The 144,179-nt window shown below is 42.3% G+C and overlaps 2 protein-coding genes across 7 annotated transcripts; one reads left to right on the top strand and one right to left on the bottom strand.

Annotated features, from left to right (window-relative positions):
- Positions 1-24,476: 24,476 nt before the first annotated feature.
- Positions 24,477-64,020, top strand: SACS (sacsin molecular chaperone). Of its 4 annotated transcripts, none has more exons than XM_081859969.1 (10): positions 24,477-24,592; positions 38,065-38,215; positions 39,512-39,599; positions 39,998-40,083; positions 41,163-41,274; positions 41,689-41,835; positions 42,225-43,707; positions 44,372-44,463; positions 45,513-45,539; positions 50,430-64,020. In XM_081859969.1, the coding sequence occupies exons 1-10, from the start codon at positions 24,555-24,557 to the stop codon at positions 62,006-62,008; spliced, it is 13,803 nt and encodes a 4,600-aa protein (XP_081716095.1). In that variant the 5' UTR covers positions 24,477-24,554; the 3' UTR covers positions 62,009-64,020. The 4 variants fall into 4 exon arrangements, with proteins under 4 accessions (XP_081716095.1, XP_081716096.1, XP_081716098.1 ...); XM_081859971.1 differs by lacking the exon at positions 24,477-24,592 and adding an exon at positions 35,988-36,483; XM_081859970.1 differs by lacking the exon at positions 45,513-45,539.
- A 1,442-nt stretch (positions 64,021-65,462) lies between these two features.
- Positions 65,463-93,050, bottom strand: SGCG (sarcoglycan gamma). Of its 3 annotated transcripts, XM_081860723.1 has the most exons (9): positions 92,814-93,050; positions 91,018-91,135; positions 76,612-76,806; positions 75,708-75,809; positions 74,682-74,769; positions 72,990-73,115; positions 71,363-71,447; positions 66,743-66,866; positions 65,463-65,902 (listed from the first exon to the last, which is right to left on the bottom strand). In XM_081860723.1, exons 3-9 carry the CDS (start codon positions 76,804-76,806, stop codon positions 65,723-65,725), a joined length of 900 nt encoding a protein of 299 aa, XP_081716849.1. In that variant the 5' UTR covers positions 91,018-91,135; positions 92,814-93,050; the 3' UTR covers positions 65,463-65,722. The 3 variants fall into 3 exon arrangements, with proteins under 3 accessions (XP_081716849.1, XP_081716847.1, XP_081716848.1); XM_081860721.1 differs by lacking the exons at positions 91,018-91,135; positions 92,814-93,050 and adding an exon at positions 84,680-84,823 and having other exon boundaries at positions 76,612-76,809; XM_081860722.1 differs by lacking the exons at positions 91,018-91,135; positions 92,814-93,050 and adding an exon at positions 84,680-84,815.
- Between the last annotated feature and the right edge of the window lie 51,129 nt (positions 93,051-144,179).

Below are 144,179 nucleotides of genomic sequence, written 5' to 3'. Positions count from 1 at the left end.
AAATACAGTAACTGTACTAGTAACAACTACCATTGCCCAGTATGACACAGCAGTTGCTCTGTACATGGCATTGTAAGGATTGTCTTGTTGAATCTGGCCAACCAAAGGTCCATTTAAGCTAGCACTCTGTTTCAAACAGGCCACAGAGCCCATTGCTCTTTGGAAACCTACAAGAAAGAGTCATCCTCAATAGGTTGCTCCTGGCATCTGGTAATTAAAGATGAGGCACCTCTGAATATTGTAATACCTAAGCGTTCAACAAGAATATAGGTAGGGGTGATCTGGAAAACATAATTATACTAGAACTTAAAGTCCCTCGCCAATCCCATTCCAGCTGAGTTTGTCTAGTTTCCTTCTTTCCCTGCTAGTCAGTCAGATGTCTCCTTTGTGATACATCTCCTTTCCTAGTTCTTACCAGCAAAACTGTCGGTGGATCTACACAAAGGAAAAAAATGCTATGAATAAGTCGGAAACTAGAAGAAAACCCTATGGAAAATCATGTATAAAATTTTTCTGCTCTCTGGCGCCATCTGGTGTTTCTTGTTTATAACACATTCAAATCACTGTTTTTCTACTAATGTAGCTGAGTCCATAGAGAGCTAATCTACATGGTATATTTGCCATTGGAATCATGGTGAGTCCAGGTGCACGTGCGCGCGCGCACACACACACACACACACACAGCCATCTTTTTCTTAAAACTTACCATGTGAGCTGGCCTTATCGCTTGCTGTGCTTTCCTGCCCATGATTCACATCACTGATCAGCAGTGTAAGCTGGGAAAAAGTGCTTGTGACGTATGAAGAGGGATCTAGTTCTGGGATTCCCAAACTATGAAATCACTAGTGGTCTGCAAACTTTATTCAGGTGGTCTGCATCATGTTCATATTAAATATTCATATTGATTTTTAAATGTATTTTCACTGCTTCCTTTATTTTTTATATTGTACTCCAGTTTGAATTCTATGGAATGCAAATTGTAATACAATGCAAGGAATTGCCTTTATTACAGTGCAAGAAATGCACTCACACAGGACTTAAGTTTTGATTCTTCGCGTCATTATTAATTTATTATTGTGGTTATTGAAACATATTTCTAAATTGTAGGTTATATGTGATTGCCTGTAATTTAAATCAACAGCTATTTCTAGATTCAGTAGCAAATTAATTTTAATCTTCTTTACACACCATAAAAGTGTTGCCATTTGCTCCCTCTTAGCAGCTCAGCCTTTTGTGCTTGCACTATTTTTATTACCAGTTTTAAAAATAATTGGTTTTTAATTATCATTTTTTAAAATTTCTCCATTCTGTGCTTTTATGAATATCAGATGGCTAATTTTACACAAAGGGTTTCCTGGGGATCAGTGTTACCCAAAAATATTATATTACAGTGGCCAAGCCTTCAAACACAGCCATGTGCTAGCATTCAAAGACATTTATAGCTGAAACAACAGATTGCGCTCTCCATTCTGAGCCATATGGTCTCCTCCTGAGTTCTGCCTTCCTGCTCAAAAACTAATAGTTCCATAGTGATGGCTACAAACCTGTAACTAACATGCTTTGTTTTGGTTTTGATTCTTGATCTTTTAAAGTATATTTCTTCCACTCCCTAATGCAGGATCTCTGCTGCTGACTCTGGATCACACAGGAATTTTTGGGGAGAGGTCTCCTATTGTTTATACCTTGCTGATCCAGTGAAGAAGGTAGTACTGCATTTGTTTGCATGGCTGGCAGGCACATTCACAGAGTACAGTATATAATTTATGCCATAATGAGAATCACATCTGTTGCTCCACCCACTTTTCTCTCTCGCCCCACCAACCACCGGCATGTGCCGCCTGAAGGATGCTCATGAGGGAATATGACCTTGAGCTGAAAGAAGTTCTGCATCTCTGATCTGTATTATTGTGATTACTATACTATTAATCTAACTCTGGCTTAAACTTACATGCCTTCTGATCCTTGAAATATATGTATGTCTGCTTCAGCATAGTACTTCAGTATTTTTCCTATTAGCTTTCAATTCTTAGCTGCCACCAGCCTTTGAGATGAAGATGCTTTTTTTTTTTTTTATGTGGCGAAATGTTTGACTATTCAACTACTCTGAGAATCCTAACTCTGTGAGGAGAATAGTGGTCTCCTAACAACTTTCAGCACCCTTAACAAACTTTATTTCCTGGGATTCTTTGGGGCAAGCTTTGGCTGTTTAAAATAATAATAATAAATATTTTTATTATTTATATCCCACCCATCTGGCTGGGTTGCCCCAGCCACTCCAACACAGCTTCCAACACAACAAAGCATCAAACATTAAAAACTTCCTGATGCAGGGAAGTGGTAGAATACTACTTTAAATAATGCTAAACTAGGGCGTAAGCCCTATTTGACACTATTGAACCTACTTCGGAGAAAAAATGCATAGATCCTCATCCAAAAAATGCTAAATTACAGCAAAAATAAAAGTCTTATCTTTTCCAGAAGATATTCATAGTTAGGGCCAAACAGATGAGCGTGCAACCCCAGAGTCGTCTGCGACTGGACCTAACGGTCAGGGGTACCTTTACCTTTACCTTTTTACACAAGGCGGTATACAAACTAAAAATACAATATTTCAGTAAAAACAATTACAAATGTCAAAAGCATTGGTTGCATAAAGTTACATGAAATTAACAGTCTAGGTTGGCCACCTGCTCTACTTTACAGAGGACATTCCTCTATTTGAAGGGTTGTCTGGTCCAAGTCTGGATTACAGTTCCTTTAAACATAAGAAGGAAGAAAAGGAAAGAACAACCATTAGCACCTGATAGTAGTGTAAGCAGGCACACAGGTCCCCTCGTCATAGTCTGGTCTTTCTATATAACTTTCAGTCGTGATTTCTGAATTTGTATCTACACATATGAAGATGGAGATTTTATGCAAATCTATACCCTCTTTTATCCTCTGTTTGGGCTACGTGTATGTTCTTTAATGTTGGCACTTATTTCTCTTCACCTCTCTCCCTTTATCATATTTGAATTGTTGCAAACATTGCACCTGGCTCAGAGGCATTTGGGGAGAAGCCAAAATGCTATCAAATGTATGACTTAACTTTTAAACATTGGCAGTCACTGCATAAAAATCTCACATGTTGATTTGCCTGTGATAACTCTGCAAGGCAGCTTCTGTGGACTTCTTTTTTTAAAAAGGGAAAAATTAGTACAGTTCCTGTTTGTTCCTGTGGGTTCAAATGACTTCGTTCAGTGAATGAAGATTAATAGCCATCATTACACAACTTAGCTTTTGACAGCAGAATATCTGCACACCAAAAGGCTGTTTCGTTTATCAGTTTTATGTAAATACTTGATTGTTTTCATCTAAGATACTAATGGTATTGTAAGGCTGTTTATTGGACTCCATCCCAGCAAACTCAGCTTAATTTTCTGCAATCCTACACAGACCTCTAGTGGACAAAAGCTAGGCAGCAACATTTGGAGATTTCGTTCTGACATCAGCTGTGTAGGGTTAGCACTGCAAGGACATTAGTAGAATTTGCAAGAGAAAAATAATGCTGTGAGTTGGTTTTCCCCCATTGTGTTGCAGATTTTGGAAAAAATACATTATTTTTGAGGAGTCAGGAGCTTTCCCTGCTAAAGACTGCAAAACATTTCCCCTTTCTTAAGTAGCTAGGCAGGAGAACTGAAGTAAATACAGTGGTGCCTCGCAAGACGAAAAGAATCCGTTCCGCGATTCTCTTTGTCTAGCGGTTTTTTCGTCTTGCGAAGCAAGCCCATCGACAGCTTAGCGGATTAGCGCTATTAGCGGTCTAGCGGCTTTTAGCGATCAGCTGTTAAGCGGCTTATCAGCGGAACAGCTGATAAGCGGCTTAGCGGCTTAGGAAAGGGGGGGGAGTGAAAAAAACCCGCGGGAACTTGCAAGATTTTTTCGTCTTGCGAAGCAACCCCATAGGGAAATTTGTTTAGCGAAGTGCCTCCAAAACGGAAAACCCTTTCGTCTAGCGGGTTTTCCGTCTTGCGAGGCGTTCGTCTTGCGGGGCACCACTGTACATAATTTCAATCTCTAAAATAACCATGAGTGCTTTTCTATAGTTGGGACAAAATCATGTATATATTTCAAATTATAGTTTTGCAGTTTAATACTGAGTGTGTGTTCACCACTGTTGCTATCATTCTTATCCTGTAACCTTATGGTCCCTGAGAGGGTAGTGCAGGGGCCACAGGAAACCCGAGATCTCCCTCCCTGAGAGTGAAGAGATAGGTCTAACCTCCAGAGGAAGATCTGCTTCCTCCCCACTGTCATGGAAACCTCTGCAGAAATCTGGGCATGCAGTGGTAGGGCAGAAATCTGGGCATGCAGTGGAGGAGAAAGGTCAGCTCAAGGCAATGGATTTAAAGAACCCATAGCCAAACATGGAAGGAATTTATGCCTGGAGTGAATTTCTGACCCATTCTTTCCAATGGGAGAGAAACTGCTAACTAAAAAAAAGCAGGGGGAGGGATATGAAAGGACTGAGCACCTCCTCACCCTTATTTTCACCCTGTTGACATAAGCCTAGTTGTGGTGATTCATCCACCTTTGGGTCTTTCTTCCTCCCATCTTTCTTTAGGATTGCAGTGTTAGTGTAGAATTCAGAGGTAGAATTCACAAGTTGATTGAGGGGACCCAACACAACTTCCTGACATTGTGAAGAGCCAGGGAGTGCTGCTGAATGCCTTCTGAACATTGGCTGGGGCCAGCCCCCTTAAAAAAAAAACAAAAAAAACAATTGGGGGGGCTCCTAAACTGCCTTGGCCCCTAGGATCTGGCACGTATAGTAGAATTGATACTATCCCCAACAATACACTGTAGCAAACAGTTGCGGGCAAGATTGGACATTTTTAATTGGTTATGCAATTCCCTTTCCATATTATTATTATTATTAATATTAATTATATACCGCCCTATACCTGGAGGTCTCAGGGCGATTCACAGAATAACATAATATAATATAATATAAAACCACAAAATACATAATAATAATAATAAAACAACAACAACCCAATAACCCCCCCGCCCAAAGAACCCACATTTTTAAAGGACATAGGTTGTCAATCAAATCAACCAAAGACCTGGTTAAAAAGGAACGTTTTTGCCTGGCACCTAAGGGTATGTAATGAAGGCCCCAGGCGAACTTCCCTGGGGAGAGCATTCCACAGACAGGGAGGCACTGCAGAAAAGGCCCATTCTCATGTTGCCACCCTCCAGACCTTTCAAGGAGGAGGCACACAAAGAAGGGCCTCAGAAGATGATCTCAGGGTCTGGGTAGGTTCATATGGAAAGAGGTGGTCCTTGAGGTATTGCGGTCCTGAGCCTTTTAAGGCTTTATAGGTCAAAACCAGCACTTTGAACTGGGCCTGGAAACTAATTGGTAGACAGTGCAGTTGGACCAGGATCGGTGTAATATGCTCAAGCCATCTTGCTCTGGTGAGCAACCTGGCCACTGAATTCTGCACTAGCTGAATTTTCCAAACCGTCTTCAGAGGCAGCCCTTCGTATAATGCATTGCACTAATCTAACCTTTAGGTTATCAGAGCATAGACAACAGTAGTTAGGCTATCCTTGTCTGGATAGGGACGTAGCTGATCCACCAGCCAAAGCTGATGGAAGGCACTTCAGGCCACTGCCACCTGAGCCTCAAGTGACAGCAAAGAAACCCCCAAGCAATGAACCTGCTCCTTCATAAGAAGTGTAACCCCATCAATAACTGGCAATCTCCCACCCATCTGGTCCAGGGAACCATCCACTAACAGTGCCTTAGCCTTATCAGGATTGAGTTGCAGTCTTACATAGGAGGAAAGAACTGAGGATGCAAAACATAAGATCATTACTGGAGAGAACTAAAGGTCCATCTAGGCATGTATTGTGCTCCAGCAGTAGACCCTCCTAGGATATCTTTTCCTTGGCTGGTGCTGCCCAGATATTGTTGGACAACAGCTGCCACCAGCCCCAGCCAGCATGGCTATGCCGTGATGGATCCCAAGATGTAGACTGGCCCATCTCCTTGTACAATTATTACCGACAGCAGATTTGAGTGGGGAAATTATGAAATTTACATGCCACCCAGTCACTGGATGGCTTGCAATAGAATGTTCACACCCTATCTAAGCAGTAAGACTTTTACTATTTGATTTTTGACAGCTGTACTGGTAACTATGCATTGTCAACGTAGGAAGCTTCCTTACATGAACCAATATATCTCAGTATTGTCTATATTGAATGGCAGCAGCAGCTTCTTGAAGGCAGTAAAGTTGTCACACAATAATCAAAATATACTTCCTGTGAGGGCCTTGGACAGCAAATGAGCATTTTAGATTGGCTGAAGTTTCCAGACTGCCTTCAAGGGCAACCTCACACAGGCTATGTTTGGATCATCATATCGTGACCTAATTTGCTGAGATATGCGCCTTGGGCCCACACCTGCAGCCCCTTCCATGCTCTCGGTGTGCCACAATTAACCCTAAGAAGATTTCTATTGCCATAGTTTTCCATGACTTCCTAACTGGGAAACCATGGTTACAAGATTTGCAATAAGCCAAGAGGCAGAGATGAACCAGGCTGGTGATGAGTCATGAGTATCTTCCCCACTTGCTGTGACCAGCTCGCCTCCCTGCTGGTCTCCCAGAATCTGAAAACACATAAAGGGGTGGAGGAGAGTTTGGCTGCACACAGGCACAGTCTCTGATTGCTTGGGAAAACCCCTGGAGAGAAGGGAACTTAGACAGGCTTAGAGGGTGGGACTTACAGTCTCGGCAACTGATTTTCATGGAGGAATGAGTTGCTCTGTTCATTAGGCCTGACATTCAACCAAGTCTGTAGAGACTGTGATTTTGCTAACTCTGTCTTTGAACTGTGTGATTACTGACCAACACGTTCCAGTGACAAAACCCTTGTTTTGAGCTATACCTTCTCCTCCTTCCTTGGAGGTTTCTAAGCAGAGGTTGGATGGCCATCTGTCCTGGATGCTTCAGCTGAGATTCCAACATTGCAGGGGGCTGGACTAGATGACCCTCGGGGTGCCTTCCATGATTCTAGAGTGGGGCTGGAGAACCTTCAGCCTGGGGGTCAAAAACAGCTTCTCAAGCCTCTTGACTATAGCCCTTGAGACTATTCACAAGCTAAGATGTTTCCCCAGGCCACATCCCTCACCTGCCCTGCTCCGTGTTTTCCTTCAGAAGGTTGCCCATGAAGGAACGTGCCCCTCAGGCTGAAGGAAGTTCCTGACTCCTCTGTCTGAATTCCAAAGCAATACAGTGGTACCTCTGGTTGCAAATGAGATCCATTCCGGAGGCCTGTTCACAACATGAAAAGCCTGCAACCCGAAGCGCCGTATCTGCTCAGTTGTGTGGCGCGATTTGGTGCTTGTGCGCATGCGTGAGCGGTGAAACCTGGAAGTAACCCATTCCAGTACTTCCGGGTCTCCGCGGGACGCAACCTGAAAATACATAACATGAAGCAAACGTAACATGAGGTATGACTGTACTGTAATGCTGGTACAGAGCTAAACTGTTGTTAATGTATATAAAAACAATTATGCTGGAAAAAGAGAAAGAAAGACACAAACAAAAAGCACAGTTGGTGCAAAATAATTTCCATATGTCATTTTTTAAATACAGAAAGGAGAAGAAGCCTTTCATTTACTGTATAATAATCTAGTGACTAAATTTAAACCTTTATCGTTCTGGTGACATCTTGCCCTTGCAACTTTAAAGTAACAGATGCCCTGGTTGACTGTTATCTGTATAGAGGTGCAAGATTAGTGATACTATAGCCCTTTAAAAAAAAAACCCAGGAGGTGGGGGGAGAGAGGAAGGAAGGGGGAGCCAGAGCCTTTGCTGCATTGATCTACTTTAGATAGGCTAAAGCAGCAGCCGCCTTCACGCATGGCTCTGGGAAAACAGCTGATTTCACAAACGGCATCCTTTCTTCTCAAGTTGCAGTTGCAGTCAAACGCAAACCGTCCGTGGAAGAAATGATATAACCCTCTGGTCGGTATGTGGATGGCCTTTATAGAGAAACTGTAAAACATTGTAGCCGGCTAGTGCTGATGCTGCCTGTTCCACTGCTGATGTAAGTACTGACTTGGTAGAAAACTGCTCAGTCACTGCAGTTGCTTGGGCGAGATTTTATAGGATGCACCACTAGCCTGCTTGTATTGTCCTTAATGCAAAGGGAATTGCTTATTACTTCAAGCAAGGGCTCCACTGTTTTGCCTGTAAATCCAGGAAGGTTTCTTGCTCGCTTTCTTTTCATGACTTGTAAGATGCAAGGTGTTCAAGGGTGGGTGGAATATGGGGATTTATTGATCTGCTTTTGTCTTTATTGAACTCTGAATCAGGAAAATGTTAAGATTGTCATAGACTTGTAAATAGATTTTTGTGGAAATATGAGGCAGACACAGCCCATCAGGCAATACTCCAGTGCAACCTCTATTAACTTTAGTGGGGCTTATAGGGGACACGTAGCAGTAGTGTTTCATGGACTGGGGCCATGGGCAGCAGCTCAGAGGTTGATGGTTCATCATGCAGCCTTTGTTTGAAATGACAATGGGTACCTTCCTAGAGTCTTGATATAGTCCTTACACAACTGACTGTAACAATGAACATTTCTCTCTCTCCTCCTCTCCCTGGTTTTAATAACAAGTCATTTTTCTTAGCAGTGACTTTGTGAATGTTTTTACCTCCCCCCCCCCATCTTGGCAGATTTTCTTCATAAATCTTTTCAAAACAGATGTCAAGCATGACTGATGTGACTAGAGTTCCTGAGTTTTTTGTTCCATTTTTTAAAATTGTTTTGAAAAAGATAGCAATTGTATTTTGGAGATTAACCTTTTCTCGTATGGAAACCTCACAGTATGCCATGTGTTTTGGCAGCTGTCTTTCAGCTATGGATTTTCTTTTGTCTACAGGCATGAAATTATGTATTCTTAGTAACAGGTGAAAAAAGGATAGGCTTTCTGCTGCATATGGAGACAATTGTTCTGTAATGAGTATTCTAATTGCAGCTGACCATTCCTTCCCCATAGTATGTCGAATGGATTCCCGTTGGCCCAGCTGTATCCTTAGTCACTTAGTAAGGAAGGAAACAAAGGATGGTATACTATTTTTCCTCTCTTTCTTTCCTCTATAAGATTTTTATTTTTAAAGGCTTACTAAGCACTAGGAACCCTACCCAAATCCCACTGAAAATTGTTATTAACTTGAGACAGAGTAGGATGAGGCTGTTCTCTCCATCATTGTCCTAAATAGGTCTAATAGGTCTTTACGCAGATTCCTGGGGGATCAGGTGTCTCAGAGGGTGAGGGAAGGTGGCCCTATTCCAATGCATTCATCCTGTTCCACAACACATAGCCCCAAACAGTTTCCCTTATCATACTGCATGTCATAAACTGGCTGGATGCGGAGGAGTGGTAGAAGACACCAGCTGGGGAACCCCCAGAGGAGGAAGGCTCAGAGCCAGGGCAGTGGGATGACGATGAGTAGTCAGAGCGAGAAGAGAGAGCAGACTGGGAGGAGGAGGTGTTGGAAGCTGAAGAGGTAACAGAGTTTAGTGAGCAGGAAGGGGCTGAGCAGAGAGCGGTTCAGAATCAGAGGCAGCAGCAGAGAGGGGTCAAGAGGCAGAACAGAGGCAGGCTGCTGCAGAGGTATAGCGTTTGGGTGTCTGTGGCCCTGGGCACAATTTTGTGAGGGGGCGCAAACAGGTGCCCCCACAGCAGGCTCCTTCTTCAGAGCCTGGCTGCAAGCGAGAAGGAGCTAAGCCTTGACTGGGCGTTTGTGCCTGGCTGCATCTCTGCCCCTGGGTCAGGCCTGACCCAGGGGAGGAGAGCAGGACAATGGGCAGCAATGCGCCCAGCCGCAGCAGCTCCGCCACCAGGGCAGGCCTGACCCGGTGGTGGAGAGCAGGAGGAGAGTGGGTGGCAGCTTCCCTGCCCCTCTCCTCCCCTGGACTGTGGTGCCCAGAAAGTTGCCCCCCGCCTCCCCTGTGGGAGCCCTTCGCACACCTGCCCCAGGTAGTGTGGGCATATGCTCTGCCGCTGGGCTGCTGAAGAAGCCAAGGAATCTCCCCTTCCCCCGCTACACTCAGCTCCCCTCCCCCCCTGGTATCCCATAACATGGAGAGGAATGAAAAGGGCGGAGCAAAGAGAGAAGACAAAGGAGCCTTAGGCTGCTGGAGAATGACCTGGGGAGAAACCTTAGAGAGCAGTGAGAAGGCAGGGACCTTCGGTCCTCACAATTGGTTCATTGGGGCAAGACCTACTAGGAAGAGTTGCTGTGATCATTAGGCCTGCACTGTTTTGTTTTGTTTTAATAAAGAACTAACTTCACTGACACTAGGTGTTTATTGCTGGTTTGCACCAGCCTCCGGTTATAGCCCTAGGGAACTCAGCAGAACATCAGTCTTCAGCTATTTTATTATTATTATTTTATTTATTATAAGGATATTGGGCACTATTCTATAATGCATGCTTCTACAATTATATTGAGCGAACAATAATCACAGGGGAAACCTGTGATTCTGGTATGATGATGAGGCCGACAAAATTAATTACAGTCATACCTCGGGTTGTGAACGTGATTCGTGCGGGAGGCACATTCGCAACCCACAGTGTTGCAACCCACAGGGCCCCATCTGCGCATGCGCGCAATGTGATTCGGCACTTCTGCGCATGACGTCATTTTGCGCTTCTGCGCATGCACGAGCGCCGAAACCCGGAAGTAACCCGTTCCAGTACTTCTGGGTTTGGCGCAGTCCTCAACCCGAAAACGCACAACCTGCAGCATTCGTAACCCGAGGTATGACTGTAATTAATTAGTAGCCCACTCGACTGGCTTGTCCCAGCCACTCTGGGCAGCTTCCAACAAATATAAAACCACAGCAACACACCACACATTAAAATCTTCCCTATACAGGGAAATGTTCACCCACTGGCAATACACATTTTTCAAGCTTTCTGATGTGTGTAGATTCTGCTTCTAGCAGTTGCCTAACTTGAGCCAAATCCCAGGCAGCCTCTGAAGAAACATCCCTGATGTTAGAGATCTAGTATGCCATTATAGTGCAGGGGTTGCTCATGTGGTGCCCTCTGGGTGTTGCTCATGTGGTGCCCTCTGGGTGTTGCTGGACTTCTGCTTCTACCAACCCATTCAGCATAGCCATTGGTGAGGGATGATGGGAGTGGTGGCTCAACATCTGGAAAAGCACTATGATGAATGCTAGCAACAAGGTTGGCCTTCAGTCAGGGAGTTCCTAGTTCAAATCTGCCCAGCCACAAAATTTGCTGGCTGAACTTAGGTCTGTCACTAACCCACCTCACAGCATTTCTGTGAGGATTAATTTGTGATTTATTCTCTTGCTTTTTTATCCTAGGATTTACAGAAGGCATAGTCAAACTCCGACCCTCCAGATGTTTGGGACTACAATTCACATCATCCCTGACCACTGGTCCTGTTAGCTAGGGATGATGGGAATTGTAGTTCCAAACATCTGGAGGGCTGGAGTTTGCCTATGCCTGATTTACAGAGTGTTGTACAGATTAAAAATGTAAATACCTTTAAACGTTATGTTGCTCGCCACCTCAATCTCTGAGTGGTGTGAGATTCCATGGATATACAACCTGAACCTATGATGGAGGGGTTCAAACAGAAACCAAACATTGTGCTTTCTCTGCCTTTTCCATCCCACAACCAATTTTCCCTAAGGTCACATCACAGCCAACTCTAAACTCTAAACTCAGGGCTTTGTCCTCTATCTAGGAGCTCAAGGTGGGGTCCCACCCATTTGCCATCTGGCATAGAACCCCCTCTCCTTAGCTTTCTTAATGGGTGATCACATTTCCTTTGTTTCTTTAATGGCTCTTCACCCCATGTGATTACCTCATCAGGAAACTATCCTGGTTTCTATTTTAACACTTCCTGAATCCAGGGGTTCAGTGTCTGTCACCCAGTTTAACACTCTAGGCCTTGAGTAAAATTCTAACACTTACTAGATCTAGGAACTATGGGTGCCTGGCAACCCCAAACTCATAACCATAATGTAAGTAGCAGCAGCACAGTTTAAGGGCATAAAACGTATAGATCTCCAACATAAGACAGAACCAGAAACAGTCAGTATAAAAAGCTTGGATGAATAGTGTGGTGGTTGTTTACGCTTCTCTGAAAAATGACTGAAAAGTCCCTTGGGGAGCAGGGGAGGATGCAACTTCTGTAGAAGTATGACAGGTATGTTTTAAATTGGAAACCTCTAGCCCTCCAGACGTCATTGGGCCCCAGTTCCCATTAACCCCAGCTAGTGTGACCAATGCTCAGGAATGATAGGAGCTGTATCCATTGGGGCAAATGGGGCACTGCTCCACCATCTTCAGTCTGCCCTCAGCTAGCCTCCACCTGCCTACATTCTCACAGCTGTCAACACCCTCTTCCTTAGTCTCTGTCGCCCTTGCAGAATTCAGGATGGAGGAGGATGGGGACAGAACTAGAGCTTGGTGGCTCTGCCTGACATTGGCTCTGGCTCCCCCTACTGTTGGTCTCCCAACCTTCTGTCCTACTAGTCTCAGTGGACACCAGATGATCACCAGATGATCCTCTGCACAGTGCACTGGAGAGGAGTATTTTCTACCCACGGACTGCAGTTTCCTCATTCTAGGATTCTGCATAAACACCCCATACCAGGCCTGTTGGCTGGGAAGTGCACAGGAAAGTCCTGTTCCCACCACCCTGCTAAATAAAATATGGTCCTGGTCAGCTTCTCCATTTCCTAGTTTGATCTTTCCGTGGCTATTTCCAATATATGTCTATATCAAAAACCTTAACCGTTCTTCTCTCCCCCCCACCCCCACCCCGGATATATAAGATTCTTGTAGACCTTCTTTTACAGAGTACGTTTTCAAAAACCAGAGTTATCTACTGCTCCTGTCCTGCTACTCATTCTTCCTCTATTCCCTCCTTTGGAAGAGCTGAGGTCTTTGCTGTGGTTTTGCCCTGAGCTATTTAGCTCCCACTGCAGATTATAAGTGAAAAGTGTCCTGTGTGATATTGTAATAGGTCAGGACATTGATTGGGGACTATGCCACAGCAAATCTGTTACATCTTTAAAATTTCATGGGAGCCTTCTTTGTGTTTGCTGTGGCAGACTAATGTGGCAACGCATCTGGAACCATTCCAGTGTTTAGCAGAAAGTAAGCTCAGACAAGTTATGCAGTGCCAGAGAGTTGTGCAAGGCATGGCAAAGAAGATGTTTTATTTTTAATGAGTGGAAGTGTCGGGAAATAATGTCTATCTGTGTGTTTCACTGGGCTGGGACACTGAATGTCCCAGGAACCATTCAACAAGGGAAGCATCCCCTCATCTCAGACTCTCTGAATCCCCATTCATCACTCTTAGTACTTAAACTTTGCATACATAAATTTTAAATGTAAATTTGTAATTTTATATGTAAATTTTAAGGTGAACTTAGCTATTTCACAGTTTCTGAATTTTGCAATGTAGTTCTTCGGGCAAGGAATGTGTACAAAAATACCTATCCTAGGATAAATTGTGCATAGATTAGTGAAAATTACATGTAAAAATGCATTGTACAGTCATACCTCGGGTTGCGATTGTGATCCGTGTGGGAGGTACGTTCGTAAGCCGCAGCGTTCGCAACCCACAGCATCGCTTCTGCGCATGTGCGCGACACAATTCGGCGCTTCTGCACATGCATGTGACGTCATTTTGTGGTTCTGCGCATGTGTGAGTGCCGAAACCCGGGAGTAACCCATTCTGGTACTTCTGGGTTCAGTGCAGTCCGCAACCCGAAAACACGCAACCCGCAGCGTTCGTAACCCGAGGTATGACTGTATTGAGGAATGTTGCTTTGCAAAAATGCATACACTTGGGAAAATTGCATTGAAAACATGTATATTAGGTAGTTAATATTAGGCACCTCCTGGTAGGGCTGGGAATGTCCCCTTTATGAAAACCTGGAGAGATGCTGCCAGCCAGTGTCAACAATACTGAGCTGGATGGTGCATTTTTGAAAAATGATGATCCTCTGTTTTTGCACCTGTATATTGAGGAGTGATTTCAATTCAGCCCTATGTGCAAAGTTCTGAATTTGTTTTCCTCACTCTCTCCTATGAGAAAAGCAAACACTTGGTACATCTAGCATGTGACACCCAAAGCCACTTGGAGTGTTTCTCTGTCAAGAGAATGTGAAATGCCTGCCTGCCAAGGGCTCCGGATTGCTGCCAATCTATTTAAGAATCAAATTAATAGATGCAGAACTGCCCTCTTTGTGATTGCATATTTAGGTTACTGGCTTAGCTGCACAGTCTTTCTCTGTACATACACACACACACACACCCCCACAAAAAGAAAGAGAGAGAGAGAGATTTCAGAGAGGAAAAATGATTCCCCAAATATAGAAATAAGGGTCAAATTCTTAACTCTTTTAAAGCAGACCTTTTTAGATAACAAGTTTACAGAACTTGATGGACACACAAACCAATTATCAATCAATTATTTATTCAGTTGCTGAGAAACACAAGGAGATATGCACTGTAATTTGTTGAATGGTCTTTCTCTGCTGGAGATTTGTCTTCAAATTGTTCCCAGGAGTTTATTTTTAATGCTCTAATAATGCTGCTGCCCAACAGATGTTCCCAAAGGGAGATGAATGGAGTTCGGTTCGGTTTGGTGTAGTGGTTAAGAGCGGTAGTCTCGTAATCTGGTGAACCAGGTTCGATTCCCTGCTCCTCCACCTGCAGCTGCTGGGTGACCTTGGGCCAGTCACACTTCTCTGAAGTCTCAGCCCCACTCACCTCACAGAGTGTTTGTTGTGGGGGAGGAAGGGAAAGGAGAATGTTAGCCACTTTGAGACTCCTTTGGGTAGTAATAAAGCAGGATATCAAATCCAAACTCCTCCTCCTCCTCCTCCTCCTCCTCCTCCTCCTCCTCCTCCTCTTCCTCCTCTTCTTCTTTTGCATTAAACCAAGAAGGCAAGCATTAATCCTTTAAAGTCCAGAAAACCAGAGTTCTATCATAATACATTAAAAATCACATAGCAGCCGCAGGGCTCCTGATTTTCATCAGGTTCACAGTGTGAGAAGAGCGGGAAGATTCCTCATGAAAATATAAGATGCCCATAAGAATTTTCCTCCCAGAGGAAATAGCAGCCGAGGAAGACTTTTTCTACAAAAAAAAAATGTGTATGGGTTAAAGGCCATGCACTGAGGTATGGATTTTATGACAAAAAACTAGAATACAATATCAGTAAGCATATAAACTGTTGTCATTACAGATTTCTTAATAAAACTCATTACTATGCAGCATTTATATTGCCTGGATTGCTTCTGTGGCCCTTTTTCTCTGCAACTGTCACTAATTTTTTTGTGGAGAATAAATCTAATGGTGCTCTTCCATACTTTTAAATACTTGGCTTGTGGTGATTTTTTGTTTCTTGAAATGAAAGTTTCAGCCTCTATGATATGAGCAGTATTTTGGGACTCTGGTGCTTTTAATTAAAACTTTCTTGGTTTTTCAGTTTCTGTTAAAAGAGTTTTTTATTGCTTACTGTTGGCTTACTGAAGAATGGCCAGACTCTTAACTGCCCCCCTATCCATTGTCAGTTTCTGTTCCTCCAGATTACTGTCTGTAGTGAAAGCTTTAACAGCTTATTTCCTCATGTTTTTTCCAATTTTCCTTTTAAACTAGTGAAATAAAACTACTTCACTATAAAAATGCAAAGGAAAAACAGCAAAGAAACCAATGATTACAGTCTTACCCTCCACCTCCACCAATGGGAACAGAAACTGACAATGAAGTCATTTTACAGAGAAGGGGCGGAATTTAATGGTATTCACCAGTAATCTCCCACCCATGATTCATAGGAAGCACTAGAATGTGCAGAACCCGGAAACAGGAATTTTTTAGTTAATATTGGGAAGGATCTTTGCTAAATGCAATATAAAAAAGGTAAAGGGACCCCTGACACTTTATGAGTAAACATTATTGAAGGAAGCTGGCTGTAGGAAGGACTGAATAATATAGCATGATATTAATGGTTTTTTTGGGGGGTGGATCTACACACAGGAGAAAACCGCTATAAATAAGTCATAAATTAAATTGTTTTAACAAAAGAAGAAGAAAAAAAACCATGTAAAATCACATAGAAAAGTTTTCTGCTCTACAACGCCATCTGGTGTTGCATGTTTATAAGACATTTAAAACTAATTTTTTTGACTAATGTAGCTGAGTCCTGGGACCATTGTTTTAATTCATCTTCTAGCTACCGTAATTACAGAAAAGCAATGGCTCAGTAATGCTGCATGGCTCTACTGGGTAAGCAACCCAGAAATCTGGTATCTCTTCTTTATAGCCAGCCATAGCTTGTATATCATTTTAGTTGCTGCCACAAAAATCCGGATTCTTCCACATTGAACTGTAGGCAAAATGAATGGACTTGTTTGATGTTTCAAACTTTATCTTTTCATGTTAAATGTATGCTTGCACATTCAGGTATGGATGCATAGAGTGGCTCAAAATGAAGAGCAAATACACACAAGAAAACAAATATATTCCTTCATGTGTTCCAAAAGCTATTGGGTGATTTCCCAAGTAGTTAATAATGACAAGTTAGCCCTTTTCTAATTATTTTGTCAGTTGCAGCTTTCACCATCCCCAAACATCTAGTGCGTCCAATAAAAAAACAACAGACAAACTTGTTTCAACGTCCTAATTGAGTTGGAAAGGTAAGCTTGAGTTGCCCATGGATGAGTAGTAGCAGCTCATTGGAACTGATGGTTCGGAGTTCACTGAAAGGTGAGCAAGAGAGCTATGAACTGGTAACCTTAGGAGGGAGCAGCTGGCTAGTGCATCTGTGAGAATGAGGAGGAGGCCCCCAGTGGGGCACAAGACACAACAGGCCCACATAATGTTGTCTGTTGTCTGTTGCTGGTTCTGGTATTTGTAGGATCTGGAGCTGGTGTAGGATGCAGGGCCAGATTGTATCCAGTTTGTCTTAAATGACTAGGCTGTAAGGGGGACCATGGGTTCATTATTTGCATAGTCTTAGGATGAGATGAGGATAGAGTGGTAGAAGCTCCCATTTTGGATTTAAATTGCCCATTTCTTGCTTGCATCAGTGTGTATACACCATAATGTCCAAGATCACAGTATCTTGAGGCAACATTTTAAAACACAATGCTATTGGTATTGTTGTTGGTGCTGAACCAATTTGATTTTGTATACTATGCTACTTGGACTAGGATTCCCAAACTGGTTATTTTTTTTTAAAGGCAAATGGATGGTTGGTTTATTTTTTATTTATCTTTGGGGGGGGTTGAGGGAGTTGTCTTGTTTTATATGTTTCGGGGTGTGTAGGGTCTCCCTGTTTTGGGGGGTGGGGGGAGGTCTGAGCAGTTTTTCCTCTGGAAAGTGGGTATGCTGTAGTGTCCACAACAGTATCTTAGATTTCTAAAAAAAATACCCTCAAGCCCGAAAATGTTGGGGACCCCTGTTGTAACCTGTATTCATGAATGCATAAATTCTGGATGGTGTCAAAAACACTAGGTATCTCACCCTTGGCCAAAGCTTAAATAGAATAAGGATATGAGGGATGTTAGCTGCACCTAGTTATTAGCTGTGTTGATTGATCATTTAAATCTACAAGTAAATGCAACAAAGAAATTGTAGATGGTGGTGATGTAATTACGAACAGTACTTAGTGCTAGAAAGTATAATCTAGTTGAATTCTGCATTTCTGCTGCCTCCAAACCATAAAATGCAAGAAAATACTCTGTATATCTGAAATACTGCTGTGCTGTATATTTTCCCTTTCCTTCCTAACCCATGAAAAAATATAAATGTACAAGACATTCCTTTCAGGCACAAACTAATGGTACGTGGGTGGCTCTGTGGCCTAAACCACCGAACCTCTTGGGCTTGCCGATTCTAAGTTTGGCAGTTTGAATCCGTGTGATCGGGTGAGCTCCCGCTGCTTTGTCCCAGCTCCTGCCAACCTAACAGTTTGAAAGCATACCAGCACGAATAGATAAATAGGTATCACTGTGGTGGGAAGGTAAACAGCATTTCCGTGTGCTCTGGCACTCATCACAGTGTTTCATGTGCCAGATGCGGTTTAGTCATGCTGGCCACATGACCCGGAAAAGCTGTCTGGGGACAAATGCCCCAGTTCTGCACCCCATAGTTGAATTTGACTGGACTTAATCGTCCAGGGGTCCTTTATCTTTTTTACCTTTTCTAATTAAAACACTGTCTAGACTGTCCCCCCAGCTCTACATTTGCCCTGTGTCTGCCTACTGTTTTAATTCAGCACCCATAACAGTTACATGTACACACCCCTTGGCCCAAAGGGTAAAGTGTGTCCAGATGTTTGCTTTTATTATTATTTCCACATTTAAAAGGTTTAATGAAACTGTTATACAAAGCTATCTATAGACCAGTTCAGTGGTTGTGATCCCTTATTACAAATTATTCTAAATTGCTGATTGAAAGGTTGGAACTAGTCCCTCGAACACTTTGTCTGAAGATGTGCAGTTTTCCTGAATGGGATGGATAGCTGCAGTAAAAAGGAGGATCTTACTGAAAACTGTAGTTGTGTTTTGGATTCTGTTAATATCTATCTTTCTATCTCTTGACAATGTCAAAGCTGAACTAGAGTCAATAGCTTATTGTGGAGTTGATTTGGAATACTGAAATTCCTAGGGTTAAAATTCTGTAGTGCAAGAAAATGCTTTTGAAAAAAGAATAAAGGATCCATACTTAATCAAATATTAGCACAAGATTTAACTTCAGGTTCGTAGTGGATGGAACCTAGCATATTTTTGCAGTATTCTGTGTATGAAATATCAGTCACCACCCATGGAAAAATGTTGTTGTATATTTAAAGAAAATTCTGCGAAGTGGCCTTTTTAGGGTAACGGAGAGAAAAATCAAAGACAATTTATTATTAAAAATGTCTTCTGAGAAATTTCAGCTCTGCTCAAGTATCAACAGCACACAATACAGAACTAAAAATATTTTTCTGGGGAAAAGAAAACCTTCAAAAATATGGCCCAATTGTACACCCAGAGTTCCTTTTAAGACTTTTCTTTTAAAATCCTACAAAGATTCAGTTGCTGTCATTAATATCTGCTTTCAGCACATGCGACCTGCCATTCTTGGAATGGTGTTTAATCGCACAAGACAAGCAATTAAACATTTTGATCTTTGAGGGGTGGTCGTGTCTCTTTTAAAAATGCATCTGTGGCATGCAGCAAAGTTGTGGCCCTAATCTCCAATATTGCTAGAGACACATTTTCAGCATAGTACAAGTTTCAGATGCCATGTGGAATTCATACATCAAAAGGCGAGAGTCACTCAGCTAAATTTCCTGGCTAAATATGTACACCATGTAGCTACATGTGGTCGTGTTTTTGGGGGGGGGAGTGGGCTTTCATGCCATTCTTCTTTTGTCAGCAAATGGTATACAGCTGGGAATTTTCTGGGCCCCGTTTGGCTGAAAAGACCTGTGGCTTATTAATAATGAATTCTTTCTTGAGTTCTACTTAGTTTTTTGATTACAAGCCTATGGTAATGCTTACAAAATATTTGCAATTTGCAACCGGGCATCTTGAACTGTGGTGTGACTCTGTTTCTTCATGGCAGTTTGAATATTTTAGGACCTCATTTTGCAATATATTTCATCTGGCAACTGAGCAAGCCCCCCAAAGTGGAAATAGTGTAGGTGCACATATGCAATTTCCCATGTGACCCACTACAGAAAATTACAATATAAACACAATGAATCTTCCCGTTTCTAGCTTCTGACAGTTAAGAAAAAGCGAGCCTCATTAATGATGGGTGCATCTTTCTACAACTGGTCTAGACGGATGACTCATGTGGTCCACCATCCTGGCTATTGTCTCATTTCTTCTTCACGGTATAATGTTATAGTTAGGTAATTTTACACTCTGGACTTAATAGCATTTTAGGTGATCCCCTCTTCAGATGATAATCTGCATTACTTTTCCTTTACATACTTTGAAATGTGGCAGATCTTCGGGTTTAAAAAAGCTCTGTGAAAAGGTTGGAATATTGTCTAAAGAGAAAAAGAAGGAAAGAGAAAATAATGTCAATATAAGCTAGGATTTGTGTGAATTTGTTAAATTAGGGTATGGATGATTTCAGGGGAAGCTGAAGGAAGTCTTATAGAAAGAAATCTGTGATAACAAGGTGTAAACTGTTTTATTTTCTTGTTTGTTATGATTTAAAAACAATAAAAATTATGCGAGAAAAAAAAAAAAGAAATGTGGCAGATCTTCAAATGGCGTCTCGCTAAGACAGGCTTATCTAAGAAACACGGGGAGGAGGATCGGGACTATCGGAATGTGAATGATGATTGGAATGTGATCTTAAGCTGACAGAGCCCTCCTGATATACTTGGCAAGCCTGAGAAAATTAAAGGACAGACCGAAGATAATTTTTTTATGGAAGCGTGGAATGGCGGCTGTCCCTAAGTGATATGATCTTTGGAGAGCGTAAAACCCACACAGAGGATGTCTGTCTCTAATCTGCTTGTGAAGATTATCAGAGATCGCAAAGAAAGGAATATATGATAACAAGAAGAAGATGAAGAAAGTAATAAAGAGACTATCTGGATTGAACTGGATAGAACTGTTTAATTAAAGCAGCAATATAAGTGATGCTTGGACCCCCGCTCGGAGCTTGATGTATGGGTACCCCCAACAAAATTTAAAAATTTGGCTGTATAATTTGGAACTAATGTGATTTGGAAATAATGTGATGTGATTGGCCTGTTAATAAAAATTACTAAAAAAAGAAAAGAAAAGAAAAGAAATGTGGCAGATCAGCACTGCTATGCTTGAGGGCTGCTCTGTTCATTCTGCTGAGTGAGGCTCTGGACTTCTGCTCCAAAGCCCTGTCCTGATGACACCATTACCAGCAAAGCCTTTAAAAAAACAGTTTTAATAGGGAAAATGTGTCGTTACACCCATGAACCACCAACTCCGCCTGCTACTTTGTTTTCGCAGAAACGAAAGCCAGCTGTTTCATGTTCTGAGGACTTGGCTGCAATCCCTTCCCAGAGTTCCCTTTTATTCTACCATGCTGAAGCAAAACAGTGGAGGTGTGCATAAATGCAAATGCATATTTGGATGTATGCTATCAAGCTCATTGTGCTTTTGTAGGAGGGAGGAGCTCACCAACAGAGTGAGTGCTTACAAAGAGGATCCTGCCATCAGGAGGAAAGGCAATTTTTGCCAGTTCTTCCTTCCTCCTAAGCCCCTAGCCCCATTTGTCATGCTGATCCAGAATGTCCTCACAGTAATTCACAGCAGATTATCAGATGGTAAAAGGGACTGAGTGGGGAATTCAGTGAAAGTTACCTCCCCTTTCTGCTGCCCTATAAAGTGGAACTAGTTCAGAGGATGCTCAGAAGCTAACTTGGATTCAAGCCTAATACAGACCTAATACCGAACTAAAACACGAAGAACAGATTCCATATTTTTGTCTTCTATGGATGGGAAGGCAATTTGATTCCATGACAAAACCTCTCATGTTTTATTGGTTCCTCCTATCATCTGTACAATTCTTCCTTGATCATTTTTATTTGTTTTAAACAGATTCATCTAGAGAAAAATTGCTGTAAGCAATTATGTTTCATATTCTATATTTCATTTCATTATAACCTCTTTCCTCCCTTCTTTTCTTTTTTTGGCTTCTCATTATTGGGTCAGCTGTCTTGGATGCAAGAATAGGGTTTCAGTGGGGCTAAAGGCTGGTTGGCTGGCAGCCAGATCATTATGAGGGAGAGACAGTGAGATGCGATTCCCCAGCCCATGAATGAATGGAATACTCATTATGGTTGGCAGCTCCGTGTGTCTGAAGTTTCTTTGGTCTGACCCAGGGGTGCTGGCACATGTTTTAATGAGCAATGTAGTTTCATCCAAAGTTTCTGAAAATGAGTGATTTCTGCTTAGAATAATAGCAGCCAAGGCAATTATCTTTAAATAAAGAGCATTGATGTTTCGGCAGCACCATTTCCCCCTTTTCAGACCAATCCAGTGGGGTTTTTCTTTATCCCAAGAGTCTTTTGAAGGTAGTGTGTATATATCAAACCTTTGGGCAAAATTGTCTCCAGGCAACAAGTCCCTTAAATGGGCCTGGTCTGCTCAGGCTGGGGAAAGCGCATGTTAGAGCATTGTCAGCCCAATCAGTTTGCTATACCGTCCCCTCTTTTAATCCAGCATATATGTTTTTAAATCTACCGTTCCTCCAAGGAACTGAGGTAGCACACGTGGTCTCCTTTCTCACTGCCCATTTCAATCTCATGTGATAAACTCCCTTTCTGATAAGACCACTGGGAGCATACTTTTTATCTCTACAATCCCTGAGGTAGCTACATGTCTCCCAACCTCAACCTTGGCTTACATATGATCGTGATCATTTATTAGTTATATGCTGCCCATTTGACTGGGTTGCCTCAGCCACTATGGACCTGGTTAGATTATTGGGCTTACATGCTCCCTCTTCTCATCCCAGCCCCTTCAGATGGAACAATCCTTCTCAGTTTAAAGCCGATCATAATTTGCTCTTTCATCTGAACCAGCAAACAATGTTTAGCACTAAAAACCAGGATCAGAAACTAGGGGAAGTGTGGCTTGCTTCAAAAGGGTACAGTAAAGAAGCCGTGCAATACTGTATGCAATAAAATAAATAAGGGTAAGAGGGAAGGAAGTTTCCAAGCCTGGTGGTCTAGCCTTATATCTATACCAACTCTGGGTGAACTGGCTGCACTGAGTGTATTGAACTACTTGCAACTGATGGCACTGAGTAATGGAACTGAGATGCTTTGATTGTGGAAGAGAGATCACTCAACAGTAGTCTGAATAGTATACAGTTTGATTACACTGCTTAGTAAATATCACACTTGCTTCATGTCATTTCTGACACCTGTTATCTAATCCTCTTATCTAATTCTTGCTGACTCTAATAAGATTGCTACTGCTGAATTTGAGTCAACCCTGCATTTCTCTGGCACTGGGTTATTCTGTGCAAATGTTTCTGTTTGTGCACAAAAACAAAAATAAACATAGGGCGAACAATAAAATGTGTGTGTGCATGTGGCATATTGAGGAGAATTACACAGAATTTTTTTTTTATTGGGTATGGTTGTTCAAAAATTAGCTTAAGAAAAATGTCCCGAATTAATGTTTGGCTAATGCTTGTAATGTGAAATCTTTATATTTCAATGGAAAGGTTTTGAACATATTGCACTTTCCCAAGTAAAGCTATATTCCTAAACATGCTGACGTTAATGTAATTTCCACTTAAATCAATTGGACCGAACAACGTATGAATGGCCCTCTTGGATGAGACTAAAGGCATCCCTGCCCCTATAACTAAATACCTATAAGAAGCTCACTTAGCCCTCTTTAAAGCTCCCATTCGAGCGCTTCACAATCCCTTTTTGTTTTTACCACCCTGAATAGATAGAGTGAGCAACTTGGCCTTCCTGTTGCTCACTCCTAAGTGAATAAGTTACAAAGCACCAATCGGAAGACCCCATTTTTTACATTCTTCTGTGATCAGATCAGACCATATACCCGCAAGCAGTTTTTCTCCCTGTAAGTAAAAAATATTCCTTCTCTGATATGCTCAAATGATCTTCCCCCCATGCAACAGAATGTTAGCAAGGGTTAAATAGTATATCACCTGGGACAAGAAGAAAGTAGATCTCTAGCTTTTAACTAATACATAATGTCTTCTACAGAAAGTGGATACTTGCATATTTCCTGCGATTGCACCGTAAAAGGTAAAGAAAAGTCCTTAACTTTTTTTTTCTTGCTCTCCCTGTGCTTACAAGCACAATACTGCACGGAGGAATTTATAATTAGAAACATGACTCATAATAGCCAGAAACTGCAGTGATGTCTTCAGAGGAAATGACATTTCCATACCCTTCAGAGGTAGTTTCAATCTGCATTTCATGCCAATCTTCTGACATACTCGTTTTCTTTTTTATCCATCAGGAGCACAGATCTAATGTTAAGACATGGCCATTAACGAATCCAGAGGAGGAAACAGGGCATACTCGGGTGCAAACGTTTGGATCCCAGAAAATAAGAAAGTAACAGCTTCCACATTCTCACTTACTTTCAGCAAGAGATAAAGTTCACCTACTGTAAGAGAGAGAATGATGTGACGTTCCTTCAAGCTGTGGAACAAATCCATATAATGCTCCTAGCACAGCACCACTCTGCTTAATCTGTAGATGAATGCAAGAAAGCCAAGCCCTCTGAAGAGTTACTCACAGAGAATGATTTGAAGGAAGCTGAAGGAGGAGCGACAAGGGGAAACTACAGCGCAATTTTGGGTCGAAAGGCTTAAGAAATTAGTGAAATGTTCCACATGATCAGTCAGAGCTCTCTCTTTTTTGAGATGAGAGACTGATGTGCAGTCACAGAAGGAAAAAAGGAAACAGCTGCATCTATGTCTGCTTTGTATTCCTAGTGGGAAGATATCATGGCCACAGAAAGCATGAAGAACAATGACAGCCTCAGGTAAATAACTAATGTAAAACTTCCCGATAAAAGTAGACTTGTGAGCATTATCGGACCTTCCTCCTTGTTTTCCATGGGAAGAAAATGGGGCAGATGTGAACACACACACACACACACACACACACACACACGATTGGTTTGCACATAACGTCAAACTATGGTTTGGTACCATGGAAACAAACCCTGGGCCTGTGCTTCTGCACTGGCACTTTCCCCTTTTATCCCTCTTCCCGACCTTTTGCACTTTGCTTAGTTAGTTACTTCCTTGTTTGTTTGTGAGAAATTACAATTTCCCATTACACTCAAAACACCAAACTATGGTTTTGCACTTGCCCTGCAACCCGGGATTGTAAACCAGGGCAAATTCGTGGTTTGGGAGTATATGTGAGTGAGTAATGTATGAACCCTCTGCTCTCAAGGTACAGCTGCAATATGAGTAGGGCTGGGCAATATCTGATTTTCAACATTGTGATATATCATCATCTGAACATTGCAATATACTGATATATCACGATGTCTGAAAGAAGGAATTGAGTTATGTAGAGGCATTGGCTGGTATCACGGTTTTTCCTGCTCCCTGATTTTTGATGGTGCCTGCTCTTGTGATTCACTGTCTGCTGCATGAGGCAGGGAAGAGATGAGCCAGCAGAGATAACAGGGGCTGCAGGAATTGAGAGAAGCATTGGCTGGCTTCACGGTTTTTTGCACATTGTGATTTTTGCATAGCACACGCACACACATCATGATTCACGATATATTGCCAGGTCAAAAATTATGAACCAAGATCATGATATGGACTTCAAACTGGTTTCGGACAATATATTGATATATTGTGGAACCCTAAATAAGTGCTTCCAAACAGGCTGCTTCTTGGCTATTTGATTGTTACCCCATACTTTCCAGTGTGATTATACCATCAGTTTTCTAGCTGCAAAAATTCCAATGAGAAAAGTGACAAAAATGGCAAGGGAAAGTGTACCATTAGCTGTCAGTTTCATCTAACCTCTGTGTTGACATATCAGGATGAATGCTCAATAAACAACAGGTCTGGAAGCTCCCCTAGATTGGGTTAAGAGACATAGGAACATAGGAAGCTACCTGAGTCAGGCCAAGACTGGAAGTGGCTCCTCTGGGTTTCAGGTAGGAGATACTTCAAGCCCTACTTAGAGACACCTGGGACAGAATCTGGGCCTTCTGTATGCAAAGCAGATGCTCTACCACTGGGCTATGGCCCTTCCTGGTCATCTCCCTGCCCCCTTCCCAAATGCTAGGAACTGTAGTTTTGTGAGAACTTACAAGCTTCAACAGCACCTTCTCCAGACTACATTTCCCACAATTCTTTAAGGTTCTTGTGTAGCTTGCAAGTAATCAATCCTCAGCGAAATCACAGAATCATATAACTGTAGTGTTGGAAGGGACACTGAGGATCATCTAGTCCAACCCCCTGCAATGCAGGAATATGCAGCTGTCCCATACGGGGATCGAACCTGCAACCTTGGTGTTATCAGCATCATGCTCAAGCCAACTGAGCTATCCAGTGGGTTTTAGCTTCCATATCTTGATTACTGATCAGAATGTATGCCTCCCTAAAAAGACAAAGAATCAAATAAGGATGCAGAAAGGGTGAGGTATGGGGAAGTCCAAGAAAGAAGGTTCATGAAAATGAGGATATGAAATTATACTTGTTTGTATGTTTTTGTTTGTTGATGTTTGTTTGTTATTCTGTTTTAAAATTGGAAAATTAATAAAAAAAATTATTTTTTTAAAAAAAGACAAAGAATCTACATCACGATCCTAAACATTGCTCGGTTGCAGGGCAATGTTAACTAGTGTGAATGTCACATTTTTGACATATTGATGCATAGTTGGTATAACTGTTCTAAGGACTCACAGCTGAGCTATTAGTTCTAAGAATGCAGGGTTGACTCCATTAATAATTTCTCATTGGTTTCAACAGGTCTAATCATGAGGCAGTTCTAATCTTACTCTCTTGACAGCAAATTGTTTAAACAGGTTTTAATATGGTATTTTTATATTTATATAACCTGCTCTGGGACTATTATTATTATTATTATTATATCCTGCCCAAAGGATATGCCAAAGAAGCCCAAGGTGACAAACACACAAGTGATTAAGCAATTAAAGCATCTACAAACTGTTGCAATACAGATGCAGGCTGGGATAGATCTCAGTGATGAAGGGCAGGTAAGAAATCAAGTGATTGTTGGTGAAATATACTCAGAGTCACAAAGTGATTTCATGCTCTTTATTCAGCTCATAGTGGTGAGGAGGAATGAATGAAAGTCCCCTCAAAGTATCTGCTTTATATACATTATTTACACAATGGGCTGCACATGACTGGCTAATTCTGGAATTCTACTGTAAGCCAATCAGGTTGTGGATTCACTTATATCTGGAGCATGATTGGGTGGTTCTTGCCAACCAATCATACTGCTGCATTGTTCTAGGACCAATCAGACTGCTGCATTCTGAATCCTATTGTTCTAGGACCAGTCAGACTGCTGCAATTTGGATCCTATTGTTCTAGGACCAATCAGACTGCTGAAGTTTGGATCCTATTCAACTCAGTACATAACAGTTGGTATGGAGATTGCAGAACTACAGGCAACTCAAGCCTACCAGGGTTTCCTAGCTGGCCCCCACAATGGTTGTTTTGATAGTTTGTGTAATATGGGACACCGACTCTTCACAAAAGGGGTGCTTTCTTGTCAAATGTTTTCAAGTCAAATGGCCATTTTGGAAGAACTGCTTCGATTTCTACAAGATTCATTTCAGTCCCAATTGTGGTGCTCAAATTAGGCTCAAAATTAGGGTGGTACTGTGGGTTAAACCACAGAGCCTAGGACTTGCCGATCAGAAGGTCAACGGTTCAAATCCCCGTCACAGGGTGAGCTCCTGTTGCTCGGTCCCTGCTCCTGTCAACCTAGCAGTTCGAAAGCACATCAAAGTGCAAGTAGATAAATAGGTACCGCTCCGTCGGGAAGGTAAACGGCGTTTCCATGCACTGCTCTGGTTCGCCAGAAGCGGCTTAGTCCTGCTGGCCACATGACCTGGAAGCTGTACACCAGCTCCCTCGGCCAATAAAGCGAGATGAGCACCGCAACCCCAGAATCAGTCACGACTGGACCTAATGGCCAGGGGTCCCTTTACCTTTACTTGTTGCAGCCTAACAGAGATGGCCTTCCTTGACTTCACTCTAGGGTTGTGCTATTATTTCTCCCAATGCTTAGTACGTTTACACCAGCACTGCTGGTGTATTGTGAGCATTGCTCCTTGACCAGTATTGCTGCACAGCATTTTTTTTTAACTTAATCAAAAAGGCATGTGTATTGCCTATGCAAATATTTCAATTTGAGGTTGGCTATCAGAAAGAGGGCAATAAAAGAACCTGCAAACATTTCCATGCAACCACTTCTGTGATGACATTAATCCAATTTAAAACACCATTGATTTCAAGCCCCTGTCTCTAGGCTGTTTTGCTGTGATTGGCCCAATTCTACTGCACAATCCCCCCACTACCAGCAAGGATTTAATTGCCTTGCACAAGAGCTTAATACAGTATAAATATCGCCCCCCTATTCAGGGTCTTTAAGGATTCTCAAATTTGAGGAGACAGCTGAATGTTAATCCATGGTTTCTGTTTCACTCCAAATATTCAATTGTTTTCATACCACTGATGGGATGACACATTTCGTTTTCACATAACATGCATCAGAAATGATATCATTCCTGCTGCTGTTATTTTTGCATCATAAATAGCTCCATCCCTTTCACATTGCTGATCGCAGTAAACTTCCCCCCTGAATTTAATGCATGTAACGAAAATGGATAAATCAATATGTGGGTGGGGGGCAGTGGGGGGAAATAGCTGACCTTGGGTGAGCACAACCTTTGATAAGCATTAGCTAGCTCCTTAGTTTTATAAAAGATTGATATAACATTAAAGTGCTTGTTTTATCTTATTTAAATATTTAGTGGGGGACTACTTAACTAGTTTTATGGTTTTATTTGGAAGGCTTTCAATGATAAAAGATTTAGATCCATGTGCTGCTCACCCACCTTCTAAACTGACAACCAGAAAACAGGGTATACAGTGGTACCTTGTGTTAAGTACTTAATTCGTTCCAGAGGTCCGTTCTTAACCTTAAACTGTTCTTAACCTGAAGCACCACTTTAGCTAATGGGGCATCCTGCTGCCGCCGCGCCGCCGGAGCACGATTTCTGTTCTCATCCTGAAGCAAAGTTCTTAACCCGAGGTAATATTTCTGGGTTACCGGGGTCTGTAACCTGAAGCGTATGTAACCTGAAGTGTATGTAACCCAAGGTACCACTGTATCTGGAATTCAGAATGAATAGTAGAAATTGCAATACATAAAACAATGTGAATGTTTTGTTACTGTCACAAGGTCAGAGAAAGGATATGTATACCTTGGATGTTTTGTTCTTCTTGGGACCAAACTGCATATTGCACCGGATGTCTGTGGGCATATCTCCCAGCATTTTCTTTGTTAATAAAACAGAGGTGTAGTAGTCTGCCACTTTGAAAAGAACTGTTGTGCTTAACCTACTTTTCCTCCTCCTGGAGCAAAGAGTAGCAGGCAGGAGGGGGTGTTCATTCAGAAAATATGGCCTGGGGAAAAGGGTCAAACATCTCCCCCAGCACAGCTTCTCTGATCAAACTGACATGGTTGCCTGTCATTTAAAAACAACAACAAATAGTCTAATTGAGGATCTCCCCCATAGCATGGTTTGGTCCTTGGTCACAGACTGAAATAGAAGCTGGCCACAGAGGTTGGAATTCATGGAACACAGATGTTGGAGCAAGGGGGAGGAATTTGGATCTGTGGAAAGATCTTTTCTCCCAGCCGATGGAAGGCCCTCCTCCTGCTTCAGGCCCACATACTGTTTTCTAAATCTTCAGAGGTTCAGTCCTGGAATTGATGCATTGCATTTTTGTGATTCAACAGATCTATTGATAGTTCTATTAGATCACAGGCATGTCCATGACACCCGTCCGTGAAGAATCTGCACAGGGGTAGTAAGTTTTGGCAGCTGTGAAAATGCTAGCTGCAATAATAAATTAATAGCCACTGTGAGATAGTAAACAAGATATTGGCTCAAGCCCCAAGACAACATTAAAAAAACAACAACCCACACAAATTAATACCTGACTAGGGAAACCATAAATTCTTATACTAATCCCACGTCAAACATGTAAAAGCGTTTCAGTTCTGAATGAGACTTCAGCTGTCATTTTTGCACTTGGGTTTGATTTCAGTGTCAATTTATTTATATATCACATTTTCCACAAATACATCTGTGCTAAAAGCAGTTCACATTAAAAAACAAAAAAATAGTCTGGTACAGTATAAGAATGCAATGTAATAAAAAGTATACTGTCACAACAAAAGAATGATCAACAATAAAGAGTTTATTAACTTACATCAAATTTTAAGTAAGCATAAAGTCAAATAAAAATATCTAGTTGCTTCACATACAAGAGTAGCCCCAAAACTGATGACATTGGCTCTTTCAAGAAAGCTGATTTCAAAAGCTGTTGAAAGACCCGCCCCTCCCCCAAACTGTAGGTACTGTAGCTCAGTGGTAGAGCACATAAGTTGCATGCAGGCAGTTTCAAAGTTCAGTGCTCAGGCAGCACCTCCAGTTAAATGACTTAGCAGGTAATGTGAGAAACCTGTGTCTGAGAGCCTGGAGAGTTGTTGCCAGTCAGAGCAGCTTAGGTGGAGAACCTCCTATGCAAAGGAAAAGTCTTCTATTAATACTTCACATTCGGAAGACCTTCATGCCACTTGATCTCAGAGACAAAACCATGAGGGTGTTTTATAAATTAAGCATTCTAATGTAAGCTGTTGTTGAGATATATTATATTTACCCAGAACAAAATGCAAGCCAATCTGTTAACCTCTAAAATTGTTTTGGGAGGTAGTGCAGTAGTTGTTTTGATGTTTTTCATAATTTTGTTTGTATTCTAGTAGCTCGTTGCTGTGTGTGCTTAAGTGTAGGCTATTTTCTGCAACTTGACATTTTATTGTGGTATGACAATTGCTTTGTAAGAGTTACACTGGTAAACAAGCTTCAACTACAAGTCTAAATAAATAAATTTATAGTGTCCTGTGAATGTAGTAGAAATGAAGGGCACCAGATTTCATCTGCCTTCCCTGGAATCTAGGGCAGAGATGAGGAACCTGTGGTCCTCTCTGTATGTTATTGGACTCCAAATGCTGTCAGCCCCAGCCAGCATGGCCAATGGTCAGCAATGATGAGAGTGTAGTCTGACACATATACAATCATACCTCTGGTTGCGAATGTGATCTGTGCAGGAGGCACGTTCGCAACCCGCAGTGTTCGCAGTCTGAAGCGCTGCATCTGTGCACGCGCGTGATGCGTTTGGCGCTTCTGCGCATGGCGCCATTTTGTGGTTCTGCGCATGCGTGAGTGCCAAAACCTGGAAGTAACCCGTTCTGGTACTTCTGGGTTCGGCATGTTCCACAACCCAAAAATGCGCAACCTGCAGCGTTCGTAACCCGAGGTGTGATTCTAATGCTTTAGCTGGGATTCCTGTATTGCAGGGGGTTGGACTAGATGACCCCTGGGATCCTTTCCAACTCTACAATTCTATGATTCTATGATCTGGAGGCCAAAGGGTCTCCATGAACCCTCCCCCCCAGATTTCTGATCCAAATTGTGGATAACCAAATCCTGTCTTCTCCAGGGCAATTCTATTTTTCAAACAATGTTCTGAGGAGTAGAAGTTTATATTGCTGACCTACATATGCCGGGTAGGGTTGACATGCTATGTGAGTTGAGCATGCATCTAGGGACTGCCAAGATTGCTTGCAGTGACAGCAAATGCTCTGAGTGATTATTTATTTAAAGTATTTTTACCATGCTCTTCAGCTGAAAATGCTCCCAGAGTGGCTTACATGAGGTCAATAACAAATACAGCAGCCCCACAAACAAGACATACAGTGGTACCTCGGGTTACATACGCTTCAGGTTACAGACTGTGCTAACCCAGAAATAGTACCTTGGGTTAAGAACTTTGCTTCAGGATGAGAACAGAAATTGTGCTCCGGTGGCGAGGCGGCAGCAGGAGGCCCCATTAGCTAAAGTGGTGCTTGAGGTAAAGAACAATTTCAGGTTAAGAACGGACCTCCGGAATGAATTAAGTACTTAACCCGAGGTACCACTGTATGTCTTGTTTGTGGGGCTGCTGTATTTGTTATTGACTGCAAGAGCATGGGAAGGCTAGAAACTGCCTTACACTGTGTTAAACCACTGGCCCATGCAGCTCAGTACTGTCTCCACTGGCTTCCAGTGGCTTTCCAGAGTTCGAATTTGGGGCTTTGAGCATGCCAGGAAGATGCTCTCTACTGAGCTATGGTCCTTCCCCTCTCCTGCTACCAATGGCTATTGGCGTTTGGTGCCTCTGAATCTAGAGGATGCATGCAGCCACTTCTATCACATATTGACCAGCCTGTAGGTACTTTGTGATTCAAATAGTAACTTAAATCATCATGAAAGTCTTCTGCTGCTATGAGTATGAAATTTAAAAATAGTGGCATTAAAAGCCATTAGAGAACCTGGTTTAGATATAAATGACTGAAATGTATGCACTGTTTATTGTAGTACAAAAAAGTTCCATAATAGCAGGACATTGTTTCACATTTAAATGTGGTTGCTGAGTCATTGGCATTTTCCTGCCAGCACTGCAGAAGCAGCTGCAGTTGTAGGTCTCTTACTGCAGTAGATGTTTTGTTGCATTAGTAACCCCCAATTTATTTCCTAATGCTCACATTTATTCAGCCCCCGGATCTTTCCAATATGTTTATTTGCAGACATGTCCAGTAATACTTAAGATACAGTTGCAGATTATTGCAGTACATGATTGATCTAAATAAGTACAAACCCCCTAGTCATTAAGAATTTGCTAACGCCAACAAAAGGTCATTGGGCTCTTGGTTTTATGATAAAGCCCACAAAATTGCAGAGGACTCCACTTCCACAGTTCTGGGTCGTGATTCAAGCTAGTGATTCAAGATGTTTAATTTCCACAACAGTGGCCAGCACACTTTAGGTCTTAAAGGAGCAGGTCATTAAATGAATATCTATAAATTAGGGTACCTTTGCATTTGAAATAGTTATTGGAGGGGTGGGAGAATTCTTTCATTCATCCCTGTTGCATTTATGTATATTACTTCAGTCCTGGGTATGTGTACTTCTTGTACTTAGCATTTTCTCAACAGCAAGAACACACATACTTTGTTTCCTATTCTGTTCTTTATAAACTCTTCTAAGTACTCCAAAATGTCTGAATACAAGCAATAATTCCTATGATGGGCTATCAAGTATCTTACTTTTGAACTAAAATATTGATCTGTTTACAAGTTTTCCGAATTGCTGAGACTTTAAATAGTTGCCAGCAAGAGGGATCTATGGCTGGCTCTTCTGGACCTACTCTGTTAACACTGCAAAATAATGCAACAGGGAGAAAAATCTTTGTATCCACCACTTGAAGGGCATGCGTGGTACTCCGGCATTGTGTAAAGAAAATCTGAGCTGTCAGCTCTAAAATCTGCCAGATAGGGAGGCGGGAACAGAAGCCCCCATCAGTTCAAGTACTCCCTTTCCCCCACCTATCCTCTCAATTCCATCTCAACCTTATTAGAGCTAATAGGTGAGAGGAGAAAGGGGGATTAACAAGACACTGTGCACATGATTCCTCCTTTAATCAAGGACTTTGCACAGAAAATCATGGCATTCTTAGTATGGCACAGGAAATCAGTGGGTGTGCTAAGAAAAGAACCTGTGGTTACTTACTCATTTTCCTATGATTGAGTAGGTTGGTAGTTGGAGAGATTTGCTGTTCTTTGCTCAACATGGATCCAAGTGTGGAATGCTGTCCATTACAAACATGATACTAAACATATAAAATGCAGTGTAGAGGTGATTGATCTATTCAGCAGTTTGTTTTATTTTTGTAACCTATTTTTTATTAATTTGCATCTTTAAACTGTTTAACATTGTTGCATTGAGTTATCTTTGTTTACATTAGAGCATATGACATGCAACAATTGCATAAAACAAAAACCAAAAAGCACTTGGAATAACGTTTCTGAATACTTTAACAAAGTTGTGGCAGTTGTGCTGAAGTGTACACAGGTGGTAAGCACTTTGCACGTGTCCTGTTGACATGACTGCCGATTCATGGCTCCTTTTGAACCCAGAAGAGAGGAGAACGGAAGCGGAATGATGGTTGCCGCCTGTATACCAAAAATATTACAGATATTATGTATAGTAAGGTGTATTGCTTAGGTGACCATAAGTAAAAGGTATTTTGGATAAGGTTTCCTTAAGTTGTGGGGGAGTATGGAAGAATGTTACTTTTGATTTTTGAAAATTTACCTTAAGTCCAGAGACATTAGAAAGGGTCTCCAATTCTATACTCAATAACCTTTCAGCATTAACTGGGTCTGATGTGCATAAAACAGTATCATCAGTATAGTATCCCAGAATGTATTTCCTTGCATTGTACTCAGCAGTTTTCTTAGTCCATTTTACACCCTTATAAAGACTGTCTATTAATTGATCTGACTGATAACCACTTTATAAAGCTTTCTATAAAGCATGAGCTTTACAACTGCTTTTATTCAAGATAACACTCAGATGCTTGGTCACTTGTGTTCATGTTAAATCCCATGGCAATTCATATGAATTAGTTTCTTTGTTCCATTCAGTGACTTGGACAAATTCCAGCTCAGGAAATCACATTCTACTTACTTTAATTCCCTTGGGGTTTCACTTAGATTTTTTTAAAAATAGGCTTAAACTATTATTTGTGAGAAGGTAAAAACATCCGCAACTTGTTTTTAATATTACAATCTATTTTTTGGGGTGAGGATACACTAGAAAGATTGGCCATTGAAATTAAGGTACTCTTTCTTAGGTGAGAAAGGGAATGTTAGTATATATAAAAAAAGTGTTTTTAAGTTTGCAAACATAGAAATGATGTATCAGTATTTCAAATTTTAAATGTCTTTTTGAAAGACCTAATTGTATTTTCAAAATAAGATCCTGTATTTTGGATTAAGAATGCCTAACATTTTTCAAAAGCATGATTGAAAGGATTATGTATTTCTTTTGCAGTTATATGAATGGAATAAAATTGTGCATGCTTGCTCAGAAAGAGTGGTTTTAAGTATGGAATCAAGTGGTGGGAATTAATTAATGTGATGTGAACTTTGGCATGATATGCTGCAGTCAAGGGCCTGACCAAGGATGTGATTTTTGAAGAGAGTGAAAATTAATGTACTGTACGTACCATTTGCTCCAGTAAGGATCAGTGCCCCTACCCTTTGACATGTTTTTAGTTTCAAAAGTGGTATTGACAGTTCATAATTCATGATAATGTGTTTCTATAAGGGGGTGTATGCACAAGAGTGCAAAAAAGCACATTAAAGTTAACTTAAAATGGCTCATAAAGTATGTACGAAGATATTGCTGCCCCTTGTCTGAATTGTTTCAGAATTGTGCTCTTTCTAGGGCAGCACTTGCTAAGGATGCAGGTTGATACTGGGGCTTACTCACGAACATAGGAAGCTGCCTTTGAGCCCTCATACCGAGTCAAAAGACTGGGCCATTTAGCTTAGTATTGTCCACACTGACAGGCAGCACCTCTCTAGGATTTAAGACTATCCCAGCCCTATTTGGAGATGGCCAGGATTGAACCTGGGCTCTTCTGCACTCAAACAGATGCTCTGCCCCTGAGTTATGGCCCTTTCTCATATTTACTTCTGAGTAAACGTGCTCAAGGTTTTGAAACTTGCACACTACTCCCACCACCAAATTATATCTGCAAAGATGTCTAGATACTGAACTGAAAAAGAAATGCTGTCCTTTTGTCAGTGGTAGTCCTGGGGAGAATTGCTAGCAGGGCAATTTCCATGTACACCCTCATGAAAAGCAGGCTTTAAAAAAAATGTTCCTGCTGCAATTAGCGAGCTCCCTGTGGCGACTGGAGCATTTGTCTGTCAGAGCAGAGGCGGAAGCCACTTTCTGAGAAGTGGGGTGCCTGCAGTAAGGAGGGTTCTGGAAGGGTAGAGCATCACCTTTGCATCCAGGTCTCTGGCTCAACCCTCGCTCGGCATCTCCCTAGTGGGGTCGGGAGAGACCCCCTGCCTCAAAACGCTGGAGTGCTACTGCCAGCCAGGGTCGACAACACGGGGCTACACGGACCAAAGGCCTGTGCTCTGTATGCGGCAGCTCCCTACGTTCCTAGCAGCGTCTGCGCGCGCATTTCCCGCCTTTGTTCAGGGGGGACGAGCGCGGCAGAAGAGGGCGTGGGTCCTCTGCGCACGCCGCGCCGCAAGGGCGAGCGCTTCGTGAGGAGATTTCTCGCCACGATTACTATTGTTTTGAACGAAGCGTCTGCGGCTCAGTCTGCGGGGACGGGGCTCGCGCTCTCATCCTGCGTCTGCCGGCCCTCCCCGCCCCTTCCTTCCACGCCGGCTTGCCACTCGACCCTCCTCAGCAGCAGCACCCGCCAGCTTTTCCCTCCTCCCTTCCTTCGTCCCTCCCCTGCGGCGGAGAGTCGCCTCGCGCCTCCCTCCGCCGACGGTTGCTGCCCGTCCTCCTCAGGGCAAGTCCCCTCCCCTTCCCCATGTGCGGAACCGGCGTCGCCAGGAGGAGGAGGAGGCGGGCTGAGAGAGAGAGGCCTGGCAGGCGTCGCGGCTAACGGTCTTTTTCTAATCTGGCGGGCGCGAGCGGCGCCGCTTCGAGCTGCCTGTCACGGACGGAGCGGGCCTGGCTGGCGCGGAGGAGGAGGAGGAGGCGGCCGGGCGGCGGGGCATGTGAGTGAGGCCGGGCGGCGCGCGGGAGAAAGGAGTGGGTCGGGGGTCGGCTGGCTCCTCTCCGCCCCCTCGAGGCTCTCCCTGACCCTCTTTTTGCTCAGGAAGGAGCGGGAGCTAGGATTGGGCTACACGTGTCGTGCAAGGGGGGCGGGAAGCACACACCACACACCCGGGTCCCGCGTGGTGCCTTCCAGTCTTGCAGCTTGGTTTGTGTCATGAGCTTTCACGGGCCGCAGACGCGATGGATACTGAATGTCGATCGTGTGCCTGCCTGCCTGCCTGCCTGCCTTTCTGCCTTGTTTATCCCGTGCAGAGGTGTGAGCATCCACACACACCTTACAACCCTCACTTTCCGTGTCTGCTTAGTGCAGCTGACGTTATTGGCAGTGGACCAAGAATGCTTCTGCTGCTATAAGTGTGTCAAACTTCTAGCCTGACACAGGACTTGCTGAGTATCCCATTCTTGGTTGGGCAGCAGGGCAGGTTCCCCCCGCACTGGGTGCTGAGCATAAGGGGCATCACAACTATAACGTAGTGAATACAGTGGTACATCGGGTTAAGTACTTAATTCGTTCCGGAGGTCCGTTCTTAACCTGAAACTGTTCTTAACCTGAAGCACCACTTTAGCTAATGGGGCCTCCTGCTGCTGCTGCCGTGCCGCCAGACCACGATTTCTGTTTTCATCCTGAAGTAAAGTTCTTAACCCGAGGTACTATTTCTGGGTTAGCGGAGTTTGTAACCTGAAGCATCTGTAACCTGAAGCGTATGTAACCCGAGGTACTACTGTAGAGCAGAATGGAAGGTGAGAAGTAGGGTGGTGCCAGATTTTGGCCTCGCACAAGGCACTGCTGAAATTTGAAAGACCAGATTTTGCCCCTGGTGTATTGTGGTAGTGTAAGGGCCAGTTAAAGTAATTCTTAAGAAGGAAACTTAAAGAAGATAGCTATCATAATTACGGTATATAGGTTTTCATCAACTGACTTTTACTTAGTCTCATTAAAATTAATACACCTAAGTTAATCATGGCCATTAATTTCTACTTTACTCATAGCAAAAGTTAGTTGAAGGCAAGCCGTAACATATAACCATGATGTACCACTGTTAGAATACAGCCTTTGTGCTCTGTTTCAAAAAGGTTTTTATAAAACTGAAGAAGGTACAAAAAAGGTAAAGTGATCAAGGGTTATGGCATCTTTTCTGCAAAGAAAAACAAACACTTTTGGTGCTTTGGTAAACAGCTATGGTGTTCAGTGGCTGTAGGCTTCTGAACATTCATAATTTAAGGAGCAGAATTTGTAACCCCTTTCTGATAATATTAGAGCCATTCAGTGAAATTGATTGAAAATAGGTTTATGACAGGTAGAAAGAGATACTTATTCACACAGCGCATAGAGTACTTTAATTACTACAACATGTGATGAGGGCCGCTACCTTGGATGGTTTTAGTAGTTCATAGGTGATACACCTATGAACATAAGAGGTTCTAATAAGAAAGGATGTCTAGCTCTGCTTGGCTTTGTATTGCTGTTTCCTTTCTCCATTCATTTAAATAAGATGCCCTTTCCTTTATTTTTGGTGTAGGACAGCAACAGTGACTGTGCTTCATGACTATGTGGGCTGCAGGACGTTTGAGGTGCCTTCTTCAGTGTCTGTGGCATCCATAAAAGAGTTAATTTATCCAGAGACGGGTTTTCCTGTAGCTGAGCAGTGTCTCTACCACAAGGGAAGAGAGGTAAGCTTCCTTAGTCTTCTGGAAAGCTTCCAGATATTGAAGTAGTCTTGAAATTGTTACTTTCCTTCTGAGAAATACAGGAAAGCATTAATTGACAGATTAGCTAAATTATTAATTGTTGTATTAGTAAGGAGTATATTTTAATTATGGTTGATACTGATTTCAACATATACCGTAATCCGCTAAAAACTTGAGCCCAGCCTTCCTCCTTGTGTTTCATATTAATATATCATATTGGCTAGGAACATAGGAAAAGCTGTTTTGTACTGAATCAGACCACTGGTCCATGTTGCTCAATATTGTCCACACTGACTAGCAGCAACGCCCCAGAGTTTCAGATAGGGGACATTCCCAGCCCTACTTGGACAAGCTGAGAATTAAACCTAGAAACATTTGCATACATAGGAGATGCTGTGCCATTGAGCTACGAACCTTCCTCACATAGTCTTAAGAGACCTGGACATCAAGTCATTTGTTAGGGTAGTTTGTGATGTGCTGGTGGGTCTGGTCTTGTGTTCTTCCAGTGCAATAAGTAGGTCTTTACAATGAGCAGGGAAATGAGTGGGTGGTGTCCAGTGATGCTGCTTCATGCGTGCAGTAGATTTCTGTGTGCCTAATGGAACTGATCTCCTGTGCAGCCCTCTGCGCACCCTCAAAATCTGCTCCAGAAGGTTGGGGTATCTTCTGGAGCAGACTTGGGTGTGGGTGGGCATGGGGAGAGAAGAGGAAGAAGATGTCTTCTTGTGTGAGTGTAATGCTGCTTGCGTAGTGTTAGATATAGCCAGGTATCTCCAGAAAACTTGTGATGGCTGGGGGAGAGTTATTCAAATCTTAAGGTGTATTGATTGAGGGCCCAGATTTTTAGAACTGATGCTTTGGAGCTGGTGCTTCATATTTCAAGACAGCATGTCTTTGAATTTTTTTAAAAGTGTAGATGATGTTTACATAATGAGGATCTGCTCTGATTCAAATTATATGCAACTGTATTTCATATAAATAGATACAATTATATATTTTATTGACGCAACTTACACTGATGAAGAAGAAAGCTTTTCTTTTTCTATGTAATATGTGGGAAGATAGCCCCATAGGCCAAATTAGGACCCTTACTGGGCCCAATTTGATCCAGAGGCCAGAAATTCCCCATGCCTGATAAATATATCCTGATAAATATTTATGGCAGCACATGTGGTCATTTGTTGACTGGTTGTCTTCACAGGTTGAAGCAGTTTATATACTTTTGATACATTGCATACTCAAGAATGCACAACATTAAAAAAAACCTTTCCCTTTCAGTTATCAGACTGTGTTGAGGTTGGGGACCTTCAGACTTCTCAGAATCATGTATTTCTAAATCTTTTGTCAAAGGGCCTAAAAGGAGGAGGTATAGTAAATTACAATAAATCTTCCCTTTACCCTTGCATCTCTCATTTCTCCTCTTTTTTTTTTACTATTTTTCATCTCTGCATATATTCATTTTTAAAACAAATTACAAAAACAGATTTCTATCTAAAGGAAAAAAATGCAGTGTACATTCCTGTATGAGTCAATTTATCTTATAGTGCGAATGATTTAAGACATACTTTTTTCCCCAAATATTTTCAGCAATTTTATCCTTTTCATCAGTTTATAGTGTTACATTCCTAGCCTGTAATGTATGAATTAACAATCTGCAATACAAACCTGAAACTAATAATTGCAATAGTGTTCTGAAGAGTAACAATTATGTGTCTTTTCTCCCTAAAACAAGTACATGACATTTTGCTTCTTCTGCGTTACTAGGTCGTTTTGGACAAACAACTCCACCGCTTGTTGATTTCCTTAAAGATATTTTAAGAAGATATCCAGAAGGAGGACAGATTCTTAAGGTACAGTGTAACAACATATTTTAAAATAAGGAATTCAAGGAAATTAAAGTAAGGAAAATATTTTAAAGTAAGAAAAACAATACCTTGCTATAAATATGTTAACGAACAGTGCTTTGCACATTTTTAAATATGGAACTGGGGTACTGAATAACATTATTGGTTCTGTTTTTCCTCCTGGTTTAATGACAGAAGGAAATTAGAAACTTCCGTTTGTTATTTTACAGTACACCATGATTCAGCTGTTCATGGGAAACTATGGTTTGTCCAAACCATGGGGTTAGTTTTGTGTATGTGTGCCAACCAAGATATTAGACCATGATTTATTGACAGAAGCTGGAGCTTGTAATGTCTTCCCCTCTTAAGTGAAGAACAGGGTAAGAAGAGTGGGATACTTGGAAGCCTGAGGCTTGCTTTTGCTTAGGTTCTTATTGAAAAACCATTGCTTTTTGTTGTATTTGAACTGTGCTTATAGTTTTGTTGACAAATTTTATATTTGTATATACAGTGGTACCTCGGGTTACAGACGCTTCAGGTTACAGACTCTGCTAACCCAGAAATAGTACCTCAGGTTAAGAACTTTGCTTCAGGATGAGAATGGAAATCATGCAGCAGCAGCAGCGGGAGACCCCATTAGCTAAAGTGGTACCTCAGGTTAAGAACAGTTTCAGGTTAAGAACGGACCTCTGGAACAAATTAAGTTCTTAACCCGAGGTACCACTGTATATGGTAGTTTATGGAGGTGTCACTATATAGGTTCCACATGATAAGAATCTCAGAATTTGAAATGCTGTTAATTTACACAAAAAATATTTGTTAACTATATATTGCCCTTAAGTATGCTTGACCAGCATGGGAATAATGCTTTTAACAAAAAGTAATTGAAACATTTGGAACTTGAATGAGATATTAACGCCACCGTCTTCTGCTATGTTGTATCTTAGTCTATATTGCATCTAATCACTCCATCGCAAGCAGAGGTGAATACAGTAGTCAAGTAGAATATCTGCTGATGTTGTTTAATCCCATTTGTTAATTATTGCATGTTATTACATAGCTCTCGATATATGTTTTGTTTTCAGGAATTGATTCAAAATGCAGAAGATGCTGGTGCCACAGAAGTTAAGTTTCTATATGATGAGACTCAGTATGGGACAGAGTCTCTGTGGTCTAAAGACATGGCACAATATCAGGGTAAGTTATCTTTTCCATATCTAATTTTCTTCCTGAATTATAACTCTAAAACATTGCAGCTAGGCTTACATTTAACATTTGGCTTTCAAAAAGAGTTATCTGGTTAGTAATCCAGTTGTATCAGTTTGTGGCTCAAGATAATTGACTCTAGGCTTAAACTACCATTTAATCGATCTGTGCTGTTGCTAGTTAGGTTTATCATGAAAATGAGTTAGAAACAAGTGTTTGGATCTTTAAAATATGTAAGACTAATCCAAAATTATAGAATCAGTTGGGGTTAAAGTCAGTATCCGTTTGTATTAATATTTGTTATAGTACTCAGTAATTTAATTCTAAATATCTAAATATATATGCTGTTTTCAAATGAGCCTATATTTTTACATTTGCCATGTCTCTCTCTCTCCCCCCTTTTAGGTCCTGCACTTTATGTATTCAACAATGCAGTTTTTACCCCTGAGGATTGGCATGGAATTCAGGAGATAGCAAGAAGCAGAAAGAAAGATGATCCTCTTAAAGTTGGAAGATTTGGAATTGGTTTTAATTCAGTTTATCACATTACAGGTAGTTACAATGCATTTTTTATGCTGCAGCATTAATGTTGCATGGGGGGGGGGTTGAACACCACCTGTGCATTCACTTAAGGCTTGCTCCAAGTTTAAAATTTGTTTATTCTAAGTATGAGCTTGTATAAAGGGAAGAAAAGTCTGCCAAAAGTAGTTTCCTTTTAAACATTTATTGTGTGCTTTGTAGAATTTTTGTCTCCTGAGCATTGGAGGAAGACTGGGGGTTCTGTGGTGTTTAATTTTCCTGTTTTTAGGAGTGGTTTTTTCTTTTCCTACTTAATGTATGTGTTAGATTGTATATGTAATAACTGAAGGGATTTTAAGGCTTTTGTTGTTGTTGTAGACTTGTAAACAAGCTGTTCATATTTTTTTGCTTCTATTTTGTAGATGTTCCTAGTATATTCAGTGGTGACCAAATTGGAATGCTGGACCCTCATCAGACACTTTTTGGACCCCATGAATCAGGTCAATGTTGGAATCTAAAGGATGACATCAAAGAAATTAATGAGCTGACAGACCAGTTTAAGCCTTTTGTTGGTGTGTTTGGAAGCACTAAGGAAACCTTCAATACTGGTCATTTCCCTGGTACATTCTTTCGTTTCCCTCTTCGCCAGCAGCCTTCCCAGTTAAGTAGCAATCTGTACAACAAGGAAAAGGTTCTTGAATTATTTGAATCCTTCAGAGCGGATGCAGATACAGTACTCCTCTTCCTTAAAAGTGTGCAAGATGTCTCATTACATGTTAGGGAAGCTGATGGGACCGAGCGACTAATTTTTAGAGTCACTGCCAGTGAGAATAAAGCTCTGAAGCATGAAAGACCCAACTCTATCAAGATTCTGGGAAATGCAATAAGCCAATATTGTAAAGGTGTTCCGAGTAATAGTATAACATGTGTGACATACCACATAAACATAGTTTTAGAAGATGAGTGTGTTAAAGATGCACAGAAGACATCGTGGTTGGTATGTAACAGTGTTGGAGGACGAGGAATATGCAATGAATTGGACTCTTTGGCGGATGACTTGAAGTATATTCCGACTATTGGTATAGCAATGTCTTTATCAAGTGATGGAGAGGGAAAAGGAGCTGCAGTGCAGTTTTCAGGAAGAGCATTTTGTTTTCTTCCATTACCTCCTGGCGAGGAAAGTAAGACAGGACTTCCAGTTCACGTGAGTGGGTTTTTTGGCCTTACAGATAACAGAAGAAGTATCAAATGGCGAGAGCTGGATCAATGGCGAGATCCAGCAGCCCTGTGGAATGAGCTGCTTGTGGCCAATGTGGTCCCCAAAGCCTATGCAACCCTCGTATTGGAAGCAATTAAACGAATGGAAACAGAAAAGAATTCAGATTTCCCACTGTCAGCTGAGAGAATTTATAGATTATGGCCACAAAAAAACAAAACAAAAGTTCACTGGCAGCCAATTATAGAACCTCTTTTGAATGAATTGTTCCAGAATGAAGTTATTTACTCCATCACTGATAACTGGATAAAGGTTGAGGAGGTATATTTTTCAGAAATGGATGAGAGTTTGGAATACACCCAAGCTGTGCTAAACTACCTCCAGGGCTCGGGGAAAGAGGTTGCTAAGGTACCAGACAATATTGCTAATGCAGTTGACCTGATTGTTTCTAGTACAAAACCTGTGAAAAAAGTGACTCCTGGTACAGTGCGGCAAGTATTAAGGCAATCTGGACACAAGGGACCAGCTGATGAAAAGCTTCATGTCTTAGATTTTGTGCTTAGTGATGGAAACTACAGTGAGCTTATTGGACTGGAGCTTTTACCATTACAAAATGGGAATTTTATTTCATTCTCTTCATCGACATCAGATCAGGATGCAATTTACATAACTTCAGAAAGTTTCCCAAGGTATAACATGCGTTTTATAGCATATTTTATAATGGTGTAAGTTTTTTATTTAAATGTTACTCTGTATAGTTCACAGAGTATAACATATACAGTTCTGTACAATGGAGTCACAGAACTGTGCATGTCTTCCTTTTGTGAGTTGGGAATGGAGGCTGTGGTTTGGCATTTGGCCACATACTCAGATGCAGCACATCTTTATGACCATATTCCCATGCATGCTTAGTAAGCATCTTGTAATGTACTTGCCTACCCACTAGACAATACTAGAAAATCATGAATGCATTCCACTTGTCTATGGCTGGTGGCCAGGGATTGACTGTGGTATATGAGGGAAGGGTTTTAATTGTTTCCCCCCACCCCATCCCCATGCTGCAGTCTCAATAGCAATTGCTTCCCCTCTCCAAGAGTTGCTATTCCTCCTAGGAGAGGTGTGACACAATGGGTTTTTTTGTGAGGTGGGTGGCCACAGTGGGGCTGCCTTGCTGCACAATCTTGGCTGAGGTATACCGTAATCATTTGCTTGGGAGGGAACATGGAGAGGATAAGAACTTACTATTCACAAAAAAATTAATGAATAATATTACTACATTTACAGTATTTGTGCCTTTGAAAAATGACACAAATAATATGGATGATCAACACACTCTTTTTAATGACATACTAGGTCCCTCTTCCCAGGTCTTGAAGGAAGATTACTTGCTGATGATCTGAAGCCACAAGTTCTGGCTGCTTTGAAAGATGCTGCCAAAAGCAGAGGTAAAATATGTTTATATGGCTTATCATGACACAAGTACAGCCCACTAAAATGCATATACTGTAAGCTAATCAGGAACAAAACACTTAAGAATGGACATAAGTAAAGGCAAAAGGAATGAAATACAGTGGAACCTCAGGTTACAGTGGGGATCCGTTCCAGAGGCCTCGCCGCAACCCAAAAACGATGCAACCCAAAGCATCGCGTCTACGCACGCGGCACTATTACGTGCGTGAACAGCGCAAACCCAGAAGTAACCTGTTCCAGTACTTCAGGGTTTGCGCCCGTCACAAGCCGAGGGTGACGTAAGTCGGGGGCAATGTAACCTAAAGCTCTACTGTAATTCAAAAGAAATTTTGAATGATCCATAATCATTTTATGTATTCATGAGAGTCAGGTTTATTACCGAATCAGAAAAAATGAAAATTTAGAAGCAAATATCCTTGTTGGAAAATGCATCCATTCTGTACTACAGTTAGTATGTGCTGTTGTTCATGTTGATCAACATAGACAAAAAAAAATCATGTGTGAACCATTCTTCAGATTTAAAACTTTTGCTGGGAAGAACTGCCTCACTTTATGTCAACTTGTACGGATCTTCAGTATGCAATATTGAGATTACAATATTGAAAAATAGCCACATCCTAGTGAGTGCTACCTTATTTTTCTTGTGTTCTGTGTAGAAGTTAGCAAACTCTGACAAGAACTGTCTTTATTTATGCCTAGCTTTGCACAAAAAACTTTCTAAAGAAATAACAGATGCATTGATACAATAATGATGCAACATGCTGAATAAAAGTAGAACTGCAACAGAGATTTCGACAGTTGTTGCTATATACAAAAGGTCACTCATTCCTTTAGTATTGAAAGAAAATGGTTAATGTGCATATGGAAGAATCCCTTTTATCCAACCAAAGCAGCCATTTCCTTATATAAAAGAATGGACAAATCACTGCAGTTACAGTTTGCTCTGGCACACATCATAGTTGTCATGTGTCATTATTATTATCATCTTCATTTCCTCCTTAAAATGCATTTCATTATATTTTAGCCCAACAGCTTCTCTGGGGATTTTCAGGTAGGACTGTTGCTGTAATTGCTGAGTAATAGCTGAACAAAAGTCTAGCATTTGTGTGTGTTTGATTACTGGTTGTTCTGCTTGACTCATGTTCCAGAATGGTAATGGTTACAGCCCTGGTTCACTTGTGTTTTTCCCCGATTTTAATTACTTACACTAATACTGCTTAAAGACATATTTGAAAAATAATTTCTGTAAGGTTATAAGAAGAATATTTCTCAGGAAGCTGAAGAAACTTGTGAATGCTATACAATATGTGGTTCATACTTAGTTTTACACACAACAGTTTTCATTATGAGCAAATTTGAATTAGTAAAGTCTTCTGCTAGGAACTGCACATAGATTTATAAAAGCTTTGTAAAGATTGTGTGTATAAGTTGAGCTGATGCAATAGGACATGTATCTTAATTAAAAATTATATTGCAATTTATTCATAAAAGAGAAAGACAACAATAAACAGGACACCCAGATAAAAAGCAAAAAAGTTCCTATCTCACTTCCTGTGCCCTTCAAGTTCTCTAGAGAATTATTTCATAAAATTTATATGCCACACCTCTAATTTACAAAAAGACTAAAACTTAAAATTGTTTTAAAATACAATTTGAAACATGTATTTAAAATGCTCAAAAGATAATTTAAAATTACAGTAAGCTAAAGAGATTGAAATACATGGAAGTGCTCTATTTGTCTGGATAGGCTTGCCTGAACAAAAATGCTTTAAGCAGTTATGAGAAGAGTACAATGAAGATTTCTGTCTGATCCCAGTACACAGGGAGTTCCAAAATGTAGGTGCTGCCACACTAAAATATTAATTTATTTTTTAAACAATTTTTATTGTTTTCAGAATGAACAAACAACATCTTCCTGCCTTCAAGAGTGCTACATCTTGCCAAACAAATACAATACAAATAATAAATAAAAACATATTCCCATAAGTCCCTGTGAGAAGTTGGTGGTCTGTATCCATGTTTTTTTTGAAGTTCATATTAAATAAAACTGAACCAAGTTACCGAAAATCTGACTTTTTGTTGGTTCTTTGCTCACGTTACTTGTCTATCAGGTTTTTTCATGAGAATTAGCTTCCAGAACAAATATACCAATATTCGATTAAGTTAGGATCTACAGTTTTATGATTTAAAGATCTCCAAACTTTAGCAATGGTATAAAATATAAATTTCTTATGTGTGCAGAATGAATATAATGTGGCACATGTGACAGTGCAAGTTTATGCTAGTTTAACACTTCAAGAGGAATCATGGTATTAATAATAAGAATAATAGAATTTTTATGCCTCCAATAACCGGAGGTCTCAGGGCAGTTCACAAGACAAAATCAAAATATAAAAGCACAAAAGCACAAAATATATAATCAAAGTAAAAACAACTCAATAACCCCCCCGCCCCCAAAACCCCCCAGCACATTTTAAAAGGGCATAGGATGTGCCAATTTATCATGGCTGAATCATGTTATAATCCTAAGAGGTGGTAGCAGGAGATTCCATTCAACCCCTCAGGTGGTCTTAGTAGTGTAAGAAATAAAATTATAAAATCTAGGGTTAGCTTTATTACAAACTCTTAAGCGCAGGGGAGAGCAGAAGAGTAACCATTCTCCCCCATAACCGGAGGAGACCCTTTGCATGCCCACGTCCAGCATCCCCAATCCTCACAGACTCCCGGCAGAGCGCTCCTGGTCCACCTCCGCTCGTCACAGCCCTTTGAGGTTCCTGCCAAACCTCAGTTCAAAATGATCCAGTTGCGAAGGGCGGAGGCAGAGCCAATAGAGAACAAACCAAGAAGGAGTAGTCTTCACTCCAGTTCGCTCTTTGTGTACGTAAGTGGGCAAAGCTTATTTGGGAGCTCTCAGTCGGCTCAAGAGCTTCACCCGCCCTACCCTCCCTTTGTTTATACTCTTTATTGCAGGTTCACTTCTTTACAGGTATGCGGGCGCTGCTATGGTCTTACGATGGTGGCTGTTAAAGGACCCGGAAGGCATTTTCCCTGCATTGGCAGGTTTCGCCTTCCCCGTAGCAAAATGCCTCCCCCCCAATTCCCAGAGTTCCCTGTTAAAGGGGTTGTGTTGTGGGGAGTCACTGGCCATACACTGATAAGTTGTCAGTGCACTCCCCCCGTGTTGTGGTGAAATAGGGGGCGGGCTCTCTGTGTAAACATACCTCTTCCAGAGCCAGCCCACTCGCCAGACAGATATGATAACCCTGATGTGCCTCAGATCCCCGCCTGGGGACTAGGAGGGATAAACACCCAATGCCTAAGCCAAAGTCTTCCTACATCTGAAAGTTTAAATAAAGTTGTAGCCAATTTTAATCCCATAACATGTTGCTACAAGTCATTCATTCCACCCATGTGGCTCCTGGGGTCGGGGGGGGGGGTTCCGCCTGGGTACGCAATGGGATCTACCCACATATCTCTGAGTGATTTGCAGTGGATCAACAAGGATTCTGACTTGCAGTTGTTTAAAATGGCAGTAAGGCTACCCCCCTTTCTAAATTAGGCTGTTGAGATAAAGAAATGTGGGGGAGGGAGGGATACTTTGTGTGTGACAGGATTGTGAGCTCAGTTCTGGTAATGCGTACAGATTCCTGAGTTTAGTGTGTTCCTTAATTCTGAATATGCTGCTCCACCTCCACGACTAATTTGCACCTTCCTCTGGTTGGTGGATCTTGGGTTTCTAGTAAAACAGATCTCATAAGCTTGAAGTCTGTTTGCCCCTGCCATAATTTATCTTACGGCAACTTCCAATATTTTTACAACATTTAAAGCTCACCCATAAGTAGAGTTGTAGATAGTAAATATGTAGATATTTTACAATTTCCATTTTGTTCTCCTTGCATTGTTTTTCCATGCATCTATACAAAGACACTAAAATAGTGGTTAGGACAAAAGGAAGTGGTGGAAAAGTGCTTTGAAAGGGTGGTTCACTTCTACAGTTAAAATGTAGAAGAAACAAATCTTCTGCAGAAAAGTCATTTTCTCTCTTCAGATCTTCCTTTTAGATTCCATAACGAATGCAAAATAGCATGCAGGTGTGTAGTGATAAAACGAGTCAAATGATTTTCTGGAAAGATGAGTTGTTTGCATATCTGTCTTTGCATGATTGGAATGGTAGTTGCATGGTGGATATTGAAAATGAAGACAAATATACTTCTGTAATTTTTTTTTGTAAAAACAGGAGAAGAAATTCCACTGATCCATTAGGTGGAAAAGTAGTATTATTCTGGTGTACACTGAGTGACTTTTTCAAATTGCAACCTGTAATACAGTATTAATTTCAGTCCTGATTTAAGAGGTAGAAATGTTGGATTTGTCTAGTATTGTCTGCATTTTGTGTGTGTTTCTTGTGCTGATCTGGACCAACCGTCAGTCTATACTTTAGGTGCTTGTTAACAGAGTGCAATATTATACATGATAATGGTCCTGTGATTGAACTACCTTTTTAGGTTTTTCAAATAGCAGGGGATCTAATATGGATTGGGACCACTGTGTTGGGAAGCGTTTTTAAAAATCATTTTCCTTTGTAGCATTTTCCCAATGAAAAGTGCCCCGCCCCAGCTGTTTTTTGCCCCATTAAGGACAACCTTTTGTGTACAGGCTGTGTACAAGTAAGGTTTTCCTAACAGAGCAAATAGCACTGGTGTCTTTTTTTCTTTTTAATTTTCACCAGGAAATCAGCATGGATTGGAATAAATTTGAAACAGTGCTAAAATCAAATAAATCAGAGTGTTTCTCAAAGATCTATTGAATGATTGTTAAAAAAATTAAGAACACAGTTAACAATTGTACGCTGAAATAAAATAAAAATATAAATAGTGACATCCAAGAGATCTGTGGCAATTTCTGTTTCAAAAGGGCTCCAATTTCTCAGTTGCTGTGATCTATAAAGAAAACTATTTTAAAATGGCAGCTCAATGGTAGTGGACTATCAAAAAGTAAAATGACCAGTAAATCAAGAGAGGGAAAATGCTGGATTTGTCTGGAATTAATTTGATTTCTACCATATTTGTTGGCAGTGTAAAGAAGCAAAGTCATATTGGTAAATGGTATGGGAATACTTACAGAAGTATTTCAGAGACAAATAGAAACAGATCCACTGCTATACACAAGAACACAGAGTGTTGTGGAATATTAAAGAGAAGTTTTATTTACAGTGATCATTGAAAGGACAGTACAGTATACTTATACCAGATCCAACTGTAGTAGTGGGTTTTCTGCTGGCTGAGCCAACCTGAGCCTGGTAGATGGGAAAAAAGCCTTTAAAATATGGTTCAAATAACACCACCCTTGTTTCTGGCTTAACACACTGGGTTAAATGGCTGCTCTGTACAGATTTAGGAGTGCAGCAGCTGTAATCCTTACTTCAGAAGTCCTTGCTTGCTCATTCCTGCTAAGCCATGGTTTGGCTTAATGTTAGGCGTGAATTGCGCCAGTGTGCAGGACTAACGTAGAACAGTACCACACATGCTGTCTGCTAAGAAACGAAACAATAATGAAGTGGTAGACTACTTGTCCTATTGTCTGCCATCCGAAGATAATGTAATTAGTTGGTAGGGTGTCAGGGTAAGTAAAAGCTTGTGTAAATACCAGCAGCTGCCTCTTTCCCTGGCTGTAGTAAAGGTGTGCCTCAAAAGGGCAAGCAACCTTTTTGATCAGAAGAGGTCATGGCTTCTTGTTTAAATACTTTGCATACTATCCCATGCCCCTTTGTGGATCATAGTAAGCCTTCAGCAAGGCCAAGTGTGCCAGTTTCCTAGCAAGCAGAAGATCCATTAGAGAACAACCCTAAAATAACCCTTTTCTTTTTTACTGGCAATTTATGGTTTTAACAAAAATCTTACTAAATGTTCCTCAGTTTAATACCTTTTATTTTTTATTTCAGGAAGAGCATGCACTCAGCTGCAGCTTCTGAATCCTGAACGATTTGCACGGCTCATCAAGGAAGTTACGAATTCTTTATGGCCTGGTAAAGACATCGTGGTACAATGGTTTCCACTTTCTGAAGATAAAAAGCACCCATCTGTTTTGTGGCTTAAAATGGTATGGAAGAACCTGTATATACATTTCTCTGAAGATTTGTCAATGTTTGATGATATGCCACTTATCCCAAAAACAGTACTAGATGGGGATGAAGAAGTCATGGAACTTATTAGATTAAGGACTCCATCACCAATTATTCTAGAAGATGGATCTGAAACTCAGCTTCCAGAATTTTTACCCGACATCATTGAACGACTTGGTGGGATTGTGCTTAAGAAACTAGACTCATCTATACAGCATCCACTTTTAAAAAAATATATACATGCCCCATTGCCAAGTGTAGTTTTGCAAATAGTGGAAAAACTTTCCATACAGAAATTGACCAATAAGGTTGCATCATTCCCTGCATCATACAAAAATGCCCTTAGAAACTTCCTTGCTAGTTTAACTGATACTACTGAAAAAGAGAAATTAATAATTAATGAGCTAATCATATTTAGGAGAATTAAACAATCACTTGATGAAGAAATTACTTTTACTGCATTGAAAGGCTGTAAGGTACTGCATCACACTGCCAAACTTCCATCTGATATAAAACTCTCTGTTTCACTAGTTGACAGCAGTGACGAAGCTACCATTCGTTTAGTAAACATACTAAAAGCAGACCAGCTAAAGAGCACAGATTGCATGAAGTTTATTTTAAAAGATATTCAGAGTGACTTTTATTGTAATGATGAAGCAACAAAAGTTATGCTGTGGATTCTGGAAAATCTAACTTTCCTAAAAAATGAAAATGCAGAAGTGCTGGATTGGCTGACGCCACTAAAATTTATTCAAATTTCTGAAGGAAAAATGGTGTCAGCTAGTGAACTTTTTGATCCCGAAGTAGAAGTTCTACAAAATATGTTCTATGGGGAGGAGGAACATTGCTTTCCCCCTAATGTTTTTAAAACATCTGCTGATACTCTTCATTCTTTGAGATTAATAGGCCTAAAAAGTGAAAGCAACTTGGAAGAGAAAGACATTTTGAGCGTAGCTCAAAAAATTGAAATCTTGAAGGACTGTGCTAGTACAAATCAAGATGCACTTAGAAGGAAAGCCAGAACTTTGTTAACGATTTTGAACAAAAATTATCCATTACTTCATACACCTGAAACAAAAGCAATGTTGAAAAAAATCAAATGGATTCCAGCATGCAAGGAAAGACCTCCAAATTACCCAAGTTCTTTAATTTGGAAAGGTGATCATTGCAATTTGTGCTCGCCACCTGAAATGTGTGACTTATCTCAGGCCACCTTAGTAGGTTCCTCTGTTCCTCTTGTGGAAGGTGTCCGACCAAATGTTGAAAAAGCACTGGGGATCTCAATCAAACCTAACATAAAATCAGTGTTAAAACATTTCAAAGTAGTCGTAGACTGGCACAGTTCCAAAAAATTTAGTGATGAAGATTATTATCAATTTCAGCACATTTTGCTTGAGATTTATGGCTTCATGAATGATCACTTAGATGAAGGAAAAGAATCATTTAAAGCCTTGAAATTTCCCTGGGTCTGGACTGGTAAAACCTTTTGTTCGTTTTCTCAAGCAGTGATAAAGTCAGCACATGATCTTGATCTTCAGCCATATCTACATAATGTGCCAAAAACAATGGCTAAATTCCACCAGTTGTTCAAATGCTGTGGGTCAATTGAGCAGCTGACACCAGACCATGTTTCCATGGTCATTCAGAAAATATACCTCAAAAGTGAACAATCTCTTACAGAAGAGGAGAGCAAGCAAAATCTTTCTATTATGTTGAATATTATAAGGTGGCTATACAGCTGTCAAATTCCAGCTAGTTTAAATACACCTGTTCCTATATATTGTAGCAAAAAACCTTACAGGCTTACAATGAAACCAATCCATGAATGCTGCTACTGTGATATCAAGGTTGAAGACTTAAATGATTTGCTTGATGATGCTGTTGAGCCAATAATTTTGGTTCATGAAGACATACCCATGAAAACTGCAGAATGGTTGAATGTGCCATGTCTCAGTACCAGGTTGATAAATCCAGAAAATATGGGATTTGAGCAGTCGGGTCAAAGGGAACCTCTCACTGTAAGAATTAAAAACATTTTGGAAGAATACCCTTCTGTATCCGATATCTTCAAAGAGCTGCTTCAAAATGCAGATGATGCTAATGCAACGGAGTGCAATTTTTTGATTGACATGAGGAGAAATAATGACATAAGAGAAAATCTTTTGGATCCAGGAATGGCAGCTTGTCATGGGCCAGCTCTCTGGTCTTTCAACAATTCTGAATTTTCTGACTCTGACTTTCTAAATATAACTCGATTGGGTGAGTCTCTTAAAAGAGCAGAAGTTGACAAAGTTGGAAAATTTGGCTTGGGGTTTAATTCTGTTTATCATATCACGGATATTCCGATCATCATGAGCAGAGAATTTATGATTATGTTTGATCCCAACATCAATCATCTCAGTAAACATATAAGGGACAAGTCTAATCCTGGGATCAAGATTAATTGGAGTAAGCAACAGAAAAGACTTAGAAAGTTTCCAAATCAGTTCAAGCCATTTATTGGTGTGTTTGGTTGTCAGCTCCCGTTGACTGTGGAGGCCCCTTACAGTTACAAAGGGACACTTTTCAGGCTTTCTTTTAGAACACAACAGGAGGCTAAAGTGAGTGAAGTCAGCAGTACTTGCTACAATACTGCAGACATCTATTCTCTTGTGGATGAGTTTAGCATTTGTGGACATAGACTGATAATTTTTACTCAGTGTGTAAACTCCATGGTTTTGAAGTATTTGAAGTCCGAGGAAACCAACCCTGGTGTAGCTCAAGAGACTGTGACTATTAAAAAAAATCTGTGTTTGTCCAAAGCAATAACTACCCCTGTTACAAGTGTTCTCAAGGAAGCTGCTAAACTCATGAAAACTTGCAACAGTAGCACAAAAAAGCTTCCTACCGAATCACCCAAGTCATCGTGCATATTACAGATAACAGTGGAAGAATTTCATCATGTGTTCAGGCGGATTGCTGACTTGCATTCTCCAGTTTTTAGAGGCCCAGAAGATGACACAGTTTCTTTCTTTGAAATGGCTAAATCTGGACAGACAAAAAGGCCTGCTGATGAACTGCCACAAAAAACAGTAGACTCTACAACATGGCTTATATGTTCTTGCATGGATACTGGGGAGGCCTTAAAATTCTCATTACAGGAAAGTGGAAGACGGCTAGGACTTGTCCCATGTGGATCAGTTGGGGTTATGCTATCTGAAGCACAGGATCACAAATGGACTGTGAAACCCAATTGTAGCAACTTAGGAGAAGTATTCTGCTATTTACCTCTTCGAATCAAAACAGGTCTGCCTGTTCACATTAATGGCTCTTTTGCTGTTACATCAAACAGAAAAGAGATATGGAAAACTGACACAAAAGGAAGGTGGAACACAGTATTTATGCGGCATGTTATAGTAAAAGCTTACTTAGAAGCTCTTGTGGTTCTACGCAACATGGCAGTTTGTGGGGAGCTAAATGACTACAATTACTATGCAGTATGGCCTGATCCTGACTTAGTGCATGATGATTTTTCAGTCATATGTCAGGGGTTTTATGAAGAAATAGCTCACACAAAAGGCAAAGAAGGGATCAGAGTGTTCTCTGATGGTTCATCTTGGGTGTCTATGAAGAATGTGAGATTCTTAGATGATTCACTCTTGAAACGTCCAGACATAGGACCTGCAGCTTTTAATATTTTTCTAAAGTACCTTAAAAAAACTGGCTCAAAAAATCTCTGTGCTGTAGACCTTCCATCTTGGGTCAAAGCAGGCTTTGAAGAAGCAGGGTGCAAACAGGTGTTACTAGATAATACTTTTTCAGAGAAGCAATTCTTTTCTGAAGTCTTTTTCCCAAATATCCAAGAGATTGAGGCAGAGCTTCGTGATCCTTTAATGCACTATGTTCTGAATGAAAAGGTTAGCGAGTTCTCAGAAATTCTCTGTGTTACACCGTGTATTCCCTGTTCTTTGACTGAGCACCCTCTGGTGGAACCTTCAAGACTGATCCATCCTGAAGGTCGAGTTGCAAAGTTGTACGATAAAGAAGATGGAAGATTTCCCTATGGCACCAGTCAAGATTACCTTAATCCCGTGATTTTGGTCAAATTAGTTCAGCTAGGTATGGCTAAAGACGATATTTGTTGGGAAGACTTGGTTGAACGTGCCGAATCTGTAGCAGAAATCAACAAGACTGATCATGCTTCAGCTTGTCTCAGAAGCAGTATTCTGTTAAGTCTCATAGATGAAAAAATTAAATGCAGAGATCCTAGAGCTAAAGAATTTGCTGCAAAGTTCCAAACAATACCATTTCTGCCATTTCTCACAAAACCAGCAGGCTTCTCTTTGCACTGGAAGGGTACTGATTTTGGCCCTGAGACAATGTTTTCAGCAATGGACCTTTTCACTGCTGATTATCAAGATATAGTTTGTCTGTTAAAACCAATCCTGAATGAAAATTCCCATTCCTTTAAAGGTTGTGGGAACATTTCTCTGGCAGTCAAAGATTTTTTAGGCTTGCTTAAGAAACCAACTGTTACTATGGTTATAAACCAGCTGAAAGAAGTTGCAAAGTCCTTTGATGGAATTACCTTGTACCAAGAAAACATCACCAATGCTTGCTATAAGTATCTCCATGATGCCCTGCTACAAAATGGAGCAACAAAAGCCATCATAATTGAAGAGCTGAAAAACTGCAGTTTCATTCTTGTTGAAAATGGCTATGTTGACCCCACAAAGGTGTCTTTTCATCTTAACTTTGAGGCAGCGCCATATCTCCATCAACTGGCTAATAAATACAGAAACAGCTTTCGTGAGCTATTTGAAAGCGTAGGTGTGCGCCATGCTTTTACAGTAGAAGATTTTGCTCTGGTTCTTGAGTTAATCAATGAGGAAAGAGGAACTAAACCACTGACTGAAGAAAATTTCCAGCTTTCTAGGAGAATCATCAGTGAAGGAATATGGGGCCTCATTAGAGAAAAGAAGCAAGAATTTTGTGAAAAACAGTATGGCGAGATACTGTTACCGGATACTCACCTTGCCCTTCTACATGCTAATACTTTGTGTTACAATGACTGCCCTTGGATCAAAGTGAAAGATACAACTGTAAAGTACTGCCATGCCGACATCCCTAGAGAAGTAGCAGTAAAGCTTGGAGCAGTACCCAAGCGACATAAAGCCTTAGAAAGGTATGCATCAAACATTTGTTTTACTACCCTTGGGACTGAATTTGGGCAGAAAGAAAAATTGACAAGCAGAATTAAAAGTATTCTTAATGCATATCCATCAGAAAAAGAAATGCTGAAAGAGCTCCTTCAGAATGCAGATGATGCAAAAGCTACAGAAGTTTGCTTTGTGTTTGATCCTAGACAACATCCAGTTGATAGAATATTTGATGAAAAATGGTCTCCACTTCAAGGGCCTGCACTGTGCGTCTTCAACAATCAGCCTTTTACTGAAGATGACATCAGAGGAATTCAGAATCTTGGAAAAGGCACTAAAGAAGGCAATCCATGTAAAACTGGCCAGTATGGTATAGGCTTCAATTCCGTGTATCACATAACTGACTGTCCTTCTTTCATTTCTGGTAACGATATTCTTTGTATCTTTGATCCTCATGCCAGATATGCACCAGGCGCAACATCAATTAGTCCAGGACGCATGTTTAGGGACCTGGATGCTGATTTCAGAACACAGTTCTCAGATGTCTTGGATCTCTATTTAGGAGATCACTTTAAACTAGAAAACTGCACCATGTTTAGATTTCCACTTCGAAATACAGAAATGGCAAAAACTTCCGAAATCTCCCCCGTGCCATGCTCAGACAGAATGGTGCAAAATCTTCTAGATAAGCTGCGTACAGATGGAGCAGAACTCTTGATGTTTTTGAACCACATGGAAAAAATTTCTATTTGCGAAATAGAGAAAACAACAGGAGCACTTAATGTATTATATTCTGTAACAGGAAAAGTAACTGATGGCGATAGACTGAAACGAAAGCAATTCCATGCTTCTGTAATTGACAGTGTCACTAAGAAGAAAGAGCTTAGCAAGATACCTGTGCAACAAATCACTTACACTATGGATACTGAAGACTCTGAAGGTAACCTCACAGCCTGGTTAATTTGCAACAGGTCAGGTTTTTCCAACATTGAAAAGGTATCCAAGAGTGTTGTATCAGCTCATAAGAATGAGGACATTACTCTCTTCCCCCGAGGGGGAGTTGCTGCATGTATTACTCACAACTACAAAAAACCTCATAGGGCATTTTGTTTCTTACCCCTGTCCTTAGAAACTGGGTTACCATTTCATGTGAATGGACACTTTGCCCTGGATTCTGCCAGGCGAAATCTGTGGCGTGATGATAATGGAGTTGGAGTACGAAGTGACTGGAATAATAGTTTAATGACAGCATTGATTGCACCGGCCTATGTAGAACTTTTGATTCAGCTGAAGAAACGTTACTTTCAAGGTACCGATCCAACAGTGTCTGTGCTACACAACACATCTATGCATACAGTGAAAGACACTTTGAAAAAGTTTCTGTCCTTCTTCCCCGTTAACAGACTTGACCTGCAGCCTGATTGGTATTGCTTAGTGAAAGCAGTTTACAGCTGCATTCATGAGGAATCCAAACGTCTCCTACCTGTTGTGCGAGCCCCAAATGTCGATGGCTCTGATTTGCATTCTGCAATTATCATTACATGGGTTAATATGTCTACCTCAAACAAAGCTAGGCCATTCTTTGACAATTTGTTACAAGATGAGTTACAACACCTCAAAAATGTTGAGTACAACATTACAACACGCAAAACAGTAGCAGAAAATGTGTATAGACTCAAACATCTCCTCTTAGAAATTGGCTTCAACTTGATCTATAGCTGTGATGAAACTGCAAATCTTTATCACTGTCTTGTGGATGCAGACATTCCAGTGAGCTATGTGACTTCAGCTGATGTCCGATCATTTTTGATGACATTTTCCTCTCCGGATTCTAATTGCCACATTGGAAAGCTGCCTTGTCGACTTCAGCAGACAAATTTAAAGCTTTTCCACAGTTTAAAACTTCTTGTTGACTACTGTTTTAAAGACACAGAAGAAAATGAAATCCTCATTGAAGGATTACCTCTGCTCATTACACTTGATAGTGTACTGCAAATTTTTGATTCAAAGCGTCCAAAATTCTTAACTACCTATCATGAACTGATTCCGTCTCGTAAAGATCTGTTTATGAACACACTGTACTTGCGGTACAGCAATATTTTACTGAAATGCAATGTAGCAAAAGTCTTTGATATTACCAGCTTTGCTGATTTGTTGCCTTCTGTCTTGCCAAGAGAATACAAAACCAGAGGTTGTGTGAGATGGAAGGAGAATTTTGCAAGTGAATCATGGCTGAAGAACACGTGGCATTTTATTGGTGAATCTGTAAATGTGAAAGATGACCAGGAAGATGCAAAACCAACATTTGATGCTGTTGTTGATACTTTGAAGGACTGGGCATTGCTTCCAGGTACAAAATTTACCGTATCCTCTAATCAGCTTGTTGTACCAGATTGCGATGTCCTGCTTCCGCTCAGTCTTATGCATATAGCTCTGTTCCCAAATTCTCAGACTGATAAAGTTTTTCATGCTTTGATGAAAACTGGTTGTATTCAACTTGCTTTGAACAAAATTTGCTCCAAGGACAATGCTCTAGTGCCCCTTTTGTCAGGACACACAGCAAATATAGACAACCCTTCAAGCATTTTAAAAGCCATACATTACATGGTTCAGACATCAACATTTAAGACTGAAAAATTAGCCGAGAATGATTTTGAGGCCCTCCTGATGTACTTCAACTGCAACCTAAGTCATTTGACATCTGAGGACGACATTAAAATTTTGAGGTCCCTTCCGTGCTATAAATCTATCAGTGGACGATACATCAGCATTTCAAAATGTGGAGCATGTTATGTACTCACAAGAACTATCCCCTCTGTTGAAGTGGATAGATGGACACAGTCATCTTCAGCTGCCTTTCTGGAAGAGAAAATTCATTTAAAAGACCTGTACACTGTACTTGGGTGTGTTCCAGTAGATGACCTTGAAGTTTATTTGAAGCATCTTTTACCAAAGATCGAAAGTCTGTCTTACGATGCAAAACTAGAACATCTGATTTACTTAAAGAACAGGCTCTCTAGCATTGAAGAATCTTTAGAAATAAAGGAACAGCTGTTTGAGAAGCTAGAGAGCTTTTTGATAATTCACGATGCGTGCAATAGATTAAAACCTGCAAAGCATTTTTATGATAGGACCGTAAGAGTTTTTGAAGTTATGCTTCCCGAAAAGCTGTTTATACCCCAAGACTTCTTTAAGAAACTGGAGCAGCTCACAAAACCAAAAAACCGTGCTGCATTCCTTGCATCATGGGTAGCATTTCTCCGAAATATGGGACTAAAATATGTAATTTCCCAGCAGCAGTTACTGCAGTTTGCTAAAGAGATCAGTATGAGAGCCAACACTGAAAACTGGACTAAGGATACACTGCAGAATACAGTGGATGTCCTCCTTCATCACATATTTCAAGAAAGAACTGATTTGCTATCTGGAAACTTCCTTAAAGAATTGTCTTTAATAGCATTCTTGTGTCCAGAACGTGCTCCGGCAGAAATTGTAAGGTTCCACCCACAGTATCAAGAGGTTAATGGAACACTCCCTCTTATAAAGTTCAGTGGAGCCCAAGTAAACCCAAAATTCAAACAGAGTGATGTTTTGCAGCTCCTTTGGACTTCGTGTCCTATTCTTCCAGAAAAAGCTACGCCTTTAAGTATCAGAGAACAAGAAGGAAGCAGTCTTGGTCCACAGGAACAACTTGAGCAGGTTTTGACTATGCTTAATGTGAACTTGGACCCACCTCTAGACAAAGTTATAAATAACTGCAGAAATATATGTAATATCACAACTTTGGATGAAGATATGGTAAAAACAAGGGTTAAAGTCCTAAGGAGCATCTATGAATTTCTTAGTACAGACAAAAGAGAATTCCGGTTTCAGCTTCGAGGGGTTGCTTTTGTAATGGTTGAAGAAGGTTGGAAGCTGTTGAAGCCTGAGGAAGTCGTAATAAATCTTGAGTATGAATCTGACTTCAAACCTTACTTGTACAAACTTCCATTAGAACTTGGCACCTTCCACCAACTATTTAAACACTTAGGCACTGAAGATGTTATTTCAACAAAGCAGTATGTTGAGGTTCTGAGTCGCATATTCAAGAACTCTGAAGGAAAACAGCTTGATCCTAATGAAATGCGTACTGTTAAACGAGTTGTTTCTGGCCTGTTTAAAAGCCTTCAAAATGATTCTGTGAAGGTTAGAAATGACCTTGAAAATGTGCGAGATCTGGCTCTTTATCTTCCAAGCCAAGATGGTAGATTGGTAAAATCAAGCATCTTAGTTTTTGATGATGCACCACATTACAAAAGTAGAATACAAGGAAACATTGGTGTTCAAATGCTTGTTGATCTTAGCCAGTGTTACTTAGGAAAAGACCATGGTTTTCACACCAAACTGATAATGCTGTTTCCCCAGAAGCTGCGACCCCGTCTCCTCAGCAGTATCCTTGAGGAGCAGTTGGATGAAGAGTCACCAAAAATTTGTCAGTTTGGAGCACTTTGTTCTCTCCAAGGCAGGCTCCAGTTACTGCTGTCTTCTGAACAGTTCATCACGGGACTAATTAGAATTATGAAACATGAAAATGACAATGCATTCTTAGCCAATGAAGAGAAAGCCATAAAACTTTGCAAAACCTTGAGAGAAGGCTTGAAAGTTTCTTGTTTTGAGAAGTTGCAAACAACACTGAGAGTTAAAGGTTTTGCTCCTATTCCTCACAGCAGAAGTGAAACATTTGCCTTTTTAAAGAGATATGGAAATGCAGTAATATTGCTCTATATACAGCACTCAGATAGCAAAGACATCAATTTCCTTCTAGCATTAGCAATGACCCTGAAATCTGCAACTGATAATCTGATTTCTGATACATCCTATTTAATTGCTATGTTGGGTTGCAATGATATTTATAGAATTAGTGAGAAGCTTGACAGTTTAGGTGTGAAGTATGACTCTTCAGAACCATCAAAACTTGAACTACCTATGCCTGGCACTCCTATACCAACTGAAATCCACTATACTCTTCTTATGGATCCAATGAATGTTTTCTATCCTGGTGAATACGTTGGCTATCTTGTTGATGCTGAAGGTGGTGATATCTATGGGTCGTACCATCCAACCTATACATATGCTATCATTGTGCAAGAAGTAGAAAGGGAAGATGATGAAAATTCCAGTTTCCTGGGCAAGATTTATCAGATTGACATTGGATACAGCGAGTACAAGATAGTGAGCTCTCTTGATTTGTACAAATTCTCAAGGCCTGATGAAAGTTCTCAGAGCAGGGGCAGCGCACCATCTACTCCAACAAGTCCCACAGAATTTCTACCGCATGGACCAAGAACAATTCCTCCTCATTTTCCCGGAAGAGAGAGTCACAAATCCTCTTCCTCTTCCTCCTCCTCTTCATCTAAACATCATTCTCCCAAAAAGGCTAAAGCAAATTCTTTATCAGAGATTTTGAGGGAAGTTACATCTGTGATGGAACAAGCTTGGAAGCTTCCAGAATCTGAAAGGAAAAAGATCATAAGAAGGCTGTATCTTAAGTGGCATCCAGACAAAAATGCAGAGAACCTTGATATTGCCAATGAAGTTTTCAAGCATTTACAAAATGAGATCAACAGATTAGAAAAGCAGGCTTTTATTGACCAAAATGCAGATAGGGCGTCCAGAAGAACATTTTCATCATCAGCTTCTCGATTTCAATCAGACAAATTTTCATTTCAAAGGTTTTATACTTCATGGAACCAGGAAGCAACGAGTCACAAATCTGAAAGGCAACAGTCTAAAGAGAAATGTCCATCTTCTACAGGTCCTTCATATTCCCAGCGGTTTTTTATGCCGCCTACATTCAAGTCAGTTGGAAATCCCGTTGAGGCTCGTAGGTGGTTACGGCAAGCTAGAGCAAACTTTTCAGCAGCAAGAAATGACCTTCATAAAAATGCCAACGAATGGGTTTGCTTTAAATGTTACTTGTCTACCAAGCTTGCTTTGATTGCTGCCGATTATGCCGTAAGGGGCAAGTCTGATAAAGATGTGAAACCCACTGCACTGGCACAAAAGATTGAGGAATATAGCCAACAGCTTGAAGGCCTTACAAATGATGTCCACACACTGGAAGCATATGGAGTTGATAGCTTAAAAACTCGCTATCCAGACCTCCTTCCTTTCCCGCAGATTCCAAATGACAGGTTCACTTCTGAAGTTGCTATGAGAGTGATGGAGTGTACAGCATGCATTATAATAAAACTTGAAAATTTTATACAGCAAAAGGTATGAGGTTAAAGACATGGTGGTTTCATATAGACATGCCATGTTTCCAGCCAGTTTTCTCCAAGCTATCGTTTTTGGGTGGCATGCTACTGTTTGATGTGTCATGCAACCAACCATACAGCTTTGTGTGACAGGGGTGGGAGTCATTCTCTTATGCAGTGGGGGTGGGGGGAGGAAATCACGATCACAGATGCGATAAGATCTGAATTCACTTTTGCTAGCAAAAGCTATATGCTAATGTGATGGAATAAAATGTGACTTATGCAGTTACTGTACTTTGGAAGCTATGCAGTTCCTAGCAGCTTATAAATAAAATCCATATATTTCTGTGGCAATGAGGGCCAAATTAGATGTTCCGTGGCAAACCTGGATTTGGGAAACTCGACTATCACTGAACATGCTTTGCTGCAAAAGCAGCTGGGGAAGAACATGATTTACAGTAGAAAAGTGTTTGATGGGAGAGGAGTTTTTAATCCTTCCTTGGCCCAACACTTCTTTCTTGTGACCTCCCATTTTCTCCTGTAACAAAGCAAATGAGCGCCTGGGACCTGACTGGGGAACATGAGGGCATGTTGCAAGGGGAAAGTGATAGGCAGAAGGATTAATTGGCTCCTTGCTCTTGGACATTTCTCCATTGTAAACTGTGCTTTCCCACTGCTGCTTTGCAACAGTTTGATGACATCCCTGGATCTGGTAGTGAACATCTTGTTCAGCCCAAGGTACACAGGATTTAAATGTTACATTATCTTGTTTTATGCAACAGCTTCTTATTAGCAAAACTGTAGAACATGTATTTAAAGATTTGCAGGGAGACTGAGCTGTAAAATATAGTTATGTACACAGTACAACGGTAAAATTCACAGGGCTGAACTGCACTTTATGTAACCAAAGCCTAGGACTATGTCAGTAAAATCTGTTTGTATGTGCAGAGATATATATGTATGTATCCCCAGATTGCATCCATTCAGTTTTATGGTATGAGGTGGTGTCATTTTTCAGTGTACTAATATAAGACTGAGTATGTTACTCTCTTTTAAGGAATTGAAAAGTTTGGAGAAAAGTCACTTTGAAGCATTCTGTATTCATTTGTTTGCTATGGACATTCATTTCATTCACAGTAATACAATCTGCAGGATCTGATTTATAGATTTGCTGCAGTTTTACATCAAACACATTACATCAGAGGTTGCTAAGGGACCTTTGACACAGCACAGTATTTTATTCCTTAATGTTTGATGACTTAAACGCAAGACTTATTTTCTTATAACCTACTTTATGTGTTTTTGACATTGTTACATCTTTTGTTGAATGAGAATTGCATGTGCATTACCTAGTAAAATACTTGATTTTCTTTAGGGTTTTTGAAACGGAAACTGCACACCAAAACTTTTTTTTTTAAGTAGTCTTACTTCAGCTTTTTGTTTTGTTTATATATTTTTCTCATGAGCCATCCCTGGAAATAGTATAATGTCATAAAATATTTTGGTATACAGTGGGATAATTTTTTATTACATATTAAATGGTGCTGCAATGTTACGCTTTTTGATTTTGTCTCACACTGTGGCACATGAGATGTCTGATTTTTAGTTAATAATTTTTCTTTTATAAATTGTAATACTTTTGATAATGCCATGTAAATTATTCAATATTTGTAAAGAAAATCATGACAACATGTAAAATAAAGCTGCTGTGGATAGTATTTATGTTCCATTATTACCTAACTGTCACAATTATTTACTTGATTAGTACACTGAAACTATAATTTTATGTAAAGAATGTAAAATAAAATAGGGGTAAGATGAGGTTAGATAAATTACAACCAAAATTATTGCAATACAGAAGGACAAAATAGTTGACAGAAGCTCTTTAAGAAAATGTGTAAATAATAAAAGGGCTTTCAATGTAGAAAATATCTCAAGAAAATCTAGGCTTTGAACCTTCTGGTTGCAAAGCCGTATGATTATTTCTGTTGTTAAGTGCCATAAAATGATTTTAATAATAAACTTGAAGATTCTTCAAATTGGTGTGTTGAATATTTATGTATATTTATATGAGACTTCTTTTACTAGGACCTTTAGCAGAGGGGGAGAACTCACTTTGGTGAATCAACCAGGCCCTCTTTCCTATCCCTGCTGCTCTTTTTGTGATGATAAAGTGTGTATTCATTGATTTACTACCCCAGTTGCTTTTGGCGAACCATTGCAGATTTACTTTTTCATGCAGAGGCTATTTCATTCTAATGCCATCATGATCTCAAACTAACTATTCCAGTATATTCATATTTTTCTGCCCATATCTTTTTAAAAAACCCCCAAAACAAATAATTTCATCATAGGACGTTCATAGTAAATTTACTTCATGTTTTTTTTAATATAAAAAACCCAGCAACATTAAAAATGCATGTTTATTAACCTCTAAAGTTCACAAATCCAGGGTCGATGCAAAATCTGAAGTATGAAAGAAGCTTATTTCATGTGCGTTGTGATAAATCAATTTTAACCTGTATTTGCTACTGTGTTTCATTTTATATGCTATGGAGAGCACTGCCTCACAAGGATGAGTAGAAGTTATTTTGGGGGACTAACGGATAGAAAGAGTACTCAGGGCTAACCTTCTCTTCCTTTGTGGCCCATGAAGCAAGCCAGAGCAGGGGACCTCAGATGGCCATACCATATGGAGTAATAGAGAAGGGGAATTGTGCAGGGAAGAACCGCCCAGCTCATCTGCCTTTCCCTTTCTGCATTTACAGCAGGGTTAGAGAACCTTTTTCAACCTGAGAGCCATATTGCTTTGTGGGCAGTCTTCCAGGGGTTGCATGCCAGTGGTGGATGGGGTCAGAGGCGAAACGGGGCAGAGCAATGGGCCTGACTCCCATCCTTTGCATAGTAAGCTACAGTACATTCCACTATGCATGTGACAGTGGTCTCTGCATCCACCCACCTACCCACTCCTCTCCATCCAGGCCTTTGTATAGTAGATTACATTTCAGCCATGCATACATCCCTCCATCCAGACAGACAAGCAAAAGGCATGATCACAGTTCAAGGACTCATTTCAACCAGGCAAAAGATCTCAAGAACATGGGAGTGGGGCCAGCAAAAGGCCTGGGGCACTGTATTTGTTTCCTGGGCCTGGGGTTCTCTATTTCTGCTGTAGAGCTCCCCCTGCACACTTTTGGTATACCTGCTTCCATATATTTTGGGTGGTGTTCAGCTAAACATTTGCATTGAATTAATGCTATTCCAATGGGACTTTGTCCCTCTCTCCTGTGTGACCTGCACTGCCCCACATCTGCTCTGGAAGGTTGGAGGAATGTTCTCCTTAGTTCTATGCTGAATACAATTCAATTTGATGCATTTCGATTTTAAATGTAAATGTTAAGTAGCATTTCTGTGCTGTGTAGTAGCATCAGTAACTCTAGACGCTACTACAAAACCTGACTAAAAACGGCCAAAGAAAGTAGTCCAGACAAGCTGTTTATTGGCATTCATTCTGATTTGTTTGCGGGGATATTATACGAAGCTACGGCAAGCGTTATCTCACATTTTCCAATGCATTTTCCCATTGCTTTCCTTGTCACAAGAAGTCTGATAGTTTTGGGGAAATGGGTATGTGTGGAAGGGCATCAGATCAACTTTAACTGCAAAACCTGAATTTGCCTGTATGTGACTGAATCCCACCTGAAAATAGCAGCAGGCTGGGAGCACACAGCATGGGGTGTTAGCTGCTCATCTCGCAAGCTTGACTATAATACAGGCAAGTGGAAACGACATCAGCCACTGCTAAGTACAACTTTCCATCTGTGCAAACACAGACTTCATAGAGCCCAAAGGATATCTCAGAATCTCCGCTTGTTCCTTGAGGCAATTTGGGCAGCCGCAGTCCAGCATTAAGCATAAGCTGCATGGAAGAAAGACAGACACAAATGGATTTGTTTGTGTAGCAGTAACTTAGGAACAAAAAGTGTGGTGGCACCTTAAAGGTTAATTTATTACGGTGCAAGTTTTGTGGACCTGAGAACCCACTGGAGCCAGCCCTACATAGAACTGTTGACATGTGCTGGGCCCTGTAAGTTAAACGTTGACTCAATTGTGGTGATTAAATGTACATCAGAGCTTCCCTTTTAAAACTAATTTCTACTACAGCCACATTGCAAATTTAAACAAAACATTTGAATCTATGATTGGCGATTCCCCAAAGTTGGGGAAACACTTAATTTTTTTGTGGTCGCTGGCACCTTAACAAACAGCCCAGACGTGAAACATGGCTGAGACCTCATTGCCAAAGACAAATTTCAATAGGGCTTTGTGTCAGTGGACTTTATTCCCACAGCAGCAAGCTCCTTCATGGACGGCAAGATAACAGTGTGCAAAATGCTCTATGATTGCCGGGAAATGAAACAAATGAAAATGTTCATATTTTAAAATGGGAACTTGATAACAGCTGAATGGAACATTAGATAGTTCTGAATGTGTCGATTGGTAATTTCACCATCAAGATAGCGTGACTATACATTTAGATATAATGGAGTCAAAGGCACTGCCAAGGATTAGTTGGCTCTTTGTGAAAATCACGAACTACTTTGGGTCAGCATAGTTCTCATATTTTGCTGAAACTAAAACCAGCAGGAAACTGGTAGGAAGACAGCCCAATGTCTGAAATGTCAATGCTGTCACTCTGAATACCAATTGTAAATGGATCGTTTGATGATGGTAGATTAAAAAATAATTAAAATCTCACCATGCTATCGCTGCTCTGCAACTTGATATCCAGATGAGAAAGAGCCGTAATAGTCCCACTTTCAGCTTTAATATTAATCCCTCGTGGAGCATCCATGGTGAGAGACCGAGTTGGCGATTCAAGCCTGAAAGCAACCAGAAGGAAGATCTCAGCATCTTAATAAATTGTGGTTTTATTTATTGCATTTATTTATAATTTATAAGCCTGTCCATCATAATACAACAACAACAACAACAACAACAACAACAACAACAACATGATGCAAAACAGGTCAACACCATATTGTAAAATCAATTATCATAAGGCAATTTTAAATATAAACTTTTAAAAAACATTTCAAACAGAATGCAGCAGATGAAACAACCAGCAACAGGCCACAATAGCTTCACATTATCCAAAAGCCTTAGTAAAATAGAGGTGTTGATGACGGCTATTTTAGTGCAAGTGATACTGATTTAATGGCATAGACTTCCAAGTGAGAGTTTAGAATTCTAGCCTGGCAGCTGATTCTTCCTAGAAGTTACTGTTAGCCAGCAAGACAACGTTCCATCATGTGGTGGTGGCCTGTGCCAGATTCCTGGTGTAGTTGTGGCAGCTGAATCATCTCTACTGCTTGAATAGTCCTAGGACTGTAGCAGTGTGTGTGTGTGTGTGTGTGACATGCCTTTTTTAAGAAGCTAAACTTGAGTAGCATAACTCAACGACCTGGGTCACAGGCTCTGTAGAGTAGCTAGCTACCTGGATATATTTAGAAAGTTGTTCCTCTGTGAGCAGATTACCCCACTAAAAAAGGTTTTGACAATAAGGAACAGAGCTTAGGGGAGTGAAAATACAACCATCTTTAAAAGGTAGTTATTGAAGTTGCAGACAAACGCCTATTTCTCACGCCACATAAATCCAATACATTATCTTTGACATGAAGCAACGCAAGGATAGAAAAGTGGAAAGCCAATGAGTGGGTGGGATTCCCCTGAGGTTTTGCAGTATTGCAGCAAACGTGTGGGCTTGCTGCAATGAGCTTGTTCCATTAAGGCCAAGGCAGCTAACCCTGGAGAAGCTGAGAGAGATGGAGGCACACAATGTCTTTCAGGGAGATCCCTTACAGACAGGTCCTGCTAAAGACGCTACTCCCTCAAATCAGGGCTAGCAAACCTCAGGCCTAGGGGCCAAAACTGGTGCTCAAGGTGCATCTATTTGGCTTTGGTTGCCGGTGGATGACTCATGTCAGGAATTGGATAGGGGGAGAGTTGGTTCTGCTGTAAAACATGTTGTACAGATTGAATAAGCCTTGAGAATTAAAACAGCAACCTCTGTAAAGAGAAGCCACAAAATTAATTCTCACTTTGTAAACCTTAAACTCAAGTGAAGCCAAGAAACAAATTATGATACACAAGAGCCTTGAAAACCAGTACAGTGGTACCTCGGGTTACATACGCTTCAGGTTACAGACTCCACTAACCCAGAAATAGTACCTCGGGTTGAGAACTTTGCTTCAGGATGAGAACAGAAATCATGCTCCGGTGGCGCGGCAGCAGCAGGAGGCCCCATTAGCTAAAGTGGTGCTTCAGGTTAAGAACAGTTTCAGGTTAAGAACGGACCTCCAGAACGAATTAAGTACTTAACCTGAGGTACCACTGTAGTGCCACAAGGTGGCAGCAAAGCACAGCAGTCAGTTTGACATCAACTTAGAATCATAGAATTGTGGAGCTGGAAGGGACACAGAGGGTCATCTAGCCCAACTTTCTGCAATGGAGGAATCAATCGGAAGTGCATCACTTCTGAATGCAAACAAGTATTCACAATCCAGCCAAATATAGGCACCACTAGTACTGGAATGTAGCCAGAAAGCAAAGGAAGCAGCAAAACTAAAAAATGCATGTGTTTGGTAAGTACCACGATGGGAGTGTTTGGAAGACTGTTACGTATGTCACACTGAGCCCCATACTGGAAGAAAGGCAGGGAATAAACTTATTTTGTTTGGCCCTCTGCTTCTGGTTTTTTAGGGCAAAAGCTATGCCTGTAGGCAAAATTGTTCTGTGATTCATCTAGTCCATGGGTACGCAAACTAAGGCCTGGTGGCTGGATCTGGCCCAATCGGCTTCTAAATCCGGCCCACGGACGGTCCGGGAATCAGCGTGTTTTTACATGAGTAGAATGTGCCCTTTTATTTAAAATGCATCTCTGGGTTATTTGTGAGGCCTGCCTGGTGTTTTTACATGAGTAGAATGTGCCCTTTTATTTAAAATGCATCTGTGGGTTATTTGTAGGGCATAAAAATTAATTCATATTTTTTTCCAAAATATAGTCTGCCCTCCCCCCCCCCAAGGTCTGAGGGACAGTGGACCGGCCCCCTGCTGAAAATTTTTGCTGACACCTTATCTAGTTAAAACATTTGACATCCTTTCCTCTAATTTTTGTCTCTTTCATTATAACTAGAATTTGTTTTGTTTCACACTAAATTTTCATCATTGTACCTGTGCCCCAATTCATTTCTTTGAGAGCCTTTTAGCACAGTCTTAGCACAGCTACTACTTCATGGCCCTGGAACCTAGTTTACAAGGCAAACAGCTTGAGGTGGCTCGTGCAAGTGAGCCAAGCCACATCTGGAAAGAGAAAGGGGGGGAGGGAAACCCCAGAATCTCTGCTGCTTTAAACATGAGAAAAATCCTTTTCTAGATGTGGTGAGCAGTCGGATTCTGGCAGCTACCGAAAGCCACTCGCCTAAACATGTGGGGGAATGTAACCGGGTGCATTTCCTCACCAGCAAACAAAACTGCAGGGCAGACACGGCAACTGAGAAGGACAGAAGCAAACTTGCTTCTTCATGCTACTGCTTCTTGCCATGGGGAATTTATGTAACAGCCCAGCCTAGTTCAGATCTGGATCTAGACATTGTGTGGGCAGCCTGCAGCTCTGAGACACCCATTCCATTGTGTTTCTGGCTAGCATGACCAGCCTGTGGGTGGGTGTGTCTAAGAGGTTGGTTTGCATTTCAGGCCTCTTCAAACTGGGCAGCTCTTACATGAGCTTATTTTCCATGCTTGGAAATTGTTTTACAGCTTCTACTTTTTGAGACAACATGTTTTTGCTGAACAAGTGCATTATGCACCTTTAAACAGGCATCTCAGCTCCAGGGGTTTCTGGAGGAGATGGATTATCTCGGTCAGGCATAGGCAAACTCGGCCCTCCAGATGTTTTGGGACTACAACTCCCATCATCCCTAGCTAACAGGACCAATGGTCAGGAATGAAGGGAATTGTAGTCTCAAAACATCTGGAGGGCCGAGTTTGCCTATGCCTGACCGAGATCCATTTCAAGCTGCCTTCAGGCCTGGTTGTGGAACAAAGATGGCTTGGGTTTGCCTTGGTGGATGACTTACGCCAGGATTTGGATTGTGTGTCCTTGTTGGTGCTGCTGAACATCTCTGTGGCTTTTGATGCAATCAACCATAGTATCCTTCTGGGCCACCTTGCTAAGACAGGACTTGGAGGCACTGTTTTACAGAGTGGGTCTGATCCTTCCTGGAAGGATGAACCCAGAAAGTGGTGCTGGAGGTGGGGAATGACCCCTGTTTGACACTTGGGTAATTGGCCTGCAGGGTCCCTCGGGGTTCTGTTCTGTCTCCTGTGCTAATGAACGTTTACATGAAACCACTGGGAGAGGTTGTCCAGAGTTTCTGGGTTTGGATGCTAATGACATCCAGTACTGTTTCTCTTTCCCACCTAAATCCAAAGCAGCTGCCTCAATTCTAAACCAGTGTCTGTGTCATAGCCTGGTTCACAGGCGATTGAAGTCCCAGCTGAGGACGTCGGGACTAGGGGCAAGATGGCGGGGTGGGAGCAAGAACGGGGGTCCAGAAACCAGGAGTCAGGAAACCAAGAGTCCGAGGGCCAGAGAGCTGGGAGTCAAGAAGCCAAGGGTCCGAGGGTCAGGAAGCAAGGAGTCACAAAGTCAGGGCTCCGCGGATCAAGCAGCAGGGAGTCAAGAAGCCAAGGTTCAAGGATCAGGAAGCAAGAAGCCAAACACGGCAAGGAAGGAAGCGTGTTGCTGTGGCAAAGAGCTGAAGGGAAATGCTGACCTTATATCCCTTCCCAGCTCTTGCCACCAGGTGCTGTGAGTTACCAATCAGCCTCACCTTGCCTCTTCAGAACAAACTTAGGAAGGCCCCAGTCCTGCAAAGTCCTACTGGTCACAGGGCCTGGCTCCTGCATGCACACCTGACTGTCATCACCCATGGATAGGAAACACTGAAAAGGCCTTGTTGGGACAACGCTAACTGGGGAGAACCCAGAGTTGACTCCAAGAAGAATGTAGGGCCAGAGATGGATGATATTCAGGGAACTGCTCCTTTAGGTACTTGGGTTACTAGCTTCAGAGAAAACCCGATTTTAACTCTGGAAGAGCAGCTTAATATGGTCATGTTTGTGGCTTTCGCGTAAAACTAATTCCATTCCATGGACAGAGCTATCACATCAGATTCCCCCTCTGTTACATGAAGCTGTAGTTAATACACCTATACAGATCAATTCTTTTTATTTGTCATTTTGACATACTGTGTATATGGCCATGCAGGGCCTGATAATACATAAGAGGTTATTTGGTTTTGAGACAAATCCTTACCTCAGCTCTTTAGCGTTGTCAAGACCTCTGACACCTTTAATGAGTGGTGTTTCTATAGAATGTTCACAAAGAGCTCCTTCTGGCCCTGGAAGAGAGGAAACAAACCAGTTGTGGCTGTTAGGTGTCAGAGGGAAGAGACAGCTTCCCTTTTCCGTTACAAGGGGGAAAACAAACTACGGTAGGAGATCCTCATAATGGTCTCACAAAACACCAGATTTGCTGACCTTCGTGGAAATTCAAACAAATTCAAACCTTAAGGGAAGGCATTTTCAGACTGCATATGGTCTTGGAAACCTCTGATACTTGCTTCACATGTCATAAGGCGTTTCTGTTCAAAGTGTTTACAGGTTGTAAAATGTGATGATCCTATGATCCTTTGTCCTACGTAGTTTTGGTATACAGGTAAATAGTGTTTCTGTGCGCTCTGGCTTCAGTCACGGTCCTCTATGTGCCGGAAGCGATTTAGTTATGCTGGCCACATGACCAAAAAAACTGTCTGTGGACAAACGCCAGCTCTCTCAGCCTGAAGCAAGATGAGAGCCGCACCCCATAGTCGCCTTTGACTGGACTTAACCATCCAGGGATCCTTTTCCTTTACCTACCTAAACATGTGTTGGAAGCTTCTACCTACTGGTGCTTTGACCGTATGTGGAGCTTCTGAGTATATGAGCAACAGAGGAAATTGTCTTAACCAATTTTTTCACAGCCCTGCTTACAGACCCCAGTGACTGAACTTGAGACCTTTTGCATGCAAAGCTATGGCCCATCTGCTAAAAGTGCAGGGGGGACAACTCCCTCTTTATTTGCAGCCCCACAACATAACCCATAAACAATTTCCAAGGGCCCTCCAACCCCCAGGTAGTTTTTCTTTGTGGGGGGAGGCTGCAGAGATAAGGAAGAGGATGGGGAAATCCCATTCTATGTTGCACTGAGGGAAGGTTCCAAGCAATCAAAAACTCATTTGTAGGATTGTGAGATGTTAGGATCTTACACGGATGTCATGTTATGTTGAAGCTGATGTGGCCTGAGGGTGGGTTATTAACATAAGATGATGTGGTGTTTATATCATAAGGATATATGCTAATACAATCATTTTGCTTATTTCATGTAGATTCTACCTCTAATTAAATGTTTACTGTTTACATTTTTTTGCATTTCATTTCCCTCTGACCTCAGTGCTTACCGTTCCTCCTGTCTCCACTCCCTTTGTATATATACCTGAAACTACATGCATCTGATGGACTCTCATCCAGAAAAGCTGTGCTATTTCTTAGCTGCCAGAATACTCTTTCTTGTTTTTGTTAGAACAAGATTGTTAGTCAACTTGCATCATTTTCCTATGAGCGTCAGCTTACTGAAATTTAATTAAGAGACTGTCATCTTTATTCTACCAGCAAATTAATAAAACTGAAATAAGTGCTTTCATTTAACAGTGTGGGTGAAATTTTGAAGATGATATTTTGTCTCCATCAACTAAAGTTGGGGCCAGCAGTAAACAAAATACCATAGAAAGTGAAACCTATGGTTAATGAATGACTGTTTTCTACAGCAGTGAGTTTGCTTTGCTTTTAGAAGAACGTCTTCTTAAAGGATGTTTTTGAGCTGTTCCTTACACTTGCATGCAAACCTGTGACTCGAAGTCTGTCTGTACCAATTGCAACTTCATCTTCATCCACTGTAAACAGAGGCTTTCCATCCAGATTCATGGACTTGATCTGAAATTCCTGACCATCAAATTGTACCATGTCCGGACCTAAGAAGCACACAAGCATTATTAGTATTTTTAACAGAACCATTATCATTTGCTTTTTCTTAAGTTGCATTTATGAGCTGCCAATGATACAATATATTGTGACACACCACCTCTATCTCCGAGCAGGTGTTATAAATTCCAGGGGTACCAGGAGCACTTTAACCCAGGATCTGTTTCCTGCGGGACAATAAGGCACAGCAGAGACTGTAGTGTCTTTATGATATATAGTTCATTTACACACATATATAACTTGAAGCCTACAATGCAGGGGTCCACAGCATTCCTACCCCAAGAACACTGGTATTGTCTTTTAAATGAAATCCTGTGTTCAGGGAGGGAGGAAGCCCACCCATTTGCGAATGGGATTTGCACTCTCATCCTCTGACTTGTTAACAGCTCATTACCCCAAAGGAAATTAGGCTGACTTCAATAAACACCTGATTCATGTTGATTCCCCAAGATTAAGGAAGGGTCACAATTTAAGATATCTGCCTGACTTAATTAGTTTTCATATATGCTAATAACAGAGGCTTATAAGTGGGTCCACCACTCTTCCCGGTTCTAACGTACCAATTCTAATTAAATTCTAACATTTATTAAATCTAAACATTGAACACCCATAGATCTATAACAATATGTTTATAAAGTTTAAGGCATTGGGACTGCAATCCTATTCCTTCTTACCTGGGTATAAGCTCTACTAAACACAGTGGGACTTATGTCTGAATAGAGATGTATAAGATTGCACTGTAGATTATGGTCCCAGTTTCCAGCTTTCATTAGGAGAAAAAGTAGAATTTTCCTAATCAAATAAAAAGGAAAAATACTTTGGGGTTGAGCTAGATGGAACACACTATGCAAAAATGTGCACATGTGACTCTGCTGTGAAAAGTGGAGAAGAATGGATATAGTGTAGAACTGAATCACCCCTTAGAATTACAGGTTGCATATGATCCTATGCATCTTTTCTCAGAAGAAAATCCCACTGTGTTCAATTTTTCCTATTCCCTGTGTATAAAACTGCATGCTTAATTTCTAACTAGTCCATATCTAATCCACATCAGTGTAGCATGCTTATCACGTAAATTGTTGTACAAATTGGACACTGGTATCCTCTCTAGGGCTAAACAGCTTGGGGAAGATCTGCAAAGGAGGAGACAAAGATTAAAGCAATCAGCTCAGGTTTTCTTTTCCAGTATTTGCAGGTCCTGCAGTTTTGTGTTCCCTGACAGGAAGCGTCAGATCTCCTTCCAAGGGGGAAGACAGAGGCCTGATGTTGGATGCCAACACACCCCAACCAGGAAAGAATTTATGTCAGTTCATGAATCCCCCCTCCCATTTTGTAAGGGGTGTGGGAAACCTAATGCTCTACCCCTTGTATCTGGATGTGGCAATTCAATTGCATTTGGCGCTCTCTCACTCCTGCTCCTTTTGGATAGCAGCCCTACTTGAGTTGACTATCCAAGACCATTTGTATGGCCTCTGGATAGACATGAGATCACCACAATGAATGTGCATATTCAAAACCTTCAAAATGCAAACTGAAGAAACGTAGCTTAAACCTACCCACACTTAATCTGCCTGTGACGTTCCCATCAGGATTGCGTGCATTTAGAGTCACGTTATGAGTGGATTGCAAAAGCAGAGATGAGTCCTAGTGTAAGGGGTGAGGGGAAAGAGATGCAAATTTAGAAAACTTTCAGATATTCACCACAGGAAAAGCTAAACATCTTAGTGTCTTCAGTGCTCTCAAGTAGCCTATGATACTCTTGGTAAATGAGTAACTTTTTACTCATGGGTAACTGAGCAGGCCCTGCTTGCCTCAGCCCTGTTCAAAAGCATTCAAACCACTCCTTGAATATACCTGTCAGGGGTGCCAACTTGAATAAAATATTGTGGGAGCCCAGGTAAGCCCCGTCAGACATAATCAATCACATGACAGTGCACACCCCCCATTTGAATGGGAATGCCCATCAACTTTGCAGGAACCCAGTCTCCTCAAATATTTTATTGTGGGGGGTCAAAGCTCCCACAGCCCCTAGGAGTTGGCTCCTATGATACCTGTCTCTTTTTATTTCCCTCCATTTCCCCAGTCCTTTACTTCTGACACGACCCCCACAAGAATCATAGGAAGTGTAGTTTACTTCTCACAGAACAACAATTCCTAGCGCCCTTAACAAACTACAGATCCCAGGATTCTTTGAGAGGGTGCACTTTAAATGTACACAGCCTCTTAGACAAGCTAAATACAATAATGAGCTATCACTTCCTTCATCCTAAGGTCCAAGACAGGGTCACACTCTTGACCTTGTCTCTGGTTTCAGCACCTTCTGATGTGACTAGGTGTATTGAAAAATGAATCCATACTGACAACAGCTCCCTCTCTAGACCCACAATGCACTGCTGACTTTAACCTACATAAGTCTTGTAGATGATAATTTATGACATGTACCCATTGCGAATTTTCAGACAACCTGTTGATGACCTGACTTACAGCCCAAATCTAAGCGTATTTACTTAGAAAGCCTCGCTCAACTTAGCGGGATTTAAGCCCGAATGTGTGTGCGAGCGGAATATTGCAGACTTGCTTACCTTTCTAGAGTGAACTTCTTTGGCATATAAAGGATATAAAAATTCTGACTCCCGTTCTAGCCGAAGTCCTTCGCTTTGAACATAAAGGTATCCCATCCCATTCTGCAATGACAAAAGACTCCAAGCTTTTAGATTCACTGCATTTCTTACTCAAGTGATTTTAAAATTCTCACCAGCGTATCATGCCCATCTTCTTCAAACAGTGGATAAAAATGCACAAGAGGAACCCTGACCAGATGAGAAAAGAGAGGAAAGATTACGACAACATTACGACAAGACAGCATCGGGGGTATGGGAAGAACCACAATAGGCATTTCCTTATACAGTGGTACCTCGGGTTAAGTACTTAATTCATTCTGGAGCTCTGTTCTTAACCTGAAACTGTTCTTCACTTGATCTTAGCCAAAAGGCCGAGAAGCGATTAACCTGAAACTGTTCTTAACCTGAAGCACCACTTTAGCTAATGGGGCCTCCCGCTGCCGCCGCTGCATGATTTCTGTTCTCATCCTGAAGCAAAGTTCTTAACCCGAGGTAATATTTCTGGGTTAGCGGAGTCTGTAACCTGAAGCGTATGTAACCTGAAGCGTATGTAACCCGAGGTACCACTGTAGTGGTGTTCAGTAGAGATGTCAACTTTCCAGAAATTCTGAAGCCATGAAAAATAAGTCCAACCCCCTAATTTCTTTTTTTGTGGGGAGGAAACAGGCATTTCTGTGGAAATGAGAAAATCTGCAATACTTCTTTTCTTAGCACCCTTTACGGATCAGAATTCGCTTTATTACCTTAGGGACACCAAATGCATTATGTACAATTTGGTTTGCCATGAAATTATCAGGTTAAAAGTGCAGTTTATTCAGACAATAGTTACACATGCAAAAAAAAAAAGATGATGAAGGACTCTTACTGGAGAAAACCACATCACTTTAAGAATCCAAATGGTCAGAGCAAGATCCACAACTAGGATGATGATTAGGAGGAGGACGAAGAGATAAAGGCAGCGCTTCCTCCAACCGTAGATGCCAACGTTGTAGACATATTGCGTTTCTGGTCTCTGTAGGTTAGTACCTGGTGTTGTTGAAGTATACTGTTCGCGTACCATCTGCTAGAGAAGAAAAATAATCATTAGGAAATCATTAAAATGTTTTGGACTGCAATGCATAACCAGTTACTTACCTACATTAATTGATTTTAAAAATTGCCCCTAATGAACTGGAAAGCAATTAAGAAGGAAAAACCCACAACATTCTTTGCAGATGGCAAGAAAGAAGCACTCTGCCTTTTCGGAGAAAATGCCTCTTCTGAGATGTGTCTGCTATGACAATGCATGCATCACTAAAAAATACGAAAAGTTAATTGATGGAATAATCTAGAATGATATGATTAAGAAGGTTTACTTTAATCAGGCAACAGCTCTAAAATTATGCTTGCTTTGTCCCATCTGTCCGTCTCTCCCCCCCCCCCCCGTAAAATGCAAGTTGCTTAACCTGCTGGTTGTAAATTTTAGAAATGATGGTCTTTGGTCTTTTTTCTAGATTATGAGATATTGCCTATGGTTTGAATAAGAGAATCTAGGTCTAAATTGTGCATATCCTCAACTCTGTACTGTTCAAAGTCGGGGCTGATTCAATACATTTTGTGACCTGAGGCAAAGGGCAAGATGACACAGCCCTATACTGTGTACAGAAGCTGACCAGGCTGACAGCTGAACCTTACTTCAGCAGTGGCAATGGGACAACATTCTCCACCACACCTGAGGGAAGCAGGTTAGCTTTTAGGGGTACCTAGCAGGTTGTAACGCGGGTGGTGCTGTGGGTTAAACCACAGAGCCTAGGTCTTTCCAATCAGAAGGTTGGCGGTTCGAATCCCCGTGACAGGGTGAGCTCCCGTTGCTCGGTCCCTGCTCCTGCCAACGTAGCAGTTCGAAAACACGTCAAAGTGCAAGTAGATAAATAGGTACCACTCCGGTGGGAAGGTAAACGGCGTTTCCGTGTGCTGCTCTGGTTCACCAGAAGTGGCTTAGTCCTGCTGGCCACATGACCCGGAAGCTGTACGCCGGCTCCCTCAGCCAGTAAAGCGAGATGAGCGCCGCAACGTCCGAGTTGGTCACAACTGGACCTAACGGTCAGGGGTCCCTTTACCTTTACCCTAGCAGGTTGTATGGGGGCACACAGCTCTGTCCTCTAGTCTCTCCCTGCTGCTTACTCAATCTGCTGGCCCTGCCCGAAATGCTGACAGCTGAAGGCAGGGGTGGGAACCTCTGACCCAGGGGCCAATACTGGCCCACCAGGAGGTCAAATTTGGGCTGGGATGCCAAACCACACATACCTGCCCATCAGCTGGGTGATTTTAGCTGATGGATAGCGGAGTGGTGGTCAATCCTGTTGGGTGCTGCTTTGCCAGCACGTTCCCACCCTTCAGGTCAATGTTTACATGAAGGAGGGAACACCCAACTTTCAGTCTCCTGATATCATGATGTCAGATGACTGACAGGTGGGTAACCTCATTCCCTGTCAAAAGCTGACCTGTGGGGTGGGGAGAGATACATATCTGTCTCACTAGGAGACCAATTGAAATTAATGAATTATGACTGATTTGACCCACTAATATCAATTTGCCTACTCTTAGTTTCTGTGCGCTGCTCTGGTTCGCTAGAAGCGGCTTAGTCATGTTGGCCATATGACCCGGAAGCTGTATGCCAGCTCCCTCGGCCAATGAAGCGAGATGAGCACCACAACCCCAGAGTCGTCTGCAACTGGACCTAATGGTCAGGGGTCCCTTTACCTTTACTCTTAGTAGAACTTAGATGGATACAACCCATAAATCAGATGAATTCCTTCTGTGATTCTTTATACATTCAGAAATATGTAATTTATAGGATTTGGTTTTATTTATGGATATATTGATGCTATCATGCACATCCTATTTAAAGTGAATAGGAATGGTAGAAGAATATGGAGAAACTCTACCCCGCGACTGGAGTAAGGAATCTGCAAAACCAATGTAACATGATTTGTAACATTGAGCTGCAACAACTATTGTTAGCTCAAAGATTCAACAACTCCTATGGCTGAACCTTTATTTTACAACCATGCCGCTATAAAAAACTGGGCTGAAAATTAATGGCAGTCTAGAGACATGTAGAACTCCTATCTTTAGACATTTACATTCCAGCATGAATTTTGCTTAACCCACATGGTTTGAAAGCATGGGCTTTCTTGGATTATACTCAAAATGAACGAGACTCATAGAATTGTAGAGTTGGGAGGGACCCATCAAGGATCATCAAGTCCAACCCCCTGCAGGAATCTCAACTAGGTCATCCAACCTCTGCTTAAAACTCCCCAAGGAAGCTAAGTTTGTGTAGTTTAAAACTTGGAAATTGAACAACTAATGATTAAAAGTAAATTTCTAGAGTCTGCGAAGTCAGTAGACTTGACAACGTGTTTATTTAATGACACACTGAGAAAATAGCCAGGCACATTGCTGGTTAATAATAGCCACAGCAGCTGCTACACAGTTTGAATTAACAACAGTAGAACTTCACTACTTACAGTGTGTCCAGAGAGCAAGGAAATAGGCTTTTTAAAGCAAATGTTCAAAAGTTTTGGGGGCAGGGGGAGGAAGAGGTAATTCAATTTGGTGGCTAATAAAGAAAACCACTACTTCCAGCTTCTTTTCATTGCTCATTAAGAAGATTCTCCCTTTCGTTTTCCATTCATTAACCTGTAGATTACTGTTCATTCATTAACCTGTAGCCATTCAGCCATCACAACCGGCATGGAAAGCATAAAAGGACCCAGCAGTCAGGAAGCTAGGCAAGAACTTCACTCTCTCTCTTTAAAAGGAAAAGAGCAACTAGAAGTGCTCCTCTCAGATGCAACCAAGTCCAGTGCCAAGCAGTGACTAAACCATATTATGAGACTACCCACCCACCCAACAAGATCTAGTGCTGACTTATCTCAGCCCATGTTCCTCTCACTTCTTCTCTCGCTTAAATGAAAACTCCATTTGAATGTACATTTGACAACACTTCAGAACTGAATAAGGAGAGGAACCCTCATTCCTTGCATTTTTTTTTTTACTTTTTTGAAAAAACACAAATAGGATGCTGGAGAGAAGGAAAGATGAGCAAGTCAGCAAAGTGGGACTTCCGGGTTAGCGCCATTTTTCCTTTTTTTTTCTTCTGTAATTTATATTTTTTTCTTTTTTTGGACTATGTAATTTTTTTTCCTTTTTTTTTTTCTCTTTATTCTTGGAAATTTCAATAAATATTATTTTTTTTTAAAAAAAGAAAGTGATACCATTGCATTTACTTTATTTACAAGGTGTGACGGGAAGGTTCGGTGAATGGTCACAGAAATTGGACAGTGAGAAATATTTGAACATACAATCGGCATCTGAAACCCACGAAATGTTCACAATTGTGTACGGAGATGAAGCTGTAACTCGTAAGATAGTGTATGAGTGGTTTAAGCATTTCCGCGAAGGGCAGCAAACCATCAAAAATGACCCTTGGTCTGGCAGACTGTCAACAAGCAGAATGGCAGCAAATGTCGACAGATTCAGGTAGGTAGCTGTGTTGGTCTGACGCAGTCAATATATATATAAAAGTGCTACTGGACATTTTTTAAAAAAAATATTTCAAATGTCAACAGAGTTCGTGAGTTATTGATGCAAGATTGGCGTTTGTCCATCCGAATGATGGCGGAAGAATTGCATATTCCATGTGCAATCGTTACTGAGGTTACTGAGTTGTCCCACCCTCCATATTCTCCCGAACTAGCCCCACCGGATTTTTTTTTTCCAAAACTGAAATCTGCATTGAAAAGGCAAAGATTTTCCAACATTTCACACGTCCAAGCTGCTGTGATGAGGGAACTGAAAGCAGTACGAAAAGAGGACTTCTCCAGAAATTTCCAACAGTTCTACGAATGTTGTCAACGAATGTTGTATCAGAGGGGGCCTACTTTGAAGGCCTGTAAGGTATGTATGTTTGTAGCTTTGAGAACAAACAAACATGAGTCTGACCAAACTGTGGGAGGCAGTGGAAGACAGGAGTGCCTGGTGTGCTCTGGTCCATGGGGTCACGAAGAGTCAGACACGACTAAACAACTAAACAACAACAACAAGGTATGTATGTTCAAATATTTCTCGCTGTCCGATTTCTGTGACCATTCACCGAATTTTCTGGTCACACCTTGTATTTTTTTTTTTAGAAAATGTATACAGTGGTACCTCGGGTTAAGTACTTAATTCGTTCTGGAGGTCTGTTCTTAACCTGAAACTGTTCGTAACCTGAAGCACCACTTTAGCTAATGGGGCCTCCTGCTGCCGCCGCGCTGCCAGAGCACGATTTCTGTTCTCATCCTGAACCAAAGTTCTTAACCCGAGGTACTATTTCTGGGTTAGTGGAGTCTGTAAGCGTATGTAACCCAAGGTACCACTGTATACCACTGGATTGCAAGAGAACCTCTGAACAGTTTACAAAAAAACCCCACCCATGTAGAAGGTACAGAAATCCCAGCTTTCCCCATGCTCTCAGTCTCATGCCCAACCATTCAAATAACAATCACCAACCAATTTTACAACATAGATTCCTACTGTGCACTACCTGCTGTTAAAAGTTAGCACTGTATGTTTGCACTGCCTCTGCTGCTAGCACAACAATAAAGGAGGAAGAATACTTGCTTTCAGAATACTGCCAAGTTAATGTGAAATATTTACGCACAACCACGCTGTTTCATAGTACTCTTTGAGGTGCTACTCTTTTCAGTCATCTAAAAGAAAGCCAGGCTTTTGAGCCCTAGCCACTTTGCATAATGGCCCACCTTTTGGAGGGGATCAAGTGCCCACAGCTGTTTCTGATCCCTCTGGTGCACCATCTCCATCTGTACTTGTGGCATCAGTCCAGTTTCCAGCTATGCATGTACAAAGTGCATGGATTGTGGGGGTGGTTTTTTTTCTATGTATGTATAGATGGAAGCAGGGCAATGTGGAGAGATGTGTCTGCTCACTCCCATCCATGCTTCAGGGCTGTCAGACAGGAAGGCACATATGCAAACTAGCCTATTGTCATCTACAGTAGGAGCCTTGAGAAGCCCTAAATACAGACAAGCAACTCCTTGTGTTAATATACCTAAGCCGAAAACAGCTGCAGACTGCTCACCGCAGGGATCGTGCGAGACATGAAAGGGCTTTCAAAGGCTCCCGAGCTAAGGATTTAGCGTAAGGAGTGTTGCAATCAGTTAACATCACCACCACAATGTTATTGGTGGTGCCACTCAGAAGAAAAACAACTTTTCACCACTACAGAACTCAATCAATATGGACTGGATGTAATCCTTGTGAGAATTTCCCCCGAGAGAAATTCATCAGCGCTGAGTCTTCCAAACCCATATTTGAATTTCAAGTAAATATTGATGAGGCTAAACAACAAAGTGAGTACGAGTGCAATCCTAAGTGGGATGTGGAGGGGAACAAAGCGGTAAACAGCCGCTTTCAAAGCCCTGCTGGCTCCTGGCAGCCAGAGCAGGAGGTTGGTGTAGCAGGGGTTTCCGTGTTGCCGTGCATCTCTTTCCTTTTCTTCTCTTCCATTCCAATAACGCGGAGAACTGTTATAACAGCTTCAGGCTGCCACAGAGGGAAGCTCAGATCCTGAGACCTCTTCTTCAAGGAATAAAGGAGCCATGGATCCAGCAAGTCCTCTGTCCTAACCCTGCTCCACCTACAGAATGCCCAATTTCGGGGCCTACCCCCAGCCATAACTGTGGAGATATTCACAAGCACTTGGGACACACCCCTTCTCCGAAAAAAGCTCTTATATCCTGGCAGAGGCATGCTTTTGCAAAGGATTTCATTGTGCCACTGCCCCAATCCAAAGCCCTTTCCTACCTGTGGCTCCTTTTAGCAAAGGGTGGGGGGGGGAGAGAGAGACAACAGGGGATGCACATCAGATCTCGTTTGGTCTTGGTGAGCAACCTGGCTGCTGAATTCTCCACCAGCTGAAGCTTCCAAGCCGTCTTCAGAGGCAGCCCTATGTACAACGCATTGCAGTAATCTAACCTAGAGGTTACCAGAGCGTAGATGAACAGTACTTACGCTATCCCTGGCCAAATGGGGCACAGCTGGGCCACCAGCTGAAGCTGATGGAAGGAACTCCGTGCTACAATCCTATACTTGTTTATCTGCAAGTAGGCCCCATTGAACTCAATGGGACTTAATTCTGAGTAGGCATCCTTAGGAACAGGCATTATATGATTGCACTGTTACCGACCAAGCAACAATAAATTCCAGTTAAGCATATGGGGGTGCTAAATATCAGTTTTGCAGTGACACTGCATTAATAATGTCTCATGGCGTTTCACTACATTGGAAATGCATTTCTACCTTTATCAGTGTTCCACAAAAGAGTGGGATGTGATTATTAAATGCCTCTCACAGGCTACTTTGAAATAAGAGGCTACAAACTACAATATATTACGGGAGCATGCTGTTCTCTGTTTAAGCAAGATAGGGCTATTTTAATTATTTAAAAGCCGGGAAGACAAACATTACCAAAAATAAAGAATTGCTCCCCAAGTAAAAATTAAGTACTTTAACTTGTCAGGATTTTTTCTTTTTCTTTTTGGAGAGCACAATTCTAGGACTTATTACAGTGGTGCAAAACTTTTACTTGTGAAATGGAACTTCCTCCTCCTCTTCTCCAGGCCCTTGCAGCCCTCCTGTCCTCTTCAAAATCTGCTCCACAGGGTTAGGGAACCCTCTGGCGCAGATTTGGGAGAAGCAAATGGAGAGAGACGTTCCATTGTCCAACTGCTGGACATAATGTAATAAGCTTAACCCTACCAAAGAGCCAGGTTCTGTGCTCACCTGATCTCCTGCAAATAGCTCAATGCACAAAAGCTAGCATGCAGAGAAGTAAACGGAAGCTGAATCTTGACCATACTATTCAGGAATTACCGTGGTACCTTGGGTTAAGTACTTAATTCGACCCAGAGGTCCGTTGTTAACCCAAAACTGTTCTTAACCTGAAGCACCACTTTAGCTAATGGGGCCTCCCGCTGCTGCCATGCTGCCGGAGCACGATTTCTGTTCTCATCCTGAAGCAAAGTTCTTAACCGAAGGTACTATTTCTGGGTTAGTGGAGTCTGTAACCTGAAGCGTCTGTAACCTGAAGCGTATGTAACCCGAGGTACCACTGTACTGAACTAAGGGAGAACATGATCCTGTCTGGCTGCAGAAGCATGTTTAGCCCCACCTCCAGAGTCACAAAAATCCTGCATGAATACAAAAGGGTCCTTGCTTAAATGCCTGGGATAATTTGTATGTCATTTGTGGAAACAGTTTAGGTCAGTGGAGCTCAACTGTGGCTGATGCATCACATACAACAGAATGAACCTTACTGATACATATGTGTATATAATACCACTGGATTAAAAGAGCATATAACTGAAGCACAAGATTTCATATTCACATCCATATGTGACAAGAACAAGTGAAATTCCGTTATTAAATAAAAATAATATTTTTCTCAGTAAGAAAATTATCCATGTAGTTGCAGCCATTTGTTTTAGGGGTGAGGAGGAGGTGGGCAGGGGAGACAGGAAAACTATCAGGCAAAATAAGCCAGAGTTTTCTTGGAGAGTGCAGAGACCATTCATCCTGTGTAAATCAGACTGTCGCCAAAAGAAAAGAGTAATATTTTTAAAAAATTAAATAATATAATATATTGCTAATCTATTATGCAATTGAATGCAATGAAGAAAACTTGCTTTGCTAAGCTGAAGCTCTGCCAATGTTAAAATCAGTAATGATATACAAAACATTAAACGTTAAGTTTGGTGCTTGAAGTTAAGATAACAGGCCCAAAGGGAAGATTAACAGAATTGCAAGCAGTGTAACAAGAAAAGGACACGTACAATTTAGTTACGGCTCATAACATATATACATCCAAGCATATGTAAAAGACTTACCTTAGAAGATTTGAAAGCAGTACGATTTGCTGAACTAACTAGGATCAGACTCTCTCTGCCTTATAGAATGATTTTCTCCACTTGAATCTAGAGTGGAAGATATTCGAGGCGTGGCCGGACTTGTTTACATGGTTGGCCACATCTCACATTCCACTGCCTTTCACTGGCAGGGCTAATTTTAATCCATGACAAACTAGCTAGTGCTGCACTAGTGCTTCAATGAGGGGCGAAAAACTTAAAATAATTATTATTTGCAGGGGAATTTACACAGGTTTCTTTGACTTCTGTTCATCCCACTGTTACCGAGAAGCTCAGTTCAGCTGGAACCCTGCAGGTGCCCTGAAATTGTGTGTCTATTCTGGCTTTGCTATGAGCAATGAGTGCAGTGCAATTGCAAAGTAACAAAGCTATATTGGTGTGATCACAACTCAGAGCAGCAAGCGGTGCATGGGAGCGAGCAGTCACACGGACAACATAGTTGCAAGCAGCATTATTATCATTATTCAGAAGAACAGGGCAAGTCCAGGTGTCAAATGCTAGGTTAAAATAGGTGTGTCATCAAGCATATGGTGGCTAGACGCATCTCCAGATTTTTTTGCTACCGTATATCTAATGCAAGTAAACACTTTTATTTGGCCATTAAAGGTAAAGGTAAAGGTAAAGGTAAAGGTAAAGGTAAAGGTAAAGGAGCCCCTGTTAGGTCCAGTCACAGACGACTCTGGGGTTGTGGTGCTCATCTCGTTTTACTGGCCGAGGGAGCCGGCGTACAGCTTCTGGGTCATGTGGCCAACATGACTAAGCCACTTCTGGCGAACCAGAGCAGCACACGGAAACGCCATTTACCTTCCCACTGGAGCGGTACCTATTTATCTACTTGCACTTTGATGTGCTTTCAAACTGCTAGGTTGGCAGGAGCAGGGACTGAGCAACGGGAACTCACCCCGTCATGGGGATTCGAACCGCCAACCTTCTGATAGGCAAGCCCTAGGCTCTGTGGTTTAGACCACAGCGCCACTCGCGTCCCTTAGTTTTCTCTAATTGTTTCCTCCAGCAAGCTGGTAATTAGATTAAACACCCTTTTTGCATTCCACTCTTTCCTGAGTGGTCACTTGAGAAGGATGCTGTGAGTGGCCCTGGAATCTTTTCATGACCATGCAGAAATTCTGCAGTGGGAAAACTGCATTGTGATGCCAGCAGATAGACCTGTGTCCTTTGTCTAGCCCTGTCCTTAACAAGATCACCCTTTGCATTAGAGCAGATGCCTGACAGGAAGTCCCTCGCCTATAACTGGGCATTCCTCAAATCCCCAACCTCTTTGGTTTTATGGGTACAATGCTTGGTAGGCTTCACCATGCTTCTCTTTCCCCCAAGGATGGCTGCAGGAGCTGAACTTCTTCAGCTTTAGCTAGATCCTTTCTCCATCTTTCCCATCTCCTTCTCTTAGTCATGTTTGCTGCTTTCTTTGGGTTTATTCAGGATCCTTGTGAGACGCATAAGCCAGAGTTTATTCCATCTTTGGAGCATTGTTAGAAGGATTTATAGAAAGCAGGGAGAATTCCTCCAATGGATAAAAGAAAATAGCTATGTCCCTGTCCAGAAAAACTGGGGGAGAGATCCAGCTAAAGGCCACCTTTATTGGCCACCACATCCACAACTGAACCAAAAGTTTCAGAAAACAGAGGCAGCTGGCTGACTCTTTGAAAGACTCAAATCACCAGATAAAGTTTTATCAAGACTCAAGTCATGACTGTGCATCTGCATGCAGAAACCCAGGAAATAACTTATCTCTGCACCCTCTTCCTTCAGGTAAGTTATGATTACCATCTCTTTCTGACCTCTATCTCTCATTTCCCCAGTCTCACTGTTTTTCAACCATTGTGTTATCCCAACTCCAGTTATTTGCACAGGAGCGTGTTCCTCTTATGCATTTAAGCCTCCGCTGCAGCCCTTTCAGTTCCCTAGTGCCCTCCCAGCCCCTTAAAGGCAAATCTCTCTTCTCCATCTATTTGTTTCTCTACATCAGTAACTAAGTTTAAGGTCCAGGCAATGTGGATTTTGGGTAAAAACTAATCATCTTGCTATTTTGCATTTTTGTCTTGGCACTTTAAGCCGCAAAGCCATTTTACTTACGGCCCAAAATTTGATTTAAATACAGTATTCAAGTAGAATAATGTGTGTGGCTCTTGCTATTTTCCCCATATCAACAAGACTTGTGTTGGCAATATTAAATTAGGAGCAGCATAACACAAGAGCCTCTGTGTCCAGATTAAAGACTCCCAAAGTGGTACTGTACCTCCATAAACATACATGTGGACACGTAGATAGAACATGAGCACATCCATTAGCACTACACTGAAGGGAATCTAGCAGTTAACTACCGTACCAGGAACCTCTAAGAATCCCCTGCCTATCTCTTGCTTGCTTCGATAAAAATATGCATGCTTTTTTTCTATCCTTGGGAGAAGAGAGTTTCAAAGTCTGGGAATCCGCAAAGGCAGAAAGAACTATGCATTATATACAACATATGGCTGCAACCTAAAATGGGTCCCCCCATGTTCATTTCTTGCATCTCCCCTGGTAATATGCAGGATGAGTAATCCCATGTGATGACATCATAATACTAGGCATTCCCTTGCACCACATCATTGGCTGCTGTTTGTGGAGCCTATGGGATTATATCAAAAAATGTGGCAAGGGAGCTTACATATTGAAATTTATCAAGATTTCCAAGCTTTTGTATGATGTAATCCATATGGAAATGCCCACCCAGGATTGGCAATGCTGAAGAGTATTACAGAAAATCTCTCAAATAAATAGAGAAGAAAAGGACAACTCAGTGCAGATATGCCATTATTTTTAGCAGCAGCCTTATGTCAAGCATAACATTCCTCTCTGAGAATGTCTGTGCACATGGTTTCATTATACAGACTTGGAAGTAGGAGGGACGCTGTGTGACAGCCATAATAAGCTACTTGCAGAAATTAAGATTTGGTGCAGAGAAAGAGGCAAATTTGAAGGTGGGTGTGTTGTTAAATATCTTGCACATTGTTTATTAGGGCTGGAGCTTCAGATTCTATGCTACATTCTGAACTATACAAATATTTATTTGTTGATAAATAAAAGAAGCTTTTAGGAGGCAAAACAGACCATCTTCTCACCTCCTGAATGTCAGAACTCTGAACACATGACACCGTTGTCTTTTCACAATTCTTTTCAAGATTTGTTTGCTGGGGCACATCCAGTCCTTCACTGTCAGGGAACTGCCATCAGTTCAGGAGGGAGAGAGGAAAAGCCGAATGGATTATAGAGAACCCCCAGGGATCGTGGGGAGCAGTTCCTCTTCTGCAGAGGAGAGTAAACACGCCTCCAGTGGAGAGGAGCTGCAGGAGTCGGAAGTGGCGAGGTGGTCCCAGGACTCCGTGCCCGGGAGAAGTGGGGAGAGGGGTCCTCTGCAACCCACGCCCTCCTTGCGCAGAAAGCATTTGCACAGAGAGGAGAGGCGCAGAATTGGCATCAAGGAGTTGCTTTGCTGGGGAAAGTTTAAGAACCGCCCACTCATGGATTCTGCCAGCAATTGAGTCAGCCATGGGACAGTGGGGCTCTGGACAGATAAGGTTTAGTTTGGCAGCAAAAGCAAGGCTTCACAGCCAAGCAGGGAAATATTTGCTTGCTTACTCTCAAGCAACCCCTTGGAATCATTACATTCACTGTCCACAAACACCTGTCTAGCACCTGGGCTGCCTCTCCCGATTCAGATAGAACAAATACATAAGCTGTGTGTCTTCCACATATTGGTGACACTTCACTCCATTATTCCTGGTGACGGCTTCCAGTGGCTTTATATACAAAGCACTAAAATGGACTGCCTCTCTTGGAGATCAGCAGTATCTATTGTCAGGTATGGGGTTCGTCAGCATCACTCCGAGTATAATTTGCTCAGAGTATAGCATTGCCCAGAACACACGCAGCACAATAGAGATCCAAGTGCTGCTTCCAACCAGGCTGGAACTATTAATGCTCTGCACATAGTGGACACTAGCCATGCGCTCCCCATCCTGCACACCGTACACTCATCTATACACTGAACAGCTCGGGAGCACATTATCTCACTCCACAGTAGCCCTAAATTTTGTTTTTCATTAACGTTACACATTTGATGATGAAAACTGCTAATGTTTAAATGTGTGTGTGTGTAAGTGGGGAACGACAACATAAACTTGGCGTGGGAACACTACCAAGCATAGCTCACTTCTCCCTAATAATCCCCCCTCCCCTATAATAATTCTGTGCTTCTTTTGCTGAAGCCTGGAACTACAAGGCTAGTAGGATGAGATGAGGCTTCTTGCTAACAGTTCTAGATCATAAATTGAGGACTGGCACATTCCCAATTAAATATGAAAATCTGAGATACTTCTTTGCTTTCACTGCCACTGATCCCTTATCCACTTTAACATATAGGGTATATAGGAATTAAATTTTTTTTTTACAACCCAGTAAATAATCAGGGAGACAGGATTAAGTGGTTAAACTTAACATATATACGGTACTTAAAATATTATTGGAAGTGAGAGCTGGACCATAAAGAAGGCTGATCGCCGAAGAATTGATGCTTTTGAATTAAGGTGTTGGAGGAGACTCTTGAGAGTCCCATGGACTGCAAGAAGATCAAACCTCTCCATTCTTAAGGAAATCAGCCCTGAGTGCTCACTGGAAGGACAGATGGTGAAGCTCAGGCTCCAGTACTTTGGCCACCTCATGAGAAGAGAAGACTCCCTGGAAAAGACCCTGATGCTGGGAAAGATGGAGGGCACAAGGAGAAGGGGACGACAGAGGACGAGATGGTTGGACAGTGTTCTTCAAGCTACCAGCGTGAGTTTGACCAAACTGCGGGAGGCAGTGGAAGACAGGAGTGCCTGGCGTGCTCTGGTCCATGGGGTCACGAAGAGTTGGACACGACTAAACGACTAAACAACAACAAAATATTATTGCATTTTACAGAAGTGGTGTACCATGTAGGGGATTCACAAATAGTCCCCGCTACACACCAGGTGGGGTGAAGTCCTCTGGCACATTATAGAAAGCTGTGCCCACCTGCAATTGGCCCCTTAGCATCCAGATTTCCTTAGCAGAAGCAGCACTGGCAGCCTAACCTAGAGGGAGAGTGAAATGACAGGGAGGTGCGACTCTGAAGCAGACACATCCCACCCACACCCACACCCGTGTAGTTTAAATAATCTGATTAAAATAAAAGGTGGCAGAAGTGAAATATTAGGTTAATATAAGTACAACAGATATAAAGTCTGAGGTTGGTTTGTTTTTTTAATTAGCTGAATGTTTTGCCTCTTGAGCTATAGTGACCTCTACTGGATTAAAACTTTAAATCACATGGAATGATTTTATTGTCACTGGGCATAGTTCTAAGTCCAACTGTTCTATGATAACGTTCAATGAAACCACCATTAAGAGCATTGGAAGCTGCAGTCCTATACCTACTTACCTGGGAGTAAGCACCACTGAACTCAATAAGGCTAACTTCTGAATAGGCACACTGTGAATCTCATTGATTTGAACAGAAGAGTTAATTTTACAACCATATTTCCTTAGATGATTTCATCAAGTGCTCACAAAAAATGGATATGAAAGATAAATTAATAAGAATGCACTAGTTTGCTGTTGCTGATTAAAACTGCCTTTCAGTGAGTGTTTCAGGCCTTTAATATGACAATGCATCTACGAGCTATTTCTGATACAATTAAATGTTTCATTATAGATTGCTAAAAATATGAGGATAATTGCTCCCCTGCAATTCAGGTAACAATGGGGTGATTAGTACATTGTTACGAAGCATTGAAAAATGCAACAGTAAGTTTAGGAAAAACGGAATTTCTGGGTAATTCCTGTTTTTGTTTTGAATGGCTTGAGGTTATATTCTGGCTAAATATCACCTACGAAGAGAAACCATGCCAGTTTGTGCCACCTACCTATGGTAGATAATCTTTAAATTACTATTTGAAGCGTGTTCAGTAGAAGACTTTGTGGCAAAAATAAATTAAGGTTAGGACACATGCTAACTCCATGACTGTTTGAATGCAGATGTGAGTTCAATAGGACCCCACATTATTTTCTGGCACGGCTTGACTATTTTAGGCTAGTTTTATCAAGGCAAGTCTATCCTCCCACCATGATCTCTTTGCTCATGGTTTGCGACCCGATATTCAGCCCCACGCAACGTGAGGCAGGCAACGTGAGTTTGAAAACATGATTTAGAAAGAAGTGATGGATATGAGACAAGGCTGGAAAAGCATTTTTGAATGCAAGATATTTGCAGCTGAATATACCTAGCCTGCCCAAGAAAACGCTAGAGCTGGAATTAAATCGTAATCTGTGAGCATTGTGGATGGGTGAACAGTTCACATCTTGAACCAGGCAAACAAATATTTGATTGAAGACTCAGCCCTAAAAAGATGAAAGAGATGCTTATTAGGATATGTAAAGTAGTTCACTCAAAGCAACACCACTGAAATATATCCAGATCACCTGATAGGATCAAATCTTTATGACATGCTTGCATAGCAATAAATCTTAACATTCTAATATATGAGAGCTGTGAGAATATGAAAATGCAATGTTCAGATGCTTATAAAAGTAGTGCTTAAAAACAGCACCCCCTAAATTCAAAAATTCTGCAAGAGCTCTTTGCTACTGCCTCAGAACATACATACCAGTGCTGATTTCAGCTAACTGCCCCAACGACATTTGTTTCCCTCTTGCTCTGGCAGTATGGGTGAGTTCCCACATGTCATTACTCAAAGGCTGCAACGTCCAGTGATTACTTCTAACCATTACATTCATGATTCAAATACCATGGGCACAAATTTCATTTTACCCAACTCTGTTGGGCAAAATGGAGGACACTTAAAAAAACAACAGCAGCAAATAAAATTACGAAATTCACTAAAATGCATGTTATAAAACACCCAAATCATATTCAGTTGATAAGTCAAGGGAAACAAGCTGCATGCATGTAACAAATGACAGAATGCGTGTTGTGGGAATCAGCTTGAGTTTTTGTTGCTGGGTACAACAAATACAAGGATGGGGGCCACACAATACTTGCGCCAAGCGATCTGCTAAACTCAAGAAGCTCGCCTGTCAAATTATTTCAATCAACGGAATCAGGCATTCAGATTCTGTGTCTCCTCATATTCCGGATATGGTGTAGAAACACTATTTTAGGCTAGTTTTATCAAGGCAAGTCTATCCTCCCACCATGATCTCTTTGCTCATGGTTTGCGACCCGATATTCAGCCCCACGCATAAGACACAGGCAACGTGAGTTTGAAAACATGATTTAGAAAGAAGTGATTAAGGCATGATGCTTCCAAAGGAAAGATAAATGTTTAGATTCTAAGCCATGGGGAAAACGACACTTCTGCAGTGATTAGTGTGAATGGTCAAGGAATACTGGGAAGTGGAGTGGGGAGAACTTGACATATAGTATGCCCAGGGAGCATCATCTGAATGTTTAGAAATAGTGCATATACCTCAACATAAAGGATAAAAGAGGAAGGTGGGGAAAGCAAAATATAATAAGCTCCCCAGAAGAAGGGTGGGATAATATATATATATATATATATATATATATATATATATATATATATATATATATATATATATATAATAAACAGGGGCAAAACTAGTCTTTATTTCACTCAGGTCAAAGAGCCAGTTTGACATTTGTACACACATGCAAACAGAGGCTGGGAGCCTCAATGGCGCCCCCCTGGAAGCTTCACATGGGGCATAAAACACAGCTAGCCCCCCCCCCCTCCCCGTAGCTATGGCTCTGTAATATAAAACAAGCCATCTGTGGGACTGCTGAATAACGAGGGACAGCTGTGTATGCAGCTGAGATGCGTGTGTATGTGAAGGGTTGAAAGAGAGGGAGGGTGCAGAAAAGGCAAGGCACCGTCAGGATGCATGCAACACGCGTGCGGTGCAACCCTATAAACACGTTTACTCAGAAGTAGGCGTCCTCTTAACCCAGGGGGGCTTACTCTCGTGCTTCGGACTGCCCTGTTATAAGGAGAGCGAAATGTGCCTCGGGGTCACAAGAAGTGGAGGGTGTTGTTACCTGCCGCTCCTCCTGCGAAGAGTCCCTTCCTTCCTTCTCTGGGAGGCTGGCACGAGGGCGACCCGGGGGCACCAGCCTCCTTCTTTTATTTATCCCGTCTCCCCGTCGGAAGCGGCGCCTTCCCAAAACGCGCGCCAAAAAACAACGCAGCAACCCCACAGGCAGCGTCTCTTCCGCCCGCCGCGGCGCCTTCCCGCCACTTCGGAGCAGGGCCAGGCGACCGGGCAGACACGCAGCGTCCCTCGCGCGGCGGCTGCGAGACCGAGCTGGCGGCTGCTCGCTTCCCGGCTGCGCCCCGGCGCGCGCGCCTCTGCTTTTCGGGAGAGCGAACCCCGCGCAGCCTCCGCCGGCCTGTGGGGGCGCCGAGGAGGAGCGCGCGCATTTGCTCGCTCCCACGCCGCCGGTTCCATAAGCCGAAGGGGAGTTGGGGGGGGGGGAGAAGAAGGGTCCTATTCTTTGGTGGCAGAGCTGTAAAACCCAAGTTTCAATAAACTTAACCTGTGTTGATAACGAGGGTGGGATTTTTAACCGGGAGGGGTGTGTTTGTGGGTGTGTGCAATGGATATTACATTAAGTCCTAATGGGCACAGACACATTAAAATTAATCGATGCAAGTTTATTATTAAAAAAAGAGGTTTATATACTGCAGCATGATCAGAGTGGTTCACAGCAATTGTACAGTTAACACACACACACACACACACACACACACACACACGTTTAAATCAGAACTAATCAGCTAACTTACAGATAGGTAGCCGTGTTGGTCTGCCATAGTCAAAACAAAATAAAAAAAATCCTTCCAGTAGCACCTTAAAGACCAACTAAGTTAGTTCTTGGTATGAGCTTTCGTGTGCATGCACACTGGTATCTGAAGAAGTGTGCATGCACACGAAAGCTCATACCAAGAACTAACTTAGTTGGTCTTTAAGGTGCTACTGGAAGGATTTTTTTTATTTTGTTTTAATCAGCTAACTATTAGAGAACGAAATAAACAACTAAGACCAGCTAACTGTTATGGAAAGATGGACTGCATAAGTCTGACGAAATAGAAACCTTTCCAGCAGGTGTTTTAAAACTTGAAACTTCACCCGTTGATTTCAGTTGGTCCACCTGAGGATGATTAACAATGGACACACAATAGGTATGTTAATATGCTAAGAGGAAGGAGTGCTTGGCAAATCCACACTGTGATCAACTCCCGCCAGGGAACCAATGTCCCCACTGTGGAAGGACGTGTGGATCCAGAATTGGCCTCCACAGTCACTTATGGCCTCATTGTTAAAACCGTGTTTATGGAAGACAATCTTACTCGGCTACGAGTGATCACCAAAGAAGAAAGTTGAATATATACATATATGTAATAAGCAATGCTTCACGTTTGTAAAATGCATACACCTATGACATATATTATAACAAATATATGATAAGAAACACTTTGCATATATGAAATACATACAAAACCTGCAGGGCTACAAGATAATAATAATAATAATAATAATAATAATAATAATAATAATAATAATAATTTTTATTTGTACCCCACACATCTGGGCGGCTTCCACAGAGACCAAAAATACACTAAAATGTCACACATTAAAAACTTCCCAGAACTTAAGATGTCTTCTGAATGTCAGGTAGTTGTTTATCGCTTTGACATCTGATGGGAGGGCGTTCCACAGGGCGGGCACCACTACTGAGAAGGCCCTTGCCTGGTTCCCTGTAGCTTTGCTTCTCGCAGTGAGGGAACCGCCAGAAGGCCCACGGTGCTGGACCTCAGCGTCCGGGCAGAATGATGGGGGTGGAGACGCTCCTTCAGGTACACTGGGCCGAGGCTGTTTAGGGCTTTAAAGGTCAACACCAACACTTTGAATTGTGCTCAGAAATGTACTGGGAGCCAATGTAGGTCTTTCAAGACCGGTGTTATGTGGTCTCAGCGGCCGCCCCCAGTCACCAGTCTAGTTGCCGCATTCTGGATGGTACGTCCCTGTTAATTCACTCTGTTGTTGCCATACCAGGATTTCCAGAAGAATGCAACTGAAAATTGCACTCAAAGTGTTCATGATATTTTAAAAATCTCCAATAGACCTTTGTGGGAGACCATCATCCAAGGTGAGGAGTAAACAGAAAATATTTGGATAACCCGCTCTTTGTTTACTGTCTACTGTTGATATAAACTTTATAACCCCAGAAACCAATAAGATTTGGGTTCCAAGTTGTCCCAGTACCAAGGCATTTGAGAACCAAGGTATCACTGTATTGGGAGTTTGAACCCACTGTTTCTAAAAAGAATCTGTGACCTGATATGTAGCTTTGCATGATTTAGATACGGACAAAAGTAAGTATTAGAAATGTTTCAATCAGCGCTCTCCCCTTATTCCTATTACGTATGTAATTCAAATCAATAGGATGTATGAATCTGCACTGCTGATTATATACAGTGGTACCTTGGGTTACATATGCTTCGGGTTACATACGCTTCAGGTTACACACTCCGCTTACCCAGAAATAGTGCTTCAGGTTAAGAACTTTGCTTCAGGATGAGAATAGAAATCGTGCTCCGGCGGCGCGGTGGCAGCAGGAGGCCCCATTAGCTAAAGTGGTGCTTCAGGTTAAGAACAGTTTCAGGTTAAGTATGGACCTCCGGAATGAATTAAGTACTTAACCCGAGGTACCACTGTACATCATAGTGTTATAAGTTTGGGTGGGGGTTAGGCTGAATGATACCTGAGCATGGGTGTAGCCAAGGGAAGGGCAGCTACCTTCCCCTAAATCAATAAAATTCAATAAAAATACATAGCAAACTGAGGTTCTTCCCCACCCCCCAACAAAAATCCTGGTATGTCCATGTGCCTTTCTAATTCCTGGATCCAGCAAAGGTTAAAATCTAATAGAGGATCCCATTGAGTTTGGGTGGGGGTTAGGCTGAATGATGCCCAAGTCCTTTCTAATTCTTGGATCCAGCAAGAGCTAAAACCTAATGGATCATTCCACTGTTTAATGGCCCCTGATTATGGGTCCTTAGTGTAAAAAAGGAAGTGGCTCTGTGCTCCCTCTCTCACCTGGATGGTAGTGAGAAGGACAATAGCCTCAGAGTGTGTGTTTGGGCTGGGCTACAAGCAAGAAGCAGCCAGCAACCTGAGCGTGAGTGGCATGCTTGATTTCTGCTTGAATCCAAAGCTGGGTCTATGGGAGAAGCAATACCTTCTGGGGTGTTAATGCTGCGAGCCCCTCCATCTTAGGCTCAGGTTGTATATATGTGTGTAAATAAACCATATATCCTAAAGACACCACAGTCTCCGCTGTCACTCATTCTGTGGAAACCGAACCTTGCACCGCTCGGAGATTGGGGTGGCATGCAACAATATTGTCCCAGACTTAAGCTTCAGTTCAGCTTGTTGCATGTACTTTCAGACCATGCTCAAGGGCTAGTCATCAATACACGTTTAAGATACAAGTCCTGGAGAAAGATCAATGTGTAAATGAGTAGTCAATGCTTTCTAACTGTATTTCAAACCTCCCTGAGTTTCTAGTGATTGCCTGTTTTTCTTCTAGATGCTATTAGATTTTTTCTTTTAAAAAATCAAATTACTTTCTAAATGAGTTGTGGGCATTGATTTGTAAATCCTCATTATTTCACCTTCACTGGAGATTTTTATACAGTACTGTTTTGCACAGATTTCCAAATGCTAATGGATACTTTCACTGCTGGTTCCTTCAGGACCTTGGTGTGTAAGTCAGCAACTTTTGCTGTCTAAAAATTATTACAGTTGGTCAAATAGTTTCACTCTGCTTTTTTTCCTGTCAAACCCGACTCCTTTCTCTCCAGTTGTCCTGACTAGTATTTTCATGAAGCTTAGATGCAAGTCCCTTCTCTACTGCCTGAATCTCAGATCACTGTACAGTGGTACCTCGGGTTACATACGCTTCAGGTTACATATGCTTCAGGTTACAGACTCCGCTAACTCAGAAATAGTGCTTCAGGTTAAGAACTTTGCTTCAGGATAAGAACAGAAATTGGGCTTCGGCGGCGCGGCAGCAGCAGGAGGCCCCATTAGCTAAAGTGGTGCTTCAGGTTAAGAACAGTTTCAGGTTAAGAACGGACCTCCAGAACGAATTAAGTTCTTAACCCGAGGTACCACTGTATATGCTATTCAGCTGCAGAACTGTGAGCTAAATTCTGTTATCTGCAAAATAAATTAGTATTTCACAGGGGAAACCAGCAGAAAGGAACAGGAATACCAAAAAAATGCAGATTTTTTTTTCGCCTTGATATAAATGATCCATGATTGGGCACAATAGCTTCAATTTTGATTCAGGCAATATTAAAGTTTCTCTTGAGTGCTCCCTTGCAGGGCTTCTGCTTCACTCGATTATGATTCATGGACGCTAATGGATTTGCCTATCATCTCTCCTCAAATATCTAGCCAATATGAACACAGAATTCAGTATTAGCCAAATAGTTGCATTCCTCTGTTTTGCAGACTGTGTTTCTCAATATAGAGATCCTTTTTTATTCAGACATCCTTTTTTATTGTGCATGCATGATAATTTGTGCTTGTGATGCTATTGGGGTGGTCATAAGCAAACCCCACTTTTAATACTGTTTGTACCCGCAAAGGTTTTGGGGTAGTCCTACTCCTTCATTTCCAATCAGTGCACATCCTATAACTTCCTGATGAAATCCCACGACTTTCTACACCACAATTGTTCTGGTCTTTTTTTCTTTCTTTTGTCTCGCTTTTTTTGTGTGCTATACCCCTCCAGACAGCAATAACTTGGGGAAGCATTGGAGAATAAAGCAGAATAAATCCACTACTAATCCACCATTACTGTGCATTCTACTAGGTCTTGACAATAATGTATAGCCAGGGGTCAACAAACTTTTTCAGCAGGGGCCCGGTCCACTGTCCCTCAGACCTTGTGGGGGGGTTGGACTATATTTTGGGGGGGGGGAATGAATGAATTCCTATGCCCCACAAACAACCCAGAGATGCATTTTAAATAAAAGGGCACATTCTACTCATATAAAAACACGCTGATTCCCGGACTGTCCGTGGGCCGGATTTAGAAGGCAATTGGGCCAGATCTGGCCCCCGGGCCTTAGTTTGCCGACCCATGAGCTAGATGCAGCTTCTTCCATCCCTTGTAGCATGTGGAGGGATTTAGGTTGGGAAAGAGGACAGGGCGCAGTTCTACTTCTGGTGGGGGTTAGGCAATTGGTAGCCAGTGTGAGGCCCCAAATCGGGCATTTTGGGGACAGGGCAGACACAGCCTTGGATCCACCAGATTAAAATCACTCCATTTCCCTTAGAGGCATTTTACCCATGGAATTCTGGAGCAATGGTTACAAAAAGAAATGAACGCTCCTCCCCTATCATGGCCGGCGCAAGACATCAGGGCTTTGGAAATAGTCATTCATCCACCACTTCCCTACCCATCCTGCTTTGCAGGGGTGCCAACTTGAATGAAATACCGCGGGGCCCAGGTAAGTCCTGCCCTGCATAATTGATCACATGACATGGTGCATGCACACCATTTGAATGGCAAAGCCCATCAACTTTAGGGGATGTGTGTTGAAGATTCATTGGCCCCTAGGAGCTGGCTCCTCTGCTGCTTTGGGTTGCTCTGTATAAACCAGGAAGTACTAGAGTAGCTCTACTGTACTCAAAATGCAAGTTATGCATCCCACACCAGAGCACCTGGGTGGCTGTGTTAAGATTAGCTTGATACACAGATGGGTTTGCCCTCTGCAAAGTGCTTCTTTGAACCATATATGCATTAGACACTTGCGTTACGTATGGATTTGGCTAAACCAGTGCCTTGATCGCTGCTGCTACAGACACGAGGAGGTCGCTCGGAAGATTAAACAAGTCCTAGGCTAAAAATAGCCTATAAAATTCTAGTATTTAAATAATTTAGTTCAATCAAAGTTTATAGGTATTTCAAAAACTCTATTTCCTCTTATTCTGATAATAGCTAAGCGAGTGAGGAATGGAAGGATTTGCATATTCTTGTTAGCACCTGTCAGACAGCAACCTGCTAAGCTATTAGCCCCAAGTTGGCAAATCTAACAGAATCATAGCAATATTCTGACTTCCCATGTCATTACTATTGTCTTCAAAGGAATCTAGAGGGCATGTTTTCCGAAAGTTTGGGAGGCACTGTGGAATAGGCATGTCTTCTCTGTAGGGCATTCCTTGCAATATTCAATAGCTTCATAGCACACACTGGGAAAAAACCCTTATATCTTCACACAGCTATAACTTCATATTGCTCCACTGGCCAAGGTGACTGGCAGCGGAGTCTTATTACCTTAGTTTCCCTGTGATGGCTCGTTAGCAATTAGATAGAGCCCAGAAGGCAGCCAGCACTTCTAAGGGGGAATTACCCAGGTCATAACTCTGCTGCTCTCTTTCAATGCTAAGCCAAAAAGCCCCTGAAAAAAAAGCTATGGTTTGAGTGTTAGGGTAGAGATAGTACCTCTGGTGGCGGACATGTCAGGCTTCTTCTGGGCTAGTTTGTCCACCTTTGTCCTCACTTGCACTCAGCTCTCATCTGTCGCTCCTAGAAGCTGTCTGTATGCAACAGCAGCCACACACTGGGAAGCAGGGGCAAAGAAAGGCTTCGTGACACCAGGGTGTTAGAATTCCTGATCCATGATTGCAGTCATGGGATTTTTGTCTATCACATGATGGTATATGTTTTGACTCCACAGAGTGGGAAGTGACGGAGACAGGATGTTTGTGTTACTGTGTTCCGTGAAGTGGGACTATTGTCCTTTGCTCTTTCTCTCTTTGCTGTCTGATGCTAGAGAGAGAGGGAGCCATGTTGCAGTGCTCTGTATGTGTTAATACATAAATAAAGTAGATTAGCCAAAATGCTGAGTTGCTGGGGTTCTGTCACGCGCATGGTGCGCAAACTCTGCAGATACCTAAGTGTGCCGGTGTCAGATGGCATCGGTCGCTGTCATGTTTGGGCTGAAGAAAGCTTATGAAGCTCCCGTACGATTGTTCAGGAGGGAGGGAACATGTCAGTCGGGCATGTGTCTCTGCCAGGGTCCTACTTGAGTGTAGGCTGAACTCCTGACACAGGGGTGGGGTTTTGCTACGTAGGGGGCATGTGTGGGTCGCTATGTATGATGCATGCGCCGTACGTAGCAACGCCGCACATGCACTGTACATAGTAGTTTGCTGGCGCCATACGGACAGTGCCGGGATCCCTCCGTTGCTGCTACAACCGCAAACAGAGGATCCTCTACATGTGGCTGTAGCGGTGACGGAGGGATCCCACTGCCATCTGTATGGTGCTGGAGTGGCGCTGGCAGCAAACCGCTATGTACAGCACATGTGCGGCATCGTTACGTACAGTGCATGTGTGCGATGCCACACATGTGCTATACATAGCGATTTACTGCCAGTGCTGGGATCCTCTGCTCGCGGCTGCAACCATGGAGGATTCTCCACATGCAGCTATGGCGACGCAATGGCTGCTCGTGCCGCTGCGAGTCCCTGCGGGGTGCCTTCTTATTACCCCCCAGACATGGCACCTGGGGTGCACTGCCCCCCCTTGTAATGCCACTGCTGGGAAGCGGCTTTCTGGCTGGATAAACCAGCTGAGGGTAGCCGATGGGTCACAAACCCTCAGTGAGGCTCTGGTGAGACCAACAGTGAGTTCAATGGCAGTTTCTTCACGTGCTGTAGAGGAAAGTGGGGTGCAGATGGGAAGGCAGCCCATCCAGGAGAAGGAAATATCTGATCCCAAACCTCTGCTCTCTTGTGGGACATCTTTGGGAGAAGAAACGGCTAAGGAGTAAAAAAGAAACCCTACACAAATCCATAGTGGCGCCCCTAAGACAATTATGGCACCTTGTCTGCCTTCTTTCAGCAATTCCTGAAGCCAGGCTGGTGCCAAACATATTGCTCTCCTTTCCTTTGGACCACCATCAGTGAGGCCAGGAGAGGTATCTTGTCATCTGGGCAGCCCAGGACCTCCATACACACTGCCCAGGTTTTGTCCCCAGAGAGGTCACTTTGGTGCTGCTAATGCAGCAAAAACAACAGAGTTTGACCCCTGAGGTGCACTTCATTGTCTCTCGAGGCAGACGGATGCCAACAAGCTCATCATAGCCACAGAGTCAGTGCAGGCAGAACATGGTTAGGAAACAGGGATTTCCCTCCAGTGTTCTAGTACACATCCCTGCCCCTCCATCCTTCCTCGCCAGGGATGTTGGGATACTGCCAGGGAGACATCAGCCATCAAGGCCCCACATCGATTCCGGACGATCCATCGATCTCCCGTAGACACGCAGTATCATTCAATTAGCGACACGAGTTCCAGAAATAGCTTGCCACATTCCAGAGCTGGTGCACGCTCTATCAGCAGATAATGCACAGTGAAAGATGCATGCAGGAGAGCATTATTTACAACTTTATTCAGTGTTGGTCAGAACAAAGAAAACATGACTGCCTGCTTCAATGTCTCAGGCACAGAGAGAAAACGAAAGCATAGATACATCCTGTGAACAGAAACATCCTGTGAACAGAAACATCCTGTGAACAGGAAATACGCAGGCTGTGACACAAACATCCTGCTCCCTTTTAAGGTGGAACGGAAATATCCTAACATCCTCCCCCTTTCCGTGTAACCTGTAGTACCTGTGGTTCAACCCAATTGCAACCTCTGTACATAAACCTTAAGTTGTTCTCTGTTAACAACCTTAGACAACAGATCAGCAGGAATTTCATTTCCTGCCATGTAGGATGCCTGAATGAGTCCTTTCTGAATACACTCTCTTGCACGATGTAACTTAATCTGCAAGTACTTGGTTCTTTGCTTGCAACTCTCTGAGTTCAGCAAAGCCAAACAGGATCTATTGTCTGTGAAGAGAATCAGAACTTACAGGGTTAAATAGTTCTGAGTGACGTCTCACATTCTGAGGCGTGGCGTTTGTTCCAGAGGGGAGTGTTTTCTCTGTCTGTTTTTTTCTTCTTCGCTTGTGCGGCGAGGCAGCATGATGTGCGCTCTCTCGCCGGGTTGATTTATGACGTTTTCTACACGATTAAAGACTGTTAAAGATAAGCAAGAACGCCTGATTTATTTCACACACACGCATTGCAACAGTCTTCTGCCGCTGTGTCGAACTCTGCTGAAGGAAGCTGACGGAGAGCTTCCGTGGGAGTCCAGTGAGGCGCAGAGGAAGCGTGTTGGACTCCATTCCAACAGCCACATTGTCTTGATACACTTGTACAGGACATTTCACAGAAACTCTGATGTCCTTAAACAGTTGCATCAACCATTCACAATCCATGAGTGAAAATGACAGAGCACTGAGTTCTGCTTCACAGGAACTTACTGTCATCTGCTTCTTGCACAGCCAGTCAAACAGACAGTGGTTGTACATGTAGCATACTCCAGAAGTGCTTGTACCATCCGTGGTGTCACTTCCAAAACTAGCATCTGCAAAGATTTCAAGACCTCCAGTCTTCTGACTGGTCAACCTCAGCCTGTAGTGCAAAGTCCTTTTCTAATAGTGGGCTATGCGCTGCAGAGCTTTCCAATCCTGAACAGTAGGATTATTAGCATGTCTGCTAAGCAGGTTAGTGCTTACAGCTATGTCAGGTCTTGAGCATCTAGCAATGAAATTCAACTTGCCTAGAATGCATCTGTACAGCGTATTGTCAGAAAACGCTTCAGCAGTACTATCTACCTGGTAACCTGTCACCATCGGTGTGTCTGCTGGGTTTGCATCAACCAAATTCAACCTGGTTAATACATCAGCAATTTTCTGTGTTTGGTGTACCAGAAAATTACCTGCTTGGTCCCTCTCCACCTGCAGAGAAAGATAGTTGGATACCTCACCAAGATCCTTCATGTCAAAGTGCTCCTTCAGCTGAGTGAGGGTGCTTTGGTAGAAAGCCTGATTCTTCCAAAACATCAGAAGATCATCAACAAAACATAAACAATAGTTTGTTTTGCCCCTCCTCCTTGACAAACACACATGGATCAGCTTTGCCCTGGTGAAAACCTAGAGAAAGCAACGTCTCAGTGAGTTTTGTGTTCCAACACCTGGCACTCTGCTTGAGACCATATAAGGATTTCCGAAGTTTACAGACCATTCCCTTCTGTATCTGCATTCCATCAGGTGGAAGCATGTACAGCTCCTCCCCCAAAATCCCGTACAAAAAGGCTGTATTAATGTCATGATGGGAAACGTGCAGTTTCTCCTCTGCAGCAATCTTGAGCATTAGCCGAATGCTCTCATATTTGACGGTGGGAGAGTAGGTCTCGTGGTAATCCTGTCCTGGTACCTGTGAAAAACCTCTGGCAACCAATCTGGCTTTGTGTCTGACAACTTTGCCATTCTGGTCTGTCTTGGCCTTGAAGACCCATTTGCTGCCAACCAGTCTCATTCCTGGGACTACCGGTACCAGTTCCCAAGTTTGGTTCCTGTTCAAGGAATCAACTTCAGCCTTCATGGCATTAAGCCAAGGCTCAGCATCTTTAGAGGTTAACTCCTGAACCTCTTTGAAACTTGAAGGTTCCCACACCTTCTCTGAGCTACTAAGAACAGCAGTTGCCGTCTTAGCAAACTCATCAGCAAATCTCTTTGGAGGTCTGCCTTTGGTTGCCCTTTGAGATCTGCGTACTAGACGCAAGTCTTCTGGACTCATCTCCTCCTTCTTAGGAGAAAAGTGACCAATGGTGAACAGTGGTTCTTCCAGTTCATTGTCAGACGCATCAGATGGTCTGACTGAGGCCTTTGCGCTCTTGTAGTCTGCTGTGTCATCACTGTCACTGACACCAGCAGCAGCGCCGCCCACTGAGCTGGAATCCCTACTCTGATCATCATCATCATCATCCTCAGCTTCCTCTTCTGCCTCAACACCATTTGCCTTTTCACATCACCTTCATCCTCCTCTGGGTAACTCTGGAAAATTCCCACATTCCCCCCCCCCCCACTTAGGATTGTACTCAACACTCTTTGTGAACTTAATGGACTTAGAGTCAGTCATCCATACTCTGTATGCACCTTTTTCGTACCCCATGAACAAACAATGTGCCCCACGCTTCCCAAGCTTGTTGCTCTGTGGGGTGTGTACCCACATGTCAGAAACAAAGATTCTCATGTGCTTGACGTAAGGTTTCTTACCAAATCTTCTCATAGGGAGTACAACCAATAGGTATGACGGTCTGCGATTATAGGTGTAAACAAACATTGACAAAGCCTCCCCCCAATACTTCTCAGGGAGATTGGCATCATGCAACAAGGTTTTTAGGCCTTGAAGCAAAGTCTGATTTGCTCGCTCCCCAAGTCCATTCATCCATGGCGATCTAGGCGTTGACAAGTCATGCTGGATTCCCTTCTCAGTCAGGAAAGCTTCAAACTGCTGAGAAGTGAATTCCCCACCTCGATCAGTAAAGAGACAGCCGATATGCTTACTGTGAACATTCTCCAACCAAGCACAGAATGCCTTGAACCTAGAAAACGCTTCCGATTTCTGCTGGAGCATAAACACATGAATGTACCTGGAAAAAGAATCAATTAGAACCATGAAGTACCTTGCTCCACCCAAAGAGGGCGCAAGTGGACCAACCAGGTCTGTGTGGACTAGCTGGTAGGGTTTGGAAGCCTGCCTGCTAGACTCCTTGCCTTTTGGAGCAACCTTCACCTTGTTCTCTGCACAAGATACACATTTCATGTCAAACTTACAGGGTTTGATGTTCAAACCCTGAAGCAATCCAGGCATCTTGGCCAGCGCCTGCCAAGACATGTGACAAAATCTTCGATGTGCTTCATGAATGCATCCTGCATGAAGAACTTTGTTAGTTTGTGCAACACAACAAGAATCAACATTAGACACAGTAACAGCACCATTGTCATCATAAGTTACACAGAACAAACCATCTATAAACTTTGCATGCAAAATGTCCTCTTTGCCTTTCCTGATGACACAGACGCTCCTCTTGAAGGAAATCTCAAAGCCACGCCCAGTCAGCTGTGGGACACTGAGCAAATTGTCTGCAGCACCTGGAACATAAAGTACATCTTTGATGGTTGTATGCAGACTTGCCAGTTTCACAGTCCCAACTCCTGCGATTCGCAACGTCTTTCCATCAGCCTGGTGGATCTCTCCGTCTTGAGGTGTGAAGGAGATAAACAGATGCTTATCTTTTGCCAGATGGCGGGTGCATCCAGAATCTACAATAAATCTGGCCTTGGCCTTTGGAGCAGCTTTTCCAGCAAGCAAAACCTTGTCTTCCACCGGCGTGGGCTTTTGCTGCTTGCCCCCCTGCTCCTGGCCATCTAACTTGCCTTCGGCTTTTGGAGAAGCAGTGCCAGCAAACAAAGCCTTGTTTTCCACTGGTGTGGGCTTTCCACCCCCCCCTTCTGCTTCGGGCCATCTGCAGGCATCTGTCTCTGTTTACTTCTGGCCTTCCGGCCTCTGCAAAGATGACCTTGGCTCTCATGGGAAAGAGAGCTCTCAGCTGCCGACTCCTTGGCTCCTCCTGGAGGCTGGAATGCTGCCTGGGATGACATCACAGTCAGCTCCCCCTGCAGCTTGCAACCGGTGCCCTCGGCATCCCTGCAAACACTCTCATTCTGGGAAACAGCCAGGACCTCCAACGCAGTCAAACTCAGGGCTGGGATGACTGGCAGATGGGCTATCTTCAAAGCATTCCACATCTGACGTGCAGTCGTGTTGCCAGCTAGTGTGGCAATTTCCTCCAGAGAGGCGGACAAGACTATGGGTCTATGGCCCTTGAATCTTGAATCTATCTGTCAGAGGAACTGGAGGGGCTTCACACACAGTATGCCACACTCCAAACTGACGAAGTAGACTCTCACAGCAACTTGCCCAAGTCTCATAATTGTGCCGATTTAACTTTGGGCACTCAGTGCCATCCTCTGAGGCTTGGAAAAACTCCATTCCAGCTCTTTACTTGAGCTGTGAGCCTATATGCCTTCAAAAATTTCTTATCTCGGCAGCCCATAAATCTTGAAGCCTGCTTGGCTCGACTCCCAGGCCAATTAGCCGGCCGGAGTTCAAATAGACTTTGCCGCAGCAACGAAAAGCCTTGACTTTTCCACACATACCTTCAGCAGTCTGTCACAGTCTTACTCTCCTGTAAGTGCCGTGAATCTGGGCCCGAAACCTGTTGTTGGGATACTTCCAGGGAAACATAAGCCATCAAGGCCCCACGTCGATTCCGGACGATCCATCGATCTCCTGTAGACACGCAGTATCATTCAATTAGCAACACGAGCTCCAGAAATAGCTTGCCACATTCCAGAGCTGGTGCACGCTCTATCAGCAGATAATGCACAGCGAAAGATGCACGCAGGAGAGGATTATTTACAACTTTATTCAGCGTTGGTCAGAACAAAGAAAACATGACTGCCTGCTTCAATGTCTCAGGCACAGAGAGAAAACGAAAGCATAGACACAACAGAAACATCCTATGAACAGGAAATTCGCAGGCTGTGACACAAACGTCCTGCTCCCTTTTAAGGTGGAACAGAAGTATCCTAACAGATTTTCCCCCAGTGTTCTAGTACACATCCCTGCCCCTCCATCCTTCCTCGCCCAGGACATTTCCTAACTCCATTTGTTTGCTTCAGCCAACCATGGTGTAGTGCAAGGGTGACTAATCTCTAGGTTCAAAGGTCTCATTCAGTGTTAGCCAACCCTCTGGGAGCCACATACCAGCAGTGGTTGTGTTCAGCCACTCACAGGCATACAGCCCATACTCCCCCCCCCCAACATTCCTCAGATGGATCTCACTCTCCTCCCCAACTAACCCCCCATTTTTGCCATCTGCCCAGCAAAACATTTCCTATTAGAAGAAGGGTGAGTGTCACCACCACTTAACCGAGGGTCCAAAGAACACACACCCTCCACCGTCCTGAGAAAACCCATTAATCCCAATTTTTTTAATTGTTTGGTACATTTACAAAAAGAAAAACACACACCAATAACTATCTATCATCTACCTACCTACCTACCTACCTACCTACCTACCGCCAACCTTCTGATTGGCAAGTCCAAGAGGCTCAGTAGTTTAGACCACAGTGCCACCCACGTCCAAAGATGTACACACACCTAAGAAGTGTAAAAGGTTTGAATCAAGGCTACTGCTAGCTCGGCTCTGTGGATCCTCCTGGTATTGAATTATACTCTGCAACTATTATGCCATGAAAGCTATGGAACCAATTTTAGGGCTGGAAAAATGTGGTGGTGACGATTATGCGGTGAAATACGGCAACTGGTTTCTTTAAACACATTCACTATAGAACCAAAAATACAGTGCAGAAGATTACCTACACTTTCCCTCTTAGCTTCAACTCTCATCTGTCTTTGATGCTAGGATTGACACAGTATTGTGTCCAGTCATGCAGTCATTCGCTTAATAGCTTTCTCAGGAAAATACTTCATCAGTTGATTGACTGTGTAGCACAGTTGCTAGTAGATATCTCTCATAGATGCACTCCATTTCCTCCTCTCCCCCACCAGAAGAACAAGGAAGCTGATACACATCATCTTACAGATTTATGACTTAAATTTGCACTGCATTGGGAAACAATCCATTATAATATAAAACAGCCAGCCCAGAATTTACAAAAGGAATGAACAACTCTTTGCAAAGCTAAACACATCCACACAATCTTATGCATGCTGATGTCCAAGGAGACAAAAGTAAAATAAAACCCAGTTTTTAAGTGACAAAAATGTAGGTGACCCCAGTAGTAGAAGCAGGATTCTGCAGAACTAAACTCAATTTAAGGAAAAGGCTCTTTCACAGTTTGACATCAGTTTCCTTATGATTGTAGGAGAGGGAGCAAGAGCAGAACAAGGTTGTGAGATAAATGACATTTCTTCCTTGACCTGAAATGTTAGTTCTTTTGAAAGTGAACAAAGATTTGTCAATAGGGAAAAAAAGAAAAGGAAACGGAACTGGTTAACAGGAATGTCACAGCGAGCAATGCAATCATTCTGAGCCAGGATTAGATGTTACGTTGGACACAGGTCTGCTATTGAAAACAGCAGCTGTGTGTCTCTTCTGCTTCCTTTAAGAGCACTCAATGTGTCATCGCATCCCCTGCTCCTGCCCCATTTCATTAGCCACACTTGAGCAGCGGGCAGAGAAACCGACCCATGGGAGGAGGAGACCTGGGCTGCTGCTTTCAGAGGCAGCCATGCATCAAATGCAGCATACTGATCTGAGAATTTGGTGTGATATATTTGGAATCATGGCTGGCTCCAGAGGGTGGCTAGGATGAACTTCTGCAGGTGTTCCACAGGCTCATCACCAATATTCTCTCTTGCACAGGGCACCTGTGAAGGTTGGAGACAAGTGTGAGAAGACAATCCTTGATCTGTGTGCTCTGTTTCCTCAGCGATCAGCCCTGTTTATTAACTCCGATTTCTTCCTCCTAGTAAACTGCAGTAGTACCAGTGACAGGAGGTCAGGGAAATGCCATTGCCCTGCCCAGCCAACAACTTCTGAATACATAATGGACAAGCTCTTCCACCTTTCCTGGGCCACTTAAATGACCGTTTCTACAGATAAAGGTAAAGGTAAAGGGACCCCTGACCATTAGGTCCAGTCGTGGCCGACTCTGGGGTTGCGGCGCTTATCTCGCTTTATTGGCCGAGGGAGCCGGCGTACAGCTTCCGGGTCATGTGGCCAGCTGGTTCTGACAAACCAGAGCAGCGCACGGAAACGCCGTTTACTTTCCCGCCAGAGCGGTAACTATTTATCTACTTGCACTTTGATGTGCTTTCGAACTGCTCGGTTGGCAGGAGCAGGGACCGAGCAATGGGAGCTCACCCTGTTGTGGGGATTCAAACTGCTGACCTTCTGATTGACAAGTCCTAGGCTCTGTGGTTTAACCCACAGTGCCACCCGTGTCCCTGTTTCTACAGATACTCTACCACATCTCCCATCTCAGTATTCTCTCTCTTTTTTTTTAAATAATTTTTATTAATTTTCATAAACAAAAACACACAAAAAAAAACATACACAAACAACACATTACTTCCCCATACCTCCCCTTCACTGCACCCTTGTTTCCAATTTTTTAGCAATCCTTCATTCCATTTTTATATTTAACTTCCCTCAGGTTTTCTTAACTTAAACATTTACAGCTGTAATTCTCTGTTTCTTATCCCTTGACATTTTATCAGTCTGAAATTTTACAGCAGTTCTTAAGATATATTTTGAATTTTTCCCAGTCCTCTTCCACTGTCTCTCTCCTCTGATCACGGATTCTGCCGGTCATCTCTGCCAGTCCCATAAATTCAGTCACCTTCGTCTGCCATTCTTCCAGAGTAGGTAATTCTTGCATCTTCCAATACTTTGCCAAAAGGATTCTTGCTGCTGTAGTTGCATACATAAAAAATGTCCTATCTTTCTTTGGTACCAATTGGCCGACCATGCCCAAGAGAAAAGCCTCCGGTTTCTTTGCAAATGTCCACTTAAGGATTTTCTTAATTTCATTATAGATCATTTCCCAGTAGGCCTTAATCTTTGGGCAGGTCCACCAAAGGTGGTAGAAGGTTCCTTCACATTCGTTACATTTCCAGCATTTATTATTGGGCAAATGGTATATCTTTGCAAGCTTGACTGGGGTCATGTACCACCTATAGATCATTTTCATTATGTTTTCTTTCAAGGCACTACATGCCGTAAATTTAAGGCCTGTGGTCCATAACTGTTCCCAGTCAGCAAACATAATATCATGACCTAAGTCTTGTGCCCATTTGATCATAGCTGATTTAACCGTTTCATCCTGTGTATTCCATTTCAGCAACAAGTTATACATTTTAGACAGATTCTTAGTATTGGTCTCTAACAATTCTGTTTCCAATTTTGACCTCTCCTTCTGAAATCCTAGTTTCCTTTCCTGCTTAAAAGTCTCATTTATCTGATAATAATGTAACCAGTCTCGAACCTTGGATTTTAGTTTCTCAAAGCTCTGTAATTTAACCTTTTCACCATCATATTCTATAATTTCACAATATTTTGGCCAATTAGAGTCCATGTTAAGTTTTTTCACCGCTCTAGCTTCCATTGGTGACAACCATCTGGGTGTTTTACTTTCCAACAAATCCTTATATCGATTCCAAACATTATACAAAGCTTTCCTGACAATATGATTTTTAAAGCCTTTATAAACCTTTGCCTTGTCATACCATAAATATGCATGCCAGCCAAAATTATTATCATACCCTTCCAGGTCTAAAATGTCTGTATCCTCAAGAAGTAGCCATTGCTTCAACCAGCAGAAAGCTGCTGCTTCATAGTAAAGTCTTAAGTCCGGCAGAGCAAACCCCCCCCTATCTTTTGCATCAGTCAAAATCTTAAATTTTATTCTGGGCTTTTTGCCCTGCCAGACAAATTTGGATATATCTTTCTGCCACTTCTTGAAACAGTCCATCCTATCCAGAATTTGTAATGTCTGAAATAAAAACAACAATCTCGGCAATACATTCATCTTGATAACAGCAATTCGGCCTAACAAGGAGAGTCTCAACCCCATCTCAGTATTCTCTGGGCAGCCAAGCTCTCTGACCTTTCCACCACCTTGCTTCCTGTGCGTTGCCCATAACTTCAGCAGCTGCATGAGAAAGTTGGTGAGGCAGAAACTGGAGGAAGGAGATGGCTAACTTTCCAGCCATTCCACCTTACTCCCAAGGAGATCTTTTCCTGCCCTTCCATAGGAGCTGCAAAAAAATACTGAAACCATTAAGCTACCCTAGTGAGACAGGTCTTTTGGGCGTGGGTATGACTGGTTTGAGGAAGACAGTCCCAGGTTGATCACCATCATACTATGGCCCCTTAGGTGTGTGGACACATCACAACCAGGCAAAAGTGATCCAGGAGGGTGTGAATTCAGTGACAGAGACATGTGTGGCCTGGGCAGAGAAAAAACCCTTGTCATATTGACTACCATTATTGCATGGCTAATATTAACAACTAATTTGTCTCCATACATTTCCTTCATTCATCCACTACTGGAGTCAGTGATTTATTTACGTTTATGTACTGCTTGATTATAAACAAACAAACCACAAAGTGGTTTATGAAAATAATAAAACAATCAAATTATCAGTAAAAACAACTACCGCAGGCACTGGCGGAGGAACGGGGGGTGGGAGCACACCGCCCCTGGCACCATCAGGGAGGGAGTACCATCATGGCTGCCACCTGGACACACACCGCGTATCCCCCACCGTGCCGAGCACAGGTGGCATGCCACACCCCTGGGACGCACACCAGCCATGCCCCCACCTGCTCTCCGGCCTTGGTGCCAGAGCATGCAGCTTCGCCACTGACCACAGGGGGTCTGCAGCACCATACACATCACAAAAATTACTATAGAGATATCCACATTTTCAAAAGTTTGAGATGGCTTGGCTTTTGAAAAACAGGGGGTCTGTGGTACTTAGCTAATTGGGAACCATTGACTGAGAACATTCACAAATAATTAAAATCACCAGTAAACTAAAAACCTGTTCAAAACACATGCCAATGTTTTGGTTCAGCTTGACCAAACAAATAAGTTAATAGCAGGTGCTCAAAAGATGACAGTGAATATGTCTGCCTGATATCAATTGGCATTTTGTGGCACCTGTAACAGTTCCATTTCAGGAACTGTTCACCTACCCTGTTCACATTAACAATTTTATGCTACCCTTTCATAGTTAATGCAATAATCCTGCATCTCTTAATGGATTTGTTCTTTAACTACCTTTATAGCTTTCAGAGCTCTTTTGAAAATTAACTGAGACATATATAGTATAGCAACTGATGTAAAATGAATATGCAGAGATATAAAAAAAAGAGCTGTGGAACATTAAGTAGGGGGGAATCTGTATCCTTACGTGCGCATAAAGTAAAATAATAGAAGCCTATTTGCAGGCAAACGATAAAATAGAGATGCCTGGTTTGGATAGAACATTGTGTGCTTATATGGTTTATAACCATATGAAACAAGCAGAGAGTGAGTGAGTAAAATAAACTGTTTCACATAGCAAAGTGGAAAACAAGAGAATAAACACAGATTGTTAGGATACAAAATTGGGGGGATAAATTATATTAAATACACAGAGAGGCACATAAAGGCCCTCTTAAAAGCAGTGTTCGAAATGACAGCATAGAGATTTCAATGTGCTAGAATGGGGAAATATTAGTGGGAAGGAAAACAATGGAACTCTGTGATGATTTTTTGTGTGTTAAAATAAAGCAAGGAGACCCCCCCACGCCCCCTGGGATTTGAGTGAGGAGAATGGAACTATATTAAAAGGCACTTTCTGTTTACAGAAATTGGATCCATCACTGGAGAATATCTGGGTTCCAGTTTGTGCCTAGCCAGCCACAACAACTCACTGGGTGACCTTGGACCAGTCTCCATGTCTCTGTCTAAACATCAAGCTGCAAACATCAAGTTGCTTTAGGATAAATGGTGGGATGGATAAATGTGATAAATAAAATGGTTTTGGATAGAAAGCCCAAGATGAAATTTTGAAATGACAACAATTTAAAATTAAATTTTACCTAATCATATATGAACATGTGTTTTAGGCATTTTGTCGTCCAGATCTTATTAGCAGCCAGGCTAGTAATAACTAGATATTGGAAATTCTTAGAGCATGTGACAGTGACCACCTGGCATAAAGAAGTGTGGCAATTAGCATTGATAGAAAACTTAACTACTAAAAACTAAAAATAGCAAGGGAGGTGAAACAAAAAAGACACATTATTTGTGGATTAGCATAGTGCAAAGGAGGAGGCTTATTATTATTATTATTATTATTATTATTATTATTATTGGTTGCTATGATTGCACGTGGTTAACAGGAACTACCACACAACTGGAACGTGACAATTTAAGGGATGTGAACTCTGACAGAAACTGACCTCACCTCTTCAGAAAGCTGGGAGGATGGGTTTTGTGGTAGTAATAATAAAAAACAACTGCAACTGCAATTGCAACTCAATATTTATTTATTTATGGCAGGGATGGGGAAGCTATGGCAGATGCTGCTGGACTACAACTCCCATAATCCTTAATCCCATAATAATTGTAATTTTAATGGAAATAGGATACCACAGTGGGACAGGCGACCTGTCTGCCTGCTTAGTCTGATGTCTAGGTGCTAACTGTTGATGGGCAACTTTGAGACCCCCTCTGACTCTCCCTTCTTATGGGTCTTTATCTTTAAAATGGACTTTGTCTACCAGCTTGTTGCACACATCTCTGGGAACTCACCTGTATGTGCATGTCACACATTTACACTCACATGCTGGATACCTGCCGACTCAGCCATTCTTTAACTTAGAATTCAGCACTCAGCCCCAGACCACTCAATCCAGCAGTCCCCTTCCTCATAAACCACCCACTCTTTCGCATGCTCAGTTGCTGAAGATCATTTGGGTGAACTTGAGTTGAACATGAAATGAACTCGTTTATTTTGGAAATGGATGGGCGTGAACTGAAGTTCATTCCATTTTGGACATGTTGAATTGTTTGCTGTAAGTACACCGAAGTAGGACCTGTTTGTTTGTTTGTTTAAAGTTGCAATGTGCCCACGTTCACCAGCCCTGCCAGCCAACACGCCCTCTGTCAGGATACTCCATTGTACTGCTTCTCTCATCTGGTTCAAAATTCTGAAAATGTCCTTTTCATTTCAGGATTTGCACCATCCAGCCCACCTTAAAACGTAAGGACTAAACTTAGCCATGTGGGGTTATTCTGAAGATAGCAATTCACTTCAAGACATGCTACGATGGGCAGTATGGAACCAAACAACCCTTTAGGAATGCTGATTGACAGCACTAGCAATCTGTGGCTGCACAAGCTAAGCTACAGTGACGGAGTGCAATTTGTGGGATTGTTGCCTTCTAACTGGTTTCTTTGAGCGACATTGCGATTTAAGAATGCATCAGCCAAAGGACAGGAAAGCAAATCAGTGCAATGATTCTCAAATATTATAAACAAATGATTCATTGCGATTTAAGAATGCATCAGCCAAAGGAAAGGAAAGCAAATCAGTGCAATGATTCTTAAATATTATAAACAAATGATTCATTCTGCTATCACTGTTGGGACGAGATAAGAAAGAGGAGCCGTAGCATTGCAAATGTTTTCAGTTACGGATGTTCAAATAAAAAGGAGTGGGAATACAATGTTATATCCAGATTCATTTCGGTATACATATATTTGTAGTGAAATGGAATAGTTCAGCATTGCTTATTTCCATTTTGGCAATGCCTTCTTCATTGGCATATGTTGCATAGGAGCAAACTCCAGGGAGCTTTGGGTGCTTGGGCACCCCCGATAATATAATAGTGGGGGAACGAGCACCCACAAAGACAATGAGAAAAGCAAGACACCCTTCTCCGGGGGGAGAAGAGGCTTGAACTCTGTCAGAATCCCATACCCACCAAGCATGTTCCATCCCCATTGGCCTTACCCATAGATAAATTAAAAGACACCTGCTTCTTGGGAGAAAAGCAATGACAAACCTAGACAGCATCTTAAAAAGCAGAGACATCACCTTGCCGACAAAGGTCCGTATAGTTAAAGCTATGGTTTTCCCAGTAGTGATGTATGGAAGTGAGAGCTGGACCATAAAGAAGGCTGATCGCCGAAAAATTGATGCTTTTGAATTATGGTGCTGGAGGAGACTCTTGAGAGTCCCATGGACTGCAAGAAGATCAAACCTCTCCATTCTGAAGGAAATCAGCCCTGAGTGCTCACTGGAAGGACAGATCGTGAAGCTGAGGCTCCAATACTTTGGCCACCTCATGAGAAGAGAAGACTCCCTGGAAAAGACCCTGATGTTGGGAAAGATTGAGGGCACAAGGAGAAGGGGACGACAGAGGACGAGATGGTTGGATAGTGTTCTCGAAGCTACCAGCATGAGTTTGACCAAACTGCGGGAGGTAGTCGAAGACAGGAGTGCCTGGCGTGCTCTGGTCCATGGGGTCACGAAATGTCAGACACGACTAAACAACAACAACATAGATAATACATAAAACATTACAATGCAAAGGGCTGACAATGCTGTTGTCTGGATGCTTCATTGAAAGAAAAGAGTTTAAAACAGACGGCAATTCCAAAGAAAAGTCTGGAAGTTAATCCTCCCCCGTTGCTGTATATGTCAGAACATTTTTTTAAAAAAAATATTTCAAAGGAGACACATTCATAGGTGTCTTTATGTGTGTGTGTGTTTTCCCCCACATATGCAATACAGAAGCAGTTGCCTCATTGGCTGCCTAGCATCTGAACTACCCAACTAACATTTGCTTCTACACAAAATTCATGGAGGAGGAAGAAGAATGAACCTGCTGGTCCCACTCTGAACTTCCACACATTCAGCCAAACGTAAGAGTTCAGGCTGGGAATCTGAGGGATTAATGCTTTAATTATTTTCACTAAGAAACAAACGATAATATGACATTCTCTAATGAATCTGTCTGTGACCTTTTTGAATACTGGCCTCTCAGTGGCAAATAATTCCATGTGCAGTGGCCCTTAATTGATTTATTCTGGGTTTGCACAGCTGTAATTGCCTTCAAAGTGTTGGGTTGTCATCTCCCAGTTTTTCAAGCTGCTCAGTTTTGGGCAATAAACATATGTTATGATGACGGCAGTGTTTTTGCTCCACTTTATCTTAGGAAATTGACTGGGCATTGGTCCCAGTCTTAGTTCAATTTCTGTTTGAATGTTAGCCTGCAGTGGCAGACAGCGTACAGAGATTATACATTTGCATAAATCATAATATTTCTGTGAATTAATGAAATAGATAATTGGGATGCAGGGATGGTGATTAGATTGTCGTATTTGTGTTTTGAAATATGAGTTTTCCCAGTGTTTCGTGCTGAAAAGTATTTCAGTAAAGGATCCAATATATTGAAATGACATTCCATTAGTATCCTGTTCCCCAATAAAGTATCCTAATGGGTTCCTGAACACTGTGGTAATTTGAATCCATTAGTCTAATAGTCAAGGGTTAAAACAGCAAACAAAGCCATAATTAACCATGAAAGATAAACGCATCTGTTCATTTTCACTCATTAGAAGAGAAAATATTCTATCAGTGAAATACGGTGGATCTCAGCACAGGGAAATGTGTTGCAAGTGTCCTCCTCTGCTGATTATATCAAAAGTCATGGTAGAATTGTCTGGTTGCTCCAGTACTAGAAATCATTATTGCACCTAAGGACTTTCCACCATCTCTTAATGCTTTTATCCACAATATCCATGCAATTTTTGTCTCTATAATATTTATTTAGGATGAGATCCAACATCACATCATCAGATGCAATGCTACTTCCCATCCTTACTTCCCCCTTGTATTCTCCATGCCTCCAATCTCCTCTGGTGGCTCCTCAAACGCTCTGGAGTATATTTTTGGGGCTGTCAGGGCTTAAGAAGCTGCAGTAAGCTCTGCCATAGAATCTCCCACCACCACTATAGGATTGCTCTGCCGCCCAACCCCAGCCACTCTGGGCGGGATGATATACAGGACCTGGTGTGAAATGGTTAACATATTGCAGTGGTGCGCATGCCTTGATGTGAAAAGGATAACCTATTGTGAGAATGCACATGTCACAAGAATGCATAATTGTCATCAGTGTAAATGGTGAACGGCAATGAAGCTTCCTGGTCTAGTGTAAATCTATGGATAATTTGCTAAAAATATGGCGGATGGTCTCTAGAATTTCCAGCTCAGCCTTTGGATTTTCTAGAATGCTCCTTGGCCAGGTGCGCCAACTCTGTGGGGCTGAGGTGTCTTTGGCCCCCTCAAGATTTGTTGGAAGGGGGCCAGGCCCCCTCAATTTTGGGAGCAACCTGGCACCTCTGTCATTGGCTGAATTTTCGTGGCAAGTCTAAGTTTTAAAGATTAAAAGTTTTGAAACTTAGTTAAGTGGGAAAGCTTTAAACACACACACACACACACACACACCCCAGTTGGATATTGCTAGGACACTGTTGACCATGTACATTCCAAAATCTTGTAGGCAGGGGGCCATTTCCTTGCCAGAAGCATGGAGTAATATTTACCTCAGCAGTTCAAAGCCTGCTGTGAACACTGACTAGAGCAATATCCAAACCTGGTTGGACTCTGAAATAATCATTACGAATGAGGGAGCCTGGGTTGTTTCTCTATTACTTGATATCAAAAAATATAGACGGTTTTCTGAACAAAGGCCACCATGCAGTTTTAAAAAGGTAGCTGGCAAAGGAAGGATCAAATGGATGTTTATTTTCGACAGAGGTGTTGGATGTAATTGGCTGCTACTAATTAAAAACAACAATGCCTTTCAGCTTCAGCGGTTTTGTTCATAGCCATGATTTCTGGAGCCGATAATGCCTTGGCAAATGACACAACAGCAGATGTAAATAAGCAAGCGTCTTTCTTTTCAGCCCCTTGCAACAAGGTCTTTCACAAGCAAGTTAAAGAGGAGGTATCAAGCATCTTTAACCAGTCTTCTGATGTTCAAAAAACCAGCCATGGATGGTGCTAAAAAGACTATGGGAACAGAAAAAGCAAGTGGGTTATTGCTATGAGACTCCTGTTTCCCTCACAGAGCTACAGTCCCCTGTGTGGTGTAACTGTCAAATCCTCTTCTCAGGGAACTCTGGGAATGGGCCTCCTATTAACTCTCAGACCCCTTAACAAATGACAGTTTGCATAGCTGTTAAAAGCGGTATGTTATTGCTTTTAACGTATAGTGAAGATAAGGCCTAATGCTGCCCTTTCAGTTTAATGGCACGCTGTTTAAGGTTAACATAATGTGGTATTCTTACAAATGAAAAGGGAAGAAAAGAAAATGTGCCTCTCTTTTTAATATCTAAAATGGAAAGAAAGAATACCAATTTCTGCTCAACTCTGTTGTAACCTATTAGTTGCTTCACAGCCATGGGTTACCTTGACATTTACAGAAATATGCAGTGATCACTATCCCTTCTATTTTGAACATTTTCTGGCCTTTAGTTAATTCAGCAGTCCACCATTACCTATATGAACCCATTCCCACTATCTTTCATTATGATTGCTGTCAGAAGTAATTTAGCAGTTGCATTCAGATCTGGAGAATAATCTGGTATGTGCACAACCCCCCCCCCTGAAAACCTTCCTTATTTTAAACATGCCAATTCTCCATTAGTTAGATAGACTGGTAGTCTCTTGTAGAACAACAACAACTGAAATAACAAAAACAACTGAAAGGGAGATCCTACAAGAAGTGGCATAAGAAATAGGTTTTGCCTCCTCACAGAATTGTTAAGCTGCAATGCAAGAATCACAGCCATGATTTGTAGATTTACTGCAGCGTGCAATTTACAGCTAATAGCCAGCGCACCCATCCTTGGATTTAAGCCTTATTACTGCTATCGTTTTATTATTCCCTATTACGCTGTAGCAGAAAACAATGGAAAAAAACACCCCACGACACATCAAACACTTAATAAGTTTATTATAGTTATCATAGTATTTATGGATAAAATTTCTAATCATTAATGGGAGGGAATCAGTTCATGATTTTAGGGATACTATTCCATCCTTACTCAGGAGCACGTTCCATTAAACTCAGTGGGATTTACTTCAAAGTAAGAGGTGTTTCCTCTGTTTCCACGGAATCCGAAAAGTGCTTTCCTGGCAGTAAATGTCACTGAACCCAGTGAGATTTGCTTCAAAGTTAGGTTTGCACTGTGAGCTTTTAAACGCTGCCATGCGCAAACCCTCCCCACCCTCAACTCCTTCTGCCATTCCCTCACCAGATCAGTGAGGTTTACTTCTGACTGGCTTCAACAGGCTGGTTGAACCAGGTGAAGGTAGCCAATGGGTCTTAAACCCTCAGTGAGTGGCTCACATGGTCAAGAATAGGCATAGGCAAACTCGGCCCTCCAGATGTTTTGGGACTACAACTCCCATCATCCCTGACCACTGGTCCTGTTAGTTAGGGATGATGGGAGTTGTAGTCCCAAAACATCTGGAGGGCAGAGTTTCCCTATGCCTGGTCAAGAAGGTGGTTACTGCACGGTTGCTGTAGAGGGAGATGAGGGGTGGATGGGGCTTGTCCACCTGGGAATTTAGCCCATCTAGGAGAAGGAAAACTCTGACCCTAAACCGCCACTGCCTCACAGCTATACTCATTTGTGAGAAAGGCTTTGGAAGCTGGAAACAGTCATTAAAAACTTAAAGGGTAATTAAAATTAATAGTATAGACTAAAAAGAGATTAAGATATGTCAACATCCACCTGTCTAGATAGATTTGCCTAAACCAAAATCTTTTAAGCAGGAGCCTAGAAGAGTATGATGAAGGCGCTGATAAAATCATTCTCTGTTGAAAGCATTCAGTGGCAGATGAAGTTTTCTTTTAATAAGGTCCCCTGCCCCCCGCATTCTGTATTCATTTCTCTTGAAAAAAAAAGAGCACACACAGCTGTTGGGCTGAATGTCATTATCACCAGTCTTTTGAAGTATCCTCCACCCAGGAAAGATACAGTATAGGAGGAATAGTTTAGATGTTTTAAATACAGTATGCTGAAAATATGTGGATGTTGAAATACAACACTGGTGCTCTCTGGTGGTGGCGAAGTCAAATTTTGTTTCTTCAGTAAAGAAGAAACCACAGGGGGGCTGCATAACCACACTAATTTGTATTTGAGCCTCATTCTGTAATCTCATCCATCCACTCGTGCGTTTATTATTCCTTTACATCCAAAAGTCATCATCTCCATAGTGAAAGCCATACACAAATGTACAATTATTATTATTTTTTAAAAGCTACAATTGCACCTAGATAAATATGGACATTTGAGAAGCAAACAATATTAAACTGTGTTCCACTTCATCTTAAAATAAAGATGCTTTAAACAGAGTTCAAAATAGCATAGTCTCTGGCTCACAAGATCAAAACGGAACACACCTGACTCAGTTTTTCAACATTTACAGAAATCATATTTCTAGTTCTGGAACTCCAGTAACTTATTTTACCCCACTTACACTGGGTTTGTGTGAAAGGATATATCCCAAATGTCAATAGCTCTCCTAAAAGATTTGTGAAAATGAAGTAAATCTCTTTTCTAATATTGCTGTGAAGGGGGAGGGGAAATGTGAGATGGGAGCTGAAGCCTTGTGCCGTTGTAGATGCCTTGCACACATCCCATGTGCTCAAGTTTTTATTATGAGTTCGAGCCCTAAGTTGGGCAAAAAAATCCTACCTTGCAGAGGGTTGGCCTAAATGACCTTCATGGCCCCTTCCAACTCTACAGTTCTAGGATTGTAAGCCAGCAAAGACTTGGGGGGTGGGGGGTGGAGAAAGAGAATTTGGAAGCATTAAAATTGATTTATACTTGACTTCCCAATCCAGCCTCCCCCAACCTGGTGCCCTGAACTACAACAGCTCATATCAGCCCCAGGCAACATGGCCGATAGTCAGGGATTATGGTAGCTGAAGGGTGCCTGAGTGGGGAACTTTGGTCTAATGCATGGATCGCCTTTTCGAAGGACACACAAGGTGACACATTGGTAAAGTGCATGGATTGTACCCAGCAAAGGCATACTCAGAGTCAACCCACTGAAAGCAATGGGCTTAAGTAAGTTGCATTACTTAATAACAAATAACTCAAATCCACTGGGTTGTATCCAACGCTTGTCAGGTTGCATCCAAACTTGAGTGGTGTAAATACTCTAGGTCTAATGCATAAAATGGATTTACACCAGTTGGGGATTTTCAAATCCCTCTGCATTTTCAACAATGCAAATTGACATGAAGAAACGCATATAATCAAGGGTGACGTAAGAAATTCTCAAGGAATGTGTTAAATACATTTAGGTTCATATTCAGCCATAAAATATTGCCAGCTCCTTCTGAGTACAATGGGAATGTGGTGTACATGTGTTGTCTATTCCTATGAACTGCCCTAAGACCCACAGATAAACAAGAACAATGCAGTCTGCGTGCAAGCAGAATGGACTGCTGCTTGCACAATGGGGCTTTACCTTCCTCTCCCCACCTCCCCATGGTCCTCAATACACCATCAAATCTGCCCCAGAGGGTTTGGTGACCCCCTGGAGTAGATTTCAGGGGTGTAGAGGCGAAGTCCCGCTGTGTGAGTGGACGTCTGCTCAAGTGACATTGGATTACACCCAATGATTTCAAAGGGGCTACTCTGAGCTTGACTTGCTCTGCAATTACCCTGTGTATAGGAGTGGACAAGTGTTTGTGTACGCCAGTTCTGCATTTTGCACACACTTCTTTTTATGAGCAAAAGCACCATTTAAGGGGGTGGGAACACTGCTGCTCACCCCCATTGTACATTATTCAAGCCTTCAAAGAGGATGTTGACACGCTGTCACCCAGACTAAAGGGGATACTTCTCCCATGACAGCTAAGGGCCACATATGTGTTTGTGTGGTCTGAGAGAAGGCAGCTTTCAGACATACTGTGGGAGGCCGCAAGCATTGTAACGCTACAAAATTTACTGCTAGGGTCTACAGGGCTTTCTTTGTAGCAAGGAGGGGATATATCTACAGATCTAATCTATGTTTTGTCTGCACACATTCTTTTTAGCTTTGAGTTGACACTGAGAGTTGAGGAGCTTCGTAAAGCGAGGCCCCAGAAGGAAGACGGAACGCTGAGACTTGCACTTCTCACATATGCACAGCAAATCTAATGACTATGGAGGGTAGTCGACTAAGCTTTAATCAGAGTAGACCCATATACAACAATAGCTAACCATTTGCTGCCCTTTTGTGACATGCTCTAGGTATCTCCCGCTTGGACTATTGCAATGCGCTCTATGTGGGGCTACCTTTGAAGCTGACCCAGAAACTGCAATTAATCCAGAATGCGGCAGCTAGACTGGTGACTGGGACTGGCCGCCGGGACCACATAACACCGGTCCTGAGGGCCGAGGGCCTTCTGGCGGTTCCCTCATTGCGAGAAGTGAGGTTACAGGGAACCAGAGAGAGGGCCTTCTCGGTAGTGGCACCCACCCTGTGGAACACCCTCCCTTCAGATGTGGAAGGGAGAAAATAAGCAGCTAGCCTATCTTTAAAAGACATCTGAAGGCAGCCCTTTTTAGGGAAGTTTTTAATATTTAATGCTGTACTGTTTTTAACATTTGATTGGGAGCCACCCAGAGTGGCTGGGGAAACTCAGCCAGATGGGTGGGGTATAAATAACAAATTATTATTATTTTGATTATGATGATGATGATGATCTAGCATCAGTTGCCTGAGGTAGCTACATCCCTTTGCCTAATGAGAGGGTTGGCCCCGTGTGGCTGCCCGGCCAATGAAATTGATACAAAGCTGTGCATCTCTGAGAATAGGATAGAGGTGAAGCAGTGCTGTATAAGGAACATTACCCAATATAATTAATATAATTATAATATAATATAATTAGGGAGGAAGAAAGCACAGGCTATGGTTAAAATTCATAACTTAAGTGCTCTTAGTCCAAAAAGTGTGATTTAAAAAAGGCGTTTTCTTTAAAAAACCAAAAAACCCCATAGTTTTGTAGAAGTTATTTCTGATGTTTCATTAAAGGGGACTGCTTTATCGAAATTATGTGTTTTTGGTATTTTGCAAACTACAAGGCGATACTATATAAAATAGCCTTTTGTCACTGAATTTTGGCTTTTGGAATATACCTTAGTCTGATTTATTTTAGATATTTTTTATACCGCCCCCCCTAATGCTTAGGAAGGAGGTGAACAGCCCTAAGCCCCATTAAAATTTTGTTCTGCATGCAAATATGGAACTAAATCAAGTAAACATGGCTAAATGAAGCAGCATTCCTGAAACAGAAACCAAATTGTTTTCAACGTGAAAGATTTATTATTATTATTATTATTATTATTATTATTATTATTATTATTATTATTACTACTATTATTATTAGCTGCCCCACTTGACCAAATGTATGGAAATCAACTGCGATCCCATCAGAGTTCATGTGAGTGGGTAATGCACTTGATTTGCCAAACAGGTAATCCAGAGGGCTATTCTTCGGACAGTTTAAGTGGCTTTAATGTAAACTCCTCTTGCAAGAAACTTGGAGGAAGATAAAAAGCACCATTTGTCTTTTGGAACACTTGCTGAAAATTTGCCTCATTACGCAGAGCAGACCTGTATGATGATGCCTGCTGGTGCCTTTTTGATGTGGGAGAATGCTTGTCTTTCTGTGAAGAGTCAATGACCCAGCTTTTCTTCTTCGCGGGCAGAATGTGGGGGCATTCACTCAGGGAACATTCCAGCTCTTTCTGATAGATGGCTTGGCTGAACTTGGTTGCCACTGAGCTACGTAGCTGTAGTAGGATCAAAACTCGGAGCAAGTCTTTGTTCAGTCACAGGATGTTAGCAAGTGGTGGTAGCCAGTCAGTTGACCCAGAATAATTTTCAATGCGAGGACAGATCTTTTAGTTCATATATGCGTAAACAAAGGTTTCAATTATGACTGAGTTTCTTCTCATGGATGTGTGTTTTTGCATGCCAGGATATTTATCATTTACTTGGTGGTGGGAGTGCTGGGGGAGGGGGCGAGTTCCTAGCTTGGCTCTTACATGGAATCTCTTTGCTTTTTATCTGCAAATGTCGACCTTACTTTGAAGCAGAATAAAAAGAATTAAAAAGCAAAGAATTCTAATTCCCACAAGGTTAGCCATAGGAGAAATGGACTGACTTTGTGAGCATAAAGGGCAGAGGAAACCCACACACAAATATTTTGCAAGCTTCGCTTACAAAGCAATGACATACAGCCTTTAGAAGACATCTGAAGGCAGCCCTGTATAGGGAAGTTTTTAATGTTTAATGTTTTATTACTATTATTTATATGCTGGAAGCTGCCCAGAGCAGCTGGGGCAACCCAGTCAGATTGGCCAGGGTACAAATAAAATAATTATAAGCAGTTCTATGATTCTGTGAATTTTTGCAGTTTGGAAAGAGATGGGGGGAAAGTTTAGGAAAGGTAAATGACCAGCAGGAAAACATGTAAATAACCCCACAAGCCAATCAGAATGAATGCAGGTTGAATGCTCATTGTCTTATAACTGCCCCGTAAATCAATCAAAACAAATGCTTGAAAAAGACTGGACATAGTCTAACCACTGCATAACCTTTGCACAAGGAAATTGGGATGAATGTTGAATAAACAGGTTGTCCCTGCTGGAGGTCAGTCTCATGCCACAAAGCAGGATTGCGCCAACAGACCTTCAGATGGTGTGTCAACTTGTCAAGGGGATAGTAGCTGGTTGTTTGGACTTTGAGAAATCATCAGTGGGCAGCATGAGTGCCTGTTTGTCTTCATGAAACTGCAGCAGCAGAAGCAACAGAGGGTCAGTCTATGGATCATCAGCACAATAGTATCTACTCATATCATTAGTGGTGGAGCCCAGCCAGGCACCATGTATCTCAGGTTTCATTCCAGCTCATCTTCTTGCACCACCCAGTGTAACATGTTGCAAGGCTGGAGTGATAACATGGACCATACTAGGCATTCACTGACTGGTGAAATAAGCCTCTGTTTCAAATGTCCACATTGGTAAATAACCAACGCACAACAGGATGTGGGTACAGACAGCTTAAATTAGAAGATTCTGTCATTTATGTAATTATGGGTTTGCATTCCCAAGGAAAACAAGCAATAAATTGATGTGCGTGAGCTCCTGAACCTCAGCAAAAGTACAGAGTGATGATGTTGAGCCAAAAAAATGTTAGCTGCTCCAGGTCATTGTCAGGAGAGGGTTACTAACCAGATGTCTGCCTGGGGCAGTGAAACTGCAGCAGATACATATTTTTATATAGAAGCCATCACAAGGAAGCTCAAATTGTCAGTGGCTGCATCTCTCTTGTAAGTCAATGTGCAATTTGATTTCACTTTGGATGTAAACATTCAAAAGGCAAGAAAAAGCCTTTTCAACATGCCATGAACTTAAAACCAAAAACAGTGAAATGGGCACAGACAGTTTCTGAAAATCATAAGATGCTCAGAGAAACAAAGGTATTGTGTGTTTTTTTAAAGTAGATTTTTTTCTGCTATTTGTACATCAGTAAACACTGTAGTGTATATAACCAGTTGCAGCAAATCAAAATCACAATTCCAAATGCTTTAAATGAAATGTTAGCAGATTATATGAAACATGATTATGAAATGACATATATGAAATCTGTAGAACTACTTCCTGTCTGAGCTCTGATATGTGCCAGCACTGACATTTTGGTGATTCAATAAAAATGAATTTTTGTACTCAGGCTTTTTCCAGTGTTTGGTCCGGTGGGTTTGTTAACTGGGCTCTATTTGTGCCACCAGCTGAATTTTAGTTCTCGTATTATGATTTTATTGTTTTTTATGTATGCTGCCTTGAGACGTATTGTAGAAGGTGGCATAGAAATAATTTTATAAAACACATATTTACAGCCGGTTGAAGCCATCAGCCAACTTGTGGTGTGATGCAACAGGTGTGTGACCACCAGCCTGCCCAGCCTCCTTCCTCCCTCTTCCCTAGGCAAATTTTTCCAGCCTTCTCTCCCTTGCTTTTCTCAACCTTGGGTCCCCAGATGTTGTTGGACTACAACTCCCATCATTCCTAGCCAGCAGGGCTAGTGGTGAAGGATGGTGAGAGTTGTAGTTCAAGAACATATGGGGACCCAAGTTTGGGAAAGGCTGGTTAGAGGCTCCTACTGAGTGGTTGGCTTACAGGGCTGATAAGGAATTTTACTCCCAACCACAACTGGCCCTTGGATGGTGGGTGTTGTTGTTTAGTCGTTTAGTTGTGTCCGACTCTTCGTGACCCCATGGACCAGAGCACGCCAGGCACTCCTGTCTTCCAATGCCTCCCGCAGTTTGGTCAGACTCATGTTTGTAGCTTCGAGAACGCTGTCCAACCAGGATAGTGGGTAGGAAGCAACTATTAGGTGTCTTATCTTCATTGTTACAACTTGCTGGAAATGACTAGCTTGGGTAGGCTGGATAGGTCAATAGCCACCTCAAGTTACCAGTGGTCCCACTTGCAAGGTTTTGCTCCATGCTGCGTCCTTGATGCTGGATAACTCCCAGCAGGTGTGGGGGGTTGAGGGCACATTTTAGATCGGAAGCCCTTTGGTCAACAGATCCTAACCCAATGTCTTGCCAGCCCCACCTGGTTCTGCTAGCCAGTAAAGTTGTGGCTGGTTTTTCACACGTGTGTTTCCTGATCCGTGATTGGTTTGCACCCTCACCTAGACCTGATGGGGCCTTCCAGGGCAGCGGCCTCACAATGAACAGAAAATCAGGGCCCAAGCATGGGGCCAGGGAAGGGATGAGGACATTTTATCCCAACCCAGAGGACTAGGAGGCTCGGCCTAGATGACAAGGCCATTATGTATGTCTGAATTGTGGTTAAGCTACTTACTCATTGCAAGTCATTAGTGGAGGCAGAATCAGGGTGGGGAGGGGAAGCTGCCCCCAGTTTGAAAAAGAAAGAGGACTGGGACTTAAATACAAGGAAAAGGTGTGCTTATGTGGAACATAAGTTGTAAGTGACCACAGTATGTGAAATGTACAATACCGTTATTGTAGATATTAAAGTGGGAATCCTTAACTCAAAGCTTATTCATTTATTTTAAACACTTCTATGCAATTCTTTAGGGATGCGGGTGGCGCTGTGGGTTAAATCACAGAGCCTAGGGCTTGCCTATCAGAAGGTTGGCGGTTCGAATCCCTGCGATGGGGTGAGCTCCTGTTGCTAGGTCCCTACTCCTGCCAACATAGCAGTTCGAAAGCACAAAGTGCAAGTAAATAAATAGGTAGCGCTCCGGTGGGAAGGTAAACGGCGTTTCTATGAGCTGCTCTGGTTCACCAGAAGCGGCTTAGTCATGCTGGCCACATGACCTGGAAGCTGTACGCCAGCTCCCTCGGCCAATAAAACGAGATGAGTGTCGCAACCCCAGAGTTGGTCACGACTGGACCTAATGGTCAGGGGTCCCTTTAACCCTTTACCTTTACCTATTCAATTTTTCATTGCAAAAAAGCAATTCTGGAGTGGGTCACAATTCAATGTGAAACTCATATGCATTAACAAACAACAACAAAAAAACCATACACAGCAGAATTGTATTTCAGGGATTCCAAGATGACACACTGGGATTGAAACACAATCATTATAATACTATAATGTACCTTTCACACTGCTTGGGAGATCTCACAGAAAGGTTTTTCTTTATTTTTTTAATAGCATTGTTGTAATATAGTGTTACAGCACTCTAGCACAGTGTTTTTGCACTATACCTCTCTGGCACATGACCATGAGCGTTGGACTGAAGTCAAGCAGGTGCTTCTGGCATGTTACTTTCATCAATGAATGTGTGACTCTGTGCTTCACAGGGTAGCAGCTGCTTGTCTTTGCAGGATCTTTTGTGGAAAGATCACGCTGATAGGGCTGGGGCTACAGACTTACTTTTCTCAAAGAAAACGCCAGGCTGATTCTCATTTTGTTTCTCTTTGTATACACTTGGTGCAATATTGTGACTAGGAAGGTATATGGCTCGCTCTTTAAAGAGCTGGAAAAGAAAGGCATGAGTTATTTGAGCTTAGCCTACAGGAGAACTCCTGTTACATAGTTTGAGGGAACAATAGACGTCTGCACCTGAATAGGTTTCTGCCAAAGCTGATCTCACTCAACTGCAGATCTTGATTAAATCCATTAAGGAGAGAGAGAGAGAGAGAGATGGATTTCTCTACATCTCATTACGATTGCTTTATAGGCAATGCTCTTGGGTGAAATAAGACAGATTTTCATGCAAGAGACAGTAGGAAAATCACACTGAGTCCCAGACTTGCTTTAGGATCCAGCCAATTCAGCAGGAAAACTTTGGCCAGGACATTGGTAAAACTCTCATTATTGGAGTTTCCGTATGTTTAAAGGAACTGTCTGAGAATTTGTGTATACTGTAAATCCCATTTTGCCTGCAGTGGTGAAGCACCAGCACAAGAAAAAAAGCAATTCTAGCTGAAGTCATAAAGCTCTGGCCTGAAGCAGTGAAATCAGAAAATACAGTGGTACCTCAGGTTAAGTACTTAATTCGTTCCGGAGGTCCGTTCTTAACCTGAAACTGTTCTTAACCTGAAGGACCACTTTAGCTAATGGTGCCTCCCACTGCCACTGTGCCGCCGGAGCACGATTTCTGTTCTCATCCTGAATCAAAGTTCTTAACCCGAGGTACTATTTCTGGGGTAGCGGAGTCTGTAACCTGAAGCATATGTAACCTGAAGCGTATGTAACCCGAGGTACCACTGTAAAAATAAAAATCTACAAATGTAGAACATGATCCACAACTTTTCAGACATACTAGCATTAATTTTCCTTCCTCTTCTCTTTTCAAGTTAGAAAGAGAAAGCCTCCCTCGGTGTTCACAGCTGCAAAGCACATATTGGTTATGTTTATTATATTTGGAAAATACCTCACAGGTTTGATCTCAGATTTTGAAACAGTAGGGAAATGAAAGGGTCCAGGTTAACGCGCTAAGCCTGACATGATGCCCACAAACATCGCGAAGGGGACTATCAGAGAGACCTAAATATTTTAAACACAGTCAAATCCCATCAATTGCATTCATCAGTCTTATATAATCATTGAGGTCAGGATACACCTAATAAACCCCACGAAGCCCTGTGTAAGGGCTTCCACTTGTGGCAACAGAGCTTTCCTCTCTCTCCTCCCCCTGTGTGCCCCCACCCCCTGAAATTGTTGGCGGGTGGCAGGCATTGAGAGAACCCCCAGAATGGCGGACCGGGAAGGAGAAGTGGGATGATTCCATGTGGCAAGCTAAAATGACATAGCCTGCGGTTGAATTCCACCTTGAATTTCTAAGAATTTAATCATAAACTACATACACCTCCCCACTTATACAGGGTTTACGCTCTTGGGTACCGCACCTCTGGTGAAATTGCATATAAAGGGTCACACCATCTTAAAAGCCTGCAAACCACCCTCTAAACCAGGCGTCCTCAACCTCACCCCTCCAGATGTTTTTGGCCTACAACTCCCATGATCCCTAGCTAGCAGGACCAGTGGTCAGGGATGATGGGAATTGTAGCCTCAAAACATCTGGAGGGCTGAGGCTGAGGAAGCCTGCTTAAACTTCTGGAAACCCTTAAAAAACCCTTAAAAACCCAGCAACACTTACCAGACTGGCATGAATGGTGGCAGTGGTGGCTCTCGGTCTTCCTCATCACTGGAGGGTGATGTGGAAACAACGACAGGAGGGGTGGAACAGCACCCCAAAGTGCCTGGCTGTGATTTTGCACCACATTTGCAGTTTCCCCACTGTTTTGAGGCCCTGCTTGCCCTTTTGTAATGTAAATCAATTAATTTATTTCCCGACAGCATGTGTATAATGGCATTACAGTGAACAGCAATAGAAATAAAACTAGGTTCTAATAAAAGCATTCTGGGAAATGATATATAATGAATTGAAAAAAAATGTTTAAAATAACTTTTATAAATAAAAAAACCCAGAAACCTTTTTATTATTATTGTAGGTACCGATATTCCAAAGGAGCAGAAAAGACTTTTTATGTATGTGACAACAGCCACACAGATGCTACTAGCCCAGAGGTGGAAAGAAGACAAAGTCCCTACCAGAGAAGAATGGCAAACTAAGCTGTTGGAGTATACTGAAATGGCAAAACTGACCGGAAAGCTCAGGAACCAAGAAGGCCAAAACTTTAATAAAGAATGAGGAAAATTTATAATTTACCTGGGAGACCACTGTGAGCAGATGAAAACATTAGCAGGATTGCAATAACACTTGTAATGTAGCAAATGCTGTGGACAAAATGGAGAGACATAAAATATGGATTACTAAATAATATGCAGTTGAAAAGGTTGTCAGTAGGACCCTGTGAGGGGAAGGTGGGGAGTCTACAGATTCAGAGAAATCTCTAAATAGGGATATGTATTTTGTATTGTTATAATGCTATGCTTGTAAAATCAAATAAAAATTATTTCAAAAAATAAAAAAAATAAAAAACTAGGTTCAACTTTAAATGCAAACTGAATTGAATCTCCTCCCTGCTTACACTCCTAGCTAGTTTGATTTCTTCCATTTCTAATGCCACCACTTATACGGGATAAATCAGTTCCCTTACTAAAAGCTTCCATATCTGGTCTTAGTGCTGAAAATGTTCCTTATTCTCATTTTATCCTTTTGCAAAGATTTTTTTTTTTTGGGGGGGGGATTTGTAAGAGTTTTCCTTAATTCAAGATTGCAGAAAGTTTAGGGTTATTACTGCATTTTCAGCAATGAGCAAGTGAACTGTAGATTTTAGCAGTGCCGTGTGGTGGAGCTGGAGTACAACACTTACTTTTGTCTTTTTAGAGATTTTGCCAAGCACTCTTTAGAGTGTTTAAGTTGCCACAGTTGACCCCCTAATCTATATGCAGATCACTAGCAGCAATGCAACTTCCTTTGTGAAAAGATTTCAAGGACTGCTGCTGGGCAGTAAGCAGTCCTTTTTGTATGGGAGATAATGAAAAACTGACCAATGTATAAGAAACAACTGCATCAGTGAATTTTGTTTGCTTGCTTGTTTGCTAGTTTGTTATTTTATTTTATTTTATTTTATTCAGTTTGTATATTGATTTTGTAATGATGATGATGTTGATGATCTAGTCCTGGTATCCCCAGACTCGGCCCTCCAGATGTTTAGGGACTACAACTCCCATGATCGCTAGCTAACAGGACCAGTGGTCAGGGATGATGGGAGTTGTTGTCCCAAAATGTCTGGAGGGCCAAGTTTGGGGATGCCTGATCTAGTCTCTAGCTTTCCACACAACCTCCCATGCTGTTCTAGAGTTCTTCAACCCAATGGATCATTGAGGGGGGACTTTGCAATGGGAAGGTCAAAATAATTGAAAACTGCCTCCTCTTCTTCAGTGAGCAGGAGATTTAATGAGTGAGCTTCTGCTCGTAGGATATCTGGAGTTAATCCTTTTGGGTTACCAGGAAGGGGTTCTGCTACAGCCCCCAAGCTGTAGTAGTCTCTCAGTCCTGAAATAATGTACATGAGCTGTTTTCCCCATCCCATTCAAGATAAGGAATCCATCACAGTTGTTCCATCCACTGGCTTTTCCACAGATACTGCCTGGTGAAGGGTAGAGTGTTTGCTTTGCACGAAAAGCCCTCAGGTCCAGTCTTCGGCATCACCAGGAAGTGCTGAGAGAGACCTCTGTCTGCGGGGCCAATGTGTCCCGTTTCCCGGCTTTAGGTGAAACAGGAAAAGTCGCCCTGTCCTGCCCCACTTCCTCCACAACTGGTGGAGAAGCAGCACAGGCATCAGTGACGATTTCCCATGAAATCTCATGAGATCTCACCGAACGCTCACAAGATCTCTCTTGCCCCATGATATCTCAACAGGTTTTCCATGAGATATCATGAGATCTCACCGAACGCTCACAAGATCTCTCTTGCCCCATGATATCTCAACAGGTTTTCCATGAGATATCATGAGATCTCACCGAACGCTCACAAGATCTCTCTTGCCCCATGATATCTCAACAGGTTTTCCATGAGATATCATGAGATCTCACCGAACGCTCACAAGATCTCTCTTGCCCCATGATATCTCAACAGGTTTTCCATGAGATATCATGAGATCTCACCGAACGCTCACAAGATCTCTCTTGCCCCATGATATCTCAACAGGTTTTCCATGAGATATCATGAGATCTCACCGAACGCTCACAAGATCTCTCTTGCCCCATGATATCTCAACAGGTTTTCCATGAGATATCATGAGATCTCACCGAACGCTCACAAGATCTCTCTTGCCCCATGATATCTCAACAGGTTTTCCATGAGATATCATGAGATCTCACCGAACGCTCACAAGATCTCTCTTGCCCCATGATATCTCAACAGGTTTTCCATGAGATATCATGAGATCTCACCGAACGCTCACAAGATCTCTCTTGCCCCATGATATCTCAACAGGTTTTCCATGAGATATCATGAGATCTCACCGAACGCTCACAAGATCTCTCTTGCCCCATGATATCTCAACAGGTTTTCCATGAGATATCATGAGATCTCACCGAACGCTCACAAGATCTCTCTTGCCCCATGATATCTCAACAGGTTTTCCATGAGATATCATGGGATCTCACCGAACGCTCACAAGATCTCTCTTGCCCCATGATATCTCAACAGGTTTTCCATGAGATATCATGGGATCTCACCGAACGCTCACAAGATCTCTCTTGCCCCATGATATCTCAACAGGTTTTCCATGAGATATCATGAGATCTCACCGAACGCTCACAAGATCTCTCTTGCCCCATGATATCTCAACAGGTTTTCCATGAGATATCATGGGATCTCACCGAACGCTCACAAGATCTCTCTTGCCCCATGATATCTCAACAGGTTTTCCATGAGATATCATGGGATCTCACCGAACGCTCACAAGATCTCTCTTGCCCCATGATATCTCAACAGGTTTTCCATGAGATATCATGAGATCTCACCGAACGCTCACAAGATCTCTCTTGCCCCATGATATCTCAACAGGTTTTCCATGAGATATCATGAGATCTCACCGAACGCTCACAAGATCTCTCTTGCCCCATGATATCTCAACAGGTTTTCCATGAGATATCATGGGATCTCACCGAACGCTCACAAGATCTCTCTTGCCCCATGATATCTCAACAGGTTTTCCATGAGATATCATGGGATCTCACCGAACGCTCACAAGATCTCTCTTGCCCCATGATATCTCAACAGGTTTTCCATGAGATATCATGAGATCTCACCGAACGCTCACAAGATCTCTCTTGCCCCATGATATCTCAACAGGTTTTCCATGAGATATCATGAGATCTCACCGAACGCTCACAAGATCTCTCTTGCCCCATGATATCTCAACAGGTTTTCCATGAGATATCATGGGATCTCACCGAACGCTCACAAGATCTCTCTTGCCCCATGATATCTCAACAGGTTTTCCATGAGATATCATGGGATCTCACCGAACGCTCACAAGATCTCTCTTGCCCCATGATATCTCAACAGGTTTTCCATGAGATATCATGAGATCTCACCGAACGCTCACAAGATCTCTCTTGCCCCATGATATCTCAACAGGTTTTCCATGAGATATCATGAGATCTCACCGAACGCTCACAAGATCTCTCTTGCCCCATGATATCTCAACAGGTTTTCCATGAGATATCATGAGATCTCACCGAACGCTCACAAGATCTCTCTTGCCCCATGATATCTCAACAGGTTTTCCATGAGATATCATGGGATCTCACCGAACGCTCACAAGATCTCTCTTGCCCCATGATATCTCAACAGGTTTTCCATGAGATATCATGAGATCTCACCGAACGCTCACAAGATCTCTCTTGCCCCATGATATCTCAACAGGTTTTCCATGAGATATCATGAGATCTCACCGAACGCTCACAAGATCTCTCTTGCCCCATGATATCTCAACAGGTTTTCCATGAGATATCATGAGATCTCACCGAACGCTCACAAGATCTCTCTTGCCCCATGATATCTCAACAGGTTTTCCATGAGATATCATGGGATCTCACCGAACGCTCACAAGATCTCTCTTGCCCCATGATATCTCAACAGGTTTTCCATGAGATATCATGAGATCTCACCGAACGCTCACAAGATCTCTCTTGCCCCATGATATCTCAACAGGTTTTCCATGAGATATCATGAGATCTCACCGAACGCTCACAAGATCTCTCTTGCCCCATGATATCTCAACAGGTTTTCCATGAGATATCATGAGATCTCACCGAACGCTCACAAGATCTCTCTTGCCCCATGATATCTCAACAGGTTTTCCATGAGATATCATGAGATCTCACCGAACGCTCACAAGATCTCTCTTGCCCCATGATATCTCAACAGGTTTTCCATGAGATATCATGAGATCTCACCGAACGCTCACAAGATCTCTCTTGCCCCATGATATCTCAACAGGTTTTCCATGAGATATCATGGGATCTCACCGAACGCTCACAAGATCTCTCTTGCCCCATGATATCTCAACAGGTTTTCCATGAGATATCATGAGATCTCACCGAACGCTCACAAGATCTCTCTTGCCCCATGATATCTCAACAGGTTTTCCATGAGATATCATGAGATCTCACCGAACGCTCACAAGATCTCTCTTGCCCCATGATATCTCAACAGGTTTTCCATGAGATATCATGAGATCTCACCGAACGCTCACAAGATCTCTCTTGCCCCATGATATCTCAACAGGTTTTCCATGAGATATCATGAGATCTCACCGAACGCTCACAAGATCTCTCTTGCCCCATGATATCTCAACAGGTTTTCCATGAGATATCATGGGATCTCACCGAACGCTCACAAGATCTCTCTTGCCCCATGATATCTCAACAGGTTTTCCATGAGATATCATGAGATCTCACCGAACGCTCACAAGATCTCTCTTGCCCCATGATATCTCAACAGGTTTTCCATGAGATATCATGAGATCTCACCGAACGCTCACAAGATCTCTCTTGCCCCATGATATCTCAACAGGTTTTCCATGAGATATCATGAGATCTCACCGAACGCTCACAAGATCTCTCTTGCCCCATGATATCTCAACAGGTTTTCCATGAGATATCATGGGATCTCACCGAACGCTCACAAGATCTCTCTTGCCCCATGATATCTCAACAGGTTTTCCATGAGATATCATGAGATCTCACCGAACGCTCACAAGATCTCTCTTGCCCCATGATATCTCAACAGGTTTTCCATGAGATATCATGAGATCTCACCGAACGCTCACAAGATCTCTCTTGCCCCATGATATCTCAACAGGTTTTCCATGAGATATCATGGGATCTCACCGAACGCTCACAAGATCTCTCTTGCCCCATGATATCTCAACAGGTTTTCCATGAGATATCATGAGATCTCACCGAACGCTCACAAGATCTCTCTTGCCCCATGATATCTCAACAGGTTTTCCATGAGATATCATGAGATCTCACCGAACGCTCACAAGATCTCTCTTGCCCCATGATATCTCAACAGGTTTTCCATGAGATATCATGAGATCTCACCGAACGCTCACAAGATCTCTCTTGCCCCATGATATCTCAACAGGTTTTCCATGAGATATCATGAGATCTCACCGAACGCTCACAAGATCTCTCTTGCCCCATGATATCTCAACAGGTTTTCCATGAGATATCATGAGATCTCACCGAACGCTCACAAGATCTCTCTTGCCCCATGATATCTCAACAGGTTTTCCATGAGATATCATGGGATCTCACCGAACGCTCACAAGATCTCTCTTGCCCCATGATATCTCAACAGGTTTTCCATGAGATATCATGAGATCTCACCGAACGCTCACAAGATCTCTCTTGCCCCATGATATCTCAACAGGTTTTCCATGAGATATCATGAGATCTCACCGAACGCTCACAAGATCTCTCTTGCCCCATGATATCTCAACAGGTTTTCCATGAGATATCATGAGATCTCACCGAACGCTCACAAGATCTCTCTTGCCCCATGATATCTCAACAGGTTTTCCATGAGATATCATGAGATCTCACCGAACGCTCACAAGATCTCTCTTGCCCCATGATATCTCAACAGGTTTTCCATGAGATATCATGGGATCTCACCGAACGCTCACAAGATCTCTCTTGCCCCATGATATCTCAACAGGTTTTCCATGAGATATCATGAGATCTCACCGAACGCTCACAAGATCTCTCTTGCCCCATGATATCTCAACAGGTTTTCCATGAGATATCATGAGATCTCACCGAACGCTCACAAGATCTCTCTTGCCCCATGATATCTCAACAGGTTTTCCATGAGATATCATGAGATCTCACCGAACGCTCACAAGATCTCTCTTGCCCCATGATATCTCAACAGGTTTTCCATGAGATATCATGGGATCTCACCGAACGCTCACAAGATCTCTCTTGCCCCATGATATCTCAACAGGTTTTCCATGAGATATCATGAGATCTCACCGAACGCTCACAAGATCTCTCTTGCCCCATGATATCTCAACAGGTTTTCCATGAGATATCATGAGATCTCACCGAACGCTCACAAGATCTCTCTTGCCCCATGATATCTCAACAGGTTTTCCATGAGATATCATGAGATCTCACCGAACGCTCACAAGATCTCTCTTGCCCCATGATATCTCAACAGGTTTTCCATGAGATATCATGAGATCTCACCGAACGCTCACAAGATCTCTCTTGCCCCATGATATCTCAACAGGTTTTCCATGAGATATCATGAGATCTCACCGAACGCTCACAAGATCTCTCTTGCCCCATGATATCTCAACAGGTTTTCCATGAGATATCATGGGATCTCACCGAACGCTCACAAGATCTCTCTTGCCCCATGATATCTCAACAGGTTTTCCATGAGATATCATGAGATCTCACCGAACGCTCACAAGATCTCTCTTGCCCCATGATATCTCAACAGGTTTTCCATGAGATATCATGAGATCTCACCGAACGCTCACAAGATCTCTCTTGCCCCATGATATCTCAACAGGTTTTCCATGAGATATCATGAGATCTCACCGAACGCTCACAAGATCTCTCTTGCCCCATGATATCTCAACAGGTTTTCCATGAGATATCATGAGATCTCACCGAACGCTCACAAGATCTCTCTTGCCCCATGATATCTCAACAGGTTTTCCATGAGATATCATGAGATCTCACCGAACGCTCACAAGATCTCTCTTGCCCCATGATATCTCAACAGGTTTTCCATGAGATATCATGAGATCTCACCGAACGCTCACAAGATCTCTCTTGCCCCATGATATCTCAACAGGTTTTCCATGAGATATCATGAGATCTCACCGAACGCTCACAAGATCTCTCTTGCCCCATGATATCTCAACAGGTTTTCCATGAGATATCATGGGATCTCACCGAACGCTCACAAGATCTCTCTTGCCCCATGATATCTCAACAGGTTTTCCATGAGATATCATGAGATCTCACCGAACGCTCACAAGATCTCTCTTGCCCCATGATATCTCAACAGGTTTTCCATGAGATATCATGAGATCTCACCGGAAATCGGTGCAGACGCTAACACGGCTGCTATGCCAGTGGAGGGGCACCCATGTTTTACCTCGCCTCATGGTTGGGCCAGGCCTGCCTGCCTTAAATCTTGGAGAGCATCTACCAGCCCATAAGTGAATGAGATGAGCCAGTGATCTGAAGCAGCTGCTCCTGGTATGGTTGTATGCAGTGGTACCTCAGGTTAAGAACTTAATTCATTCTGGAATTACGTTCTTAACCTGAAACTGTTCTTAACCTGAGGCACCACTTTAGCTAATGGGGCCTCCCGCTGCTGCTGTGCCGCCGCCGTGCAATTTCTGTTCTCATCCTGAAGCAAAGTTCTTAACCCGAAGTACTATTTCTGGGTTAGCAGAGTCTATAGCCTGAAGTGTCTGTAACCTGAAGCATCTGTAACCCGAGGTACCACTGTACTTGGATTTTGAAATCACCACCAAGTGTTGTAAAATAAACACCACAAGCACAGTAATAATGGAGAAGCAATGCTGGTAAAGGGAATCAACCGGGGCAAAAACAGATGTTAGAGTTCCTTGAACACTGTAGAGTTTTTGGCTTTAAATATATAAGGTGGTTTTGACTGTAACACGAAGTACCGAAAAAAATAATTGAGGCCTCAGGTTCAATCTGGGAATTTCCATTGCATGGTAGGAAACCACAAGGCAGATTCCTGTCACAGAAAATTGTCACAAGTGGCTGATTTCTCTTACTCGCCTCAAAGGCTTGCATCCAAAATGACCCAGAAAGGTATGAGGGTGTCATATTTTTTTCTTTGTATTTACTTTGCAACATATCTTTGACTAGGACATGTTTCTCGCTTGATCTGAAATGTCTTTTTACAAGGATGATTTGCAATGTGTCAGAATAAAAGCCAGCAGTTACAATTCCCTGGGAAAAATTATAGTTGGATCTCTATGAATGGTGACAGCAAGACGAAACCCCACAAAGAGCTGCTATATTTGGACTTGTTAACAGTTCTGAATATTTTCTCCACTTGTGTTTCTTTCTTTTTAAAGGCTGGTCTCAGAATTCAATAATAAGTCCCCCGTCCCCCCCTGGGATCACGAGAGGTGATTTAACTTGCCCTTAATCTGTCCTATATTATTTATTACATCCAGTTAATCTATGGAATTCACTCCAACACAAGGCAGTGAAGGCAGGCAGTGAAGGCCGGCTCACCCATGAGGCGGGATGAAGCAGCTGCCTCAGGTGGTGACCCCGCAGAAATCTCACCTGCCCTGCTTCCTCTCCCACTGGGAATAAGTGTCTCTAGCATTGGTGCTGATTTTTGGTGAGACTTCTCGCTGGAAATTTGCGCGAATGACGGAGCCGCTTCTCTGCCAGCGGTGGAGGTGGGACTGGGCAGTGGCAGTGATGGTGGTGGCAGGTGACATGGTGGGGAGAGGGACAGCAAGCTGAGTAGGGCAGCATTTCCGCCTCCAACGTTTTGGGGAATCACAGGGGAGAAAGTGAAATAGGGCTTTGCTCTTGCTTGAGGGACCTAGGCATCTAGTTGGCCACTGGGAAAACAGGATGCTAGACTTGATGGGCCTTTGACATGATCCACCTAGACTCTTCTTCTGTTGTTTCCTATAGTATAAGACAGACGACACAGAGACGGCCAGCTGGGAGCCTGGCAACTGGATATAGTTTCTGCAAAAGCAGAAATTTGCTTCCAAACGTTCCTGAGCAGGACCCAAAATTGCATCAAGCCAATACCACAGAGCCTAGGACTTGCCGATCAGAAGGTCGGCGGTTCGAATCCCCACAGCGGGGTGAGCTCCCGTTGCTCGGTCCCTGCTCCTGCCAACCTAGCAGTTTGAAAGCACATCAAAGTGCAAGTAGATAAATAGGTACCACTCTGGCGGGAAGGTAAACAGCATTTCCATGTGCTGCTCTGGTTCGCCAGAAGCGGCTTAGTCATGCTGGCCACATGACCCGGAAGCTGTACGCTGGCTCCCTTAGCCAATAAAGCGAGATGAGCGCCGCAACCCCAGAGTCGGTCATGACTGGACCTAATGGTCATGGGTCCCTTTACCCTTAATGTTACCCCACACGATCCAGTGCATTTTTGCATCACTTTCTTTACTGCAAACAAAAAAACCCTTAGTATATTTGGGGAGCAGTTTTGTTGTTCAAGAGCACCAAAGTCCTTTACTCACAGCAACAGAATTGGCTGGTACGTGACTGAATTCCACCCACAAAACAGCAACTGTCTGGAAGCAGCCTTAGGGAGGAATTCAACATTGTGCTATTACATTTGTTTTGTCAGCGCAAGCCTTTCTGCTTGCCATAAAGAGGGATCTCTCCTCTCCTCCCCCTGTATGCTGTTCTGGAAGTTATCCTGACTGCTTCCCTTGTCCCCGGGCCAATTTTGGGGGCAGCAAGGGGCATGCAAAGGGTGTTTGCGGAAAGACCATGCATAATCTCACACACATCTATTATTCTCCCTCTTATTCACTTATTAGGTAAATTAAAAAGGCCCCCAAATTGTAAGCTTTCCTCATAGGGGAGTTGCCCCATCCCTATTATCATCTTGGTTGCCCTTTTCTGAAAACTTTTTCAGTTCTGCAATATCCTTTTTGAGGTGAGGCAACCAGAACTGTTGGGACGTGGGTGGCGCTGTGGGTTAAACCACAGAGCCTAGGACTTGCCGATCAGAAGCACATCAAAGTGCAAGTAGATAAATAGGTACCGCTACCGCAGGGAAGGGAAACGGCATTTCCGTGTGCTGCTCTGGTTTGCCAGAAGCGGCTTAGTCATGCTGGCCACATGACCCGGAAGCTGTACGCCGGCTCCCTTGGCCAATAAAGTGAGATGAGCGCCGCAACCCCAGAGTCGTCTGTGACTGGGCCTAATGGTCAGGGGTCCCTTAACCCTTTACCTTTAACCAGAACTGTACAGATTTGAATAATGGCAGTACAATACCAGGAGTTTTTCAGCCTCTTTCCTAACAATCTCTAGCATCCAGATGGATAGCTTAGCCATTAGAGCATGAGACTCTTAATCTAAGGGTTGTGAGTTCGAACCCCCAACAGGGTGAAAGATTCCTGCATTGCAGGGGGTTGGACTAGATGACCCTCATGGCCTCTTCCAGTTCTACCTATCTATAGAATTTGCCTTTTTCAGAACTGCTGCACAGTGGGCCAGCACCTCCATCCCACTGTCCATTACAATCCCAAGGTCACTGCCAGTTCAGGAGCATTTATGTAAAACTAGGAATTTTTGTCCCATTGAATTCCATTTGCTGTTTTACTGCCCTTTCGCACAGATCCTTAGGGAGCTCCTTGCAATCCATCTTTGTTTTAACCACCTTGAACAACTTGTGTGATATCTATCAGATCACCCACAGTTCAGCCAGGTATTAAACAGAGAAGCCGTCCACCCACTCTTCAGAGTACTTTTGAGTACTGTGCTGCGTTGCTGAAAAGTGCATCGATCTGGAAGACTGCAATGGGAACACTTTAGAAGTGGAAACTTTCAGCTGAGGATTAGTACTGGGGCTTTGGTTCGACAATGGTATCCTGAACCCCGAGAGATAATGTCCTTGTCTTGAAGAACTGCTTCATGTCAGTTAAGAAACATCAAAACATAGGTTTTCATTTGCAGCGACAGCATCTGCACTGGAATATGGATTGAAATACAGCGAAGCAGGCAGGTCGATACTAGCCCTTTGTTGCTGTCTGCATAGCCAGGTATTATTGAAAGAAGCCAAAATAAAAAAATAAAAAATAAATCCCAAAAGCGGATACTGGTTTCTTTTGTTCATTAGTGAGAGACAGTGATGTTCTGACCACACACAGTTCCCTTCTTGGCAACCACCATGGGAAGAGCCTTATATTGGGTCAGACCATTGGTTCATCTGCCCCAGTAACCGTCTGCTCTGAATTCATAGAATCATAGAATTGCTGAGGTGGAAGGGACCCCGAGGGTCATCTAGTCCAACCCCCCCGCAATGCAGGAATCTCAGCTATAGCATCCATGACAGGTGGCCATCCATGACAAATTGCCAGGAACTTTTCTGACCTTACTGCTGGGGGTCTTTCCATGAGTTAAAGGCTATAGACCTGTAACACTTATCAGGAATTAAGTCCCACTGAAGTCCATGGGGTTACTTTTACGTAGACGTGGATTGCATACCCTGAAACTACCCTGTTTTAAGTGGGGCTTCCCGGATCACAGAAGTCAGTCCCAGCTTCCAGACCGGCACCCTGGCGCGAGTCAGCAGGGTCGCACCAAATGGGTGTGAGGGAGTCGTTATCTTTTGCAAAAATGCACTGAGTCTTGTGCAGTTATACTAATTGTATCGTTAGTTCACAGAATTGAACTACAGTGGTACCTCAGGTAACATACGCTTCAGGTTACAGACTCCGCTAACCCAGAAATAGTGCTTCAGGGTAAGAACTTTGCTTCAGGATGAGAACTGAAATTGCGCTCCGGTGGCATGGCAGTAGCAGGAGGCCCCATTAGCTAAAGTGGTGCTTCAGGTTAAGAACAGTTTCAGGTTAAGTACGGACCTCCAGAACGAATTAAGTACTTAACCTGAGCTACCACTGTACGAGCTTTTCTTTTGTTTATCTTTTATTCCTGAGGTCTTCAGACTCTGGAGCAGATGAGACGAGAGTGAATAAGGCATATATGCATGCAGGCTTAATGGACATGGCTCTCACAATCATCTCCCCACACCCCCTTGTCTAGGGAGAAGTTATGTAGGTCTATGGAAATTTGTGGCTCAGTGACAGCTAGGCCACTTTGGTTTGCACGCACTGGTCTTATTCCAATTTCCAAATTTGTAAGAGCAGCTTACAAACGTTTTTGCAAGCAAATTTCCATAATATAATGTATTTTTAAATATTGTTTTCATGGGCATGTGCATTTGTATGTAAAATTTCCTTTGGTATATGCATTCTTGTACACAATTTTTGCAGTGGACAATTTGGAGAAACTGCAAATTTTATTTATTCATTATTTTATTTATTTATTGTTTATCTTTCTCTTCCTCCCAAGTAAGTCCAGGACAGGAAGCAATGGACAATAAAACATATTTAAAACAATTACATTACAGATGCAAACTTGAATATTAATTGTTTTAATTTGAACATGTTGCAGTAGAAGCAAATTCAAATTTCCCAAGCATATCTGAGATGAGAGATGCAGTCTATTTCTCCTAGGTTATAAAGACAGATAAATTTTTCAGCTCAGTGTGATGGAGAAGCCCCTTTGGCTATGATTTTGTTAACCTAATGGTCTTTAAATTTAAGACTGACCCCAAGATTGCCATGACAGCAAGCTAACATAATCTCATGTCTGGAAATGGTAAATGGTATCCTACAGAGATGTCTCACAACTATTGCCTCTGACATGCCCAATAAACTTTTTTCTCAAGCGACTGACACTTTCTAAACACTTAGGTCTATGATTAAGTACCACAACTTCTGGATAGCTATAACATCCATTTCTAAATCACATCTCTCCTCAGCCATTAACTCCACCATGGAAGGCACTTCTTAGAACATTGTTAAGGTCATTTGAATACCTTCCCAGTTTGGTATCATCTGCAAATTTGATGCTTATCCCCTCAGTACCTTTATCCAAGTTGTTTATAAAGATTTTGAACAACAACGGGTCCAGGACAAAACCCTAAGGCACCCCACTTGTCACTCCCCCCCCCAGGATGATGACGAGCCATTAATGAGCAGCTACAAATGCACCTAACAGATACATTGTCCAGCCCACATTCTACCAGCTTCTCTGCAAGAATATCCTGGGTGACTTTGTCAAAAGCCTTACTGAAATCACAATACGATACATACAATGTACACCCTCTGTTATGTACTGAGTTGAATAGGGTTCAAAAGGCAGCAGTCTGATTGGTCCTAGAACAATAGGGTCCAGAATGCAGCAGTCTGATTGGTTCACAGGAGCCACCCAATCCAGCTCCAGGTGGAAGTGAATCCACAACCTGATTGGCCTACAGGTGAATCCCGAATTAGCCAATCACGTGGGGCCCACTGTGTAAATAATGTATATAAAGCAGACATTCTGGGGGAACTTCCATTTCTGCTTACCACTATGAGCTGAATAAAGAGCATGAAATCCACTCTCGACTCTGAGTATATTTCACCCTCCGACATCCTGCTGATCAAAATCGGGACGCTTGTTTTTTTGGTCCCAAGTTCCTGTGGGAGCCAGCTGATTCATGTAAGAGTGCAAGACCAAAAAAATGAGTGTATTTTGGTCTGGTGCTCTGGAGGCTCCGGCAGAAGCAGGGGCATCTGTAAAGCTGTAGATTTCTGGTGTAAAAGCAGCCCAGGAGTTCCTGATACCAATTAAAGGAAATCACTTTAGTTGGAGGTGTCAGGACTGAATCTGGGACATTCTGCTTGCGATGCCTGGGCTTTACCACAGAGATATCTTCTTTCCCCGATTAAGTCTTAGCTGTGATCTCGTGATTGCACTGGTGTGAAGAACATACCTGTTAATTTCTTTTTCAAGAAAGCAGAAAAGCATCTGCATAATCTTTAGCAAAGAAGAACGCTGTAAAATAAAGCAAGCGACGTAATCCAAATCAATTTGTGGGAAGGTATTAAATCATTTTAATAATGTGTTCAGTGTGTATTTAGTGATGCAGGCTGCTGCATGTCTTTCAAAAAGAACAACAGGAGAAAAGTAATTGGGATGTGCTTGTTTCCTTAAGAGACTGTGGCATGTTTACCCAGCGTGCTCTAAGGTTGCCGTACCTAATGCTGGTTTGCTTTTGTCTTTCAAGGTGTTTCGCCCTCAAGGCAGCTGTGAATGAAGTCTTTTGAGCAAGTCCATGTGACGTCAACAGGACTGAAAGCCTGGTAAAGCATAGAAGCACTGCACTGTGAAAACCACTAACATTTTAAAAATGAAAACCAACTTTTTGGGGTGTGTGCATGGGAGGAGTGGTTTTGGTGGAAAAGTCTGCTTCTTGGAATGAGCCTCCTGAGGCTGACCGTTAGCCATGAAACTATGGCTGAGCCTTAGTTTGATAGCTGACCTAAGAACCTCAACGCTCAGCTTAAATGTTCTCTCTGGACAGAGAATGGACAAGCTCCAACATCTTCCTCTCCCAGTAAGAAAGATGGTGGATCACTGCTATGAGCAAATATTAGTAATTTGGAGAGGCGTACATGCCTGCTGATCTGATTTGTGTAATGGAGGAAAATTGCCCATCTCTCGCTGTCACCACATAT

Source organism: Podarcis erhardii, assembly GCF_964252035.2.
Source record: "Podarcis erhardii genome assembly, chromosome: 4".
Taxonomy (NCBI): domain Eukaryota; kingdom Metazoa; phylum Chordata; class Lepidosauria; order Squamata; family Lacertidae; genus Podarcis; species Podarcis erhardii.
Note: the sequence above shows the minus strand (reverse complement) of the source record. Positions and strands in the feature narration are given on the sequence as shown.

Coding starts and splice junctions, on each gene's coding strand:
- SGCG (XM_081860723.1), bottom strand. CDS start 76,806: ATGGTACGCGAACAGTATACTTCAACAACACCAGGTACTAACCTACAG. Junction 74,770..75,707: donor AAGAAGTTCACTCTAGAAAG/GTAAGCAAGTCT, acceptor CCCTTACACTAG/GACTCATCTCTGCTTTTGCA. Junction 73,116..74,681: donor CACAGGCAGATTAAGTGTGG/GTAGGTTTAAGC, acceptor TGTGCTTCTTAG/GTCCGGACATGGTACAATTT.
- SACS (XM_081859969.1), top strand. CDS start 24,555: ATGGCCACAGAAAGCATGAAGAACAATGACAGCCTCAG. Junction 24,593..38,064: donor AAGAACAATGACAGCCTCAG/GTAAATAACTAA, acceptor TTTTTGGTGTAG/GACAGCAACAGTGACTGTGC. Junction 38,216..39,511: donor TCTACCACAAGGGAAGAGAG/GTAAGCTTCCTT, acceptor TTTCCCTTTCAG/TTATCAGACTGTGTTGAGGT.